This window comes from Schistocerca nitens, chromosome 2 (assembly GCF_023898315.1).
Source record: "Schistocerca nitens isolate TAMUIC-IGC-003100 chromosome 2, iqSchNite1.1, whole genome shotgun sequence".
Lineage (NCBI taxonomy): Eukaryota > Metazoa > Arthropoda > Insecta > Orthoptera > Acrididae > Schistocerca > Schistocerca nitens.
In genome coordinates, this window is record NC_064615.1 from 251,229,003 (window position 1) to 251,373,181 (window position 144,179).

General features: G+C 43.7%; 1 protein-coding gene across 1 annotated transcript; it reads left to right on the forward strand.

Annotated features, from left to right (window-relative positions):
- Window positions 1-12,239: 12,239 nt before the first annotated feature.
- On the forward strand, window positions 12,240-60,686 carry LOC126234957 (juvenile hormone acid O-methyltransferase-like). The gene is made up of 5 exons (XM_049943695.1): window positions 12,240-12,392; window positions 21,504-21,724; window positions 42,044-42,176; window positions 46,402-46,549; window positions 60,511-60,686. The coding sequence occupies exons 1-5, from the start codon at window positions 12,240-12,242 to the stop codon at window positions 60,684-60,686; spliced, it is 831 nt and encodes a 276-aa protein (XP_049799652.1).
- Window positions 60,687-144,179: the final 83,493 nt, after the last annotated feature.

Consider the following 144,179-nt stretch of genomic DNA (forward strand, 5'->3'; position numbering starts at 1 on the left):
CAGTCTACACCGCGTAACAACAATAAAAACTACTTACGTGTTTGGGGTAAACCTTTTATATTTTTCAACATAGTCTCCTTTTAGACTTTTACACTTCGTCCAACGCTGTTCTAATTTGTTGATCCCTTCCGAACAATAGGAATTGTCCAAGTCTCCAAAATAGCTTTTAGTTGCTGCAGTCACTTCCTCGTTTAAATAAAATCTATGTCCCACCAGCCATTTCTTGATATTGAGGAACAAATAGAAGCCCGTTGGAGCCAAGTCTGGAGAGTAGGGGGGACGTGAAACGAGTTGGAATTCTATTTCCATTAATTTTGCAACCACAACTGCTGAGGTGTGTGCTGGTGCATTGTCGTGATGGAAAAGGACTTTTTTGCGGCCCAATCGCCGGCGTTTTTCTTGCAGCTCGGTTTCAGACGGTCCAATAACGATGAATAATATGCACCTGTGATAGTTTTATCTTTTTACAGATTGTCGATGAAGATTATCCTTTGCGAATCCCAAAAGACAGTCGCCATATTCTTTCCGGCCGAAGGAATGGTCTTCGCCTTTTTTGGTGCAGATTCTCCATTGGTAACCCAATGTTTATATTTTGTTCTTTGGTCTCAGGAGTACAGTAAGGTATCCGTGTTTCATCCACACTGACGAAACGAAGCTTAAAGTCCTGCGGATTCTTCCTGGACAACTGCAAACCATCCTTGCAACACTTCACACGATTCCGTTTTTGGTCAAGCGTGAGCAGTCGCGGAACCCATCTTGCGGATAGCTTTCTCATGTCCAAATGTTTATGCAAAATATTATGTACCCATTCATTCGAGATGCTCACAACACTAGCCATCTCACGCACCTTAATTCTTCTGTCATCGATCACCATATCACGGATTTTATCAATGATTTCTGGAGTCGTAAACTCCACAGGGCGACCAGAACGTTCAGCATCACTTGTGCCCATATGGCCACTCCGAAAGTTTGGAAACCGCTTATAAACTGTTCTAATCGAAGGTAGAGAGTCACCGTAATGTTTATCAGGCTAGTCTCCTGAGGCGTTTTGCCTTTCATAAAGTAATGTTTAATCACCACACGAAATTCTTTTTCGTCCATTTTTTGACACTCGACTTCCTTGGTTCACACAAAGGCCAAACACAAAGAAGTAGACCAATATGGCCGAAACTTGGTGTGCGTGCTTTCCAAAGATGCTAGTAACTAAACATGACCTCGATACGCGCTGGTTGTGCCATCTCTCGGACTTTGAACGGACTTTTCAAACGCCCCTCGTAGAAACTGTTCAATGGGATGGCCGCCAGTCCCACTGCATGCATGGCAACGGCGCATGAATTTCTGCCGCGCTCTGTCAGAGACCCTGGTGTCTGTTGTACCGGGAGACAGGTACCTTAGACGCTAGCAACGTACCCCCGGGCAAAAAGTCCAGAAGTGTGAGATCCGGCGATAGTGCTGGCCATAGGACAGGAACTCCTCTTCCAATCCAACGGTGAAGGTACATGCTGTTCGGGTGCTCGCGGCCATGAGCATCGAAGTGGGCTGATGCACCGTCGTGATGAATGGGCACCTGGCACCAGGGATAGTGGTGTGCGTGCGGCACAGTTAAGGCACCGATGTGATGCATGCGGTCGGCACATGACACACGTGCTTTGAGTTAAGATGTGTACAGTACCTGTTTGGTGGCAAGGGGTGTGCGCTGTTTATCACCCGCTGTCGGTTCCGGTCTACAACAGACACCCAGGGTCTTTAAGAGAGTGCGACGCAACTGCATGCCCCGTTGCAGTACATGCATCGAGACCGGTGTTCGTCGTTGTGAGCAGTTATCTACGTGCTACGTTGTTGTTATGCGGTGTACGCTGTGTGTGTCCATAACACAATAAATATGCATTTCCGACCATTGGTTCCCCATTTCAATATAATCGGTTGTGGACCCACTATCACCTGTTACAATTTGACCCAAAAGGTATGGACACTATGTATAAAACGAAAGAAACTACCTGCGCGCAATCCATTAGCGAAACTCAAGTAAGATTTATTACAATCTAATTATGTATTATACCCCTCTCCCAGGAGGCCTCCGAAGGCCCACAGAATTACTGTGTTTTACGGCTTGTAAGACGCTACTGACTATAAGACGCGCATAATTTTTAAGAATTTTTTTAAAAAATAACATTTTTAGTATTTTTATTATTAGACTGAAAGCCAGATTTAAAAAATTCTTAGTTTGTAAATCCGATCTGACCTTTAAAACCCTGAAAAACGTCTTCTGAACTTCCTTTTTGTTTTTCCTCTTCGCCGTCATCGTCGTCCTCTTCATATATTAGGTGGTCTTCATTGCCGTCAAAAGCGTTATTTATGCCACAATTCTTGAAAGATTTAACGATTATGGCTTCTCTCACTCTACACCACGACTGTTTTATCCACTGACACAATTCTTTGATTGTAGATCGTTTTAAAGCTTCCTTCGGGGTGAATTCATGTTGGGTTTCATCCATCATCCATGTGTTCCATTCCTCTCTCATATACACTTTAAATGGTTTATCTGTCGAGAGATTTGGAGGTTGCAATTGTGACGTAAATCCTCCCGGAATACAGCAAGCTCCGTATTTCCCTGTCTCAGTTTCTACTCCGCACAATTTTTCAAATGGCTACTAGACAGATTTAGCACAAGAAGAGAACTCTTCTTCATAAAGCACCTTTCTTCTCTCCCACACACTGGTAATCCACAATTTTATACCAGCCTCGTCCATCGAACCCTTGATATGTAAGTGAACAACAAACGGATTGTTTTGCCCTTGAAAATGATCATTGGGTTAAGTTTAGTACCATCAGTACAACACGAAAGGACAACAGCGTAGAGCATTTTTTATGTGCACTTGTTTTTATAGGTTTCTTGCGGCATCGAATATATGCCCATTTTTAAGACTGGCGTACGACCATTTCACGAGTGTACCGTCAATATCAGGAATCAGGTAAAACATCAGATCTCCGACATCGCTGCTCCCGAAAAGATTCTGCAAGAACGGGACCAATGACGACTGAAGAGGATCGTTCAACGGGACAGAAATGCAGCCTTTCCACAAATTGCTGCAGATTTCGATGCTGGACCATCAACAAATGTCAGCGGGCGAACCATTCAACGATACAGCAACGATATGGAATTTCGGAGCCTTGATGACTGCACGACACAAAGCTTTATGCTTCGACTGGGCCCGTCAGCACCGACATTAGACTACTGACGACTGAAAACACGTTTCCTGGTCGGACGAGTCTCGTTTCAATTTGTATCGAACGGATGGACGTATACGGTTATGGAGATAATCTCATGAACCCATGCACCCTGTATGTCAGTAGAGGACTGTTAAAGCTGGTGGAGGCCCTATAAAGGTGTGGGGCGTGTGCAGTTCGAGTGATCTGAGGCTCCTGATACGTCTAGATACAACTCTGAGACGTGCCTCATACGTAAGCATCCTGTCTAATCACCTGCATCCATTTATGTCCACTGTGTATTCCGATGGACTTGGGCAATTCCAGCAGGACAATGCGACACCCCACAGATTCAGAATTGCCAGAGAGTGGCTCCAGGATCACTCTTCTGAGTTTAAACACTTCCGCTGGCCACCAAACTCTCCAGACATGAACATTATTGAGCATATCTGGGATGCCTTGCAATGTGCTGTTCAGAAGAGATCTCCACCCCGTCGTACTCTTACTGATTTGTGGAGTCAGTTCCCTCCAGCACAACTTCAGACATTAGGCGAGTCCAACCCACGTCGCGTTGCGGCACTTGTGCTTGTTCGCAGGGGCTCTACACCATATTAGGCTGGTGTACCAGTTTCTTTGAGTCTTCAGTATATATGGTGCGTGGAAAGCGTCAGATGTTGAGTGATGTGAAAGACACAGATGCTGCGTACTGCTCTAAGGCAGCACTATCAACACCTGACAGTTCGGAAGTGGCCCCAGTCTGGGTCTCCATTTGGCTGCCTGTGCGAATCGTGGAATATCCTGATTTGGATGTACAGTAGCCCAATGTTGGACCACATAGGAACATGGGGGCAGGCGTACTTGTCAAGGTTCCAGTCGATCACGTCTGACCACCATAAGGAAGACTCACCGTATTGTGCACCATGCACATCGTGGCTCCTTCACATCTGTGCCTGCCCTCAGAGTACAAGTAATGGACTAGTCTGTAGGCTGTCGTGGCCGATGTCATTGAAGGTAAAAGTCTTCTAGGTTGTTAGGCCGCATCTTATTTCTTCTGCACCAGTGGTAGTCAACCTGGTCGCTGTTAGAGGGCGTTCTACCTTTCATGATGGGCGCTAGAGGTGGTATTACACAACACATCTATCATAAACAAGTTTGCACCAGCGTTCCAAACGCACAGATCTGCATCTGCCAACTTTTTAATTAGCACTGTTACACAATATACCTAACGTGTAAGTGTGAAACAGCGCCCAAGTGGTAAATACACTTGTCAGTCACAATATTATAACCTTTGTCACGGATAACAGCGGCGACGCGTCATGGCATGGAGGCAACGAGGCCTTGCTAAGTCGCTATAGGGAGTTGGGATCACATGTGCACGCACAAGTCACTTAATTCCAGTAAATTTCGGGGAGGGGGACAATGAGTGTGACGCCAGGTTCTGTCACATCTCAGATGTGTTCGATCGGTTTCACATCTGACGAGTTGGGGGACCAGCACATCAACTGAAACTCCGTCACACATGTGTGACATGGCACATCATCTTGTTGAAAAATTCCACTGCCACCGTGAAGCATGATAGTCATGAAGGGGTGTAGGTGTCCTGCAACCTGTGTACGATAGTCCTTGGCCGTGCCTTGCACGAGCTCCACTGACCCCATGGATGCCTATGTGATTGTTCTCCAGACCGTAATGGATCCGCGGCCAGGTTGTCTCCGTCCTACAGTACAGGCGTCAAGGAGCTGCTGCCCTGGAAGGCTACGAATTCGCGCCCTCCCACCAGCTCTGCCACCATGCCAAAGTGCATTGCTGATGGTCACATGCTGAATTCAGTCGTAGTTCCCGATGTCGTGGTTTCCCGGGTTCGATTCCCGGCGGGGTCAGGGATTTTCTCTGCCTCATGATGACTGGGTGTTGTGTGATGTCCTTAGGTTAGTTAGGTTTAAGTAGTTCTAAGTTCTAGGGGACTGATGACCATAGATGTTAAGTACCATAGTGCTCAGAGCCATTTGGTGTCGTGGTGTTAACACTGGCACATAAATTGGTCGTCGGCTGTGGAGGCCCATTGTTAGGAGTGTTCAGTGTACTTTGTGCTCAGGCACATGTAACATGCTAGGCCGATGTACCACTTTAAAACATCCCCTCTGCGGAATGACAAACCCTAACTTATAACGTACTGGACCCCTTGGACTGTCTGGTACGGTAAGCGGTAGATTTACAGGGTGTGTGGCAGGTCCTCTTTGTGACTTACCTGCGCGGTGGCAGCGTAGTCAGCCTCCGCACTTTCTCGACCTGTAATCTTACCTGCCTTTACCTGCAGTTCAGCCACTCATACGTTATTCGCACCTTTTGGATTCTGGACTTAGTAAATACGTAGAACGTTTTGGAGAGGAATGTCGTTGCTACTAAATAATACAATACAGCTCTGATAAAAGCAGTTGTATTCTAGAGACACGTTGGCCTCAAAATCCTTTGATACAATTTATTACAAACAAATTGCAAAATCGTAGTTTATACATCTGTATCGAGCCTGGTAGTGGCTCAAATGGCTCTGAGCACTATGGGACTCAACTGCTGAGGTCATTAGTCCCCTAGAACTTAGAACTAGTTAAACCTAACTAACCTAAGGACATCACAAACATCCATGCCCGAGGCAGGATTCGAACCTGCGACCGTAGCGGTCTTGCGGTTCCAGACTGCAACGCCTTTAACCGCACGGCCACTTCGGCCGGCGAGCCTGGTAGTGGTCAGACGGATATGCCGCTCTTATTGGGTTCAAGACCACTGTCGGATACCAACTGCATTTGGTTGTCGTCTGAATCAGGCTAATCCCAATTGTGATCGTATTAATATAATTCACTCAGCTGCCACACGGGTCTTTTAATGCACAAGGCCAGGACCTTGTATTACCGGATACCACGGAACTCAGTCTTCACTTACACTTGACACCACACATAGAAATAAGCATGATCATAACCAATTGGCTAAACAAAACAGAATTTCAACAGCAGGAGTGAGCACAGCAGCTGACTTACCGTGTTCATTGACTGTCGTGCGGTTGCACGCAATAGGCTTTGCTCCATTAACTATTTGCATCTATGCTTCAGTAATTGTCACACAGTAAGATAAACATTCATTCACAGTCAAAATAACTTCACCTCCTATGCGAACGTTACTTTGTCCCGGTCTTATTCAGATTTAGCCAAAAGCAAAGCTTAGTTGGTAATCTTGCGGGAGCGCAACTGCCGGCCTTCCGTACTGCTCCCTGGTCTAACTGCTAGTCTTCAACAGTGGCGTGCTGTGCGCCATTCTCCCACACAAAACTGCTTGTGACATCAGCACCATCTTTTCCCTTAAAAGCCGGCCGAAGTGGCCGCGCGGTTCTGGCGCTGCAGTCTGGAACCGCGAGACCGGTACGGTCGCAGGTTCGAATCCTGCCTCGGGCATGGATGTGTGTGATGTCCTTAGGTTAGTTAGGTTTAACTAGTTCTAAGTTCTAGGGGACTAATGACCTCAGCAGTTGAGTCCCATAGTGCTCCGAGCCATTTGAACCATTTTTTCCCCCCTTAAAACAGACATATTTTACCTTATACTTCTCCTGTTGCTTTCTGTGCAATGCACTTTTGATTTACACTCTTCTGCATATTTTATTCTGGCCCTCTGCTCTAATTTGAAGTTTTATCAAACGAACTACTTTTCTACCCTTTGGCAGCCTCTGGTCGGACCAGGCCACCTTCCCCATCCCCAAAGGGTGTCCGCCTTTGGATACTGCCTCGTATTCTAAGCTTCCCTGGTTTTTCTGTGTCCTTCTGCCTTCACGGTCTTGCAGGTCACTGTGCCGGGCTACCGTGCCCGACTCGCCTCTTATTGTAACCCTTCGGCATGCTACCTCCGCTCTGGCCTTCCATCCCCGTCTGCTATCACGCTGCATTCTAATCGATGATTGATTAATTAAAAAGGCTTTAACTTTAGTTTCTTTGCTCGTACAACAACCGGGTTTCTTTCTGAAACCACTTCATGTTCTTAGCTATCGAATGAAGTTATTAAAACTATTGCTTATCTAAGGGTGGTCATTTGTGCACAGCACATTGCCATGTTTCGCACACTCATACCCCGCCCGGCATTATAGTCTGATGTTAGTTCCGCCATTGTTCGTCTTCTTTTACCAGTCTACCCTGCTTACGACGTCCGACATCTGTAAAGAGGGGTGGCCGTCCAACACCACGACGTCTGGATGTCGTTTCACTCTGTTTTTTCCACATGTTGAAGAAACACATCACAGCACTCCTAGAACAGCCGACAAATGCCGAGACTCCGGGACATCATCACCTGCTCTCAGTCAAACTCAGATAGATCGCGCGCGTTCCTCACTCTACACACGGATAGCGGCCTGAACCTCACTACGTGCACCGAGTGTGTGGCTGAATAGCAGTCATTCTTCGCCAGGTGGCGCTAATATCGCCTGGACGAATTTATATCGATAGTAGGTCGCTGGTCATAATGTTCTGGCTGATCAGGTATTCGTAATCACAGGCGTGGCTGCGTTGTTGGGTGTGATAATTGATATTTTCTGACGATGCTATTTACTCATACTGAAACTTCTGATAGATCTAGCTTACAAGGGAACCTCCCCATCGCAACCCCCTCAGATTTAGTTATAAGTTGGCACAGTGTATAGGCCTTGAAAAACTGAACACAGATCAATTGAGAAAACAGGAAGAAGTTGTGTGGAACTGTGAAAAAATAAGTAAAATATACAAACTGAGTAGTTCATGGCAAGATAGGCGACATCAAGGACTCCAAGAACACAGGAGCGCCGTGGTCTCGTGGTAACGTGAGCAGCTGCGGAACGAGAGGTCCTTGGTTCAAATCCTCCATCGAGTGAAAAGTTTAATTTTTTTGTTTTCAGTTTATGTGACAAACTATTGTGTTTTCATCACTTTTTTGGGAGTGATTATCACATCCACAAGAAAACCTAAATCGGGCAAGGTAGAAGAATCTTTTTACCCATTCGCCAAGTGTACAAGTTAGGTGGGTCGACAACATATTCCTGTCATGTGACGCACATGCCGTTACCAGTGTCGTATAGAATATATCAGATGTGTTTTCCTGTGGAGGAATCGGTTGACCTATGACCTTGCGATCAAATGTTTTCGGTTCCCATTGGAAAGGCACGTCCTTTCGTCTACTAATCGCACGGTTTTGCGATGCGGTCACAAGACACAGACACTAAACTTATTACAGTGAACAGAGACGTCAATGAACGAACGGACAGATAATAACGATGTAAAAATAAAGAAAGTAAAATTCTCACTGGAGGGAAGACTTCAACCAAGGACCTTTCGTTCTGCAGCTGCTCACGCTACCACGAGACCACGGCGCTCCTGATCTCACATTGTCCATGATGTTGCCTATGTGGCCCATGGACTATTCAGTTTGTATATTTTGCTTGTTTTTTCACAGTTCCACGCAACTTCTTCCTGTTTTCTCAATTGATCTGTGTTCAGTTTATCAAGGCCTATCCACTGTGCCAACTTATAACTAAATCTGAGGGGGGTGCGATGGGGAGGTTCCCTTGTTAGTGTTTATTAAGAAGTTATTGTTATCTTGTACAGCTACAATGAAATTACGTTACGATTATACAGCATTATGAACTGAAATATTCGTTTTATGTCATGCTGGTACGAGCAAGTGATTGTGTCTGCTTATGCTTCACAGGATTTTAGACACGAAGTACGCAGTTCTCTATGCAGCATTTGCCATGTCAGTGTCCGCCCTAGTCGATAGGACAGGCATAGCGACGACGTTATGCTAGGAGTGGGAACTGGATTCGACCCTGGCTGGAAAGAAGGGCTGAATACAGTGACATAATTACACTTCCTGTTAATGAAGGAGCCGAGGCCAGAAGGTCCGCAGGACCTTACGAACTTCGTCAGAATGGATGTGCCTTGTCAGTCATACATGACGGAATTCGCGCAAGTGACTCAGTAATGAGAGGAACTGTTTCACAATAGTGCGACCGACAAGTAGCAAAACGGCTTTTACAATCCTCATTGGTCGCGGCCAGCACAACTGCCCTGACTGGTATTCTCTCAACACTATATTTCCTGGCATACAGGAATAATGCAAGATATACAGTCAGATAAAATACGTACGGTTCTTTCACGAACCAGGGTGATACGTACTGCTTCATCCCATTTTTACAATAAGAAGCTATCATTAGATGTACAACTTTTCTCAGCGGCAGTGAAAAACAGAAAATTTTCATTTACTGTATTTATAAAACATTTCTCACTGAAAGACGTGTTGAGTATTTCGCGCAATTACCCAAAAATTCCTCAAGATCTCACTTATTTACTCGTCTGCTGCTCACACTTGAAAAAATTAACGAGCAGAAAGCCCACTCGAGATGCAACATGAGCGCACGCCTGCATACACTTCCACTGCGCATGCTCGGATCCACAGCAGAACAGAACGGTTGCTATTTCTCCCCGGCGGATGAAGCGTCTGCTGAAGTCCCTGCTTCACTCGCTCTGCCGTCAGGTGGCAGACCGTCTACATCTGACTTGTACACGTTACGTGTGTCGTGTACTAAAAATTATTGTTTGTTTTGTTGTTTAGTTTGGGGGAGGCGACCAAACAGCCAGGCCATCAAATTTATATTAAAAATGAAGAAATTCCTCCAACTGTATTTAAGGTGTCGATTTTATTTTGGCAACTAGTTTCAACGTTGTAACAACGTCATCTTCAGGCCCATACACTTGTTGACGTCAACTGCGTGCGGCTGATACTAGAAATCAGTGGTGAGATACGGACGTGCTCCGTGTAGAAGGTGGTTAGTAACACCACTCACAGGGTGGTATTAGGAATTTATTTCCTTTATTGATAACGTTACTGTACAATTTCAGGGAGACATGCTTTTCAAGTTAGGTAGTAGCGCCCATGGATGATTAGAGGTGTATGTTACCTAGAGCAGTCAATTTGTTTCAGTTTAGTCTTCTTTTAAAGACGTTATAACGTGAACATCAAGAAAATTAAAACGATGATGATGGAATGTAGCCGAATTAAGTCAGGGGATGTTGATAGAATTAGCTAAGGATACCAGACACTAAAATTAGTTGATGAGCTGAGCTATTTGAGAAGCAAAGTTAACCAACGATGGACGAAATAGAGAGGGTGTTAAATACAGACCGACAGTAGCGATAAAAGTGTTTCTGAGACAGAGAAATCTGTTGATATGACACGTAAATTTAAATGTTGGGTATCTTTTCTGAAATTATTTGCATGGATACCTGTAGACCTGTAAGGAAGTGACACTTGGCGATAAACAGGGCAGAGAAAATGAGAACTGAAGGTTTTGAAACGTGCTGCTGTACAGCGTGAGTCAGCTGCCCCTGCCGCTGCCGTTTTATGCAACCCGCCTTCAAAAGCTACGAGCGAGATTTTCATATTCTCTCGCTCGCTACCCGAAAAATACACCACTGGCCATTAAAATTGCTACACGAAGAAGAAATGCAGATGATAAATGGGTTTTCATTGCACAAACATATTATACTAGAACTGACATGTGATTACATTTTCACGCAGTTTGGGTGCATAGATCCTGAGATATTAGTACCCAGAACAACCACGTCTGGCCGTAATAACGGCCTTGATACGCCTGGACATTGAATCAAGCAGAGCTTGGATGGCGTGTACAGGTACAGTTGCCCATGCAGCTTCAACACGATACCACAGTTCATCGAGAGTAGTGACTGGCGTATTGTGACGAGCCATTTGCTCGGCCACCATTGTCCAGACGTTTTAAATTGGTGATAGATCTGGAGAAAGTGCTGGCCAGGGCAGCAGTCGAACATTTTCTGTATCCAGAAAGGCCCGTACAGGACCTGCAACATGCGGTCGTGCATTATCCTGCTCAAATGTAGGGTTTCGAGGGATCGAATGAAGGGTAGAGCCACGGGTCGTAACACGTCTGAAATTTAACCTTCACTGTTCAAAGTGCCGTCATTGCGAACAAGAGGTGACCAAGACGTGTAACCATTGGCACTACATACCATCACGCAGGGTGATACGCCAGTATGGCGATGACGAATACACACGTCCATTGTGCGTTCACCGCGATGTCGCCACCACAGATGCGACCATCATGATGCTGTAAACAGAAACTGGATTCATCCGAAAAAATGACGTTTTGCCATTCGTGCACCCAGGTTCGTCGTTGAGTACACCATCGCAGGCGCTCCTGTCTGTGATGCAGCGTCAAGGGTAACCGCAGCCACGGTCTCCGAGCTGATAGTCCATGCTGCTGCAAACGTCGTCGAACTGTTCGTACAGATGGTTGTTGTCTTGCAAACGTCCCCATCTGTTAACTCAGGGATCGAGACGTGACTGCACAATCCGTTACAGCCATGCGGATAAGATGTCTGTCATCTCGATTGCTAGTGATACGACGCCGTTGGGATCCAGCACGGCGTTCCGTATTACCCTCCTGAACCAACCGATTCCATAATCTGCTAACAGTCATTGGATCTCGACCGACGCGAGCAGCAATGTCGCGATACGATAAACCGCAATCGCGATAGGCTACAATGCGACCTTCTTACATGAGGCATCAGAACAACGTTTCACCAGGCAACGCCGGTCAGCTGTTGTTTGTGTATGAGAAATCGGTTGGAAACTTTCCTCATGTCAGCACGTTGTAGGTGTCGCCACCGACGCCAACCTTGTGTGAATGCTCTGAAAAGCTAATCATTTGCATATCACAGCATCTTCTTCCTGTCGGTTAAATTTCCCGTCTGTAGCACGTCGTCTTCGTGGTGTAGCAATTTTAATGGCCAGTAGTGTATTAGACCTACAGAAAGGATAAACAGGGCCTTTTTGTAGGGAATTTAATGTAGTTAAATTCTGTACTTCAGCTTTGGCGTGACTTAATGTCCCGCTAACCTTCGCTAGATTGAGCTTATACCTGCCCACTTTTGTTGTACAGGCATTAGCATCTTGCTGTTGAAGGCGAGTGTCGCAGACAGGTGAGCAGCATGGACAAGCCAGAGATGTACAGTCGCAACGGCGCGGACCTCGTGGTGACTGCCGCGAAATATGTTGACCAGCTGTGGCCGGTGCTCACGTGGCCCGAGCCGCCATTGCCCGCGCTGGACATCGGCTGCGGGCCCGGCGACATCGCCAGCAAGGTAGGCGCTGCTTCAGTTCCTTCCAGTCACATTACTACTCACTAGGACCCTTCGACGAGCCGGAAAACTTTGTGGCTTTCTGTAAACTATCATCAGTGCTGGAAATTCAGAAAGCCCTACAAAAAAAGTTGTTGTTGTTGTTGTGGTGGTCTTCAGTCCTGAGACTGGTTTGATGCAGCTCTCCATGCTACTCTATCCTGTACAAGCTTCTCCCAGTACCTACTGCAACCTACATCCTTCTGAATCTGCTTAGTGTATTCATCTCTTGGTCTCCCTCTACGATTTTTACCCTCCACGCTACCCTCCAATGCTAAATTTGTGATCCCTTGATGCCTCAAAACATGTCCTACCAACCGATCCCTTCTTCTAGTTAAGTTGTGCCACAAACTTCTCCCCAATCCTATGCAACACCTCCTCATTAGTTATGTGATCTACCCATCTAATCTTCAGCATTCTTCTGTAACACAACATTTCGAAATCTTCTATTCTCTTCTTGTCCAAACTATTTATCGTCCATGTTTAACTTCCATACATGGCTACACTCCATACAAATACTTTCAGAAACGACTTCCTGACACTTAAGTCTATACTCGACGTTAACAAATTTCTCTTCTTCAGAAACGATTTCCTTGCCATTGCCAGTCTACATTTTATATCCTCTCTACTTCGACCATCATCAGTTATTTTACTCCCTAAATAGCAAAACTCCTTTACTACTTTAAGTGTCTCATTTCCTAATCTAATTCCCTCAGCATCACCCGATTTAATTTGACTACATTCCATTATCCTCGTTTTGCTTTTGTTGATGTTCATCTTATATCCTCGTTTCAAGACACTGTCCATTCCGTTCAACTGCTCTTCCAAGTCTTTTGCTGTCTCTGACAGAATTACAATGTCATCGGCGAACCTCGAAGTTTTTACTTCTTCTCCATGAACTTTAATACCTACTCCGAATTTTTATTTTGCTTTCTTTACTGCTTGCTCAATATATAGATTGAATAACATCGGGGAGAGGCTACAACCCCGTCTCACTCCTTTCCCAACCACTGCTTTCCTTTCATGCCCCTCGACTCTTATAACTGCCATCTGGTTTCTGTACAAATTGTAAATAGCCTTTCGCTCCCTGTATTTTACCCCTACCACCTTCAGAATTTGAAAGAGAGTATTCCAGTTAACGTTGTCAAAAGCTTTCTCTAAGTCTACAAATGCTAGAAACGTAGGTTTGCCTTTTCTTAATCTTTCTTCTAAGATAAGTCGTAAGGTTAGTATTGCCTCACGTGTTCCAACATTTCTACGGAATCCAAACTGATCTTCCCCGAGGTCGGCTTCTACCAGTTTTTCCATTCGTCTGTAACGAATTCGCGTTAGTATTTGCAACTGTGACTTATTAAACTGATAGTTCGGTAATTTTCACATCTGGCCACACCTGCTTTCTTTGGGATTGGAATTATTATATTCTTCTTGAAGTCTGAGGGTATTCCGCCTGTCTCATACATCTTGCTCACCAGATGGTAGAGTTTTGTCATGACTGGGTCTCCCAAGGCCGTCAGTAGTTCTAATGGAATGTTGTCTACTCCCGGGGCCTTGTTTCGACTCAGGTCTTTCAGTGCTCTGTCAAACTCTTCACGCAGTATCTTATCTTCCATTTCGTCTTCATCCACATCCTCTTCCATGTCCATAATATTGTCCTCAAGCACATCGCCCTTGTATAAACCCTCTATATACTCCTTCCACCTTTCTGCCTTCCCTTCTTTGCTTAGAACTGGATTTCCATCTGAGTTCTTGATATTCATACAAGTGGTTCTCTTCTCTCCAAAGGTCTCTTTAATTTTCCTGTAGGCAGTATCTATCTTACCCCTTGTGAGACAAGCCTCTACATCCTTGCATTTGTCCTCTAGCCATCCCTGCTTAGCCATTTTGCACTTCCTGTCGATCTCATTTTTGAGACGTTTGTATTCCTTTTTGCCTGCTTCATTTACTGCATTTTTATATTTTCTCCTTTCATCAATTAAATTCAATATTTCTTCTGTTACACTTGTCAAAATGAATGGCTGCTCATTTTTTAAAAAAGTGAATAAATGCAAGTAAATGCGCTTTAACTCTTTCGCTGCTACAGCCGTGCTCCCTGCATTTCGTGCTGACCGCGGCTTTGTTGTCGGTGCACTGCTCACCAAATAATGCTACCTGTGCTAAGAGCAGGTGTTCCGGCCGCTGTGAAATACTTATTACCCGCTTTTAAGAAAACAGTTGCTGTCGTAGTTTTCAATTCGAAGACTGTTTTGATGCAGCTTTCCGTGCTATTCTACCCTGTGAGAGTCTCTTCATCTGCGAATAACTACTGCAGCCTACATTCTTATGGATCCGCTTATCGTATTCATCTCTTGGTCTCCCTCTACAATATTTGTACACCCCAAACTTCTCTCCGATACTAAATTGGTGATACCTTGATGTCGCAATGTGTCCTTTCAACCGATCCCTTCTTTTGGTCAAGTTGTGCCACAAATTTCTTGTCTCTCGATTTCTGTTCAGTACCTCCTCATTAGTTACGTGATCGACCCATCTAATCTTTAGTATTCTTCTGTAGCACCGCATTTCGAAAGCTTCTATTCTCTTTTTTTCTCAGCTGTTTATCGTCCACGCTTCATACATGGCAACGCTGCATCCAAATATCGTCAAAAAAGACTTCCTAACACAAATCTATGGAAATGAAAATGAAGTCCCATGCTTCTTGACAGAGCGTAGGGGAACGATGCGGGAGACCCGCACCGCCGTACTGGGCAAGGTTCTAATGGAGGTGGTTTGCCGTTGCTTTCTTCCGACCGTAATGGGGATGAATGATGATGGTGAAGACGACACAACAATACCCAATTATCTCGGGGCAAGTGAAAATCCCTCACTCCGCCAAGAATCGCACCCGGGACCCCGTGCTCGGAAAGCGAGAACGCTACCGCTAGACCACGAGCGGCGCACACTTAAATCCATATACGCTGTTAACAAATTATTGTTCTTAAGATATGCTTTACTTGTCACTGCCACTCTATATTTCATATCCTCTCTACTTCGGCCATCATCTGTTATTTGTCTGTCCAAAGAGCAAAACGCACCTACTTCTTTAAGCGTCTCGTTTCCTAATCTAAGTCCCTTAGTATCCCCTGATTTAATTAGACTATATTCCGTTATCCTTGTTTTGCTTTTGTTAATGTTCATCTTATATTTGCCTTCCAAAACACTGACCAACTGCTCTTCCAAGTCCGGTACTGTCTCTGACAGAAATACAGCGTCGTAGACAAGTCTCAAAGTTTTTTTCTTCTCCAAATTTTACGGGTATTTCTACTCCAAAATTTTCTTTGGTTTCCTGTACTGCTTGCTCAATGTACAAATTAAATAACATCGTCTATAGGCTGCAACCCTGTCTCACTCCGTTCTAAAGCACTGCCTCCTTTTCATGCCCCTCGACTGTCATAACTGCCGTTTGTTTCTGTACAAGTTGTAAATAGCCTTCGCTCCGTGTATTGTACCCCTACTACCTTCAGATTTTCAAAGAGAATATACCAGTCAACATTGTCAAAAGCTTTCTCTAAGTCTAACAGGGCTAAAAACGGAGGTTTATCTTTCCTTTAACCTATCTTCTAAGATAAGTCGAAGAGTCAATGTTGCCTCACATGTTCCTATATTTCTCCCGAATCCAAAGCGATCTTCCCCGTGGTCAGCTACCCACAAATTTTTACATTCTTCTGTAAAGAATTCGTGTCAGTATTTTGCAACGAAGACTTATTAAACTGAAAATTCGGTAATTTTCGCACCTGTCAGCAACTGCTTTCTTTGGAATTGGAATTACTACATTCTTCTCGAAGCGTGAGTGTATTTCGCCTGTCTCATCTGTCTTGCATGCCAGATGGAAGAGTTTTGTCATGGCTGGCTCTCCCAAGAAGAAGTTTCGTCTACCCCGGGGGGTGGGGGTCTTGAATCGACTCAGATCTTTCAGAGCTCTGTCAAATTCTTCTCAGAGTGTCATATCTCTTCTCCCAGTGTCATGTCTCCCCTCTCATCTGCATCTACGCCCACATCCCCTTCTATAATACTGCCTTCACGTTCATCACCCTTCTCTAGCTGCTCTATATACTCCTTCCACCTTTCAGCTTTCCCTTCTTTGCTTAGAACTACTTTACCATCTGATCCCTTGATATTCAGACAGCTGCTTTTTTTTCCGCAAAAGGCCTCTTTCATTTTCCTTCAGGCACTATCTATCTTTCCCCTAGTGAAATATGCTTCAAAATCCTTACATTTTTTTCTGTCATTCCTGCTAACATATTTTGCACTTCCTGTCAATCTCATTTTTTCAGCGTTTATATTCACTTTCCCTGCTTCATCGCTGCACTTCTAATTTTTTTTTCCTTTCATCAAACTACTCTGTAAAAGACAATTGATTTTCCCACATCTTACCATCTGATATCTTTGCTTGATAAAGGACTGAATTTCTTTTCACTATTCGTCATCGTTAATGTGCTGCATCAAATTAAATAAAACGTTATACGAAATTTTAAAGAATTTTCAGAGGTAAAAATTCTTTGCATTAACTTTACATATGGTTCATTTTACCTCATACATTGCTGTCTGTGAAATGTAGGTAAGATACCGAACTTAAATTTAAATTTGGGAGCAGAACGATATCTCAATTCGTTATCCAGTTATTGATTTTGATATCCGACGGACTGTTGGTGTGCCCAGTTCTGTCCAAGTGGACTTGCCAGCTGCAATGAAATACCTGTCATCCATTTTTAAGAAAACTATTCTTCGTAACACTTTCATTTCTGCATAACTTACAGTCTGACATCTTTTCTCGATAAAGAACTGAATTTCTTTTCTTTATTCAACGTAATTACTGTGCAGCAAATGGTTCAAATGGCTCTGAGCACTATGGGACTCAACTGCTGTGGTCATAAGTCCCCTAGAACTTAGAACTACTTAAACCTAACTAACCTAAGGACAGCACACAACACCCAGCCATCACGAGGCAGAGAAAATCCCTGACCCCGCCGGGAATCGAACCCGGGAACCCGGGCGTGGGAAGCGAGAACGCTACCGCTACTGTGCAGCATCAAATTAAGTAAATCATTTCACGAAATTTTAGAGAATTTGCAGAGGCAAAAAGGCATTGCGTAAACTTTTTGTGTGGTAGACTTATGAAATGTAGGTAAGATATCGAAATTTTGTTTAAAATTGAGAGCAGAACGATATCTCATTTCGCTCTCAAGTTACTGGTTCTTATATCCGACGGACGGTCGCGCGGAACACACTCAGTTCTGTCGCTGGTCATTACAATCGTCATAATTCATACATAAACGGTTCAAGATTTCGAAAAGAGGTTTATTTGCAAAAGACAGCACTCAAAAAGGCAAGTATCTGCTGTGGTAAATACTCGAAACTTCTTAATTCACCAAGCTATGGAAGTAACACCTCCTTAGTAGTGAGAGGTCGGTGGAATGGGACGTCAATAACGCTTAAAGGAAAACCAGGGCCCACATTTAAACACGTCCTCAACGCCTTCGGCGCAGTCAAAGAGCTTGCAATAGAGTAAGCCCGTAGTAACTGGTTACATTTTGAGAGGTAAAAACGTAAATTTAAGGTGTCTATTCTTGTTATCGTTTGTACTCGGAACAACAATTCTGATAAGCTGTAACCGTGTTTTGACCTCTATCTGAATTACTGTGAAAGGCTGTCGTATAAATTTACCCGAAATGTTTTGTGGATATAGGGTTTGGTTGTTTCCCTACAAAATACAATTACAAACACTTCACTGCACTGCCTACCTGCGTTAAAACTTCTATAACTTGGTTATATCTCGAAATACCACAATTTGTGTCCTGAAAAATCTTGCATCCGTGACAAATATTTCACTGAAACAACAAATGAGCGTGAACATTACTGTAACAACACTTCGTTGACCGTCTTAACAAAATTTTGCCGCACTGTAATATTTTTTTAACTGTGCGTTCCAGAACGTCGACTGCACCACTTCACTGCCTACAGGCGAGTTCGCTACTGCTGCTCAGTTCTGCACTCGGTCGTTAAGCACGTCAAGGTCATCGCAAAAACACTCCAAACGAAATAACACCGTGGTTCCCCTGCGTACTCGAATGACTGAAACAAATATGAATTCAACATAATACTTTATCATTCCCTTGCGACTATGACAGTCGTTTACGATTAATAGTCCATTCACATAATTAAAACACTTAGATATTTGAGTATAGATATATATTAGCATAGTTTTAAAGTGGTCTTTGTGGGGTTACTATCAATTCACTACGACATCGCTTTACAACTTAATGAAAAATTTAGATAATTTCTAAATTTATGGTGCTGTTACATCATAGGTTCTTTTCTGTCCTCCTGTATATTTTCAAGTTACGAAATATGCAGCACCAGTCCCAAAATCATGTTTTATTTATTCACTTTTGCAAATCGATTTCAACTGATTAACAGCCATCATCGGTGCTTTCAACCAATATGTGCCCTGAGTAGTAATACTGTCTTAAGCAGAGGTCAAAAATAAAGTCATAGTTGTTTGATAACCCTCTTAGGCACACTTGCGGGCTTCAAGAGAACCCTGGTCTACTTATCCACGCTGACTATAGGGCCACATTCCACATGCCTGAACCCTCCAGAACTTTCTGATCGTAATCAGTCTGCTGCATAACAACTGTGGAATTCCCTTTTGTCAGCTAGCAACATCAAGATGCTACTGTATTTCCAGAGCTTCGTGAGTGCCAGCTTCTCATTGTTGGAAATGTTCGATTTTGGAGCTATCGTCTTGGTGATCGAATTGCAGTTCTCCTTCGGATTTCTTCTTCCACGTTTAGTGGATGTGTGCTGGTTACTTGCTCCATTACACTGGTGAAACTTGAAATAGGCTCATTCCTAGGAGTGGTTGCGAAATGGAGGTCTCTGCTAAGTATCTTGAATGTGGTACAGCAAAATGTTTACCACTTAGGTTAATTGCAGTGAGAGTATCTTTCATCTGCTGCGCTTTTTCATGCATATGGTCAAACTTTGTAGACTGGAACAATGAGGCATTCTTCCTGACAGAGTCTGTTAGGGACCAGATGCACTGTGTTGAGAAGCAACAGTACATGTGAACGCCCTTATGACTTATAGGCATTCAGTCGCTCATACACATTGAGCAACCCACAGCTCATCTGAGATGGCTCACATATGCCACTGAAACCTGAGAGATCCATTCTGTTGGTGTTACACATCTGCAAAAGCACCTGTCAGATGGGAATTGGAACAGTGACTGGTAATTAGCGCCAAAGCTGAGGTACATTACAAGCAACTAGTCAACAACTCGTCTCGATATTGCACATTATCCAGAACAGGTGAACTTTAACTGATCTGCTCACCCAGATAAGTGTCTGGAGAAATCGCTGAACGCCAACTGACTACTGTCCACTACCTGGGATCGCCATGGATATAGCGCTGCCACACATCACACAAAACAGAACTTATACACATTTACACACACATAAATATTAGATGACTGATGAAAAGTGGGCATTTCCTGGAATTTTCCTTCCTCACTCGTTGTTGCAATGTGTATAAATGACATGTTCTAGGATTCGAAGCCGGTCCTTATCTCCCGGGGGAAACAGTCGTACCTACTGAACTATCTAAGCGAACGTAATGGATGGACTCGAAGATCGCAACTCAAATACTGAAGCTTTGAGTCGGAAAGCGATACTTGCTTGGATACATCCACTAGTAAAAAGATTGCCCACAAAAGGCAAGGATTCGAGTTCAAACCACAGTTCAGCGGTTAATTAGGTCTGTCTGGATATTTAATTGCAGAAAAATGGCTCTGAGCGCTAAGGAACTTAACATCTGAGGTCAAACTTCGTAAATTAGCACAATGAGGCATTCTTCATGACACAGTCTGTTAGGGACCAAGATGCACTGTGTTGAAAGCAACTTGGAACTACTTAAACCTAACTAACCTAAGGACATCGCACACATCCATGCCCGAGGCAGGATTCGAACCTGCGACCATAGCGGTCGCGCGGTTCCAGCATGAAGCGCCTAGAACCACTGAGCCACACCGGCCGGCATTTCATTGCAGAGGTAAATAATATTTCATAATGGCAATCAGAATTAATTTATTTCTTGTAACTGTCGCTATTAATATGTGACTGTTATGACTTTACAAACTGACGAAAGGTGACCTATAAGAAACTTAAAAGATGGAAACCACTCGACAGTTCAAACATTACTGGTGACATTGTTGGATGTGAGGTTCGCCATTTATGCAAAACACCGTTTTTCTCAGTACCCAAACATGTTTCGGTGCCACTGTGCCATCATTAGTGGGTTTTCGTTTTTATTTATTCTGCAATGTGAACATTTTTGTTAAATAATTATAAAATTATGTTCATTTTTAGTTCAAACAACAGATCGTTTCTTTTTGTAATTACCTTTACATTTGGTGTGAATGAATGTAAAGGTATTTACAAAAAGAAACGATCTGTTATTTGAACTAAAAATGCACGTAATTTTATAATCATTTAACAAAAATGTTCACATTGCAGAATAAATAAAAACGAAAATCACTGATGATGGTACTGAGAAAAACGGTGTTTTGCGTAACTGGCGGACCTCACATCCGACAATTTTATCTGCAAACACGGCCAATACAAGGAACTGTAAATCAAAATGATGAATATTAGTGGTGACAGTTGTCACCCCCTTTACAGCGCAGTACGCTATTGTTTTGCAAACGCCATAAATTGAACCGTACCCAGATGGGACCAGACTGACGTTTACACGTTGCTTGGTCACATGACTTCCTGAGTGCGTGTGTGTGGTATCTACCGATAGATGGAAAGCAAACTTCTCTTGGGTGCCAGAAATGTTATACATTGCGCAGAGGTGGGCTTTGTTTGTCAGTTGTTCCTTTGTTCTCCATCTTCGATGGGTCTGAAGACCGGTATCATCGCACTTCTGTCAGGGTTACGGAATGACACTGTAACAGATCCTCCTTCTCATATAAACGATACACTACATAATTCTTCCAAGCGCGTTACAGCGTATCCAGAAAACGTATCTGTGTGCTTGCAGGTTTTAGCCCCGCGGCTCCCACCTGGCACGAAGCTGGTGGCCTGCGACATCAGCCCGGAGATGGTGGAGTTCGGCAGGCAGCACAACTCACACGCTGGCGCCATCACGTTCGAGCGCCTGGACCTTTTGGAACCTGATCTGGAGAACTCCGCCGTGTGGCAGTACACGCCCTTTGGCAAGGTGTTCGCCTTCATGCTGATGCACTGGGTGCCTGACCCCAGGTGCGTACTCACCATAACGTCTTGATATCTACAACAGCCAGCCGCTCACACTTCACTTAGACACCGTAGTCAATAGAATCCTGTACACAATGATGTAACCACACAGCGAGTTTCAGCAATTTTAAGTCTGCACTCATCTGTGTCTTTTGTGCTCGATAAAAGTATACCACACATGAACTGTTAGTAGATTGTCAGTACAGATGTACTACCACACTTCAGGACAATGCAACTGAGTAATGTGCATCTACATTGACAGTTCTCCTGACAAAAGTTGGAATTCTGAAAAGCACTCACTTCTTTCCTATTTAGCACTGGAAAAAGCCGATAAAAAGCTATTTGGTCTGTAATTGCCAAATCCTGTACTCTACACACATTTTAAAGCACTACTAGTAATGAAAGAGAATTGGCTCTGAGCACTATGGGACTTAACGTCTGAGATCATCAGTCCCCTAGAACTTAGAACTACTTAAACCTAACTAACCTAAGGACATCACACACATCCATGCCCGAAGCAGGATTCGAACCTGCGACCGTAGCGGTCGCGCGGCTCCAGAAAGAGAATTACTTTTGGAACATCAAAGAGCTGCTTGATGAGTGCCATATTTGTTGGTGACTAGTTTCGGCCACTATATCATTCTTAAATCGAGCCAAGTAACATATAAGAGTGATAAACAAAAAGTGCGCTATAAACTTCAATGCGCCTTATGTAAAACTGACGCTTAATAATGCAACACTTTTTTTTCTGGAAGCAGGTTGGTTTTTATCCAGGGTTCCAAAACACCATATTATTCCCTGCTCTTTTGGCTACAAAACACTGTTTTTCAATATGATCTCCGTTCAATGTGACGGACTTACGCCACCTTACTGGTAGGGGCTGTATGTCCGTGTGGTACCGCTCTACTGGTCGATTTCGGAGGCATATTCTTGCTGCATCAATAAATTCCTCATTATCCACGTATTGCTTCTTGCTGAGTGCATCCTACTCTGAGACAAATAGGTGGAAGTCGCAACGAGCGAGATCCGGGTCAGCCGTGTGTGGTTCGCGCTCGTGCCATCTCTTATTTTACACTTTTTCGTGTTGCCACCTCGCTATGTTAGTTTCAATTTCTGTTGTCACTGAGTTGCTGCTTTGTCTGCCTGTCGGCGGCAGCAGCAGCGCCTATTGATACAGCCCTCACGTGTTATCTTTGCTGCACTGCTATTACTGGAAATTAAAATTGCTGCACCAAGAAGAAATGCAGATGATAAACGGGTATTCATTGGACAAATATATTGTACTAGAACTGAAATGCGATTACATTTTCACACAATTTGGGTGCATAGATCCTGAGAAATCAGTACCCAGAACAAACACCTCTGGCCGTAATAACGGTCTTGATACGCCTGGGCATTGAGTCAAACAGAGCTTGGATTGCGTGTACAGGTACAGCTACCCATGCAGCTTTAACACGATACCACAGTTCATCAAAAGTAGTGACTGGCGTATTGTGACGAACCAGTTGCTCGGCCACCATTGACTAGACGTTTTCAATTGGTGAGAGATCTGGAGAATGAGCTGGCCAAGACAGCAGTCGAACATTTTCTGTATCCAAAAAGGCCCGTACAGGACCTGCAATATGCGGTCGTGCATTATCCTGCTCAAATGTAGGGTTTCGCTGGGATCGAATGAAGGGTAGAGCCACGGGTCGCAACACATCTGAAATGTAACGTCCACTGTTCAAAGTGCCGTCAGTGAGAACAAGAGGTGACCGAGACGTGTAACCAATGGCACCCCATACCATCACGCCGGGTGATACGCCAGTATGGTGATGACGAATACACGCTTAAAATGTGCGTTCACTGCGATATCGCCACCACGGATGCGACCATCATGATGCTGTAAACAGAACCTGGATTCATCCGAAAAAATGACGTTTTGCCATTCGTGCACCCAGGTTCGTCGTTGAGTACACCACCGCAGGCGCTCCTGTCTGTGTTGCAGCGTCTAGGGTAATCGCAGCCATGGTCTCCGAGCTGATAGTCCATGCTGCTGCAAACGTCGTCGAACTGTTCGTACAGATGGTTGTTGTCTTGCAAACGTCCCCATCTGTTGACTCAGGGATCGAGACGTGGCTGCACGATCCGTTACAGCCATGCGGATAAGATGCCTTTTATCTCGAGTGCTAGTGATACGAGGCCGTTGGGATCCAGCACGGCGTTCCGTATTACCCTCCTGAACCAACCGATTCCATATTCTGTTAACAGTCATTGGATCTCGACTAACGCGAGCAGCAATGTCGCGATTCGATAAACCGCAATCGCGATAGGCTACAATGCGACCTTTATCAAAGTCGGAAACGTGATGGTACACATTTCTCCTCAACTTCTGTTTGTGTATGAGAAATCGGTTGGAAACTTTCCTCATGTCAGCGCGTTGTAGCGTTGTAGTTGTCGCCACCGGCGCCAACCATGTGTGAATGCTCTGAAAAGCTAATCATTAGCATATCACAACATGTTCTTCCTGTCGGTTAAATTTCGCGTCTGTAGCGCGTCATTTTCGTGGTGTAGCAATTTTAATGGCCAGTAGTGTACTTCCCTGTTGTCTGCCGTGGAGTCAGTTGGATCGTGCCAGGATGGCAGTTCGGACCTGTCAGTCGTGGAGTTGGAACACGGGAATAGTTCAGTTGGGTTGGAGCAGTAGTGAGTCCTGGACGTCCATGGCTCGCCCGATCGTTGCCGCCACGCATCACTTGACCTGGGGACGGTCTTCGTGGATCGTCGCTCGGTCGTCCTACTGGACGACGTGAATTGGTTCGCCGATCGCTTGTGGATTGTCTGTGTGAGTGTGTATCGACTCCAGATTTGTCTTCGTGATTGCACAGCCACTGCTGAGTGTCGTTCGAGTCTTCGTGCAAGTGTTTGTCAAACTGTGTGTGTATTTGGTGTGATTTCCACTGCCAACTTGTTTTAAATGTTGTCGTCGTACCGGCAGTGAGTCAGTAGGTTGGAGCAGATCAGCAAATAAGTCTCCGCGCGGAGCAGTCGGCCGGGCTCGCTGGCGGTCTCTATGCAGTGTTGGAGCTTGTAGGGGTTGTTCTGAGTGCTGCGAGGTCCGTGGCTCACCGACCCAGGACATGAAAGTTGAGTGGTGATTTAATTACCAAATCCATGTCTGTTCACGTTGTCCCGTTGGTTGGTGGTTCACTGTTGGTGGTATTCCTGGGAGCAACAGCGAGTGTTCGAGTTGGTGAAGATTTAGCCACCATGTGTTGGAATGAACTATATTTGTCGATTTGAAATTCAGGTGCACCAGCGGAGTTTTCTGCCTTGTGGCCATAAGTGTTCCGGTTACCTGCCCTGGTCGCTAACGTAAATTCAGGCAGTGTGCTTTCCTCACTTGTTGTCGCTGTCCAACATCGTGTGTAGTTTTTGACAGCTTAATGTATATTTCCATGTGGGCGGCTGTGTCTGTAACGTTTTGGCTTTGGAATTCTCATATACTAGTCGATGGTTAGCATGTCGTCTTGTCGTTGGGTCCCTGACTGTCTCTTGGTTGTGTTGCCGGCGGATTGAGTATAGTTAGGCCGACTTCTTGTCTCACCTAAGCGAACGTTAAGATTTCTAGGGCAGACCGAGCCCCCTGGAAACTTCTGAGCGCTGTTGACTATATTGCCTGCTTATTAGCGTGTAATTGTGAATTTTTAATGGCTCATAGCCACTGGTTGAAATTTGAATGTTTTAATTGTGTTTTTAAAAACAAGGCCTTCAGCCGTTTTAAAGTAAGTTTTTATAAATTCGGATAGTCTTACGTTGTCTGAAGATAAAGCTTGGGCCTTCTTCCTGTTAAAAATTAATTGTATTGTTTTTAAAAGCATCAGCCTTCAGCCGCTTTAAGTTTTAAGGATCTTACTTATCAAGTATTACCTTTTGGAAGGCTTCTTAAAATGATGGGCCTTCAGCCGCTTTAAAATTTTGGATTCTTACTTACCAGGTCTTATATCACTTGGGCTTAAATACTATTTAAGGTTAAAAGCTTTGGGCCTTCTGCCTTGGAAAATTGGTTGCAGTTCGTTTTCAAACAAAGGCCTTCAGCCGTTTGAAGTAAGGTTTCTTATTTGTCATAAAGCCTGGGTCTTCTGCCTATTGAAAGGTTATTGTAGTTACATTGTTTTAAATTTATGGGCCTTCAGCCGCTTTTAAAAACTTAATCTATCTGACAAGTCAAGTCTTACGTCGCTTGGCCTTAAATACTATTTAGCCTTCTGTCTCATATATATATATATATATATATATATATATATATATATATATATATATATATATATATATATATATATATATATATATATCAGTTGTATTTAATTCATGGGCCTTCAGCCATTTTAGAATTAAAGATGTTTTCTGTCGATAGTCAAGTTTAGAAGTTGCGCTGTAATTATTTGGACAACTAAATAAAGTGTTATGTTTGGAGTGTAACCGACAGCCGCTCATTCTGGCCCCCTTCCACAATTCCTACTACTTGTCCTGTCCTGTGGGTTTAGCAGGGCGTATTCACTGGGCTTTAGGGTGGATGAGGGAGAACACCCATTGAGTGCCCAACTAATGGACTAGTGTGTCAACACTAAGAAAAGAGATGTCCAATTGTGCAGCCGGGTCTTTGACTGTGTTCCATCGATCACCTGAATGAGAGTGTCCGCACGTTCCAACATTGCAGGAGTCACAGCTGTGTGCACCTGGCTGGCTGGCTGTTTGGGCAGGTTTGCGCGACCTTGTTGCGATAATGACAGATGCGTTGCTCAAATAATCATCGTGCTTTTGTTCACTGCCAGTTGTCTGTAGACAATCTGCAAGCACCTACGTGTATCTGTGGTGAGCCCATCCGGTTAGCCATGTGGTCTAATGGACGGCTTTCCGGATTGGGAAGGAGCACCTGATCCCCGGCACGAATCCGCCCGGTGGACTTGTGTCGAGGCCCAGTGAGCCAGCCAGTCTGTGGATGGTTTTTAGGCGGTTTTCCATCTTCCTCGGCGAATGCGGGCTGGTTTCCTTTATTTCGCCTCAGATACACTATGTCGGCGATTGCTGCACAAAAAAGTTCTCCACGCACGCGTACACCACCATTACTCTATCACGCAAACATAGGGGGTTACACTTGTCTGGTGTGAGACATTCCCTAGGGGGCGGGGATCCACCTTGGGCTGAACTGCACAATAAACCTGAAAGAGTGGTTCGGTGTGGGGCGGCGGAGGCGTGAAGTGGACTGCGGTAGTCGTTTCTAGACCCCGGTTAACATACAATACAATGCAATACAAACTGTGGTGATCTGATTTCCTCCAAAAGAAGCTCAATGACAGCTCTCTGCTCGGAACTGACCTCCGTTACAGACGCCATTTTGAGGGCTACGTATAGCGCCGCCACCTGTCGGAACTTCATGAAACTACGGGGACTGACGCGAGAATATTCCATGGTGTTCCCCCAACAAATTCCACGTTTCTACAATCGATATCGGCCAAGAAAAAAGTGCTGGATTACATTTTGAAAGCCCCATGTATAATTATGACAAAGCATCATATAGCCGCTAGGCTTCTTAAAAGAATAATTTGTTGTAGGTCATATCTGGGATGCGAATCATCTTATAAGGGCGTACTGGAAGAATCAAAAACAGGTAAAAAAATTAGCACATGTATGACTGGTCATTGCAAGATACATACAAAATGACAAAATACAAACGCAGTTAACCGTCAAAAGACACTCACATTTCGCTAATGTACGTCAAAGAACATTTAACACTAACTACAGTTTCGTTCTGTACTGATAGGTTGGGTCAACTCTAGCACAAGATTACAATTCTCGGCTTTGAGTCACGTCGTCATGGCCGGCCGGGCTGGCCGAGCGGTTCTAGGCGCTACAGTCTGGATCCGCGCGACCACTACGGTCGCAGGTTCGAATCCTGCCTCGGGCATGGATGTGTGTGATGTCCTTAGGTTAGTTAGGTTTAAGTAGTTCTAAGTCTAGGGAATTGATGACCTCAGATGTTAAGTCCCAAAGTGCTTAGAGCCATTTGAACCATTTTTTTTTCAGCTTACGTGATTTTTCGATAGGTATATCTTGTTCCTAACTTTTTTTGTTTTTCCTATATTTTACTGTTATTGTGATTCTGAGATTGTTAGATGTTATTTTCTACACCTCCAAAACCCCATTTTCTCGTGGTTGTCCCGTTAGTTTCTATAATAGTAAATTAAGTTTTTCGCGCTGTTATAGTTCGTGACTACGTTTTGGCACCATGGAAACGTTTACAAGTACTGTTCGTCATTTTGAAAACTTGTGTTTGTTGCATCTTTGAGCTCAGTATGAGTCATTTGTCGAAGCTGACGGGTGGAATCGTACGCTAGAGTTTATCCGACAGATGTAACACTGATATCAGTATGGATACAAGTTTTGGTGGTACTGAAGGTAGTTCCAGTTAAGTTCTGACATTCAACCTAAACTTGGGCTTCTATCAAAAAGTACAACGTATGTTCATCATATAGGATCTAAATCTTGAGGATACAAAATAGAGAAAATAACAAGTTCACAAGAGAACTGTTTAATAAAACGAACGTATCTCATCCACGAAGCTTCATTTTCCATATTTGTACGAATAAAGTCATATCTACTGAGCCTGCCAAATGAGGCAGCAAGAAATTATGTGTTTTAGATTTTTCGATGAGTGTAAGCCCAGAAATGAAATATGTGTTCAAAATGGATGTCTTATGACTTTCGGGAGTATAAAGTTATTTATATGTGCTATCCGATCTAAAGGGTCTATCATGTTTTCCTACTCATATGCATTAGCGGTAACATGCGTGTATAAATAGCTTTTTCTTTTTGCTTTGTGTGTTGTACAGATCAATCGTGCAATACCCAAAAAATATTCATATAATGTTATTTATATGGGTTATATGATCTAAAGACTATGTGACTCTTTACTACAAATATGCATTAGCTGTAGCGTTCCTATATAAACGGCTTTCTCTTTTTACTCTTTTTGTGCAGATCAAATGTGCAACGACAAAAAATAACCATGAACAAATTACTTATTCATTTATTCATGAATAACACTGGTTTTTCAAAGATGAATGAGCTTTTGTATATGGGCAAAACGGACACTTAAATCTTTCCGTCGAGCTCTGATTTCTCTTATGGTGATCCACTCTCTTCCATATTTCGCGGCCGTCCGCTGTGGCCGAGCAGTTCTAGGCACTTCAGTCCGGAACCGCGCTGCTGCTACGGTCGCAGGTTCGAATCCTGCCTCGGGCATGGATGAGTATGATGTCCTTAGGTTAGTTAGGTTTAAGTAGTTTCTAAGTCTAGGGGACTGATGACCTCAGATGTTAAGTCCCATAGTGCTTAGAGCCATTTGAACCATTTGAACCACATTTCGTGATATTACAAAGTGAGCTGCCATTCTTTGAACTTTTCCGATGTCCTCCAGCAATCCTGTTTGATGCGAAAACCACACAATGCAACAATACTGCAGAAGAGGACGGACAAGTGTAGTGTAGCCAGTCTCCTTGGTATACCTGCTGTATTTTGTAAGTACACACATCAAAAAAGTTTTGCATCACCTCGGTTCCGAGAGTTCCGGAACCTGTACAGAAAACTGGAACAGAGATCAACATAAACATCATTTCCACCCGTTTTATTGCTCATTAAAACCACACACGTTGTACCACCAAACAACGAGACCTTCAGATATGGTGGTCCAGATTGCTGTATACACCTGTAGCTCTAATAGCCAGTAACTACTGATCTTGCATTGATGCATGCCTGTATTCGTCGTGGAGTACTATCCACAAGTTCATCAAGGCAATGTTGGTCCAGATTATCCCATTCCTCAAGGGCGATTCGGCGTAGATTCCTCAGAGTGGTTGGTGGGTCACCTCATCCATAAACAGCCCTTTTCAATCTATCCCAGGCATGTTCGCTAGGGATCATGTCTGGAGAATATGCTGGCCACTGTAGTCGAGCGATGTCGCAATCTTGAAGAAAGTCAGATGTGCACGATGGAGGAGCGAATTATCGTCCATGAAGACGAATGCCTTGCCAATATGCTGCCGATATGGTTGCACTATCGGTCGGAGGATGGCAATCACGTATCGTACAGCCGTTACGACGCCTTCCATGACCACCAGCGGCGTACGTCGGCCCCACATAATGCCACCCCAAAGCAGCAGGGAACCTCCACCTTGCTGTACTCGCTTGGCAGTGTGTCTAAGGCGTTCAGCCTGACCGGGTTGGCTCCAAACACGTCACCGACGATTGTCTGGTTGAAGGTATATGCGACACTCATCGGTGAAGAGAATGTGATGCCAATCCTGAGCGGTCCAATCGACACGTTGTTGGGCCCATCAGTGCCGCGCTGCATGGTGTCGTGGCCGCAAAGATGGGCATCGCCATGGATGTCGGGAGTGAAGTTGCGCATCATGCAGCCTATTACGCACAGTTTGAGTCATAACACGACGTCTGAGGCTGCACAAAAAGCATTATTCAACATGGTGACGTTGCTGTCAGGGTTCCTCCGAGCCATAATCCGTAGGTAGCGGTCATCCACTGCAGTAATAGCTCTTGGGCGGCCTGAGCGAGGCATGTCACCAAGAGTTCCTGTCTCTCTGTGTCTCCTCCATGTCCGAACAACATCGCTTTGGTTCACTCCTAGACCCCTGGACACTTCCCTTGTTGAGAGCACTTCCTTGCACAAAGAAACAATGCGGACGCGATCGTACCGCGGTATTGGCCGTGTAGGAATGGTTGAACTACAGACAACACGAGCCATGTACCTCCTTCTTGGTGGAATGACTGAAACTGATCAGCTGTCGGATCCCCTCCGTCTAATAGGCTCTGCTCGTGCATGGTTGTTTACATCTTTGGGCGGGTTTATGGAAATCTCTGGATAGTTCAAATGGTTCAAATGGCTCTGAGCACTATGGGACTCAACTGCTGTGGTCATCAGTCCCCTAGAACTTAGAACTACTTAAACCTAACTAACCTAAGGACATCACACACATCCATGCCCGAGGCAGGATTCGAACCTGCGACCGTAGCAGCAGCGCGGCTCCGGACTGGAGCGCCTAGAACCGCACGACCACCGCGGCCGGCTCTCTGGATAGTCAAAGGGACTGTATCTGTGATACAGTATCCGCAGTCAACGTCTATCGTTAGGAGTTGTGGGAACTGGGGTGATGCAAAATTTTTTTGATGTATGTATTATGCCAATAAATCTGAGTCTTTGATTCGCATTCTCCACGACGTTATTTATATGATCGTTCCAGCTTAACTTATTTGTAGCTCTAATCCCTTGGTATTTAGTTGAATTGACAGCCTTTAGATTTGTGGAATTTATCGTGTAATCGACATTTAGCGGATTCTGATGCGGATGACTTCACACTTATCATTATTTAGTCGATTGCACCATCTTGTCTAAATTATTTTTCAATTGGTGTGGACCATCTAATGACTTTACAAGACGGTACATGACAGCATCACCTGCAAACGACCTACGAGATCGTCTCGTGAATTGCATCAATAGATCAGGAACATCAGGGGGCCCATAACACTTGCTTGGGGAACGCCGGATGTTACTTCCGTTTTGCTAGATGACTTTCCGTCAGTTGCTACGAACTATGACCATTCTGACTGGAAAGCACGAATCTAGTGGCATAACTGAGACAATGCGCTGTACACACGCAGTATGATTAGAAGTCACTTGTGAGGAACGCTGTCGAAAGCTCTCTGGAAATCTGAAGTTTGACGTCCCCTGTCGACAGCACTCATTACTTCGTGATATTGAAGAAATAGTCACAAGAACGATATTTGATGAATCCGTGTTGGCCATTTGGCAAAAAAATCGTTTTCTTCGAGGAAATTGATAATTTTCCAATAACCTACTACAGATCGCCGTTAGTAATCTGGGGCTGTATTTCAGCGGATTACTGCGATTTCCTTTCTTGGCCTGTGCTCTGAGCGAGCGGTTGTATACGATTGCTAAGTGTGGAGCTAGTGTATCAGTATACCCTGAAACAAGTTGGTGTACAATATGGACTGGAGGCCTTACCTTTATTAAGTAAGGTGCTTCGCTGCACCAAGGATATCTATACCTAAGTTACTCTTGTTCGCAGCTGCTCCCGATTAGAATTCTGGAACATTTATTTCATCTTATTTGGTGAAGGAACTTCGAGAAACTGTGGTTATAACTCTGATATAGTGGCACTGTCATCAATAACATTAACACTGCTATCTCGCAATAAAGATATTGATTGCGTCTTTCCGCTGGTGTTCTTCCACACAACCAGAATCTTTCTGGGTTTTCTGCCTTATTTAAAGACAGAGTTTCGTTGTGGAAGATATTAAAAGCATCTCACACTCAAGATCGTGCTGAAGTTCGAACTTGTGGTAACTTCGCCAATATTGGGGATTTTGCATTGTTTTAAATTTGACATGGTTTCTTCGTTGCCTCTGCAACAGTGTTCTGATCCGTCTTGTGTACCTTGGGGAACCAGAACCATCTCTTATTAATTTGTTTGGTATATATATACAGGGTGAGTCACTAACTGTTGTCACCAAGAAAAACTCCGAAAGTATGACAGGAGCTGAAAAGTTTGTGGGACAAACGTTGCATGGGACATCGGAGGCCATAATATGACGTTTGTTTTTCATTGCTAGGTGGGGTCTCTACAGAGATATGGAGGTCAACTTTGTTTTTTTTTTAAATGGGATGCTATAGTTTGGTACTTATTTTCTGATAGCAGGGATCGAGACGAATCCAATGATGTGTAACAACAAGGTCTTTGAAGGTCAACGGAGGTCAAAAAAGTGCCATGAACGTCCATTTACAGAAGGAGTTCGAAGTGATGACCATTGGTATCAATTCAGTGCTGCAATCTTCTTATCATGGATTGAGTGGTATTCATTATCACTTCGGCACTTATCGAAGCACACGCTCTGACAATTCTCTCTCGCATATCTTCAGGTGTAGTTGGAACGTCTTTATAAACAATGTCTTTTACGAATCCCTACAAGAAAAAATTCAGACCCGTCAAGTCTGGCGAACGAGCCGGCTACGACACACCTCTTCCGCGCTCAATCCAACGATTTGGCAACTGTCGCTGCAACTCATTTCTAGCCATCAGCGAAAAATGTGCCGGACTCCCATGGCGTTGATACCACATTTTATTCCTTCTTCCTAAAGGTATTTCTTCCAATAACAGACCTAATGTTTCTTGCAGGAATGTGGTGTGCTAGATTTCCTTCGATGAAATAGGGGCCTATAATTCTGTCCTCCAGAATCCCACACCGTACATTTACCGACCACGGTTTTTGATGAGCAACTTGCCGCAGCCAACATGGATTTTCAGTTTCCCAATAATGCATGTTATGCAAATTAACATTTCAATAGTTCGTGAATGTAGACTCGTCAGTAAATAAAATCAAATTAATAAATGTGTCATCCCTCTGAATCTGAAGTTGAGCCCATCGGCAGAATTCAATGCGACGCATACTATCCGTACCAGTTAATTCTTGGTGGAGACTGATATGGTAAGGATGATATTTATGGCGATGCAGAACACGAACAACACTACTCTGGCTCACGCCAGATTCCCTTGCGATTGATGCGAACTAACACAAGGATCTCGAACCACAGTGGCAAGAGTACCAATTTCCGTATCCTCGTTAGTAACTTTCCTTTGCCGGTTATCTTTCCGATGCGCTAAAGATCCAGTTGTTCTCAATTTATCATACACATATTTAAATTTACGACGTGTAGGGTGAGTACGTTGAGGATATCTTTCAGCGTGTAAGCCTCTAGCTCTCATTGAATTTTGTTGGCACTCTCCGCAAATGAGAAGCATATGGACCTGTTCTTCGAAGGAATACGTCATTCACATTCGCTGATTCGACGATACTAGTCTTACCGCTCCTATTAGTGTTGTATTGTGAAACCGTCGAATGGTGGTTACATGTCAATGGCACGTTAGATGGATACGCCGTATTCGGCGAATATTTACTATTTCCACGATATACGAGAGAGAATTGTGAATGCATGTGCTTCGATAAGTGCCGATGTGATAAGGAACACCACTCAATCCATGATAAGAAGATTGCAGCACTGCACTAATACCAATGGTCATCACTTCGAACCCCTTCTGTAAATGGACGTTCATGCTACCTTTTTTACCTTCGTTGACCTTCAAAGACCTTACTGCTGCACATCATAGGATTCGTCTCGATAGCTTCTATCAGAAACTATAGCATCCCATTTAGAAAAACAAAGTTGACCTTCATATCTCTGAAGCGACCCCACCTAGCAACAAGAAACAAAGGTCATATTATGGCCCAGTAGCTTCAACAAGAAAGAGGAATGTTCCACCGGCCGCTGTGGCCGAGCGGTTCTAGGCGCTTCAGTCCGTAACCCCGCTGCTGCTACGGTCGCAGGTTCGAATCCTACCTCTGGCATGGATGTGTGTGATGTCCTTAGGTTAGTTAGGTTTAAGCAGTTCTAAGTCTAGGGGACTGAGACCTCACATGTTAAGTCCCATAGCGCTTAGAGCAATTTGAACCATTTTTGAGGAAAGTTCCAAGAAAAACGGATCCTGGATTCCTGTGCTGCAACCAACGACGTTATAAGTGGTAAGGGGAGAACCACATTGGTAATGACCAGGGAAAAGCCTTCGGCTCAGACGTTGGCGCGACATGTACATAATTACACTGATAAGCCAAAATATTATGACCACTGACAGCAGCGACGTTGGATGCCGCCTGGTGGCTTTGGAGGCACGTGACGCCGTAACAAAAGTATGTAAGCGGAGAAGACACGGATGGGGGTCACCCTAGCGAAAATATGCACTACAAATCAGGAAATCTATTGAGATAATCGATTTTGACAAAGGACAGATTATTGTTACCCAGAGTCTGTGAACGAGTATGTCGAAAACGGCGAAGCCGGTCGAATATTCAGGACTACTGTCTTGAGCATCTACTGAAAGAGGCAGAAAGAGGTAGAAAAATAGTGAAACTACTACTCGGCGCTAAATGGTTGGATGTCCACGACTCTTCACAGAACATGGGGCTCGGAGGCTTGTTCTGCTCTGTAAAGTAGGATAGATGGTGATCTCTGGCATCTCTACCGGAAGAGCGCAATGCTGGTGCACGCACAAGTAGATTAGATTAGATTAGTTTTTCGTTCCATAGATCCGTGCTGAGGAGATCCTTGTGGATGCAGAACATGTCATTTTTTTAAGCTGAAATAACAATACTAATAGTATGAGTATATACAATACATCATTTGTTTCTATTAAAAAATCCGTCAATGGAGTAGAAGGAGTTGTCCACTAGTAAGTCTTACAGGCTCCTTTTAAACTGACCTTTATTTGTAACTAAATTTTTTTATGTTTGCTTGCAAATTGTTGAAGATGAGTATTCCTGAGTAGTGGACCCCTTTTTGAACTAAAGTAAGTGCTTTTAAGTCCTTGTGCAGATCATTTTTGTTCCTGGTATTGTATGTATGAACTGAGCTGTTTGTTGGAAAAAGAGATATATTATTTAGGGCAATTTCATTAAGGAGTAAATATACTGAGAGGCAGTAGTTAGTATACCCAGTTCTTTGAAGAGGTTTCTACAGGATGTCCGTGAATTTACTCCACAAATAATACATATTACACGCTTTTGGACTCTGAAAACTTTTGTTTGACTTGAAGAGTTACCCCAAAATATTGTACCATATGACATTATGGAACGAAAGTAGGCAAAATATGCAAGCTTTTTCATTTTTATGTCGCCTATGTCTGCTAACACTCGAATTGTAAATACAGATTCGTTAAGGCATTTCTGCAGTTCTGTGGTGTGCTCCTCCCAACTGAATTTATTATCAAGTTGTAATCCCAGGAATTTAAGACTGTCAACCTCTTTTATCTGCTCTTCCTTATACTTTATGCATATGCTGGGTGGAAACCTCTGAATTGCATATAGTGAGTCTTTTCGAAGTTTAATGTCAGTGAGTTGGCTTTAAACCATTTATTAATATCCATGAAAATGTCATTAGCAGACCTTTCTAGAACTACACTCGACGTTCTATTTATTGCAATACTTGTATCACCTGCAAACAAAACGAACTCTGCTTCTGGCAGTATAACTGATGAGAGATCATTAATGTACACAAGAAAAAGCAATGGCCCTAAGATGGATCCTTGTGGGACACCATATGTAATTTCTTCCCATTCTGATGATGACTGATGACTTAATTCACTAGTCCCTTGTACTGAAACCCTTTGTTTCCTGTTAGCTAGGTATGACTTGAACCATTTTGCAGCACTGCCCATGACACCATAGAATTCTAATTTATTTAAAAGGATGTTGTGGTTTACACCATCAAATGTCTTTGAAAACTCACAGAAAATACCTGCTGCTTGTAATTTGTTATTTAATGAATTAAGTACATTTTCACTGTAGGTGTGCCTTTTCGATATCAGAACCCTTCAGAAATCCAAACTGTGTTCTTGATAATATCTTATTTGTGGGCAGATGGTTGAGAAGCTGCCTGCACATTACTTTTTCTAAAATTTTTGAGAATGCTGGCAAAAGTGAAATCGGTCTGTAGTTTGATGGTATCTCTTTATCCCCTGTCTTGAATAGAGGCTTAACATCTGCATATTTTAGCCAGTCAGGAAATGTCCCAGTTATAATTGACTGGGTACACAAGTAACTTAGAATTGTACTAAACTCACAAGAACATGTGTTAATTAATTTTGTTGATATTTCATCATAACCACGAGAATGCTTTGTTTTTAAAGATTTTATTATGGAAGTTATTTCTTTTGGTGAAGTGAGTGACGTATTCATGTACTTGAAGCTATTTGTAAAGGCTAGTTTCAGATATTCAAGGGCATTATTTACTGATCCTGACAATCCCACTCTATCAGTAACGGATATAAAGTACTTGTTAAATAGATTTGCCACACTGTGCCCATCGGTTACTAATGTGTCATCCACCCTTAACGCTATTTGCTCCTGTATCTTTCTGGGTCTACCAGTCTCCCATATCCCATATTGTTTTTATTTTGTTCCCTGACATTGCTATCTTCTTCTCGTAGTGCATTTGTTTATATGTCTGAATTACTTTTTTTAATATTTTACAGTATTCCTTATATTTAGTTAAATCATCAGCATTGGAGCTATTCTTGGTCGACAGATACATTTTCCTTTTTGTCTTACAGGAAATCTTTATTCCTTGGGTAATCCATGGTTTTATCATAGGCTTCTGTTTAATTTGAGTAACTTTTAGAGGAAAACAGTTTTCAAACATGGTACTGACATTGTTCATGAATGTGTTATATTTTTCATTCATGTCATGAGCACTATATACATCTTTCCAGTTCATATCTTCGAGCAGTTTTCTGAAACACTCAATTTTTGGTTGATTGACTACTCTCCTGTACTCAGATTTAGCAGTCTTGATAATCTGCTTAGAATTTACATCTAAAACAAGGAGATGCATGTCATGATCTGATAGTCCATTTCTTACAGGTTTTATGATATGAGTTTGTTCGTTTGATTTGTGTATAAAAATGTTGTCAATGGCTGTCCTTGAGGATTTAGTGATCCTAGTTGGAAAGTTTACAGTGTGAGTTAGATTGAAAGACAACATTACTAACTGCAGTAAATATTTACTGGAAGACTGCATTAGAAAATCTGTATTAAAGTCACCAGCAATCAAAATTTCTTTGTTTCTTCCTGTTAAATAACCCAAAAGAGCTTCTAGATGATTTATGAATAGATTATAATTTGCTGCAGGTGCTCTGTCAATAGTTACTATTATATAGGATCTGTCATGGAACTCTACTTCTGTTGCACATACTTCTAGATGCTGCTCTAAACAGAATTTATTAATGTCAATGTTCTTGAATTTATGGCAGTTTATAATAAATGTGGCAACTCCTCCTCCATCCATATCTACTCTGCAGAAGTAGGAAGGTAGCTTAAATCCTGAAATGTCAAACATATCTATACCAGTGATCACTTGATGTTCAGAGAGGCAGATTATGTCAATTTGGTTAGATGAATTCATTTCATCAATACAAATGAGTAGTTCATCAACTTTATTTCTGAGTCCCTGAATGTTCTGGTGTACTAAAGATAACTGATACTGCATACTAATGTGATTATAACTGCTTTGGCGAAGATGAACTGGGAGTTTCTGATTACTTTCTGTTAAACACTGTTTAGATGGAGGCTGTATGCTAAAATCTAACTCCCGTTCATCTTCCACTAATGTAGCAACACTTACATTTATACCAACTGGAAACGTTTACCTATAAGTTTAAAAAAAATGTTCAAATGTGTATGAAATCTTATGGGACTTAACTGCTAAGGTCATCAGTCCCTAATCGTACACACTACTTAACCTCAATTACCCTAAGGACAATTACAGACACCCACGCCCGAGTGAGGACTCGAACCTCCGCCGGGACCAGCCGAACAGTCCATGACTGCAGCGCCTAGACCGCTCGGCTAACCTATAAGTTTAATTCACTGCTTACTTACCATTCGCGCGCGTGAAATTAGGCCTAGGATTCGTGCTACAGGCGCGAGAAGTGTTTCGGAGCATACCGTTAATCGTACATTGTTGAACGTGGAGGCCGGCCGAAGTGGCCGTGCGGTTCTAGGCGCTGCAGTCTGGAACCGCGAGACCGCTACGGTCGCAGGTTCGAATCCTGCCTCGGGCATGGATGTGTGTGATGTCCTTAGGTTAGGTTTAACTAGTTCTAAGTTCTAGGGGACTAATGACCTCAGAAGTTGAGTCCCATAGTGCTCAGAGCCATTTGAACCATTTGAACGTGGAGCTCTGGAGCAGATCACCCCTAGGTGTTCGCAAGTTGACCCAACCAAATAGTCAATTACGATTGCAGTGGGTACGGGACCATCAGGATTCGACCGTCGATCAATCAATATAAACGTGTCGACTCTTCGGGTGAAACACATTTCTGCTACACTAAGTCGATGGTCGTCTCCACAAACGCCGCCATCGAGGCGAACGCTGGCTCGAAACGTGCAGCGCGCCACGGACGCAGGCTGGTGGGAGCAGTATTTGCTATGGACACATTCTCCTGCGCTTTGCTTACGACCTGTGGTGGTAATCGAACATATGCTGACAGCTGTGAACTACCTGCATCCCTTCATGCTCGATGTCTTCCCCGAAGGCGATGTCATCTTTCAGCAGTATAACTGTCCTTGTCCGGGAGCCAAAACAGGGGTATAATAGTGAATACTGAACTCACGGTGATGTTGTGACGACGAAATTCGCCTAATGGAAATCCTATGGAACCCATCTGCTTCGCTATCGGGCACCATCACCGCGTACGTAACTCAGCGGCCCGTTATTTACGCGAATTACATAACCCGTGCGTAGACGTCTAATGCCACACACCTCCACAAACCTACCCACAAAGTGTCGGATTTCTACCCAAAATAGTGATGTGTTTCGTTCCAAAGACGGACAAACCAGCTATTAAGCAGGTGGTCTAATGTTTCGGCTCATTAGCGTATAATCTCTGGATGCGTGCTCGACTCCATTCCACCGCCAGTGATGGAGACTGAATGCTTGACAATGCCAACCACTAGTGCTGGCGAAACGTCAGAAAAATCGTTAAAGAATCGCCAGTCGAAGAACCTGACACTAGACCTGGCAGCTACATCACCAAATTAAAAAAAATTCACAAAATTTGAAAGGGCTAAGAATCATTGATGCAGTTTCACATGTGAAAGGCGTTTCCTTACTCATAAAACTGCTCTTAGATTTTGCGAATCGGTAATATTTGCAACGTAATATTTTACTAATACTAACTGAGATGATGCTTTTGGATTACGGGAGTTTGCATAATTCGTGACACATATTTTTTGTCCTTCAGCATGTGCTGAATAAATGTCACTTTTCAAAACAATCATTGAACTGAATATCAACATTACATAACAACTTCATTTTTCATATGCGACACAGTTTTGGAAGTAACTAAATGAGGAGGTTCCCAATTAACGCACTATTTTACTATAGTCTTTACCTATTATTGATCCACAGTTCATGGCAACAAAATATTGGGTAACATATTAATGTGGTTTCAGCATTCGAAATACGAATTTCTTACCTTACACTGTGGTACAATTTCGGAAGGATTGTTTTGCGTCAATACAATCAATAACCGATAAGCAATATTGTACTGTTGTGGTAAATATGACTTATGTATAAAAATGGAATTTACAGATATGGAATTTTTGCTTATATTCAAAGAGTTTGTAGGTAGGTATCGCTATCGGTCTACTTCGATAAACGAAGGTTATGTGACAACCTCCATTAGTAAGTAGATTTAAATTGATGATTAGGCCAGGGCGATTTCTAATACGAGCTTTAGGCTGTTTGTGGCATTGTCTGTAAATGGTAACAGGCTGCACTACAAGTGCCACGGGTGTCGCATACAGTTTCTATATTGACTGATACTCATAACGGTCACGCTCAAACCTAACCCAAAATGTTCACATTTAAGGTAATATCGGCTGGTTTTTCAAGTGCTAAAGTACCTTACATTTTCTTCAATAAAATACGCTTTTCTGAGCTTTGTGGGAGCTGCTTGTGTTCTCTCCATCCGATTTTACATATGGTTACAAAACAGCGACATATATAACGTCAATAACCAGGCTGACGTATGGTGACTGATGGATTCCAACCTCAAGACTGCAGTTTGGCCTGCTTAAAATGGACTGACTTGTACGGTCGACTGCAGTAACCCTACTGCTACCTTCATTAGAAATCGAGCTACTTTAGTCAGAATTGTAAAACTTCTAAGCGTTCAGGTATTTTTTAAACAGTGACGTCAATTACGAGATTGATGAAAAGCTTAAAAGAGCTATAACATTCCTAAAATTTGAAGTATCTATTTTGTTAGTAGAGGGAGTTATTCTTGTGTTTCGACAAATGATCGGCCTGCCGGTGTGGCCGAGCGGTTCTAGGCGCTTCAGTCTGGAACCGCGTGACCGCTACGGTCGCAGGTTCGAATCCTGCCTCGGGCATGGATGTGTCTGATGTCCTTAGGTTAGATAGGTTTAAGTAGTTCTAGGTTCTAGGGGACTGATGACCTCAGATGTTAAGTCCCATAGTGCTCAGAGCCGTTTGAACCATTTTTTGACAAATGATCGAAAGTTACATATTGTCGCATCACAGAAAATGAAACTGTGTCAACGCAATGATGGTCGCCTCACTGGCTACTTTCACAGCGCTGGAGTAGCGATCTGTGACACGTGTGTTTAGTAGTAAAGCTGTTAAACCTATGGAACGTATCCAAAAATGAAACCTCAATACAATTCGAGTGTGTCCCTGCAGCAAGTGTATGAATGGTGCTGAAAACGCGTACTGGCGAACAGAAAAATTGCAACAGTGGAACAGCTTGTGAAAGAAAACATACTGTAAACCAATTAGCCACTATTTGGGCTATTAGTCTTGGTGCAGAAGACTACACTGTCCATGTTGTGCCGGGATGGGTGCAGCATCAGTTGACTGATAGAGAGATTATTGCGTTGATATCTTTGAAGAACGTTTGCAGCGTTTCCAGGTCTCAGACGATGGATATCTGGGTAGAACTGTTGCGAGAAATGAGGTATGGGTGCGTAATCTCCAAGCTAAAACGAAAATGTATGGCTGAACGAGGTGGCGCAGTGGTTAGCACACTGCACTTGCATTCGGGAGGACGACGGTTCAATCCGCGTCCGGCCATCCTGATTTAGGTTTGCCGTGGCTTCCCTAAATCGCTCCAGGCAAATGCCGGGATGGTTCCTTTGAAAGGGCACGGCCGACTTCCTTCCCCGTCCTTCCCTAATCCGCTGAGACCGATGACCTCGCAGTTTGGTCTCATCCCCCAAACAACCCAACCCAACCCCGAAAATGTCAGGCAGGGAATGACGCCACTCAACAATCGGTAGGAAAAGTCAAACTTTCTATTGTCCTCATTGACTGGGGTAATATCAGCAGCATCGCATGCTAACAGAGAGAAGCAGTTCACACTATGCAGCAAGCAACACCTCCATCCCTGAGCTATATTCTGGGCCAGTACAGACACACATCACTTAAAACGGCAGTGATTCAGCGTCGTAGGGTGCACACCACGACGCGTGTACTCGTCAGCTCAACCGCCGTGATGCTGGGACAAACTTAAATCTTATTCTATACTCTACCAAACAGTCCTACTCTAACAAATGTTAATTTAATATCTGGAGAACAATAATTTTCACTATAGCAGTCGTAATAAGTGGGTGTTTTCACAGGCGTGGTGTCCAGAATGTGCACAAACTGCTGTCGGTAGGCGGAGAAGCTGTTTTCACAATGATAGCTAACATGGGACTTTTCGCTGCGTATGAGGAAATGGCTAAAGACCCTCGCTGGGCGCAGTACATGCAGGTAAGATATTCTCTAAGTGCAAACAACACTGTCCATTGTTTGTTTTATGTTTTGGAAATGATCATTTCATCAGTGAATTACCAGGAAAACCGTCTCTGGCTCAGGTATCAACTACAGAACATCAGGTAACTGTTTATTGCGAAAAGTCTGGTATTTTGACGCGGCGGACGTACCAAAGAACAGATTCTCATTACGATTCTCGATTGGCTTGACATACGCGCTTAATGGTTTTTATGTATGCCACAATATTTTTTTATAAATTCCCATTGTGTGAATTTATTACGGTCGTTGGTCTATTGATGACACCCACCTTGACAGCAATGAAGATGGCTGCACTATTAGCAACGAAGAATTGTGTAACTTTTATGGTTGCCATAATATTTTTCCATTAATCGACATTGTGCAGTGTGTATCACACTCTATGTATCACACTCTATCACAGGTGCTACGATTTAACGACACATAACTGAAAAAGAATAAAATATTGTCTTGCAGTGTGTATATTTTTCCCTGCTCGTTGTCAGCACCAGACCGATAACTGATTAAATTATGTAGCTTCAAACAAGAGCCCGTGCTATGCACCACATTCACTGCGCACCCCCGTCATTAGACAAATGCAAACCTTTCGTGTCAGGTTGTTGTGGTGTCTCTGTTCTCAAAGGACAGAAAAGACTTCGCTTTCTTGTAAGAGCAGGCTCTGCAGAGCCTATGGGAATGAGAAATGTATTTCTCCGTCATTTCACGTGTCTCACTGGCGCACTCAGCGCGCCGCAACGACACAAAATGTGACATTCAGCTATTTCGTTTTTTTCAGCATTGGAATTTCCTAATAAAAACTGAAAAATTTCGAAAAATTAAGGAAAGGGAGCGGAAATCCTATTGTGGACGTATAATAATCCGCCTCCTCATAACAATAATTACTCAACAGAATGATTTATAATTTGAAATAAATTGAGTTATGGTATTGAATGTGTCTCTTTTAATTACGTTTAGCATGTAGGTAACAAAAACTCCTTCTTTTGAAGACGAACGCCTGTCCTGTTTCTAACCAAAATATGTATCGATTATTCGTACCGGCTTCGTCGGTGACCTATAATATAAAGAAAATTATTTACACACATTTTATTAGGAGATCTGTATTTTATCCTGGCAGCACATTTAAATTATTCTGACAAACTGAGCATTTCTCAGGTATTAATTTTTCCAGATTTGTATCAGAAACGAAAACGAACAAGAAATTGTGTTTGTAGTGAAGTATCGAAAAACTTCCATTACCATATCTTCGTGAAGACACCTCTGAGAATACTAAACAGTCGTACAAGGTAATATACACAATGTACAAATGTGTAAGCACAGCATCCAAATTAAGAAACAAGACCCGGACGGTTTTTGCAGGCTAGGCTGCGTGTCTACAACGCGATTTTGTAAACGTCGCTATGGCAACATCCTTTCATAGCTTTATCAAATGCTATCGTTTCCGCCTACAGATGTTTACGTTTTGAAGTTTAAAGCTGTAAAAAGAGATCTCAGGTGTCATGGATTTCCTTATATTGACTCTACCTTAGGAGCGTCTCAAAGGTAAAGAATAAATGTATTAAAACTTCATGCATGATGCGGAATTTTTTTCACTCATCTCAATGTTTATGACGTCATATTTTCTGAAATGTGATGAATAGGTGATTTTTACCCCAACAGCGATTGTTGTCCGACAGGAAGGGACATGTGTAAGGCGTTTGGTTGAAATCGGTCCAGTTGTTTACAAGGAGATCTGGAACACACACGCCCTCCTGGTTCAAAAAATGGTTCAAATGGCTCTGAGTACTATGGGACTTAACGTCGGAGGTCATCAGTCCCCTAGAACTTAGAACTACTTAAACCTAACCAACCTAATGACATCACACACACCCATGCCCGAGGCAGGATTCGAACCTGCGACCGTAGCGGTTGTGCGGTTCCAGACTGTAGCGCCTAGAACCACTCGGCCACCCCGACCAGCACGCCCTCCTGGATTTATGAATATATTGTTCTGATTTATCCCATCATCTATCAGAGATCACTGGAAATGCGGAAAGTTCCACGAGACTGGAAAAAGGCACAGGTCATAGCAATCTATAAAAAGGGTAGAAAATCGGATGCTCATAATTACCGGTCAATTTCACTGACAGCGATTTGTTGTAGAATCGTGGAGCATATTTTGTGTTCAGACCTTTGTAGACTGAGAAACTCATCTGCAGAAACCAGCACGGTTTTAGGAAGCAGCGGTCATGCGAGACACAGCTGGCCCTCTTTGTGCATGATATACAACAGGCTCTAGATACCGGCTCCCAGGGTGATGCCATATTCCTCGACTGTCGAAAGGCGTCCGACTCAGTTCCACACTGTCGCTTGTTCCAAAAAGTGCACGGTTACGGTCTATCCGATGACATATGCGGTTGGATAGAAAGTTTTCTAACAGACAGAGAGCAGTATGTCGTCCTGAAAGGGGTGACTTCAACAGAAACAAGAGCAACTTCAGGTGTGCCCCAGGGCAGCGTGATAGGTGCGCTGCTTTTTACGATTTACATAAACGATCTGGTTGATGGTATTGACAGCGGCATTAGACTGTTTGCCTTTGATGCTATAGCCTACAGGAAAGTAGTATCACACGAAAGTTGTGAACAAATCAACGAGGATTTGCAGAAAATAAATGCGTGGTGCAATGACTGGCAGTTATCTCTCAGTATTAGCAAGTGTAACCTACTGCGTATAACAAAGCGAAAATCCCCATTAATGTAAGAGCACAAAATAAATGGCCAGTCCTTGGAAGCGGTAACATCCGTCAGGTATCTGGGTGTGCCTGTTCGAAATGATCTCAAATGGAAGGATCAGATTACACAAGTAACGGGTAAGGCGAACTCTAGATTGTTGTTTATTGCTAGAATCCTGAAGCGATGCAGTTCTTCAGCAAAGGAAAGTGCTTACAATACTTTAGTTCGTCAAGTCCTTGAGTTTTGTTCGTCTGTATGGGACCCTTACCAGTTGGGACTGCTTCAAGAAATTGAGAAGGTCCACAGAAGAGTGGCAAGATTCGTGACTGGTACATTTAGCTGTTTGCGAGAGCTTTACAAGTCTCATAGAGAGTTTGAAGTGGGACACACTTGCAGATAGACGACGCGCTAAACGGAAGAGGCTGCTTACTAAATTCCAAAATCCGATATTTACCGAGGATGTAGAGCATATATTATTATCACCAACTTTCATATCGCGCAATGACCACCATTCAAAGATAAGGGAAATTAGAGCTCGTACTGAGGGGTTCAGACAGTCGTTTTTCCCTCGCGCGATCCGCGAGTGGAACAGAGGGAGGGAAATATGACTTTGGTGCGAATAGTGCCCTCCGCCACACACCGCTTGGTGGCTAGCGAAGTATGTATGTAGATGTAGATGTGTGCATTGGATCATCTGCTGGCACCAGATGCACACAGTACACATTTACAGTCGATAGTAGCTGACATTTATACATTTCATTACCTTTCCTGTTGCACACTACCTTGCTCACTTGCAGTAGTGTTTACTGAATGATCGTGGGAGCTACAGAGGGTGAGAATGAAGGAGGGTGTTGGTGTGGGAATGGATGGAGGCTTGGTGGTCGTTGCACTGTGTGTGTCTTTCTAAATTTTCTAACTTCCTTTTTATTTATTACATATAGTTTTTTGTAGGGCCTCGTGCAGTGTGGAGCAGAAGAGGTTGTATGTAGTGAAATGTGTAAATATGACCTACTATCAATTGGAAAACTGTATTGTGCCCACACAGTGTCTATAAAAAAACAATTGAACATAGGAAAAGAATATAAGAGTGAAAGTGAGTGATAAATCACTACCCACATATTTACGAATAAGTAATTTGCATGTGATGTCAGGGAACACTACACACCTCCTCACAAAATGTGTATAATTAAATAATTTTATTTGTATTATAGGCCAGTCGCGATACCTAATATGAGCAGGTAAAACATGTTTGGTTGAAAACGAAATAAGCATTAAGTAGGAAAAGACGAATTTTTTCTTAGCAACATGATGAACAGAATTGAAATAGCTGCGGGGAAGAAAGACTACTAATATTAACAATATTATTTTTTAAATGTTGAATGAGCTAACGCTATTTGATTGTATAACAATACCCTGAGAGATACTATTTTTTGCCTAAATGAAGCAAGCGCTGTTGTGATTGTTTTTCTTCCTCGCAGGACGTGGAGAAATTCGTATCTCCATACCAGCACAGTGAGGACCCAGCCAGCGAGTTCCGTCAGCTGCTGCAGAGCGAGGGCTTCCAGGTTCTGCGCTGTGACCTGAGTCCGCACTCGTTCGTCTGCGCATCTGAGGCGGAACGCAGAGGTGAGCAGCTTTTTTACCTCTAATGTGTCAATCAGTTTCGCGCACTTCTTTTTTTTTGTCTGTACAACATTGCCAGACAGTTGTAAGCTGTAAGCAGTGCTTGTAAGAGCTAAAGACGTCTTTACGTCGGTCATATTTTATGGCAGTGTGTGGCCTCAATTGTCTTGCCATCAACATTGGTGCAATTCGGCCATAATGCACAGAAATGTTGTGAGACAGCTGGGCAATATTTCTGATGGACCATGTTGTTGCATGCAAAAGCCAACATACTGCCAAGGTGTTGCCGGTGCTGTCCACATAGGGTGGAGAATATTTCGTGTGGTCGAACCATATCTACCTCTGACGTTGTCTGTAACTGCTTCTCCCGTTACTCTCAGCCGATAGTCAATATGGTGTAAGAAGATCTGTGACAGATCGCAGCGCTGTTGCCAGCTTTTAACTGCAAAGCAGGCGAAAACAGTAGCCGTCTACAGGGCTGTGACAGCACTGAGGCGTTGCCATGGAGACTTTTACAAAATTGCTTTAGTTATTTATTGAGGTAGGCCCACAAAGCTGCCACACCCAGCCCACTCCGAGTGTCAGGAATCAACAACTTACGCCGACTCAGCTACAGCTTCCACTTTTTCACTCTGTCAGCGTTGCAGTGTCAAATCGCTTAAGCTGAGCAGTGAAACAATATTACGTCGTTTCAGTTCGAAAAGAAGTGCTCATTTGTAGAGGCACTCCATTTGTTTGTTCTCTACAGGAATGTAGAAGTTGGCAAAAGAGATAACCATCAGTGTACGTAAATGTGATTTGTGCATCAATACCATAGCTACAGAACATGGAGTGCAATATGTAGAAACTAGCTGAATACTTGGCACTGCCCTGACAAGTATTTATTCCAGTCTTCTGTTAGTTCAAATCCTTCCTCCCCCCCCCCCCACCGCCCCGACCGTCCCCTGCCACTGTCCATCTCTTTCTTCCTTTCTCTCTGTCTAACACCTCTACCCTTCGCTCTCTGTCCATCTGCTCCTCCCCACTTCTCCCTGTCCATGTGCTCCTGTCCAACTCTCACCATCCATCTACTCCTTCCCACCTCTCTGTCCATCTGTTCCTCCCCACCTCCGTCTGTCCATCTGCTCATCCTCCCTTTGTCTGTCTGCTTCTTTGCCCTTTGTCCATCTCCACTCCGCCTTCTAAGTATACCTCCTCCTCCTCTAGCTGTCTATCTCCTCCATGCTCCACCCCTGCCCATTTCCTCTTTTGCCCTCTGTGTCTGTCCATCTTCTCCCCCCCCCCCCCCCCAATACTTTTTCCACGTTTTCACTTTCACTGCCATAGACGTTTGCTGGTTCTTATCCCCACAATATTATTTTTCAGGTAGATAGTGGTATGGGTGCCAAATGTGGTTGACCCTATGCAGGGATTGACAAGGAGCTTTTTACCCATAGCTTTACCCAAGAACGCACATATCACATATATTTCAAATGTATTTAGCGTATTTCACACGTAGTTGTACACGTATTTCGCTTGTATCTCTTGCGATTATCGCCCTGTAGTTTCATTTCCACACAGGCCAATGTTGGTGACGTTATATTTCCAGAACTATGCGTTGCACAATGATCTGATTGTACAGGTACATCCAGAGGTACCCTCTGCGAAGTGTGTTTCAAATAGAGTTAGTGGTAAAGAAGTAATAAAGTAAAAGATCATGCCTGATAACGCAGTTTTACTGCATGAAGAGCGAAAATGCAGTAAGTGATAAACAATTTTTCCTTTCATCATTTTGTGGGGAGTGTCAGCGAGAAAAGTCTCTTAAAGGTTTCACAAAATGTGTGAAGTTTGTTGCAAGTCACGAAGTACTCTCATTCTCTGGATAGCTGTGGATCGTGAGCTACGCTCCTTTTTGACCTCTACCGCTTTGAGAAGTAAATGATTCTTACCCACCAAATTTGGTTGAAATCAATACAACGGTTTAGTAGAAGGCTTGTAACATACATATATACTTACATTCAATTTTATAATATGTATGGACACCAAAATCTCAAAAAGGACCCACTCGCTGTTATTCTCGGAACATATATGCAGCAGTGAGCAATGGTTCTTTTCTACATAGATCCCCAAGTATGAATCGTGGCCTGCGATTAGCGTCATTATCTAATAATCAAAACCGTCCTGCGTCCTGTGTACAACCCCAGCCACTACATAAATTTTGAATCAAAATCGTCAGCAATGGCGGTCGAAGACTTCCGGCGTAAGACGTTACCCTCGTTCTGCCAAAGGGCTTTATCAAAGAGGGCACAGGAGCGGATAGAGGTTCAGGGCACACTCTTGCCCCTGTGATGGGAAACTGGCCCTAAAGGAAAAGTCAGCAATGAATAACAGCATGAGGGTGAAGAAGACAAGCCCGCATCTCGTGGTCGTGCGGTAGCGTTCTCGCTTTCCACGCCCGGGTTCCCGGGTTCGATTCCCGGCGGGGTCAGGGATTTTCTCTGCCTCGTGATGGCTGGGTGTTGTGTGTGATGTCCTTAGGTTAGTTAGGTTTAAGTAGTTCTAAGTTCTAGGGGACTGATGTCCATAGATGTTAAGTCCCATAGTGCTCAGAGCCATTTTTTTGAAGAAGACAAACGAAACCACTGTACTAAAAACACGTAAGGTGTATTCACAGGACATGTATAATACTTATTTTACCAATAAAACACGAACGAACTGTTTCCGAGAAAAAATATCGGCACACTGAGGTGGCAAAAGTCACTGGATAGCGATGTGCAAGTCACTGGATAGCGATGTGCACGTATACAGATGGCAGTAGCCCGTGTACACGAGATATAAAAGAACGTTGCATTGGCGGAGCTGTCATTTGAACTGGGGTGTTTCATGTGAAGAGGTGCCCGACGTGATTATGGTCGCACGACGGGAATTCACAGACTTTGAACGCGGAATGGTAGTTGGAGCTAGACGCATGGGACATTCCATTTTGGAAATCGTGAGGGAATTCAGTATTTTGAGATCCACAGTGTCAAGAGTGTGCCTAGAACATCAAAGTTCAGCCGTTACCTCTCACCACACACAACACAGTGCTCAACAGCTTTCACTTAACGACCGAGAGCAGCGGCGTTTGCGTAGATTTGTCAGTGTTAAAAGACAAGCACCACTGTGTAAAATAACCACAGAAATCATAGCAGAACGAATGATGAAGGTATCCGTTAGGACAGTGCAGTGAAATTTGGCGTTAATGAACTATGGCAGCAGATGACGGACGCAAGTAACGAATGGAAACCGTGGCCTGGTCAGATGAGTTCCGATTTCAGTTGGTAACAGCTAATGGTACGGTGTGAGTGTGGCGTAGACCCTGAATCTATGGACCCAAGTTGTCAAGAAGGCACTGTACAAGTTGGTGGTGGCTTCATAATTGTGTGGGCTGTGTTTACATGCAATGGATTGGGTCCTCTGGTCCAACTGAACGGATCATTGACTGGAAATTGTTATATTCGGCTATTTGGAGCTCATTTGCAGCCATTCGTGGACTCGGATGACAAAGCGTCATGTCACAGGGTGACAATTGTTCGTCATTTGTTTGAAGATCATTCTGCACAACTCGAGAGAATAATTTGGCCAGCCACATGGCCCAGCATGGATCCCATCGAACATTTATGGGACACAATCGAAACGTCAGTTTGTGGACAAAGTCTTGCGGCGGCAATAATTTCGCAATTATGGACGGCTGTAGAGGCGAGATGGCTCAATATTCAAATGGCTCTAAGCACTATTGACTTAACATCTGAGGTCATCAGTCCCCTAGACTTAGAACTACTTAAACCTAACTAACCTAAGGACATCACACACATCCATGCCCGAGGCAGGATTCGAAGCTGCGACCGGATCAACAGCGCGGTTCCGGACTGAAAGGGCCTAGAATCGCTCGGCCACAGCGGCCGGCGGCTCAGTATTTCTGGAGGGGACTTCCAATGAATTGTTGAGTCCATGCCACGTCGAGATGCTGCACCACGCTGACGTGGGACCCGATTTTAGGGCCGGCCGGGGTGGCCGAGCGGTTCTAGGCGCCACTGTCGCAGGTTCGAATCCTGCCTCGGGCGTGGATGTGTGTGATGTCCTTACGTTAGTTAGGTTTAAGTAGTTCTAAGTTCTAGGTGACTGATGACCTTAGAAGTTAAGTCCCATAGTGCTCAGAGCCATTTTGAACCCGATATTAGGAGGTATCGTGTGACTTTTGTCACCTCAGTGTACAGTCGGCTCAGAGTGCCCTGTATGTACAAAATGAGCTACGTAAGATGTAGTAGCCCTTTTATTTCGTGAACTGTTCAAAATATCTTAAGGGTGTTTTCGACAAATGCTAGCACGCTGAGTGCCACATGTTTTGTTGTAAGGGGTGTTCAAAAAGTCTCCTCGCAGTGGCGTATGATTGATAGCCGCGCGTGCCGTATGCGGCAGTGAATATACCGAAACGAAACTCAGTGAAATACAAGTTATTAATTTATTTAATCTTCATTTTTACTCACAAATTTTCACATTAAATGTTGAGTGTCCCCCCTGTTGTTGAATACACAATTCAATTCGCTAATCATGTTTCCAAACACAAGTTGTAACGTGTCTTCTGTAACAGAAGCAGTGAAAGTGGATATTGCAGTTTTCAATTCATCGATAGATTTTGGACGGTTTTTATAGACAGTTGCTTTCGCTGCACCGTAGAAGAATAAGTCAGGTGGTGTTAGGTCAGGCGATCGTGGAGGCCAAAGTCCCTGTGAAATTATGCGATCACCAAAAACGTCAGCAAGCAGTGACATTGAAACGCGAGCTGTATGCGCGGTTGCACCATCTTGTGGAAAATAACCGTTCAGTATTTCACTTAACACAAGTTCTTCTATGAATGAATACATAATACCACTGCAGTATCGTTGTGCGTTTATTATTCGTTGAAAAATATGGCACCCACAATCCGACGCCTAGAAATTGCAATCCAAACTCCTAGTTTCACAGAATGAAGTGGTTCCTCACGAATACACAATGGATTTGCAGTACTCCACTTACGAGAATTTTGCGAGTTCATGTACCCGGATAAATAAAACCACGCCTTATCAGCGAAAAAAGTATCATTAAGAATATCCCTTACATTCTGTTAAACGAAATTTTTGAACCATTGACAATAATGCAGTATCTTGCCATGATCAGAATTTTTCAGTTCTTGCACGACTTTGTTTGGGAATAGTTCTAAATTTTCGTTACAACTGTGTGGGCCGTTCCAACACTAACCTGGACGAGTTTTCATACTGTCTTGTTCGGACTCATGGACGTTTTATCGGAAATATCGAGTAGTTTATCCTCAGACAAAACGCTAGGACGACCACTACTCGGTGCATCTGTCTCTGAACCCGTACTTCGAAATTTGTTAATCAAATCTCACATAGTATCGCGATGTGGGAGTGTTGTCTTCGGGAAAACTGAATTAAATATTTGACGAACTGAAACTGTGTATTTACGGCCAGTTTTGAACACTTGTTCGACTAAAAACACACGTTCTGCAATGGTTAGCATTTTAACACTGACAGAAACGAAACAAACGAACAAAGGAATTAAACTTAAACGTTCACGTCAACACGTAACGACACACACCAACGATACTACTGACGCTGGCTGAGATAAACGAAACAGAGGAATGTTGGGAGAGTCGAGGAGAATTGTGTTGTCGTAGAGAAGTGGTGACAGCACAATGTGTCGGTCAGGCCTGCTCAGTGACTTCGAATGCGGCCTGGCCATTGGATGTCGCCTGAGACACTCATCCACCAGGGACATTATAAAACTTCTAATGCTGTCCAAAGCGACTGCTGGTGACAGTGAAGTGGAAACGCGAAGGAACAAACACAGCTAAACTAAAAGCACACAGACGTCATGAACTGACTGGCAGCGACCGTCGAGCATAGCGGAGGGAGCTTGAAAAAGAATCGAGTGAAATCAGCCGAAGGAATTCCTCATAAGTATCAGAGTGCTAGGGGGAGTCCAGCCAGCACGGCGACTTTGCGTTAAGGGCTATACTCATCTTCAGAAGAAGAAGAAGAAAAAAACGAAACCAGCACACCTTCAACGCTCATATTGCCGGACATATACACTACTGGCACTAAAACTGCTACACACGAAGATGACGTGCTACAGACGCGAAATTTAACCGACAGGAAGAAGATGCTGTGATATGCAAATGATTAGCTTTTCCGAGCATTCACACAAGGTTGGCGCCGGTGGCGACACCTACAACGTGCTGACATGAAGAACGTTTCCAACCGATTTCTCATACACAAAAGCAGTTGACCGGCGTTGCCTGCTGAAACGTTGTTGTGATGCCTCGTGTAAGGAGGAGAAATGCGTACCCATCACGTTTCCAACTTTGATAAAGGTCGGATTGTAGCCTATCGCCGTTGCGGTTTATCGTATCGCGACATTGCTGCTCGCGTTGGTCGAGATCCAATGACTGTTAGCGGAATATGTAATCGGTGGGATCAGGAGGGTAATACGGAACGGCGTGCTGGATCCCAACGGCCTCGTATCACTAGCAGTCGAGATGACAGGCATCTTATCCGCATGGCTGTAACGGATCGTGCAGCCACGTCTCGCTCCCTGAGTCAACAGATGGGGACGTTTGCAAGACAAAAACCATCTGCACGAACAGTTCGACGACGTTTGCAGCAGCATGGACTATCAGCTCGGAGGCCATGGCTGCGGTTACCCTTGACGCTGCATCTCAGACAGGAGCGCCTGCGATGGTGTACTCAACGACGAACCTGGGTGCACGAATGGCAAAATGTCATTTTTTCGGATGAATCCAGGTTCTGTGTACAGCATCATGATGGTCGGATCCATGTTTGGCGACATCGCGGTGAACGCACATTGGAAGCATGTATTCGTCATCGCCATATTGGCGTATCACCCGGCATGATGGTATGGGGTGCCACTGGTTACACGTCTCGGTCACCTCTTGTTCGCATTGATGGCACTTTGAACAGTGGACGTTACATTTCAGATGTGTTACGACCGTGGCTCTACCCTTCATTCGATCCCAGCGAAACCCTACATTTGAGCAGGATAACGCACGACCGCATGTTGCAAGTCCCATACGGGCCTTTCTGGATACAGAAAATGTTCGACTGCTGCCCTGGCCAGCAAATTGTCCAGATCCCTCACCAATGGGGGCCGAGCAACGGGCTCGTCGCAATACGCCAGTCACTACTCTTGATGAACTGTGGTATCGTGTTGAAGGTGCATGGGTAGCTGTACATGTACACGCAATCCAAGCTCTGTTTGACTCAATGGCCAGGCGTATCAAGGCCGTTATTACGGGCAGAGGTGGTTGTTCTGGGTACTGATCTCTCAGGATCTATGCACCCAAATACGTGAAAATGTAATCACACGTCAATTCTAGTATAATATATTTGTCCAATGAATACCCGTTTATCATTTGCATTTCTTTTTGGTGTAGCAATTTTAATGTCCAGTAGTGTACATTAGTATGTTCTGCATAAATGATTAGCATTTCAGTCGCCTCAGTTCAGAATGTGTCCTATTGCCTTGTAGGCACAAGATCCGCCATGGGTTCTGATATCTTGTTCCATGCGTGATGTCATCGATGCATATAAGATGCGAATGGCATCCTGTGGTATAGCCATACACGCTACATTCACGTGGTTCCAGTGTTCATCTGTGGTGGTTGGCATTGGGTCACATAGCTGCACCTGTCGTTTCACCAATCTCACACATTTTCGATTGACGACAAGTCTGCTGATTTTCGGGTTAGGGCAATAGGCTGACATCTTGTGACACCAACAAGGCAGGTGTTCGTGCAGAAACGTGTGGTTGTGCACTGTCTCGCTGAAAAATGGTGTCTGAGGTGTTGTGCAGAAAGGGTACGGCTACGGGTCACAGTGCCCTGGACACCCACCAACTGTGATTTGTGGTTGTACCCAACAGCACTACACACCTTTAGGCCTTGAGTTGGCGCTGAACGTCTTTTGCGAATGCAGTCACTATGATGCCGCTGTCGCTGTCTGCAGCGAAGAAGAATGCGGCCATCATTTTCAAACAAACAGAATCTGGATTCGTCCGAAAACACTGTCTGATGCCATTCCTGTCCCCAGTGACGTCGTTCCATACACCATTGCCGTCTAGCATGTTCTCGTACTCTCGTCAAAGGCAGGTGGAGAACTGGACGACACACGCGTAAACCACGCCGTAATAAATGCCGACGGACTATCACCCTTGAAAGTGTACGATGTTTTACAATGTTCCACTGTTGCGCCAGAGCCGAGGAAGACGCAGATGTGTCCTGCAATGCCATTCGGATGAAGTGTCGATCTTCTCGGGGGGTTGGTCTGGGTGATACGAACTGACCCATCTCGTCGTGTTGTACGGCCTTCCGTGAACCATTCTGCACACACCCGTTGCACTACCGAAACACTTCATCCCACACGAGCAACAGTTTTCTTTTCATCAGATACACTACTCATAGCTCTTGTACCAACCAAGACACTGAGGCAAGTATGGTATTTTTTACTGCCACTGCCACCAGCCTGGGCAGCAATTTTTTGGCGGTAGCAGTATTTTAAATTTTGCTATTGTTCGAAAAGGATGAATTAAACAAGACAACGGAAGTTTTGTGTAAATGAAGAAGTGTGGGAGTAATTTGCAAATGCAAATCGTTCATAAAAATCTGGTGTCTTACTGGAAGGTATCTAGTTATTTACGGTACTGGCAACAGGTTGACAAATGAACCTTGGGATTTGGTCATTCTGAGTGCGTCTTTCAAAATGGCAAAGCTAGCCAGTGACAGTGTTGCCAACTCAGTTTGTACCACGCGCTCACACAACTTGTTAAATGTACCCACATCAGCTACAAAGCCTCTACAGAAGCGATAAAAAGATCAGTGTTTATATATGATGGCCTAAAACTTCCCATACAACAACCTTAAACACCTGTAGTTGTGCCTGTCAAAAAACTTTGTAGTAACTAAACAAAGAATAAGTAAACGTTTCACTGATATAACTTAATTTTCGTTGTATAATTAATTATGGAATTATAGCTCAAAATGTATTTACACTGTAAGCGTTTCACTAACTGTTGCTCCATAACTGACTCTGAACTTAAAGAAACACAAAAGCGACTTGTGAGTAAGTGTCATATGTGACCTTAAGACGTCATGGATGAATAACATTGTGGAAAACGTCGACCATGGGAGAACTGGGTGTCTGTAGGCAGCACAACTGACGATGCGCAAACACAATTCCAAGAAACTTAACAAATTCAAACCTTTACGAAACTTTTTTCGCTGATACCCCACACAAAATTATTAAAGGAAAAACGTTCATCGCTTGCTACGTTTTCGTTGTTAGTGCAGTAAAATCTCATAGCCGATGCCACGTGATCGACAGTATCGCCCTCTGTACTGCCTATATAATCAGCGCTTCTTCGAGTTTTCTTCGCAGTTCGGCGCAGTACCTCCGAGGATATCTCCTGCAGTCGGAGACGAAACGTCAGGGGACAGTTTTATACTTCGATCACGGCCTATCAGCCCGGAAGTTTTAAGTGAAGGTGTAAATGTGGGTTTGCCCCTCCTCAAGCTGTTTCCTAGGTAAGTCGTAGGATTGGTGTTGGTTCGCATCTTCCTTCATTTCTCTGAAACCCAACCAATCTTTTTCCAGGTCACCTTCTACTAATCGTTATATCCTTCTCTAATCAATTCGCGTCCCTATTTTGCAACGATGTCTTTTTAAATTGTTAGTAAGGTAATACACAAGCATTCTTTGGAATGGAGATCGTTGAATTCTCCTTGCAGTCTGATGGTATTTCGCCTGTTTCATTGATCTTAACTGGGAGTTCGAGCTGTTATGTCAACGATCTTAATAATCGCAGCCTACATTTTGTGCTCCGAGGGTGACATACGCCTTTTTGATATAAAAACCATAACCCGTGAAAATAAAAGCATCCCTAGAAACTATCCGTTTTGTTAGACACGTTGTAAAATGCAATTACCATTCGTCTGGTCCCCGTCATAACGGAAAGCATTTGTTAATGTCGTGAGAGGTAAAATTTCACGAACGGTTGAGTGAGTACATCCAAAGGAGTTCTCTTGCCAGACAACGTGGAATGAGATGAGAATGTTTGTCTGTGAGCTATCGAAGTACCTAAACTTTTTTTAAAATGAATCCATGTACTTTTTGCCAACTTTCAAAATCTATTCCAAAGTTGATAATAATGAAATGACGTTAGTTTTGATTCACAAAAGAACCTTTGTCAGAAAGGGCGAGAAAGATACCGAAAACAAGGGCAACACAAAAGGTATAGCCTGTTTGTAACCGAATTTGGTGTCTTTTCACTGGATGGAAAGCTGCAAAGCGGAGGCAGTTTAGGCATTTTTGCTTGGAACGTTTCTAACTTCTTTTGCGTGTAACTCCACTGCAAACGATAAGAAATGTCGTATGTAGTTTGTATACTTCTACTTTCGAAAGTTCTTTATTGACAATGACAATACAGTTCTGCATACTTACTTTACTTTTTCGTGTCCGGAGATTTGTTTCAGAGCCTTTCAGCCCAATGCCGGGCCAAGTCCAATGTTTCTCTCTTCTCAAGCTATAGTTCGTCAAGGGTACACCTTGTGGGGCAGAGGGAACACTGTAGAAGGTGTTCCATATCCTGAACTTCACCACAGTCGCATTTGTTGTCTCCTTCGTCCTTGAGCCCCATTTGATTAGGTTTGCTTTAACTGGTGCTACGCCTGTTCTGATGTGGTTCAGTGTTCTCCAAATCTTCCAGCTTGATGTACTGCCGCTGGGTATTTCTCGTGAGGCAGGGTAGTCCTTCGGAGGCTCGTTCAATTCACTAGCGAGAAATCTCTTGCGAGATTTAAGTCTGCTACGTCCACATGAAGAACCATGCTGCGGGTGGCGCTCGTCGAAAATCTGTTTAAATTTTTCTGTATGTTCGTGCGCAATTCTTCGGGATTCAGGAGATGAGAATCCAGCTGCTTTGTATATTTTCCCAAGTGGAGTGGGTTTCATGCATCCTGTTGTTAGCCTGCATGTTTCATTAAGGACTGTAGTGACTTTGTTGGCATATGTGGATCGAGACCATACAGGGCATGCATATTCTGCCGTGGAGAAGCAAAGTGCTTGAGCAGTTGTTCGTAATACAGTCGGACTGGCTCCCCATTTACTATTCGTCAGTTTTCTTAAAATATTGTTCCTGGCAGCAACTTTTTGGCACGTTTTTTCACAGTGGTATCTGTACGTCAGTGATCTATCCAGCACAACACCAAGGTATGTTGGTTTGTCCGTATGGTCCAGTTTATTGCCATTCCAGATGACGCTCAGCTTCCTGTTTGCCTGTTTTGTGCGGAGGTTGAAAGCGCTAACCTGTGTCTTAGATGGATTTGGTTTGAGGGAGTTCTCTTTATAGTATTCAGACGTTACGTGTAGCGAGCTTTGTAACTTCCCTTCTACTTCCTCGAAGCTATTTCCTTGCGCTGTAATGGCCAGATCATCGGCATACAAGAAATGGGTAGTACGTTCCGGTGTTGGCTGATCATTGGTGTATAGGTTAAATAGTAAGGGGGCCAGCACACTGCCCTGGGCGGGGCCGTTCTTTTGTCGACGCCATCGGCTTTTTTTTCCGTCCAGCATTACATAGAACTGTCTGTTTTGCAGCAGAGATTCTATGATTTTTGTGAACTGATGATCCTTAAATGTACAGTACAGTTTCTCCATGAGCTTTCTGTGGTTGACGGTGTCGTATGCAGAACTTAAGTCCACCAATGCTACACCTGTTATTTGTTTGTTTTCAAACCCTTCCTCTATGTGTTCTGTGAGTGCTAGGATTTGACTGGTGCATGATTTCCCGGGTCTGAATCCAGCCTGTTAGGGAATGAGCTTTTGGTCTGCGATATTTGCTATGCGGTTTAGGATTATTCGTTCGTACAGTTTGTACAGATGGCACAGGTGTGCTATTGGGCGGTAGTTCTTCGGTTGACCTGCGTCTTTCCCAGGTTTTAGTAGCGCCACTACCTTTGATTTCTTTCTTTGGGATCTTACACGTTTTTAAGCAATGATTAAAGAGCTGCAGGATCCATTGCTTGGCACTAGGTCCGAGCTGTTTGATCTGTTCCACGCATAGCCGGCCGGTGTGGCCGTGCGGTTAAAGGCGCTTCAGTCTGGAACCGCGTGACCGCTACGGTCGCAGGTTCGAATCCTGCCTCGGGCATGGATGTGTGTGATGTAGTTAGGTTTAATTAGTTCTAAGTTCTAGGCGACTGATGACCTCAGAAGTTAAGTCGCATAGTGCTCAGAGCCATTTTTTTGTTCCACGCATATATCGTCGTCTCCCGCTGCTTTCCCGTTTTTCATTGAGTTCATTCCATGATTAAGATCTTTCATGGTAAATGGTATTTCGAACATGCTTGACTCTTGACTCTGAATTCTGCTGATTTTTATTTTCTGAAATTTCTTGTTGGGTTTTCCATTTGGTAGGAGCTGGAGGGCAATTTGATTGGGTGTTACTGAAGAGCGTTGTTTAGCTGTCCCAAAGTCACAATTAAGTTTTTTTTATTAAGTTCCAAGCGACTTTGCTACTGTGGGTCATATCCATTCTTTCCAGAGTTTCGACCCATTTCCTTTGTCTTGATTCACTAATCATTTCCATTAGTGTTTCTCCATATTGGACTACTTCTTCACCAAAGGGGTCCTGTTCGTAAAGCATTTCGTACTCCCTCAGGATGTTCTTTGATTCGTCAGAGAGACCTGGGATGAAATGGTCTCTGCAGCCTCGGGGTATGTGTCTTCGAGAAATCTTTTGGAGGGTCTCTACGAAAGTTTGATAATTTTCTGGAATTGGGTGTAGATTTTTTATTTCTGCATCCAGTTCCACAGCATATTCTGTCCATTTAGTTTTTTTAAAGTTGAAGCGTCTGCGGAATGGTATTTTCGTTGTTCTCAGAGCAGTGTATATTTGGATTCCGATAGGTCGGTGTTGTGTTTTAGAAAGAGGTGCGTATGCAGTTTTTAAGCGTCGGTCTTCCACGTTTGCGCTTACAAAACAAATATCAGGGTTGTATTCGCGCTTCCAGATTTTGCTGCTGAACGAGCATGGTAGCTTGGGATCATGGATCAGGGATAAGTTATTTATTTCCGCCCACTGCTCTAATTTATGTCCGTTGTCGTCTGTACGTTTGTAGCCCCATGATGTGCTGTGGCAGTTGAAGTCTCCTAAGATGAACTCTGTTTTCTGGTTGTTGAAGTTTGGCGGCAAAGTCAAGTTGAACTTCTCTCCGGGCGGCTAGTATACTGACGTTACGGTGAAGGTGCTACACTCAACAGTCAGTAATTCTATGTTATTGTATGTAGTTCTGTTAGTTGATATTATGGCCATCTCAGGTTTTGTGAAGACAGCGCTGCCATATTTAGGATGTGGATTTTCTATGGCTAATTTCATTCCTTCTATTTCTGGTCTTATTGCCCCTTCTTTCTTGTGTGTTTCTTGTATACACAGTATGTCCCATTTGTGCGTGCGGCAAAGTTGTGATATGATTTGTTGTTTGTTTTTGGTGATACCGTCTACGTTTAGGCTTGCAATCGTCAGAGTTGGCTCTGAGAAGGGCCCATTCTTTTTACTTTTCCGGTGTTGGAAGGATTGGCCGTTGTCTTTTATTGCAACGTTTCCGGGGGACGCCGGCATTATCTGACAGATGATTCTCGGTCTCTTATCTCAGTGCACGCTTGGAGGTTCCTTCCTTGTCCCCCACTTCAGAACTGCTTCAGTTTTTTGGTAGTTAAAAACCTCAAGCATTGAAAGTACAGCATAAAACTGAGCCTTTTGCATCCTATCACATGTCAAAACCCTAGCTTCCATAAATTCAATCGCTACTAAATGCTATACTTGTATGTTATTTGTAATTTATAATAATAATTCCTACCTTTTTATTCTTTCAGATCTCTTGACATCGGCGTGTGCATTCGTAAACCGCGTGCCAGAAGACCTAAAGGATGATTTCATTGATGACTGGATACAGCGTGCAGAGAAACTGAAGGGTTTATCAAAGGATACGGAAGGGCCAAAGTGCTACATCGACATCGCGTCATTGGTGGCCGCAGCCAGAAAACTGTAGCCGAATACATCGCACCTCTCTTAAAACAGGCATCACTCAATTTCTTTTAGGCAACATTATGGTCTGCTAATGACACAACAGGTTCTTCAGTGAGTCTGTTTTTAAGAGAAAGTTCACGGTCGATATTTATACAAAATATTTCATTATTTTATGCTAACCCACAGTGAGCAGAAACTGTACGTCAAATAAAGATAATTTCATGTATTGAAAATTACATGCCTCGTCTTGTAATAAATACTTACATCGGCGTGTAATTACTTCATTTAGAGTCTGCGAAAATTAAATGTGAATTATGCAAAATGTTCCTACAGGGACGCCTGGCACAAGTAACGTGAATAGTGACACGATTAACAGAACGGTAGGAGGTCGAAGTAACGCTCTACAGCTCGTGAGCCTATGACATTAACTACCATCTCTGCACCAATTACATCTTTAAAATTAATGCTCAGTCGCTGCACACAACAGAAAATCACCACAATGAAGTAAACATTCAAGGAATGTGGCTCGTTGTATTTAAGGGCTGTCTAACATATGGAAGTTGTACGACATTTAGGAATCTCAAAACGTAAGTCAGGTCGAGAGGACAAAACTTTTATTTAACCCAATTAAATGGTCAACTGATAATGAATAATACTGACAAATTTTCTGAAAACTATAGCAAATTAAAATGATTCTAAACTTCGTGGACTGGTGGTTTATTGGAAGACTGTTGGAAGCAAAACTAGTAAGACTTCAACAGGTTGCAAAAGCAAGATAATAAGACAAATATTTAATATACAGGGTGGGTGAGAAGTCGCTCCCTAGTTTTAAATGTGCATAAATTTTTTTATTAATGAACATTTGTACACCGAACCAGTTGAAGTCGGTTCTCAGGACCATGAGAGTATGTGTACTACACTACAATTCCACAGATGCTTCTGCGCTGTCGACCAAACGACGTAAACGTATAGGAATGTCATCAAGTGATTTCTGCACTAAAGTCACAGTTACATTTCCGAGGACAACTGTGATCCTCTCCTCTAATTCGTCCAGAGGATGTGGGTTTGTTCAGTATACCTCCTCTTTGCGCAACATTACAAGAAGAAGTCACAGGGGGCCATTCATGGGGCCTTCGCTGTCCAAGCCAACGTCCTGGAAAATGTTCGTCCAGCCAGTCACGAAAGACGCAGACAAAGTGAGATGGTACTCCGTCCTGCTGAAAAAGAATATCCGCAACATTGTCCAAGGGTGATATTAGTGGCCACACACATTCATTCAGCATCAGGCGTTACCGGTCGCTGTTCACGGTGTGTCGCAGTATGAATGGGCCAATGAGATGATCTGCGGTCATACCGCCCCATACTGTCAATTTTGGTCGATTTTGTGATTTTTCGATTGTAATTTCTGGATTTGTTTCTTTCCAATAATGGCAGTTGTGTCGATTGACCCCAACGCTCAAAATAATTTTCTTGAACAAATCTGGCCGACCGTTATGCCGTCACAGCATCATTTCCGCATATTCCATCCGCTTCTCTAAATCCTCTCTCGATAACTCCTGACCATATTGGGGTTTCCAGATCAGGTCCTTCTTTAACACAATATTCACCGCGTGCCTGCTTATTCCATCTCACGAGCTGCCCGGTGTTTGATTTGCCAGAACTGCGCTTACCCAGTTGTCGTTAGCTTGGTGTGACAGTTCCTAATGGTTTTAGCATCATGTGTGGCACGAGGGCCATGAAGGCCTTGCCGCTGCCGCTGAACGTGGGCTACAGATCGGCACACTTCAAAACGCGAAGCAACCTGGGCGCGCTCTTGTAAAGTCAAATTTCCTGCTATCTCGTCGTTTACCATAAAGAAGATACTAAGGAAGGTCAAGGTATTCTCCGAGATCTTGTACCACAACAACGTTCATTAATAAATATAACCAAATAACTTAAATCTGAGCTGCTCGGAAGATGGATTCTGATACTGCCTGAGTGCAACTTAGGTTCTTCAAATACATCGAGAGGGCGCCGTTCAGTGCCAGAGGATAGACGGGAATCGAAAAATATCCATTCTAAATTGTCTCCAGAACTCCTGGCAATTCCTAAGCTCCAATAGAAGGCGATGTTGAATGATGTTGCCAATCTGAAAAATGATCTGAATGATAATTAAATCGACACCGTAGCTGCAAACAGGCGTTGATATGCATCATTGGCGACATATTGAAAATGTGTGACCCGACGGGGACGCGAACCCGGAATCTCCTGCTTACATGGCAGACGCTCTATCCATCTGAGCCACCGAGGGCACGCTCCTCTGACCGTAAACGTGCAAGGAATTAGTAACTGCAGGCGCACTATCCTCTGTGCCCTCGGTGGCTCAGATGGATAGAGCGTTTACCATGTAAGCAGGATATCCTGGGTTCGAGTTCCGGTCGTGGCACACATTTTCAATATGTCCACACTGACGTATATCAACGCCTGTTTGAAGCTAGGGTGTCGATTGAATTAGCATTTCATTCTGGAGAAGCTGCACGGTCATCAAAGGTATCCGTTCTTTCGGGAACGGATACTACCTTCATATATACACTCCTGGAAATGGAAAAAAGAACACATTGACACCGGTGTGTCAGACCCACCATACTTGCTCCGGACACTGCGAGAGGGCTGTACAAGCAATGATCACACGCACGGCACAGCGGACACACCAGGAACCGCGGTGTTGGCCGTCGAATGGCGCTAGCTGCGCAGCATTTGTGCACCGCCGCCGTCAGTGTCAGCCAGTTTGCCGTGGCATACGGAGCTCCATCGCAGTCTTTAACACTGGTAGCATGCCGCGACAGCGTGGACGTGAACCGTATGGGCAGTTGACGGACTTTGAGCGAGGGCGTATAGTGGGCATGCGGGAGGCCGGGTGGACGTACCGCCGAATTGCTCAACACGTGGGGCGTGAGGTCTCCACAGTACATCGATGTTGTCGCCAGTGGTCGGCGGAAGGTGCACGTGCCCGTCGACCTGGGACCGGACCGCAGCGACGCACGGATGCACGCCAAGACCGTAGGATCCTACGCAGTGCCGTAGGGGACCGCACCGCCACTTCCCAGCAAATTAGGGACACTGTTGCTCCTGGGGTATCGGCGAGGACCATTCGCAACCGTCTCCATGAAGCTGGGCTACGGTCCCGCACACCGTTAGGCCGTCTTCCGCTCACGCCCCAACATCGTGCAGCCCGCCTCCAGTGGTGTCGCGACAGGCGTGAATGGAGGGACGAATGGAGACGTGTCGTCTTCAGCGATAAGAGTCGCTTCTGCCTTGGTGCCAATGATGGTCGTATGCGTGTTTGGCGCCGTGCAGGTGAGCGCCACAATCAGGACTGCATACGACCGAGGCACACAGGGCCAACACCCGGCATCATGGTGTGGGGAGCGATCTCCTACACTGGCCGTACACCACTGGTGATCGTCGAGGGGACACTGAATAGTGCACGGTACATCCAAACCGTCATCGAACCCATCGTTCTACCATTCCTAGACCGGCAAGGGAACTTGCTGTTCCAACAGGACAATGCACGTCCGCATGTATCCCGTGCCACCCAACGTGCTCTAGAAGGTGTAAGTCAACTACCCTGGCCAGCAAGATCTCCGGATCTGTCCCCCATTGAGCATGTTTGGGACTGGATGAAGCGTCGTCTCACGCGGTCTGCACGTCCAGCACGAACGCTGGTCCAACTGAGGCGCCAGGTGGAAATGGCATGGCAAGCCGTTCCACAGGACTACATCCAGCATCTCTACGATCGTCTCCATGGGAGAATAGCAGCCTGCATTGCTGCGAAAGGTGGATATACACTGTACTAGTGCCGACATTGTGCATGCTCCGTTGCCTGTGTCTATGTGCCTGTGGTTCTGTCAGTGTGATCATGTGATGTATCTGACCCCAGGAATGTGTCAATAAAGTTTCCCCTTCCTGGGACAATGAATTCACGGTGTTCTTATTTCAATTTCCAGGAGTGTAGTAAAAACGAATATGTTCCGTTTTCTACGTAAAGTCGGGGAAAACAGCAGGAGCTTCCCACTGAAAACCTGCAAAAAGCATCATTACGACCCATGAGGTTGATACTGGTTTTGAGCAGTACCTCTCGAGTGGTCAGCACCATCCACACTGCATCTGGTAGCAGGGATGTTGCGTTGAAGTGGACAGTCCGTAATTTTGAAGGGAACCACCGAAATTTCTCGCGCCCGGGTAGCGCCGGTAGACAGCTCCCCTCTAATGTGTGGACAAAAAGGCAAATTTCACTCTGAAGCGCCCTCAGGGGAAAGCTATGGTAACTGGCGGCACCATACCTGTGGCAAGCAGATCAGCACCTGAAACTGTCCACAATAAGAAATTCTGGAAACAGGACCGATTTCTGCAAAAAACTGGCAGCAAGCCACCAGGAGGCACTCGTTGCCTGCTTTTGAGACATCATGGAAAGCCTTCTGCCGAAACTAAAGGACTGCCGACCGCTCCAGACCTACTCACTTCCGGCGAGAAATGGAATACTTTCCCCTGCCAGCAACATGTACCAAGCTCACGCAATTAATTAGCCCATAACTGTAACAGATATCAAACATGTTACATCACTGCTTTGTCCTTCTTCAAAAAGAAATGAAGTCGCCCCCTTTCATCCGCCACTTGGTTTAAGTATCCATACAACAAATTAACTGATTTAGTCAAACAAAAGTGAAAATAAGGACCCCTTTCAATCTTACAGCAAATATATATGAGCCGTCAAGGTGGCTAAATGCCTGTTTCATTCATACAACAAAGAATAAAAAAAACAGTCAGGATAATTACAGTACCTTATGTCTTGCACTTAAACAGAAATTTGTAAACAATTTGTTTTTTGCAAAAAACATGGTTGGAAAAGAGCAGCTCATCTGACAAGTACAAGTGACTTACATCCCCATGTGTCCATAATAGCTAACAAATTGGATCACGAAATTAAGGGTGTTTGCGTAAGAAAAAAATAGTCTATTAAATACGTGTGCAGCTATGTTAATCAAACATCACACTAATCTGGCGGCAAGAAAACAAAGCAGAAAACTTATTTCTGAAGGTAGGGTGCCGTGGCTTTTTGTACTGACCTGATACAAACACTGTACAGAAAGATAGACATCTCTGAGCATAAGTTGTTCCATCTTGTGGTGATATTTGCCACAGATTCAGTTTCTAAAACAGTTACATACATTACATTAAACTATCTTCACCGTGCAATTACTTTCTTTTAAAAATCACACACATTTACAAAAGGATTCCCCCCCTGTGAGAATAATACAACAAAATAAAACAGAAATTTCTCCAATGAGCATGAACTCAGTAACAACGGATTGTTTTACATCACAAGTGTGTGCATTTTCCTTTGTCATGATTGTGTCACATAACACTGCCACAAAATTGTCTTACTCATGGTTTAAGTTCCGAAGGGGGTTGTTGCATGTCAACTCCCGACAAGGCGGTCAGCACAGCGATAAAGAGTTGGCATGTGTTGGCGACTTCTTTTGACTCCTTCCTGTGGTCGTGGGCAAGCTAAGTGCCCAATTCGCCTTCATTAAAGTCAGCACCAAGGGGTAAGGACATCCCTCATGCAGGCCTCTCAACTCCTGCTATGCAACAGCTGATAAAATTGAAATATCAAATTTCGTAAATACGTGTAGTTTTACATCGTCACGAGGTGATCCTCGCATGGAAATTCTTGGTCAAACATGATTTTTTAAAACAATGCTAATTTGTTTAATCACATAAAATTAAGAAAAAATTTTATCGTTTAATCCCATAGTTAAGTTTGTTTAAATGACAAGGGCAATGTAATTCAGAAACACAGTTCCCACAAAAATATCTCTTAACAGCAAGGACTTTTTCAAATCTGCATAAAAAACACCGCAGCCACGACATATTAAACATAAATTTTCCCGTCCTCTTTCATTTGTTGGTCCAAGTGATAAATGTTGATAAGTTGTTTACTGAGCACAGAAAGTTCATAAAGAGTGGCGAAAATTTTCTTAAAATAATATTTTCTAGCTGTCACAGCTAGTAAGCGTTCGCAAGGGCACGGATAAAAACAGTAGGCCTCGTAACAGTTAAGGTCAAGACTGCTGAGGGCGCTTTTCGCAAAACTGGTGCCTGGAAAAAAACCTCTCGCTGTACCCCAGGGCATTTATTTACTGGTGGTGGTAGCTTGTGTACCTTAAAACTTAGTCTATAATGTGTCCTTTGACTACTCAGGACATCGGAAACTACAAATCATGCACCTGGCTTATACATAACCTATCTTTCATATATCAATACCAGATTAATCCTTCAAAACTCAATAGATATAGGAGAAATTAAGATCTCTAGAAAACAGAATAAGATGTCTCACTAAAAATGACATACTGTATCGGAGACGTGAAAAACGACATGAGTCAGCTTAACTTCCATATCATCTTCATATACACTAGTGGCCATTAAAATTGCTACATCAAGAAGAAATGCAGATGATAAACGGGTATTCATTGGACAAATATATTATACTAGAACTGACATGTGATTAAGTTTTCACGCAGTTTGGGTGCATAGATCCTGAGAAATCAGTACCCAGAACAACCACCTCTGGCCGTAATAACGGCCGTCATCTACCTGGGCATTGAGGCAAACAGAACTTGGTTGGCGTGTACAGGTACAGCTGCCCATGCAGCTTCAACGCGATACCACAGTTCATCAAGAGTAGTGACTGGCGTATTGTGACGAGCCAGTTGCTCGGCCACCATTGACCAGACGTTTTCAATTCGTAAGAGATCTGGAGAATGTGCTGGTCAGGGCAGCAGTCGAACATTTTCTGTATCCAGAAAGGCCCGTACAGGACCTGCAACATGTGGTCGTGCATTATCCTGCTGAAATGTAGGGTTTCGCAGGGATCGAATGAAGGGAAGAGCCACGGTCATAACACATCTGAAATGTAAAGTCCACTGTTCAAAGTGCCGTCAATGCGAACAAGAGGTGACCGAGACGTGTAACCAATGGAACCCCATACCATCACGCCAGGTGATACGCCAGTATGGCGATGACGAATACACGCTTCCAATTTGTGCTCACCTCGATGTCACCAAATACGGATACGACCATCATGATGCTGTAAACAAAACCTGGACTCATCCGAAAAAATGACGATTTGCCATTCGTGCACCCAGGTTCGTCGTTGAGTACACCATCGCAGGCGCTCCTGTCTGTGATGCAGCCTCAAGGGTAACCGCAGCCACGGTCTCCGAGCTGATAGTCCGTGCTGCTGCAAACGTCGTCGAACTGTTCGTGCAGATGGTAGTTGTCTTGCAAACGTCCCAATCTGTTGACTCAGGGATCGAGACGTGGCTGCACGATCCGCTACAGCCATGCGGATAAGATTCTTGTCATCTCGAGTGCTAGTGATACGAGGCCGTTGGGATCCAGCACGCCGTTCCGTATTACCCTCCTGAACCCACTGGTTCCATAGTCTGCTAACAGTCATTGGATCTCGACCAACGTGAGCAGCAATGTCGCGATACGATAAACCGCAATCGCGATAGGTTCAAAATGGTTGAAATGGCTCTGAGCACTATGGGACTTAACATCTGTGGTCATCAGTTCCCTAGAACTTAGAACTACTTAAACCTAACTAACCTAAGGACATCACACACATCCATGGCAGAGGCAAGATTCGAACCTGCGACCGTAGCGATCCCGCGGTTCCAGACTGAAGCGCCTAGAAACGCACGGCCACACCGACCGGCTGTCAAAGTCGGAAACGTGATGGTACGCATTTGTCCTCCTTACACGAGGCACCACAACAACGTTTCACCAGGCAACGCCGGTCAACTGCTGTTTGTGTATGAGAAATCGGTTGGGAACTTCCCTCGTGTCAGCACGTTGTAGGTGTCGCCACCGGCGCCAACCTTGTGTGAATTCTCTGAAAAAGCTAATCATTTGCATATGACAGCATCTTCTTCCTGTCGGTTAAATTTCACGTCTGTATCACGTCATCTTCGTGGTGTAGCAATTTTAATGGCCAGTAGTGTAGTTAAGGCCAACCGGACATTGACCTTCTTCTGTGAAGATGCACATGCCTTGTCCGAACTCTTATAGGTCTCGGTAAGATTGTCTGCCGCGAGTAGTGAGTGTAATGGGCAGGGGCACTACGAATGTAGTATCTGGACATTAATTTGGGTATGTGGGTCTCACAAGGAGCGTACAAGGGATAAATCCCTGCAGTCACATTATCCTCTGTGCCCTTGGTGGCTCAGACGGATAGAGCGTCTGCATGTAAGCAGGAGATTCTGGGTTCGAATTCCGGTCGGGGCACACATAAACTGTAGCCGTTTATGTATATCAACGCCAATCGGCAGCTTAGGGTCTTGATTTAATTATCATTTTATTCTAGAGAGCTGCACGGTTATGTCCGAAGGAACAGATTCCATCTTCATATAACTATTTTACACTCCTGGAAATTGAAATAAGAACACCGTGAATTCATTGTCCCAGGAAGGGGAAACTTTATTGACACATTCCTGGGGTCAGATACATCACATGATCACACTGACAGAACCACAGGCACATAGACACAGGCAACAGAGCATGCACAATGTCGGCACTAGTACAGTGTATATCCACCTTTCGCAGCAATGCAGGCTGCTATTCTCCCATGGAGACGATCGTAGAGATGCTGGATGTCGTCCTGTGGAACGGCTTGCCATGCCATTTCCACCTGGCGCCTCAGTTGGACCAGCGTTCGTGCTGGACGTGCAGACCGCGTGAGACGACGCTTCATCCTGTCCCAAACATGCTCAATTGGGGACAGATCCGGAGATCTTGCTGGCCAGGGTAGTTGACTTACACCTTCTAGAGCACGTTGGGTGGCACGGGATACATGCGGACGTGCATTGTCCTGTTGGAACAGCAAGTTCCCTTGCCGGTCTAGGAATGGTAGAACGATGGGTTCGATGACGGTTTGGATGTACCGTGCACTATTCAGTGTCCCCTCGACGATCACCAGTGGTGTACGGCCAGTGTAGGAGATCGCTCCCCACACCATGATGCCGGGTGTTGGCCCTGTGTGCCTCGGTCGTATGCAGTCCTGATTGTAGCGCTCACCTGCACGGCGCCAAACACGCATACGACCATCATTGGCACCAAGGCAGAAGCGACTCTCATCGCTGAAGACGACACTTCTCCATTCGTCCCTCCATTCACGCCTGTCGCGACACCACTGGAGGCGGGCTGCACGATGTTGGGGCGTGAGCGGAAGACGGCCTAACGGTGTGCGGGACCGTAGCCCAGCTTCATGGAGACGGTTGCGAATGGTCCTCGCCGATACCCCAGGAGCAACAGTGTCCCTAATTTGCTGGGAAGTGGCGGTGTGGTCCCCTACGGCACTGCATAGGATCCTACGGTCTTGGCGTGCATCCGTGCGTCGCTGCGGTCCGGTCCCAGGTCGACGGGCACGTGCACCTTCCGCCGACCACTGGCGACAACATCGATGTACTGTGGAGACCTCACGCCCCACGTGTTGAGCAATTCGGCGGTACGTCCACCCGGCCTCCCGCATGCCCACTATACGCCCTCGCTCAAAGTCCGTCAACTGCACATATGGTTCACGTCCACGCTGTCGCGGCATGCTACCAGTGTTAAAGACTGCGATGGAGCTCCGTATGCCACGGCAAACTGGCTGACACTGTCGGCGGCGGTGCACAAATGCTGCGCAGCTAGCGCCATTCGACGGCCAACACCGCGGTTCCTGGTGTGTCCGCTGTGCCGTGCGTGTGATCATTGCTTGTACAGCCCTCTCGCAGTGTCCGGAGCAAGTATGGTGGGTCTGACACACCGGTATCAATGTGTTCTTTTTTCCATTTCCAGGAGTGTATATTCCGGGCTAACGAAGCCGGTGAAAGGGATGATATCAGGAATAACTCCTCTAACAGCCGGTTACATTGTTGTTTATTTAAACACAACCGGTTTCAGGGCCTAGTCTCCGTTTTTCGTTCGTGAGGGTCGCTTTTACTTTGCCCTGCACCGAGCTACTTTGCCGTCGCTCCCATATAGGCCAGTTTTAATGAGTGGAGCACGTCTTCGTTATCTCGCCATGTTGTTGTTGTTGTGGTCTTCAGTCCTGAGACTGGTTTGATGCAGCTCTCCATGCTACTCTATCCTGTGCAAGCTTCTTCATATCCCAGTACCTACTGCAACCTACATCCTTCTGAATCTGCTTAGTGTATTGATCTCTTGGTCTCCCTCTACTATTTTTACCCTCCACGCTGCCCTCCAATGCTAAATTTGTGATCCCTTGATGCCTCAAAACATGTCCTACCAACCGATCCCTTCTTCTAGTCAAGTTGTGCCACAAACTTCTCTTCTCCCCAAACCTATTCAATACCTCCTCATTAGTTACGTGATCTACCCACCTTATCTTCAGCATTCTTCTGTAGCACCACATTTCGAAAGCTTCTATTCTCTTCTTGTCCAAACTGGTTATCGTCCATGTTTCACTTCCATACATGGCTACACTCCATACAAATACTTTCAGAAACGACTTCCTGACACTTAAATCTATACTCGATGTTAACAAATTTCTCTTCTTCAGAAACGATTTCCTTGCCATTGACATTCTACATTTTATATCCCCTCTACTTCGACCATCATCAGTTATTTTACTCCCTAAATAGCAAAACTCCTTTACTACTTTAAGTGTCTCATTTCCTAATCTAATCCCCTCAGCATCACCCGATTTAATTTGACTACATTCCATTATCCTCGTTATGCTTTTGTTGATGTTCATCTTATATCCTCCTTTCAAGACACTGTCCATTCCGTTCAACTGCTCTTCCAAGTCCTTTGCTGTCTCTGACAGAATTACAAAGTCATCGGCGAACCTCAAAGTTTTTATTTCTTCTCCATGAATTTTAATACCTACTCCGAATTTTTCTTTTGTTTCCTTTACTGCTTTCTCAATATACAGATTGAATAACATCGGGGATAGGCTACAACCCTGTCTCACTCCTTTCCCAACCACTGCTTCCCTTTCATGCCCCTCGACTCTTATAACTGCCATCTGGTTTCTGTACAAATTGTAAATAGCCTTTCGCTCCTTGTATTTTACCCCTGCCACCTTCAGAATTTGAAAGAGAGTATTCCAGTTAACGTTGTCAAAAGCTTTCTCTAAGTCTACAAATGCTAGAAACGTACGTTTGCCCTTTCGTAATCTTTCTTCTAAGATAAGTCGTAAGGTTAGTATTGCCTCACGTGTTCCAACATTTCTACGGAATCCAAACTGATCTTCCCCGAAGTCCGCTTCTACCAGTTTTTCCATTCGTCTGTAAAGAATTCGCGTTAGTATTTTGCAGCTGTGACTTATTAAACTGATAGTTCGGTAATTTTCACATCTGTCAACACCTGCTTTCTTTGGGATTGGTATTATTATATTCTTCTTGAAGTCTGAGGGTATTTCGCCTGCCTCATACATCTTGCTCACCAGATGGTAGGGTTTTGTCATGACTGGCTCGCCCAAGGCCATCAGTAGTTCTAATGGAATGTTGTCTACTCCCGGGGCCTTGTTTCGTCTCAGGTCTTTCAGTGCTCTGTCAAACTCTTCACGCAATATCTTATCTCCCATTTCATCTTCATCTACATCCTCTTCCATTTCCATAATATTGTCCTCAAGTACATCGCCCTTGTATAAACCCACTATATACTCCTTCCACCTTTCTGCCTTCCCTTCTTTGCTTAGAACTGGGGTGCCATCTGAGCTCTCTCTAAAGGTCTCTTTAATTTTCCTGTAGGCAGTATCTATCTTACCCCTGGTGAGACAAGCTTCTACATCCTTACATTTGTCCTCTAGCCATCCCTGCTTAGCCATTTGGCACTTCCTGTCGATCTCATTTTTGAGACGTTTGTATTCCTTTTTGCCTGCTTCATTTACTGCATTTTTATATTTTCTCCTTTCATCAATTAAATTCAATATTTCTTCTGTTACCCAAGGATTTCTATTATCCCTCGTCTTTCTACCTACTTGATCCTCTGCTGCCTTCACTACTTCATCCCTCACAGCTACCCATTCTTCTTCTACTGTATTTCTTTCACCCATTCCTGTCAATTGTTCCCTTATGCTCTCCCTGAAACTCTCTACAACCTCTGGTTCTTTCAGTTTATCCAGGTCCCATCTCCTTAAATTCCCACCTTTTTGCAGTTTCTTCAGTTTCAATCTGCAGTTCATAACCAATAGATTGTGGTCAGAATCCACATCTGCCCCTGGAAATGTCTTACAATTTAAAACCTGGTTCCTAAATCTCTGTCTTACCATTATATAATCTATCTGGTACCTTTTAGTATCTCCAGGATTCTTCCAGGTATACAACCTTCTTTTATGATTCTTGAACCAAGTGTTAGCTATGATTAAGTTATGCTCTGTGCAAAATTCTACAAGGCGGCTTCCTCTTTAATTTCTTCCCCCCAACCCATATTCACCTACTATGTTTCCTTCTCTCCCTTTTCCTACTGACGAATTCCAGTCACCCATGACTATTAAATTTTCGTCTCCCTTCACTACCTGAATAATTTCTTTTATCTCGTCATACATTTCATCAATTTCTTCATCATCTGCAGAGCTAGTTGGCATATAAACTTGTACTACTGTAGTAGGCATGGGCTTTGTGTCTATCTTGGCCACAATAATGCGTTCACTATGCTGTTTGTAGTAGCTAACCCGCACTCCTATTTTTTTTATTCATTATTAAACCTACTCCTGCATTACCCCTATTTGATTTTGTATTTATAACCCTGTAATCACCTGACCAAAAGTCTTGTTCCTCCTGCCACCGAACTTCACTAATTCCCACTATATCTAACTTTAACCCATCCATTTCCCTTTTTAAATTTTCTAACCTACCTGCCCGATTAAGGGATCTGACATTCCACGCTCCGATCCGTAGAATGCCAGTTTTCTTTCTCTTGATAACGACGTCCTCTTGAGTAGTCCCCGCCCGGAGATCCGAATGGGGGACTATTTTACCTCCGGAATATTTTACCCAAGAGGACGCCATCATCATTTAATCATACAGTAAAGCTGCATGTCCTCGGGAAAAATTACGGCTGTAGTTTCCCCTTGCTTTCAGCCGTTCGCAGTACCAGCACAGCAAGGCCGTTTTGGTTAATGTTACAAGGCCAGATCAGTCAATCATCCAGACTGTTGCCCCTGCAACTACTGAAAAGGCTGCTGCCCCTCTTCAGGAACCACATGTTTCTCTGGCCTCTCAACAGATACCCCTCCGTTGTGGTTGCACCTACGGTACGGCCATCTGTATCGCTGAGGCACGCAAGCCTCCCCACCAATGGCAAGGTCCATGGTTCTCGCCATAGTACTGAAGATATTCACTGAGTAGTAAATTTTGTGAGCGATGGGTATGCGTATGATCATTTAACATTGTTGCGCGTGATGGTGCGGCATTAGGCCGTGAAACCGGTTTTGTTTTGACAAACAACAATTTTACGAGCTGTTGGCGGAGTTTTCCCTAACATCAATTTTCGTACGGCCCCAAGAATGCCCTGGTATACCGTTTTCAGTTTAGAAATTACCGTTGTTAAGGCATACTGCTGCGATGACTATTTTGTCAGCTTAGACGACATTTTATCTTCCTGTAATAATAAGGATTCATTACTTGTTTTCATTATCGCCTCTGAACTTCGCTGCAACATCATAAATGAGCGTTGAGTACAACTTGCTGGTAGAATATTTTATTCACTCTCATCAGCAGTTTCATTTCGCATCCTGAAGCGTCAATGTTTTCGATAGCTGTATCAGCGAATTGTCTAGTTTTGGCTTATTATTCTACATATGTTCTTCAGATTCCAGATTTACAGATTTTCCTATCTTTAGCGTAACACATAGATGGCTGAAACTGTCTGAGCAAATTGCGTATTTTAATTTGATAACAGCACACACGCATATAGAAATAACAATGCAGAACGTGAACATTTCAGTGAGAAGATATTAGTCTGTTGAAACAATGCAGCAGAACTATACTATGTTGCGCACTCGGTGCACAGTCACCTTATACAACGTAGCTTTATGATATCGCATGCAGTTACAAACAAATTAGAATTTTCATACTTTGAACAATAAATGGGCAGTGAATAATTAATTCAATCGGCAACAATTATAATATGCGTAAGCAAAGGAAACAAATAATATTGTCCTTACCTCATACGTTGTGGCATAAAGAACATAAATAGTTTCAAAAAAAAATATTACTGTTCCTGTTTCCTCCTTGCTTCTTAAATTGTTTGAAATTCTCTTATTTAATGTTGCTTCTTTTTAATGAGACATGTTCTTCTTCACTTCAGTTCGTTTTCGACAGTACAGTATTTTACAGTTTCTGTTTAGTACATGAAACAGAGAAAAACAACGTGTAATAATATAATACCACAAAACTGTTGTAAATTCGTCCTGTCGAACTGTCGCCAGTGTAACGTAACTCCTTTCTTTCCCAGTATGGGTTGTGTTAATTTAAATTTGTTCGTGAGACTACATTGTTATAGAAGAAAAGATACACCACTTGCCAATAAGAAAAGGAAACACCTAATCATGAAATTAGAAATAAGGCATTGGTTCGTTTACCTTTTTTATGGTCTAAGAGATTCTATAAGAGACTACGAGTTTCATTTCATTCTGATGGAATGCTGTTTTGCTGTTAAATGTCAGTGCAAAGAAATGGTTTGCATAATAGTAATCGGACTTCGTGTATAAACGCAGATTGAAGCTTCGAGTTACAAATAATGAAATGAAAAGACGATAGAGTGCTTATAACGTGCGATCATAGTGTCATCAAACTGAGTACTTCCAACTAATTTAAAAAGCCAAATATTATACAAAAGCTTCGCTAGTTCGGGAGTAATGCGACATTCTAGCACTGAGGCTGAACAAAGAGGAAGAAAGGAAACCACTATATGCTATTATTTTAACAGAAAAGATCGGAATGGCTTTCGTAGACAGAACCTACATAAAAATGTTTATCAATAACGACTTAATTTTACTTTCATTGTGAGATTTGATCGGATTTGGTCAGGATACTTGCTTGAACTGAAATTATTTGCTACACAAACGTGAAAGCAAATCTACGTTCGAGTGTTGTACCGTGGGCGTGAATATAATTTCGTAGTCGTAATTCTACGAAAGTAGCGCCAGCGGTGCAAACGTTGAGCAGTCTGCATAGAAACAGTATTCTTCGATCCAAAGCCAACCATTAAATGTTTGTGGTCTGTGAGAAGGACAAATTTACATCCACAATTCTAATCATAAAATACCCTCTAAGACCAAAAATCCAACTCACTGCAAAATCTATTCTTTTTTCCCTATTAATACTCGAAGCTAGCAAACTAGGGTTACTGTTCAATGATGAGAAAAAAAGTATATTGTAGTCTCTCGTCGACAAAATGAAGTGGACGTCATCTGTATAGACGGTCATGATTTTGAAAGAGTTGAAAAGTTCAAATACCTTGGGTCAATACTGTCTAATAAAAGTGAGATATAGAAGGAAATTCGACAAACAATAATAAGTGCGAACCGGGTGTACTACAGTTTAAAGCACCTATGTATTTCACGCTGCGTACCCCAGGAAAGCAGGATACAGCTATACATGTCAGTGGTGGGACCGGTTATATTGTATGGTTGTGAGACATGAGCAACTCCACAGGCAATGGAAGAGAGCATTCACGGGTTTGAGAAGAAATTTTAAGAAAAATTTATGACGCGGTATACAACGCAGCAAATGCAAGATGGGAAAGAAAACACTGTATAGTTCTGTATTTGCGGTTTAAGAAAACTGAGGTTGGAAGAGTGATTGCAAGCAGAAGGCTGCAGTGGGCAGGACTTGTTCTACGAGCAGAGAATTTCTACATCACCCGGTTGGTAGACGTCCAAGAGGTCACCCGCGAATGAGGTGGAGTGACGGGACCTTAGTGACCCTGGAAGAAGCAGATCCAACAGCCGGCATTGAAGATGCTCGAGACAGAAGTAAATGGGCGAACATAAGTAATTAATTCCTCTATTATTACAACTATTTTGTCATGATTCGTGGACTTGATGTGTTAATCATTTCACTATGTTGTACGTATGTCTTGTATTTGTATAAATTTGTCTTCTGCCATGGGCCTAAATTGCCAGTGTATGCGCAATAAATGATGATGGTTTCTCGGGTACTGCTCTTTTAAGCCTGCGTAAGTGTGTCTTCCTCACCGTCAGAATCTGTTGCAGTTCTTAACCAAAGTTTCTACTTCCCCCAATTATTGCTATGCTCTTTAATCCTGTATTTAGGTTTCCAGCTGCTTTCTGTATAATACACAATGATGGAAAAAACTGCAACACAAAAAAATTAATATAGGGGAATGAAATTTCAGAAATACATTTCTCTAGGTAACGTATTTAAGTGATAAACATTGCAAAATCACAAGTTAATGTAAGCGCCAGATAATGCGAAATGCTGGTACATTAATAACCGTTGTCATTGCCACAATGTTGAAAGCAAGCATCCAAACGTGCATGCATTTTGTTGTGCTGGAAGTCATTTTGTGGGATAGAGTTCCGTGCCAGTTGCATCTGGCCGGTCAATTCAGGACAATTAATGCTGTTTGTGGATGACGCTAGAGTTTTCCGATGATTTCCCATATGTACCCGATTGGAAACAGATCTGGTGATTAAGCAGACGACGGTAATATGTCAAAACTCTGGAGAACATGTTGGGTTACAACAGCGGTATGTGGGCTAGCGCTAACCCGTTGAAAAATGCCCCCTGGAAGCCGCTCATGAATGGCATCACGACAGATCGAATCAGCGGATTGATGTACATTTTTTGCAGTCAGGTTGCTTGGAATAACAACGAGAGTACTCCTGCTGTCAAACTAAATCGCACCCCAGACCACAATTCCAAGTGGAGGTCCAGTGTGTCCAGCACGCATACAAGCTGGTTGCACGCCCTCAACTGACCTCCTTTTAAGTAATACACTGCCATCACTGGTAACGAGGCAGAACCAGCTTTCATCAGAAAACACAATAGACCGTCACCCTGCCCTTCAATGAGCTCGCGCTTGACGCCACTGACGTGGCAAATGGTGGTGGTTTGGTGTCAGTGGAATGTACGCAACAGGACGTCTGGCTCGGAGCTGTCCTTGAAGTAAACGATTTGTAACAGTTCGTTGTGTCACTGTGGTGCCAACTACTGTTCAGATTGCTGTTGCAGATGCAGTACTATGCGCCAGAGCCAGAGTCACGGAAGTGTAATTGGTGTACTACTGTCTTTCACTTCCCTGTCCTTCAATGAAACCAGATTCTGTTCTGGACGTTTCAGCGTTTTCTGAATCTGCATCTACCTTTTTTTCAGCCACGACTATTTCGGATCGTAGCTTGTGCAGTGTAAAATTACACTCCTGGAAATGGAAAAAAGAACACATTGACACCGGTGTGTCAGACCCACCATACTTGCTCCGGACACTGCGAGAGGGCTGTACAAGCAATGATCACACGCACGGCACAGCGGACACACCAGGAACCGCGGTGTTGGCCGTCGAATGGCGCTAGCTGCGCAGCATTTGTGCACCGCCGCCGACAGTGTCAGCCAGTTTGCCGTGGCATACGGAGCTCCATCGCAGTCTTTAACACTGGTAGCATGCCGCGACAGCGTGGACGTGAACCGTATGTGCAGTTGACGGACTTTGAGCGAGGGCGTATAGTGGGCATGCGGGAGGCCGGGTGGACGTACCGCCGAATTGTTCAACACGTGGGGCGTGAGGTCTCCACAGTACATCGATGTTGTCGCCAGTGGTCGGCAGAAGGTGCACGTGCCCGTCGACCTGGGACCGGACCGCAGCGACGCACGGATGCACGCCAAGACCGTAGGATCCTACGCAGTGCCGTAGGGGACCGCACCGCCACTTCCCAGCAATTAGGGACACTGTTGCTCCTGGGGTATCGGCGAGGACCATTCGCAACCGTCTCCATGAAGCTGGGCTACGGTCCCGCACACCGTTAGGCCGTCTTCCGCTCACGCCCCAACATCGTGCAGCCCGCCTCCAGTGGTGTCGCGACAGGCGTGAATGGAGGGACGAATGGAGACGTGTCGTCTTCAGCGATGAGAGTCGCTTCTGCCTTGGTGGCAATGATGGTCGTATGCGTGTTTGGCGCCGTGCAGGTGAGCGCCACAATCAGGACTGCATACGACCGAGGCACACAGGGCCAACACCCGGCATCATGGTGTGGGGAGCGATCTCCTACACTGGCCATACACCACTGGTGATCGTCGAGGGGACACTGAATAGTGCACGGTACATCCAAACCGTCATCGAACCCATCGTTCTACCATTCCTAGACCGGCAAGGGAACTTGCTGTTCCAATAGGACAATGCACGTCCGCATGTATCCCGTGCCACCCAACGTGCTCTAGAAGGTGTAAGTCAACTACCCTGGCCAACAAGATCTCCGGATCTGTCCCCCATTGAGCATGTTTGGGACAGGATGAAGCGTCGTCTCACGCGGTCTGCACGTCCAGCACGAACGCTGGTCCAACTGAGGCGCCAGGTGGAAAGGGCATGGCAAGCCGTTCCACAGGACTACATCCAGCATCCCTACGATCGTCTCCATGGGAGAATAGCAGCCTGCATTGCTGCGAAAGGTGGATATACACTGTACTAGTGCCGACATTGTGCATGCTCTGTTGCCTGTGTCTATGTGCCTGTGGTTCTGTCAGTGCGATCATGTGATGTATCTGACCCCAGGAATGTGTCAATAAAGTTTCCCCTTCCTGGGACAATGAATTCACGGTGTTCTTATTTCAATTTCCAGGAGTGTATTTTCACTTTTTGTCTCGATATTTTTCTCCGTGACTTCTATTATTTTAGCTTCGATACACTGATTTTCACTTTCTGACGTAATACATTAGTTTTTTCCCGCACACACTGAAAACTCACATCTACTTCTGCTCAGAAATGCCTACAGCAGCTGTGCCACACGCAACCGACTATGCCAGTAAAGTTTTTTCGATGCTTACACGTTTTTCCGCTTGATAAAATAGCTCGCTGCGCTGCCGTTGTAAATGTGTTCTGATGTGATGTCCCGCACCACTGTAACCGATCTCCTATCCTGCTTGATAATAGTTTTCGTTGTTTCACACATGCGACGCTTCTCCTGTACATATCAGCAACTGTTGTTGTTAGTGCACACAGTGCATATCCTATTTTTAACTTGTGTTTATCAGTATGGTTCCTTCTTGCGATTATTAAATTCGAAAACCGTATAGTGGAACGGTACGCTACTTGTAAGCTATAACCCAACTAATTTTACGTGGTCTGACCGTTATCCTAACGGTTGGCTGTCGAACTATAGCCACGACCGATAAAGCAGACTGCCTACCTGGTTTCGATGTGGCTTATCATTTACAAGAAAATTAACCATGAACGATTGTAAGGTTCTTCTTCAGTATACGTTGATACCCTTTAACGTAGTTTATTCCACTTCCAAAGAATAGAACCATACCTAATCGTATCGCACTTACTTCTTTGATGATGCAGAAAAATTCTTAATTCATTCACTAAAAACAAAAAAGCCATGGACGCTTCAACATTCCTATTCTAACCTAATAATCCTCTCCATGCGCTGTTAAACATTTTATAACTCAACTTCGTATATTTCCGACTCACAACTATTTCATTACAAGTTCACTGCACCGAGTGTCTCCCACTACTACCCTTGGACACTTGCTACTAATTGGTATTGTCGACGCAACAGAACAATGCCTTGGCTGCTGGAAAAGACGAGAGGCTGTAGAAAGTTCTGAAAGCTATGGATCGCCAGTTAGCGCCTTCTGCCAGGAAGCTCATTGACAAGGACATCGATCATGGTATCCTTACAGGCTCTGCAACACATAATATGTCACTTGTAGGTCTGTTCCCGCAATCACCCAGAGTAACTTCCTGCATGTCTCACTGAGCGGGGTAGCGCAGTGCTTAGCACACTGGACTCGCGTGCGGGAGAACAACATTCGGCCAACGCGACACGTTTAAATATGTGTTTTTCCTGCTCGCTGTTCGAGAGTGTAACGGTAGAGAAATACACTAACGCGTCAAAAAAATTGGTATGGAATGTGATTCAAATATGGAGATATCTGAACAGGCAGAATATGGCGCTGCGGTCGGCAAGAGTCTGGCACAGTTGTTAGATCGGTTACTGCTGCTACAATGGCAGGTTTTCAAGATGCGAGTCTGAACACGGTGTTATAGTCGGCGCACGAGCGAAGGGACGCAGCATCTCCGAGGTGGTGATGAAGTGGGGATTTTCCCGTACGACCATTTCACGAGTACACCGTGAACGTCAGGAATCTGGTAAAACATCAAATCTCCGACATCGCTGCGGCCAGAAAAAATCCTGCAAGAACGGGACCAATGACGACTGACGAGAATCAATTAACGTGACAGAAGTGCAACCCTTCCGCAGATTCTTGCAGATTTCAGTGCTGGGCCATCAACAAGTGTCATCGTGCGTACCATTCAACGAAATATCATCGGTATGGACTTTCGGAGCCGAAGGCCCACTCGTGTACCCTTGATGACTGCGCGACACAAAGCTTTATGCCTCGCCTGGCCCCGCTAACACCGGCATTGGACTGCTGATGACTGGATGCATGTTGCCTGGCCGGACGTGCCTCGTTTCAAATTGTATCTAGCGGATGGACGTGTATGGCTGTGGAGACATCCGCATGAATCCACGGACACTGTATGTCAGCAGGGGACTTTTAAAGCTGGTGGAGGCTCCTTAACGGTGTGCGGTTGGAGTGGTATAGGACCCGTGATACGTCTAGATACGTCTCTGACAGGTGACACGTATGTAAGCATCCCGTCTGACCACTTGCTTCCAGTCACGTCCATTGTGCATTCCGACGGACTTGGATAATTCCAGCAGGACAGTGCAACACCTGGCACTTCCAGAATTGCTATAGAGTGGCTTCAGGAACACTTTTCTAAGTTTAAACACTCCCACTGGCCACCAAACTCCCCAGACATGAACATTATTGTGCATATCTGGGAAGCCTTGCAACGTGCTGTTCAGAAGAGATCTCCACCCCCCTCGTACTCGTACGGATTTATGGACAGCCCTGTAGGATTCATGGTGTCAATTCCCTCTAGCACTACGTCAGACATTAGTCGAGTCCATGCCACATCCTGTTCCGGCACTTCTGCGTGCTCGCGGGGGCTCTAAAAGGTATTAGGCAGGTGTGTCAGTTTCTTTCGCTCTTCAGTCTAGCTCGAAAGTGATTCGATGAACCCTCTGCCAGGCACTTAATCGTGAATTGCAGAGTAATCAGTAGATTTAGATGTAGATGAATGTGATGTAATAAGTAATACAGTAAATGTCATCTTGTATGAAGAACTGACAACCTTGGTGGACATTTAAAATGATTTTATCATTCAGAAATGATGTCGCGGCTGTGGACTCACACATAAAGAAAGTAACAACTGTTAAGAGCTCAGAATTTAGCACTTACGTAAACATTAGAACCAAGTTAAAGTCAAAGAAGGATTACCGGTACCAGTTGAATCCGATATACCTAAAATATTTTTTATGGTTTTAAAACGTATGAGGAATTAATAAGAAATACGACTTTCATAAATGTATTGAGACCTAAGCTGATAACAGAATACTTCAATGATAGTAAAAGAAGATTTATATAGACACAAGACATTTCAGTGTCTCCTAGATAGTAATATTGTTTTTGTTGGTATAGATTAAACATCTTAATTTCATGCTGAGCTTAGAAAGGTGATCGATAAGGTAGATAAGAGATTTTCTGATGAAGAGACATGTAGCCGATTATGAATCCTCAGCTTCCTATCTCAAGCTCTCAAGCTAAAATTCATAAAGTACCTTAACTTATTAGTCTCATTTCTAATAACTTAGGTGGTAGTAATTCATCGTTTCTCGCTGTCCCTGTCTTGACCACAGGTCTAACGTTTCCAAATACGTTAGGCTCTAATTCTTTTACACATTTAAATTTTAACATTCTTCCATGCAATACAGTATTTTGTAAAAGGTGAATACACTTTGTAACATTTTCACTATTTACCATATCATCTATTGCAGGTGTTGCACGATTTATAAAATCCATACATGATCTATCTTTCCATACTTACCAAATTCATCCCTCAGGCCTCTTGCTTCTAATGAGTGTGATACACATCTAACTCATAAAGCTCTACTATTATTAAAAACAGATGATTCACTCTTGTTACTTAAGCTATATTTATGTTTAGCTATTAAGGTTTGACCTACATGTACCTCACTTTTCTACTACTTTTAGTCTAGCATCCTGAATATTCTTTATCAGTTGACTGGTTTCAGCTTTTACAACCTCTCTGGTCTGACTTTCTTTACGTTTACCAAATTCCTTCTTTACATCGACCAAAACATCCAAGGATTTTCTGTCAAGTCGGTAGATAGAATTTTACTTTCGAATTCACTGAACGCCTCACACATAGCCTTCTTTACGCTGATTTGTTTGTCTGGGCGACTTTTGCTACGTTTAAACTTGCGGTGAAGCTGCCTTTGCATTCGTAGCAGCTTTCTAATACGGTTGTCGAACCAAGGAGGATCCTTTAAATCCGTCACAACTTTGCTCGGCAAGTACCTGTCTAAAGAGTGTTGTACGATGCTCTTGGGCTGTATCAATTGATGCTCAACAATGTCAGTGTTGGACATGAAATTTTCATATTTATCTCTAGGCGACCTAAAATCTGCCTCTTGTCGCTTTTTCTAAATAGAAATATATTCGTACCTTTCTTTGTATTCCTATTTATAGCCGTATTCAGTGATACTGTAACGGATTTTTGATAATTGAGTCCCTGTTCTAAGCTGAGTCGAAAAGTTCGCGTCTGTTTGTCGCCAGCCTGTCTAAGAGGCTGCCTTCACAAGTCTCTGCCTCTGAGTAACTGCTCAAAGTAATTTTCGGATAAGACACTTAACAATTTCACACGATCGCCTGTCCATACCACCCGCGGTAATCACTTGCGTTTACAGACTATAGCCGGTAAGTAAAAATATTCACCTAAAACTATAAAATAGCCAGGAAATTTACCCGAAATATTCTCCAAGGTTCCCATCAAACGTTTCGCCACCATTGATGTTGATGCATGAAGCATTCGATGACCGTATTTGGTTCACCTTTATTATCTTCACCCAAATTATTTCTAATTTGGAATCTGTACTAATCTAGTTAGATATTATCGTATTTTTTATGACTATAAACACATCTCCACTACCAGCATACTATCTTTGCTCAATGCATTCTTGTCAGAGTTAAGAATTTCATTGCTATTAAAGTTTTGTTTCAGTCATGTATCTGTCATTAGGACTATGTGGTCATTGTTACCGTTTATAATCAAGGCTAGTTCCGATAACCTTCCATAAAATTTTCTTACTCCGATTTGCTTCGGCGAATACTAACCTGTCTAGAATCAGAACCCATCTTATCCGGCCTGTGCAGGGATTGCTCTATCCAACATGTGCACACTCAAATACTCCATTATACTAGTAGCCGCTTCCTGCAGGTACATCTACATCTACATGGATACTCCGCAAATCACACGTAAGTGCCTGGCAGAGGATTTATCGAACCACATTCACAATAATTCTTAATTATTCTAATCTCGTACAGAGCGCGGAAAAAACGAACACCTATATATTTCAGTGCGAGCTCTGATTTCTCTTACTTTATTATGGTGATAGTTTCTCCCTATGTATGTAGGCGTCAACAAAATACACTCCTGGAAATTGAAATAAGAACACCGTGAATTCATTGTCCCAGGAAGGGGAAACTTTATTGACACATTCCCGGGGTCAGATACATCACATGATCACACTGACAGAACCACAGGCACATAGACACAGGCAACAGAGCATGCACAATGTCGGCACTAGTACAGTGTATATCCACCTTTCGCAGCAATGCAGGCTGCTATTCTCCCATGGAGACGATCGTAGAGATGCTGGATGTAGTCCTGTGGAACGGCTTGCCATGCCATTTCCACCTGGCGCCTCAGTTGGACCAGCGTTCGTGCTGGACGTGCAGACCGCGTGAGACGACGCTTCATCCAGTCCCAAACATGCTCAATGGGGGACAGATCCGGAGATCTTGCTGGCCAGGGTAGTTGACTTACACCTTCTAGAGCACGTTGGGTGGCACGGGATACATGCGGACGTGCATTGTCCTGTTGGAACAGCAAGTTCCCTTGCCGGTCTAGGAATGGTAGAACGATGGGTTCGATGACGGTTTGGATGTACCGTGCACTATTCAGTGTCCCCTCGACGATCACCAGTGGTGTACGGCCAGTGTAGGAGATCGCTCCCCACACCATGATGCCGGGTGTTGGCCCTGTGTGCCTCGGTCGTATGCAGTCCTGATTGTGGCGCTCACCTGCACGGCGCCAAACACGCATACGACCATCAGTGGCACCAAGGCAGAAGCGACTCTCATCGCTGAAGACGACACGTCTCCATTCGTCCGTCCATTCACGCCTGTCGCGACACCACTGGAGGCGGGCTGCACGATGTTGGGGCGTGAGCGGAAGACGGCCTAACGGTGTGCGGGACCGTAGCCCAGCTTCATGGAGACGGTTGCGAATGGTCCTCGCCGATACCCCAGGAGCAACAGTGTCCCTAATTTGCTGGGAAGTGGCGGTGCGGTCCCCTACGGCACTGCGTAGGATCCTACGGTCTTGGCGTGCATCCGTGCGTCGCTGCGGTCCGGTCCCAGGTCGACGGGCACGTGCACCTTCCGCCGACCACTGGCGACAACATCGATGTACTGTGGAGACCTCACGCCCCACGTGTTGAGCAATTCGGCGGTACGTCCACCCGGCCTCCCGCATGCCCACTATACGCCCTCGCTCAAAGTCCGTCAACTGCACATACGGTTCACGTCCACGCTGTCGCGGCATGCTACCAGTGTTAAAGAATGCGATGGAGCTCCGTATGCCACGGCAAACTGGCTGACACTGACGGCGGCGGTGCACAAATGCTGCGCAGCTAGCGCCATTCGACGGCCAACACCGCGGTTCCTGGTGTGTCCGCTGTGCCGTGCGTGTGATCATTGCTTGTACAGCCCTCTCGCAGTGTCCGGAGCAAGTATGGTGGGTCTGACACACCGGTGTCAATGTGTTCTTTTTTCCATTTCCAGGAGTGTAGAATGTGTGAGAGCTATGCTCCCAATATGCCATGCAACTGGACACTTTCCTTATGCCAAGGCGTGTCATTTGTACCTCCGGGACATGGAAAAACTGAAAGAAAACATGAAACCCGCGGAGTTCGATACATTCACCAGGGACAGCTTCTTCACGGTTCGATGCTCTGGTAAGTACTGGTGTGGGGTATGGACCGACATAACGATAGAACAAACGCTTATGAAGAAACTGAAGAGTGTTGGAGGTGTTTTACACGGAAGAGGTTTAACCGATAGTGTGTTGAACCGATGGATTTGCGGTATGCCAATAGCACATCAGATATTTGAAGCTATGGAACAGTTCTGGAATTTACATTTGGTTTCGAGAGATCAACATGTTGAACTGAAGAGTGGGAGGATGGAAACTGACGAAAGAATACGCAGAAGATTTCAGCTATGGTTACAACAACACACACCATTTGCTTATAAGGAGCAACTGTATTCATCAGGATTTTCTCAGGAAGTAAACTGCTACAAAACTGCGTCTGTTGGTGAAGAAGCTCTTCGAACAATAGTCACTGTCTTGCCAAAATTTGGTTCTCTGAAGCTTCAGCGATCCAGCATGGTTAGGAAAATGTGCATGTGAACTGTTAGGCTTGAAAAAAATATATAATTGAAGTAGATACAACTCAATTATTTCAGAGAATACTGCGCACGTTTCATTCACCTGATGATTTAAAGGATTGCTTCAGGTACGAATTATCGAGTGTGCCAATGTCTCTGCTTGACAGCAGTGGATTGATGAGGAAAACAAAAAGGTCGTCGCTGTAAAATCTTTTCAATCAAGTAACTGAAAGGAATATTGACAATAATGAATCGAAGTTCTCTGTTATAGATCTGGGGTTTCTTATCCACCACGTCGTGTGGCCCCGAGAATGGAACTTTTGGTGACATTTATAAAACCTCAGTAGCCTATAATCAGAGACATTATAAAGATGACGTTTCTGTTGTATTTGACGGATATTCAGAAAGCTATTGTACGTGAAAGCTGAACGATGAAGCGAACCCCACCAGAAATTTTCTTTAATGACGAGACGTTATGCGTTGAATCACAGTCTGCCTTTCTTAGTAACCTCAGCAATAAGGAAATATTTACTACACATCTTGTGCAAAAACTAGACAGTTTTGGTACTGAAATCAGTTTTGCGGATGACGATGCAGATGTTGAAATTGTTGCAAAAGCAATAAATGCCTCAAAATTTTACCGGCAAGTGATTATAGTGTGTCAGGATGTAGCTGATCTTCTTGTGCTACTTATCGCTCTCCCTCCAGACGACACAGACATAATCCTGATGATGGAAGGTAAATGCAGCATCAGAATAAGGTGTTACAGTTCTAAAGATTACGTAACTCCTCACTCGATCATGAATGCAAGAATTCAATACTTTTTTTTCATACAGTAAGTGGCTGCGACAGCACTTCAGCCTTGTTTGGGAAAGGAAAGCCGCAAGCTTTCCAACTGTTCAGCCGACATCCCCAACTTCGTAATATTCCACAGATATTCAACGATCCTGCTCCGTCTCCTAACACCACTGCAAAAGCAGGAGAGAAATTTATATTCTCTCTCTACACAAAAACAGTACAGAGTCCTGATGATGGCAACTTAAATGCTAATGGAATTAAATCTGTGAATGTACTTGTGAGTCAGGCAAACAATGCTGACATACTCTCTCGTTTGCCACCCACTACTGATGCAGGACGCGTCCATTCTTACCCAGTTTACCTGCAAGTCCAGATATGGGGTCTTATGTAAAAAAAAAAAAAAAAAAATATTTATCCGTTTGATAGATATCGTGGTATTTCCACTGTCTACATGCGTTAGATATGATTGTAAATATGTTACAACAAAAGTAATTGTTCATTGGTTTTACACTAATTCTTAATTTTCATGAAAAAAGATTTTCATTCCTATAATTTAAGATGAGGTGAGGGCAGACGTAAATTTAACTCATGGGGGACTGGAATTCGATAGTAGGAGAGGAAGAAAAGAATAAGTAGTAATTGAATATGGAAGAGGGGTAAGGAATGAAAGAGGAAGCCTCTTGGAAGAATTTTTCACAGAGCATAGCTTAATCATAGCTAACACTTGGTTTAAAAATCATAAAAGAAGGTTGTATATGTGGAAGAGGCCTGGAGACACTGGAAGGTTTCAGATAGATTATATAATGGTAAGACAGAGATTTAGGAACCAGGTTTTAAATTGTAAGACATTTCCAGGGGCAAATGTGGACTGTGACCACAATTTATTGGTTATGAACTGTAGACTAAAACTGAAGAAACTGCAAAAAGGTAGGAAGTTAAGGAGACGGGACCTGGATAAACTGAAAGAACCAGAGGCTGTAGAGAGTTTCAGGGAGAGCATTAGAGAGCAATTGACAAATACAGAGGAAAGAAATACAGTAGAAGAAGAATGGGTAGCTTTGAGAGATGAAATAGTAAAGGCAGCAGAGGATCGAGTAGGTAAAAAGACGAGGGCTTGCAGAAATCCTTGGGTGACAGAAGAGATATTGAATTTAATTGATGAAAGGAGAAAATATAAAAATGCAGCAAATGAAGCTGGCAAAAAGGAATACAAACGTCTCAAAAATGAGATCGACAAGAAGTGCGAAATGGCTAAGCAAGGATGACTAGACGACAAATGTATGTAGAAGCATATATTACGAGGGGTAAGATAGGTACTGCATACAGAAAAATTAAAGAGACGTTTGGAGAAAAGAGAACCACTTGTATGAATATCAAGAGCTCAGACGGAAACCCAGTTCTAAGCAAAGAAGGGAAAGCAGAACGTGGAAGGAGTATATAGTGGGTCTATACAAGGGCGATGTACTGGAGGGCGATATTATGGAAATGGAAGTGGACGTAGATGACGATGAAATGGGAGATATAATACTGCGTTACGAGTCTGACAGACCACTGAAAGACCTGAGTCGAAACAACTGTCCGGGAGTAGACAACTTTCCATTAGAACTACTGATAGCGTTGGGAGAGCCAGCCCTGACAAAACTCTGCCATCTGATGAGCAAAATGTATGAGATAGGCGAAATACCCTCAGACTTCAAGAAGAATATAATAATACCAATCCCAAAGAAAGCAGGTGTTGAAAGATGTGAAAATTACCGAACTACAGTTTAATAAGTCACGGCTGCAAAATACTAACGCGTATTTTTTACAGACGAATGGAAAAACTGCTAGAAGCCGAACTTGGGTAAGATCAGTTTGGATTCCGTAGGAATGTTGGAACACGTGAGGCAATACTGACCCTACGACTTATCTTAGAAAATAGATTAAGGAAATGCAAATCTACATTTCTAGCATTTGTAGACTTAGAGAAAGCTTTTGACAATGTTGACTGGAATACTCTCAAATTCTAAAGGTGGCAGGGGTAAAATACAGGGAGCGAAAGGCTATTTACAATTTGTACAGAAACCAGATGGCAGTTATAAGAGTTGAGGGACATGAAAGCGAAGCAGTGGTTGGGAAGGGAGTGAGACAGGGTTGTAGCCTATCCCCGATGTTATTCAATCTGTATAGCGAGCAAGCAATAAAGGAAACAAAAGAAAAATTCGTAGTAGGTATTAAAATCCATGGAGAAGAAATAAAAACTTTAAGGTTCGCCGATGACATTGTAATTCTGTCAGTGACGCCAAAGGACTTGGAAGAGCAATTGAACGGAATGGATAGTGTCTTGAAAGGAGGATATAAGATGAACATCAACAAAAGCAAAACTAGGATAATGGAATGTAGTCGATTTAAGTCGGGTGATGCTGAGGGAATTAGATTAGGAAATGAGGCACTTAAAGTAATAGATGAGTTTTGCTATTTGTGGAGCAGAATATCTGATGATGGTCGAAGTAGAGAGGATATAAAATGTAGACTGGCAATGGCAAGGAAAGCGTTTCTGAAGAAGATAAATTTGTTAACATCGAGTATAGATTTAAGTGTCAGGAAGTCTTTCATGAAAGTATTTGTATGGAGTGTAGCCATGTATGGAAGTGAAACATTGAAGGTAAATAGTTGGGACATGAAGAGAATGGAGGTTTTCGAAATGTGGTGGCACAGAAGTATGCTGAAGATTAGATGGATAGACCACGTAACTAATGAGGAGGTACTGAATAGAATTGGAGAGAAGATGAATTTGTGGCACAATTCGACTAGAAGAAGGCATCGTTTGGTAGGACATGTTCTGAGGCATCAAGGGATCACGAATTTAGTATTAGAGGGCAGCGTGGAGGGTAAAAGTCGTAGAGGGAGACCAAGAGATGAACACAATAAGCAGATTCAGAAGGATGTAGGTTGCAGTAGGTACTTCGAGATGAAGAAGCTTGCACAGCACAAGGTAGCATGGAGAGCTGCATCAAACCAGTCTTTGGACTGAAGACCACAACAACAACCACAACAAAAACAACAACGAATCTAAAGTAAAATGGTTCAAATGGCTCTGAGCACTATGGGACTTAACATCAGTGGTCATCAGTCCTCTAGAACTTAGAAGTACTTAAACTTAAGTATCCTAAGTACATCACACAGATCCATGCCCGAGGCAAGATTCGAACCGGCGACCGTAGCAGTCGCGCTGTTCCGGACTGAAGCGCCTAGAACCGCTCAGCCACTACGGCCGGCTCTAAAGTAAAAGACTATAAAGCAACATCGTTCCATATAAATAAAATATTTCAGTTTTTTTTACCTACAAGTTTTGGCATTCGTAAACTTATTACCTTGCTTAAACATGCATTTGACCCTCTGTGAGTAGAATTTCACCAGAAATAGTTTCTGTCGTAGATAACTTCGTTAAATTAACCGTTTTTTGTAAAGTTTGAAAAAAGGAAAATGAATTACATTAAGGAGTCGGGGAGGGGGAAGGTCCCCCGATAAGGGAGGTAACTTTTCTGTTTTTTACTTCTCCATCCCCTACAAGTGTATACTAAAGTTTCAAAACTTAATAAATTTTTCCTCCATTTTTCCTAATTTGCCTGCACTAGGTCTGTGAATGTTTGTTTCACTTACAACCTGAAACGACATATCTACGTGCTGTAATCGCTCCTGGATATCTGATGATGCATAAATTCCGAAACGCGTCACATGAGCAATACAGTCCTTTCTTGCCTGATGTTTGACTTTTACCATTGATTCCCTGTCGGTCTGAATGGAGAAGCGCTGATTATTGTAATAATGGTCGCCTGCCTACTGCATGACTTTGTCTCACATATATTATTGAATAAAAACATTCTCGAGAATCTTGGAATCCCTGAGGTCGATAACTTGCCAGTATCAGTGCGATATAACAGACAAAAATTGGCTAGATTCCCGATTCCCGATGTGTATACACTGTCTACATACACAATTAAGGTTGTGCGAAACACGCAGTGCACGAGTGCTGCTGGCATCGGGCGAATTTTTGTCTATGTCACAAGTAATGCACATTAACCCAAGAAGTGGCTGGGTACCATCTAAAGTTGTGCTGCTGCGCTAGTTCTAGCTTGAAATATACTCCAAAGTCACCTCACATAAACAAAATGCACTAAGATTCACGCAGAGAGACCTTAGAGTAAGTTGGTAAATACTAGTCAACACAGATATAAACCGCTTCTTTCCAGAAGTACGTGAAACCAGAAACTAAACTAAATGCTGTGTGTGAAAGATAAGCTGCTGTTGCTACAGACGCGTCCTCACGACTCTGCTGCTGCCGCTATACTGTTGGTTACAGATGTGTACTCCACTTTCTGGTTTCACTAAACGGCACTCAGATACTTTCTTTGTTCTAGTATAGTGGTTAAGAGAGAAAATATGCTCCCGCATAAGGCAGCAGGGTATTATTTATTATAAAATATGAAATTATTAATTGCTACAGTCTTCTGTTTCCACTGCTTATTATATTAACAAAACTGTTTTCTTTATATATGTGCGTGACAAAGTTATATCACTTTTTTATCTATACTTTTATGTTTCTTTCTTGTCTCTGTGGTTGGCTATGTATCACATGGACTGCACTCTACGCTTTCCGAGCGGACGGTTAGCACCCTTATTTTTATTTTTTCGCCAGTCGCAGTTGAAATATTTACTTTGAAGATGCAGGCTCTGTCGTGCATTACCATCAACTCATCAAACTATGGCCATACCAAATGTATTAGTCAACACACGTAACATGAATAACCGTTGTGTTATGATCAGGTTCTATCTACAACAACAATATTTTAACTTCAGTTCTCACCAATGTGGATGGACTTACTTCTGTTTAAACATTTACCTAAGTAGAGGCGTCTAGTGAAATCGTGGTTACGTAAAAATCCAAATCGACTGATACAGTACGGCAGGGTTTTGACACTACTTCCTTTCTCATCAAGCTTCAGGGCCAGAGTGTCCATTATTTCACACATTCACTCGCAAGAAGCACTGGAGTAACTGAACTTCGGCAGCAGTAAAGTGCACATGCTACGTCCCTCTGACTGTTACTATCAAACAGCAACTACTCTGAAATTTCCTACATGGGGACTAATATTTCCGAGATACTACAAACTCCAAGTGTCAGAAGAAATCTTTAGTTATTGAAAATGGCTGTTTCCGTACAACTTCCACAATTTTTTTGGCTGAAGGCAATTCTCATTACTTACTTGACTTTTTTTAAAATTTATTTTCGTAAGACTGTCGTTTCCTTTTAGTGGAAAAAGACATTGATTGCTAGGTTTTCAGGTTGGATTTTCGTACAAACGTGTTTAAAATTATCAAACCAAGTACTGCGTACGCTTGTCGTAGCATTATGTCTGATTCAAAACTGATATTTTAACAGCGATCCATTTAAAGTTTATTTCTTGTTTCGATCTCAGGACTGGATATTATTTCACAACCAGCTAGTAATTTTTTTTTTGCACCGCCATTTTGTCTAATCTTGAGGAAAACCAGGGAAAACCCCAAGAGAATCCTTCAACATTGAGCTATTGGCTTTATACAATTCAAAATGGTAGTACAAGCGAAAACTGAACGCTTTGAGTGGTACATTGTGAAACAGGTACGCTAGACTAGTTTGTTTTAACTCACGTGGAGGTTAGATTTTTGTGTACAAAATGTAATTCCATCTTCAACGCTGAACTTGGTTACTTATTTTTCCTCAGCTGAGGTGAGTGGAGGAGGTGGATTTACTATTTACGGTGTCAACAAGAGACAATAGATGTTCTTGATGGTTACGTTCTTTACAATGTTCATATTGCACACGTATGCAATATATACGTGCACACGTATCTAAAGTGGATGTCCAGCTGAGGGAGACAATGCGAATAATCTCGGGAACACTCAGGGCCACCCCCTGTGCATGGCTTCCTGTACTAGCGAACATAGAGCCTCCAGAAATCAGGCGATCACAGCTAGCCCTAAAAACCTACAGGAAAATTATAGACAACCCGGACCTCCCTATCCACGAAGATCTGACACCGACAAACAGGCTTAAATCCAGATCACCCTTTTGGAAAATCGGTGAAGAACTACAAGCCTTTGAGCCGAGAACGGCCTGGAACGAAGTATGGTCGGCAAGTGAATTTAAGAACAAAAATTTAGTACACGATCCGAACAAGAAGATTGATGGCTTCAACCTACCAAGAAGAGTGTGGACAGCTCTAAACCGGGTCAGAACGAGTGTTGGGAGTTGTAAACACCTGATGAACAAGTGGGGCCTGGCAGACAGCGCTGTATGTGAGTGCGGTGAAATACAGACAATGGACCATCTACTCGTGTGCAAAGTGTATGTTCTATGGTGGTGAACTCATGGACATACATAGACTCAGTGACTCAGCCATAGAGTGGCTCAAAAACGTATCTAATATAGTGTAGAATTATATTGTTTTCTTTTTTAGTATATAGTGATAAGAATATTGTAAATTATGCCTCTGTGATGCCGAACGAGTAAATAAAAATAAATGTTCATATTTTGATTTCTTTGTTAGCGTGCTGTTGACATGTGTTGCTCGTGGGGCTTTTCTTCTGAACCAGCCAGCGGCGTGGTGTCTTCGGGTCATCGGTGCTCCTCATGTTGCTTACAGGAAAACAACTCTGGAAAAGTGCACTCCAGCAAAACCCGAAGGTAGTATCACGTGCAAAATTCGTTATTCGTACAAGAAACGTCAGAATAAGCAATAAATCAAATAGAAGCTTCCTGAAAGTGGAACGGTGTTAACGCACTCGTTTATATGAGGAAGCGGAGGTCAGAAAGGTCCATTTTTTAAAATCTGATTGCAGCTGGAATCGAGAGGGCCTGGGGAGCTACCAGTCGATGATATAAAACTCGCGATGCTATTACTGACGTATTGCAGCAGACTACAGTCTGTCGAAAATCGCATCCCCACTTAACACTTCTGCAAAAAGCTGTCCATACACTTATAATCGCATTCACAGAACATGTTTGTAGTGCATTTATTAGAGCGTTTCATCACATATACATTAAGTTGGTGCGTAAGTTCATAGTGTTTTTGTTGTGCGTGTTGGCATTCTGGTTGCTATGGGATTATTTATCGACTGTCATTTTTAATTTATGTTCACTGTTGCTGTTTGATTTTACATATTGTCGTTTTGTCATTTGGAGATAGTGAGTGGAGCTGTGGACGCTACAGAATGGGGTACCAAGTGGAGATCTCGGAACTGACCGCCAAGCAGCGCGCACGCATCTGTCACTGTGTCTCGCAGTGTAGTGTCTAAACACTGTCCACTTTTACCAACCACGTACTTTCAATTTCAACCGCCTTTCCTTTGCAACGAGTGTACGAGGTGTGGCTAGAAAAAAACCGGAATAGTACTGGTGAAACAATAAAACGAATGCAATAAGGCTGAAAGTCGCGTGGCCTGTCACGTGACTCTCGCTCCGCCTACTGCTCGAGTTTCATCTGCCTCCTGCACTCAGTCTGCCCGTGGCGTCTGTTTTAAGTAGTTGACGTTTTGTCTGTGCGTCGGAAAATGTTGAGTGTACAGAAAGAACAGCGTGTTAACATCAAATTTTGTTTCAAACTAGGAAAATCTGCAAGTGATACGTTTGTAATGTTACAACAAGTGTACGGCGATGATTGTTTATCGCGAACACAAGTGTTTGAGTGGTTTAAACGATTTAAAGATGGCCGCGAAGACACCAGTGATGACACTCGCACTGGCAGACCATTGTCAGCAAAAACTGATGCAAACATTGAAAAAATCGGTAAACTTGTTCGACAAGATCGCCGTTTAACAATCAGAGCAGTGTCTGAGTTAACAGGAGTTGACAAGGAAAGTGTCGAACAAGTTTACCGATTATTTCAATGTTTGCATCAGTTTTTGCTGACAATGGTCTGCCAGTGCGAGTGTCATCACTGGTGTCTTCGCGGCCATCTTTAAATCGTTTAAACCACTCAAACACTTGTGTTCGCGATAAACAATCATCGCCGTACACTTGTTGTAACATTACAAACGTTTCACTTGCAGATTTTCCTAGTTTGAAACAAAATTTGATGTTAACACGCTGTTCTTTCTGTACACTCAACATTTTCCGACGCACAGACAAAACGTCAACTACTTAAAACAGACGCCACGGGCAGACTGAGTGCAGGAGGCAGATGAAACTCGAGCAGTAGGCGGAGCGAGAGTCACGTGACAGGCCACGCGACTTTCAGCCTTATTGCATTCGTTTTATTGTTTCACCAGTACTAGTCCGGTTTTTTTCTAGCCACACCTCGTATGTATTCGTTTGGGCTGTGGAAAGAGCGAGGTAGCGCAGAATTACCGCGCGTTTTGCGGCTTCCTAAAAGAACATTTCCGTCATATTCTGCTGTTTGAGATCAACAGACAGGTGACAGCAGCGGAGGGAACCAGAAAAATTTGCGCCGTGTGTAGGAATAATGCCACTGCACAGAGAATGACAAGAAAATGATTTTCTGCTTTTGTGGAGTGTCGCCTTGACTTTACTCACTCTCCACGTTCAGGAAGACTTCAAGATTTGATGAAGATCGTTTAAACGCATTAATCCACAATGTTCCACGTCAGTGTACTTTAGAACTAGCAAAATTGATGAACTGTGATCATTTAAACATCTTGAAACATTTGCATGCAATGGGGAACGTTCGAAAGTCGAATGTACGGATACCGCACGCTCTAAATCGCAAAAATCAGCGGGTGGCTATATGTGCGTCTGTGCTTGCTCAATTGGCTCGTGAACAACACGGACCATTCCGATCCTGTATCGTAACTGATGACGAGGAATGCTCTTTATGCTAACTTAAGGAAAAGAAAGGAATTGTTGAGCTGAAACAAATCAGAAATTTCCGGTACAAATAACTGATCGCAGCCACAAAATTTAACGTTATTCATTTTGTAAAATGGCGACGGTACGGTGTACAACGAATTGCTTCCCGAGGTGTAGCCATCACTGCTGACATTTATTATCAATAACTGTGATATTGTGCAAACGCAGTCTGGAAACAACGACCAAAAGACTGCCTGAAGTGATGCTACTGCACGATAACGCCTGCCCACATTCTACTAGACCAGCGGCTCCCAACCTGGGGGTAATTACCCCCTGAGGGGTAAAATTAAATTTTGTGAGGGGTGAAATCTAATCGATTCGATTCTGTTTCAGTCACGAAACTAAACAATTTTCAAAAGGTCGTTAGTATTATCTCAATTTTGTAAGACTCTGTAACGGGACATCCTGCTCTAGCATCACTTTTCCTCAACAGTAGTTGACGATACCAGTATTATTTTTCGAATTTTGAGCAGGGCGGTATTATCTCAGTTGCTTTCCTGAAAACTTTCATATAATTTTATACGCAGTTTGTTACATTCCAAGCTAAAACTTATGAAAATGAATTATTTGATAAAATATTTTAGTCGCGATGTTATGATCGATAAGTACTAGTTCTGAATGTACAGTTCAAATTATTTTTTTTTGAAACATTTGAAATTAAGAATTATTGGTACACTTAAAATTCCCATTGTTATTAATTACGCAACCCTGTACTGTTTACTGTGTTAATTTCTGGATTCATTTATGAAATAATAATCGAAATTAATACTGTAATTGAAACTAGTAGAAATTCATTTGTTAAGAAAAGTTGTTAACTCTATGGACTATTTTTATTTCCGCAGAGTGTGAGAGTCATAAGGATGCCTCTGATGTGGTTGGATGAATTTTTGTAATTTTGTGCGAACAGTGTAATTTCGGCTTTGTTAAAGTGAAAAATCAAAATACTATATGATGTACTGAAATGTGAGAAAATATATTTACGCAAAAAATCGCTGCAACAACAATCTTCAGATTTATTTAGTTCAAACCAACTGTGAGGACCTAATGTGACATTTTCAGCTTCAAGAATCGGACGCCTAGATAAGGAAAACTGGTGCCAACTCAACATGACAAGCTAAGTAAACTAGAAATTTTACTGTTATCTTCGTTCCTCTCAAAACTTTATTAAAGACTTCGCTTATTAATTACTTGGACTGGACATTGTTTAATCTGGACTATAGGTGGAAGTAGGAAGAAGAGACGAGATTACAACTCTAATATTGATTATATCAGTTATCGATAATTACTTTTTCTCAATTAGTAGCATTAATGCGGCAGAGGTTATAGTGTCCTCATATAGTCCACCCACTACACACATACATTGTGCTTTGTCCCATACATCGCTGATGATAAAAGTGAGAGATATACGCAACAGATGCTAAATATCTCAAGAAAATGTCCTCTTCAGCTTGTAGATAGTACCTGCAGTAGTTCATAAATTGCTTTATTACTCACTTACAAACAGATAAATGAATTAACTGACAGCATGACACAGCAGTAACTACATATGGGCTATTATAGTGCTGTAAACGTTATAATTATAATAATAATTATTATTATTAGAGTGGTTAGACAGAAAGCATTAACAGCGTGAAATCTTTCAATTTTTGCCTTTTCAGTAAATAGTATAGCAATCAGCTGATTTAAGAACAGTAAGTATAGTGCACACATCTGCACAAGTTTGATTTTAAATGGGGTTGCAGTGTACAGGTCAAACAAGTGCGACAATGGAGAGGAGTATTGTAAGGGAAGTATGTTTTATAACAAGTGTATACTCTCACTGTGGATAGTCAGCTTTCATATTTGAGAATGAGTGGTGGGTAGCACTTGCGATGCACCACAAATTCCTTCATCATTCATTCTATCACTCTCCTTCCCCTCCCCCACACATACTCAAGCTAAATATCATTCATCTTTCATCATTTTAAAAATAAAAGTATTGCAATAAGTCTATCAGTCTATAGTTTAGTTATGTGCTAACGTTGGTGACAATGAGGGGGATGGGGGGGGGGGGCTAAGCAACAGACAAAAAAGAGGGAGGAGGGGGGAGACTGACAAAAAACACCATACAGGAGTTGAGTTGCGAAGTTTGACTGCACCCACCTTATTCACCTGATCTTGCGCCCTCAGATTTTCACCTTTACCGCTCTCTATCAAACAACCTTCAAGGATCTTTCTTTCCGAATGAAAATGCGCTGCGAACATGGCTCGACGAGTTCTTCCCCTCAAAACCATGTGATTTTTACAGTCACGGAATCTAAAAGCTACCCCAACGTAGGCAAACTGTTGTAAATAGTGAATATGAATATATTATCACTCAGTTCTCTGTCATGTGTATCTGTTGTGTTTTGCTTAAAATTATGGAAAAACGCGAAGAATTTACGTACCAACCTATTATGTTAATCGGCGTAATGCACTCAAACTGCTGGAGTACCAACAATACCGTATGGGAAGTTGAAATGTTCTGTTGAGTACAGTGCCTGACATGTTCATAATGCGCATAGAAGTTTTTTCGTATTCTTCATGACAGTTTATTAGTCTCTGTTCATGATTAACCATCTCACACCACGGTCAAAGGTCATGTGTTCCACCATCATGTCACCGGAACGAGTAAATCGGAAGGTCTCTATTGGACATGAGTAGATAGGCTTATTCCTTAACTTGATTATTCAGCTAACAGTTTATCCACTACTAACTTACTCCGTTACTCCATGAATGTGAACACGGTTGCTTTTGTACATATGAGTCAATACGATTTACATCATGTTCTCACTGTGCAATAGTTCGGACTGTCCACGAATCACAAGCGAATTGAGTCTGTATGTATGAACTGGTAGTACGGCGTACAACCAGAATAACAATAAAACGGTCTGTCAATTAACCTTAAAATATCTACACTTCTGGTACGGGGATATTAGTCACAGTTTCCCTGGTACCTACGCACATGCACATTGCTTCTTAAAGTGGTTTCGGCATAGACAGTGTGCATCATGTTATTACTTTTCTGCATGATAACGAACCGTCAGGCACCAAATTCGGTAAATCTGACTAACAACCACGAAATAAAGTCACCAAAACAGATTCGCAAAATAAGAAAATGAGTCTTTTTGGCCCAACATAAGCTGGGAAACATCACTAGTTCAGAATCTAGACAAATTATATATTAGTATTACGTGATATTAAGTGAGAACTGTTTTACAAAATTTCTATATCTAATATTTCAACAAACATATACTGTTCATGCTTTCATTTTGCATATGCACGAATTACAAAACTCATATGCAAGTGGTGTTCATATGACTTTCAGTTAGTGTTGTGTATCTCAATAATACCCTTGAAAATGAAAAAAAGTAGCATATTTTTCCAACAAAAATCATGTTCCATTCAGTCTCTAGTTTTAGCTATTTCCTAAAATACATATTTACACCTCTTGACTTATGTCTTTTGAAGAGTACAAAATATTTGTTTACTAATCTTTCTATTTACAGAAGACTCCAGAAACATATAAGTAGAGGAGCATGAATAAAAATTTGCCATATATAATCACAGAAATGTTTTTAAGTTCTTACTGTAGATAGCCATTAATTGAATATGCCAGTGGACTATGGTTGTGATATATTATTTATGTGTGTTCTTTAAAGTGTAAATGCAATAAAAGTGTATATATGTATGTAATTCACAGCAAAAGCATACATCATCACTAATGTACAAGTCTCCTGTGTCGTTGGTCTCTGATAAATGCTGAAGTGATTAAGAAAAAGGTACGCTTGCGTAGCCATCTTGTGTTAATAAAGTGTTCGTGAAGAGTGTACTTTGAGGTACACTACCTAATTTCTCAATCTTGATGCATGAAATGTTTCAGATGTTTTCATTGATGATTGAGCTCCGAAACTTTGACTTATGGGCCACAATTGTCGTTTCATTATATTTCATCCACTGACCAGTGGAAATAGTGTTCAGCGATAGCGGGCTTATCTGCTTGGAGAATGGACGTATGCCGCTATTTTAAAACCAACATTATTTCCGGCATATTCGTCCTCGTTAAATAGGGAGAGAGGACCACAGACGATAGGAATATTACGGTATTCAGCACTACCGTCAGCTGTAATTTCATTATCAATTGATTGGCAACCGGTCGCGACAATACACTTCGTCTTCATCAGGCCCTCTAAATACATAGTGGCTGAATTTTCCCGAGAGACATCAGTCAGAAAGTCTCACGTGAAAATAACCAGTATACTTATTAGCTCTTGTAAGCTGAAACCGCAGATTGTAGTCGTTGCTTACTACAAAAGCTTATGCGGGTACCGGTAGACTGGCTGGTGTGACCGAGCGGTTCTAGGCGCTTCAGTCTGGAACCGCGCGACCGCTACGGTCCCAGGATGTGTGTGATGTCCTTAGGTTAGTTAGGTTTAAGTAGTTCTAAGTTCTGGGGGATTGATGACCGCAGATGTTAAGACACATAGTGCTCAGAGCCATTTGAACCATTTGGTACCGGTATTCGCAATCTGCAAATACACTTCCTGATTTAATACGGCTATAAATCGTCAGCCGTATCTGTTCCTACGATCATGGATGCATCGAACGTTACAGACAATGCCAAATACAGAAAATACAATAATGAATGCCTTTTCAAGACACTATCCAAGCCAACGAACTGCTCTTTTAAGTTCTTTGCCGTCCCTGACAGAATTACAATGTCATAGGCAAACCTCAGAGTTTTTATTCCTTCTTCCTGAAATATAATTCCCTTTCGAGATATCTCTTTGGTTTCCTTTAGTGTTTGTTCAGAAGGAATAACGCCGGGTATAGGCTACAGTCATATCACGGTTCCTTCTCAACTTCTGATTCACTTTCATGTTCTCTGACTCTTACCATTCCAGTCTGCAGCGTTAGTAACAGTAGTAGTAACAGTTTTATTCATCCGTAGATCTCTTTTACACTTTATTATAATTTAAGAACAACAAACAAGATACACTAAATCACATATATAGACATCAACCAACTTACAGGCATAGCATGACAGCGGAGGTGAAATTCGTAGACGAGGACCAAGAGATTAATACAGTAAGCAAATTCATAAGGGTGTAGATTGCAGTAGTTACTCGAAAATGAAGAGGCTTGCACAGGCTAGAGCACCTTCGTGAGCTGCATCAAACCAGTTTTCAAACTGAAGACCACAACAATAAGATGAAAAGGATGGAACATGGCGTTATAGTAGGAACCATCCTGGCATTCGCTTGAAATAATTTAGAGAAATCACGGAAAACTTAAGTCAGGATGGTAGGATGAAGATTGGATACTCTATCCTCTTGAATACAAGGCCAAGTTGTTTATAACAGTGCCAGCTCGTTCCGTTTATCTCTACCGTACACTACTGTTTTACAAGTAAGTTATTTACGAGGGCTATTCCGAAAGTAAGGTCCGATCGGTCACGAAATGGAAACGACTATGAAAATCCGATAAAGCTTTGCACAGATGTGTTGGGTAGTGTCTCTAGTATAACCCCAGTTAGCATCACGTCGCTCTTCTCATTTCTGAGCTCGCAGTGAGTGCGTAAAGATGTCTAGAAAATAGTGTCTGCCGCCAAGTACGGGGGCCTGGTGAGAAATTTCCCCTGAAGCTATGCAGCTAACATTACATAACTGTCGTGCTGTTTCGTCTTCAAGACAATTCTCAGCCGCATTCTGCAGGGGCAATGAAGATGCTCCTGCATCGTTTTCAAATGGAAATGTGAGATTACCCACAATACAACCCGTAATTGTCTCCCTCTGAGTTTCAGCTCAGGTCACATGAACCGCTGGTTATGAAGACAACATTTCGGCACAAGACAACGAGCCGTAGGCCAGCGTAGAGAATTGGCGGAGAGCACTGGCGGCTGCCTTCTATAGCGAGGGTATGGGAAAGTTGGTACAACGCTACGATACACGTCTAAGTCGGGTCGGCGACTATGGAGATAAGTAGCTGCAAGGTGTATCTAACTGTTGCAAATAAAACATTTTTGATTTTTACCGTGGTTTCCATTTCGCGACCTATCGGACCTTACTTTCGGAATAGCCCTCGTAACAAAAGACACACTGCAGTGTTCAGTCATTACTCATATCCACACGGCATGTACCACACACAGTATTGTTTCATAACACTACACACACTATCAGCTGACGTCAGGATCATTGTGTGTACAGCAACTTCCCATCTGCTAGCCTGAGAAACTGGTTTCTGTGCAAGTTGTACGTTACGTTTCGCTCCTTGTATTTTATGCCTGCTAGTTGCAGAATTTAGAAGCGTATATTCCAGTCAACTGCGTCAAAAGCTTTCTGTAGATCCACAAATGAAATAAACGTATGCTCGCCTTTGTTTTAAGCTATTTATGAAAAATCTGTTACTTTAGTTCAATGCAAATAGAAAAAAATGAATCCGTCACCATCCAAATCAACTGGGAGGTAAGTACCGATACTGACTGGCTGTCGTAACATTTATTGTTTAAGCTGGTCTAAAGACGACGTTGGTCAAACTAGATGCTTGTTCACGAGGTTTGTCTCTGATTATTTCACTGATAGTTCACACTTTATGATGTTCTTTGTTACCTATACTCCTGCTGAAATTGTCGTTCCACTTAGCAAACAGCTCGTGGCCTAGCCGTACTATTAGACACAATAGAAGAACATGTAAGGAATAAAGCTTCGGAAAATTACTCTAGGTTGAGTGGGACAGATTTAAGAAAATGACTGTTCATTTTCAATTGATTCAGAGCTTTTTAATTTGGGTTGGGAGGCTGGTGGCGACTTTAGCCTTTTCCCAGTTCCAGTTGATGTTGTTTCATATGCTTTATGCGGTGTGGTGGGTACGCCTATTGAGCGACATGGCGTAAGTGGATGTTGATTGTCTTTGTGCAATACGAAGCAGATCTCGGTCCGCTGGTTTCCGCAGGACGCGGAATCCAAACGCACAATCACGATGGGACATGCCAGGCTTTACAATCGCAACATTTATGATTTCACGATCTCCGTTGACGTAGTTCGATCAGTACTAAATGCCTTTTTCCCGTCCAGTCCATGGCACTGTAAAAGATGACACAGTTACCGGAATGTTTCATGTACGCGCCCGCACCGAGTTTCTGTCACAGTTGACGTCCACAAACTCGTTGCATTTCTCTTCGTGGTTACCGAAAAGACAGACAGGGAGTAGATCGACTTGGGTGGAGCGTCGAACGTTAACGACAGGCATCGATGTGTTGCAGAAAAAGAGCGTCCAGTTTTTGCCAACGTAGGAGGTGTGAGCCTCAAAACGAGAAACATATGAACGTGTGGCTGCGAGGCGCCATTAGCAGCAGCTAGCGCGAAGCAAACTAGCGATAGCGAGAATTTCTGCTGCAGCAGCTGGAGCTTAAAGTACGTGCAGACGGAAACGCGCAGCCAGACTTGCAACATGGTCTGACCGCTGGAGGATTACGACGTCAGAACCGATAGCGCGTGGAAGATAACACACGTACAGGTCGGAATGCGGTACAGAGGAGAATGAAGATATCATTTTAAATGTTAGGAAGAGGCAATTAAGCTAATGGAATGATCTAAATTGTAGAATGAATGGTTGGTAAGTGACAAGTAAGAACACTGCCTGTGAAACCCAAGGTTCTGGGATCGCGTTCCGGTCCTGGCCACAATTTCAGTCTATCAGAAAGTTTCATTAGCGTAAGCTACTTCATCCACGCTAAGTAAAATTTATGTCTCACGTCAAGGTGCCGTTCTACACAGCAAGAGAGGCGCTACCCGATGACTAAGTGACGAGGGCCATTCGGAAAGTAAGGTCTGCTCGATCGCGAAATGGAAAAGATAGTGAAAATCGGATGAAACTTTGTACAGATGTGTTGGGCAGTGTCTCTAGTATGCCTGTCGATCGCGTCACATCGCTCTTTTCAGTTTTCAGCGCGCAGTGAGCAATTAAAGATGCCTAGAAAAAAGTGTCTCCCGCAAAGTGTGAGGGTGTGGTAAGAGATTCCGCCTGAAGCTATTCAGCCCACATAAAATGACTATCATGCATTTCCTTCTTCATCACAACTCTCGTCCGCACTCAGCAGGGGCAACGAAGATGCTCCTGCAACGTTTTCGATAGGAAGTGTTTGATTACACAGCCCATAATTGTCTCCCTCTGAGTTTCATCTCTGCTCACATGAACCGCTAGCTATGGAGACAACGTTTTGGCACAGACACCGAGCTGTAGAACAGCGTAGAGGTTTGGCGGAAAGCACAGGCGAGTGCCTGCTATGACGAGGGCATTGGAAAGTTGGTACAACGCTACGACAAATGTCTAAGTCTGAACGGCGACTGTGTAGAGAAGTTGATGGAAGGTCTAGCTAACTGTTTCAAATAAAACTTTTGAATTCGACAGTGGTTTCCATTTCGCGACCGATCGTACCTTGCTTTCCAAATAGCCTTCGTACATAGTCTGTGATGGTTCGTAAATATAAATGAGAGCCGAGAGGCGCCTCGTCTATGACTACAAACGGTTAACCAGTACACGGTTCCCAACAGCAGATGCAGGTTGGGTATCTAACGGCTTCCAGGGGCAGCAAAAATCTGAGTTTCAGTAGTTCATATAGTAGCTACTGACGGAATTCAAAGCTTTTGAATGCTGCCCTAATCTAGTCATTGAGAAGCGTAATCTCACCAGCGGAAAAATGGTCCTGTCGGAGAACAAAAAAAGGGGAGCATGTTCATCTTTAAAAGACTGTCAGAAAAGTGGGTCCCAGCCTTCGTTGCCAAAAATTTGGGCATACGAATATATTCCGCGCTCTTTTAAGGTAGAACATTTCAAATCGTCGTTTATACAGTCTGTCTTTGCCGTTAAGCTTCCATACACATAATTACCCTCTCATTGCCACTGTCTTTCTATGGTATGTCTCTCGCCTATTATCTCCGTTGCGTGCCACTGATTTACATTTCGACTGTCTTATCTCTCTCTTACACTGCCTCCTTTTGTCTTTCTTTCCCGCTTCCGTTGTCCCCACCATACACTGACTGCTCCGAATATCTGAGGAGTCCAACTCATTTTTTCCGTTTACCTACATGTTTAAAGTTTCGGTCCAAAATGTGGCATCCCCTATCCCTACATCTTAAAGTTCGCCGGTCTGGTAAGATGATGATGATGATGTTTGGTCTTTTGGAGCGCTCAACTATCCGGTTATCAGCGCCCTTACAAATTCCCAAACTTTCCTCAGTCCAATCTCGCCACTGTCATGAATGAGGATGAAATGACGAGGACAACATAAACACCCAGTCATCTCGAGGCAGGTGAAAATCCCTGACACCGCCGGGAATCGAACCCGGGACCCAGTGCTCGGGAAGCGAGAACGCGACCGCGAGACCACGAGCCGCGGACCCGGTCTGGTAGGATCCAACCTTCAAGCCTGTATATGGTCTCCACTCATCCATGAGTTCCACCTTCCCCTTTATCTTCTGATCCCACTCCTTGTATCCCCATCCAACTCTTTTACTCTTTTACTGCCTCTCTCTCTCACTAAGCATCAATATCTCCTCTCTCTTTGGCTCCCACTGCTATTGTCTTCATCCATTTTTCTTTCTCTTTCACTGCCACTTTCTCTCTCCCACTATCACCGTCTCCTCTCTCTTTCCCTCCCGCAGGCACTATCGCCTCTCTCTTTCACCGTCACTGTTTCTCTGCTTTTGGCCAAACATTTTGATAAGGAAGGCGGAATGACTATTGAGCCAGCTGGTTCACCACTTTTATGTCAGATCCTTTTAAAGAGGAACATAACTGTCTTCTTTGTGTTCCGAAAGCAGCGTTTGTCAACCGGTTCCCTTCATTTTGCTGCTACAGCAGCGTGTGCTGCTTCTATAAAACGAATTCTATAGGTCAGTAAAGTTTCGACAGTCACATACTTCTACACATTTATACACAACGACAAATACAAGCGGCAAATAAGAACGTGTAGTATTAGGTTAACACAAATTCGTTAACTGTACATCTTCTCTAGATACTCTGCCATCGATCACAATTAATCGAATACGCCCGGCTTGTTTTTTATTTTGCAAGATTAAAAATGTTGGAATTATATTACTGAATTTGCAGTTTTTCCATCTTAACACAATTTTTGGCAGTCATTTAAATTATTTTCAGGCCTGCTAAGAACCTTTTTAGCTAATTTTCTGTCACTACCGTACCATCCTGGGCGTGTTTGCTTAGGCGTGAAGAGCTGATAAAGCAGAGATACCGTGCCGTAAAGTTTTACTGGTGAAAAAATGGTGGCTAATAACCTAGTGACCTCTGAATCCTTGCGATGACCCTAGAACCCTCACCATGTGTTCATTACGTCAATTAAAACTACATGTACGCCTCAAATCGTATATTCCGAGTATTTTTACGTGCCTAATACGGTTACTTTGAACACGTGGATCTCGGTAACGAACAATCATATCGAAAAAAAGTTTCAAGGTTCCCCCAGAACAACATCTTAAGAACAAATGGTAAGCGTTTCGATGATTTGCCACGAATATAAATTATGTGTGTCCCCACAGTTGGTACCCAAGAAACATGTTTTTTTCGGGGTTTTATCAAGGAGTGCTCATGGATAAATGATGTCAATATACGCAGCCTAAGGTCGACCGTAGACCACACCTAATGCAAAAGAGCAAACCTATTTTCTCATTTTTTTCTGGCATGGAGGAAATCACTAATTTTTAAATTTTGACCCTTTACTGTAGGATAACTACAATATGCCCATTCTTCCGATAGGTATACAAATGGTCACTAAACCAAGGGCTATCAAGAACACTTGGACCCTTATCTCTGTGAGTAATAGAACCCGAGATAAGACCGCCTGAGAGACACCATTTTCGCGCTTGGCTTTTTGGATATGTTGGTACCGCACACTGTCGTACAAGCACCGATATTAAAGTTTTAACTTTGTAAGTCTATTATTACACTTAGGGACTGCTGTGTCTCGAAACGGCCTAACTCACAGCGGGCAAATTACCAAGATGACAGTCATCCGATATTTGAGAATGAGAACACTTAGCGACTTCCAATAAACTTTACACCCAATGCAACACCTTCACGAAAGTTTTTTTGCTTACGAGCTTAACATCAAATATGTAACACATTAACTCATTTGTAAAGAAATCAGATGTCTGAAACTGTTTTATACCTGGGAGTTCGATTCTTTAAATAATCGTAGATGGTGTGTTTACTGGTACTTACTAATTATGTCCATAGCTGACGTCCAGTGAGGAACATAGTGAACGCAGATGACTTGTAACAAATACAAGATGAATGCTTAGTAATTCTTCGATTTAACACATTTTAATTATGAAAAGTATTAATTGTCTATAAAAATACGCATCACTGAATAATTCCAGGTACTTTGTTGTATCTGTCACTACTTTCATTACTAAATATGAAGTTACTGATTTCTCTGCCAAAAAATAGTCTTTGAATTATCCTCAACAGTTTTGATAAAACCCATTCTTATATAAATCATCAAAAAGCTGCTATTAAACTTTATTTCGCTGAAAGTAGTTTTAGACAATTTTGTAAACAGCTGGCAAGCATTGTACCTTACTGTAGAATGTACTGTGTAGAATTTTAAACCTTAATGTGTTCCAGAGGATGACGACGTAGACAAAGACTGACAATGTCCGTAGAGATCAGCAATCGCTGGTTGTAAAACAAATTTTTTACCTTCCGCCTTGTCTGCATTATTTTTTTTTTTAAATGAATTATTCCGGCTCAACATGAACCATCTTCAGATCTGATTATATCAGTTACACGAATAACCCGTCCAACTATCAAAAAAGTTTTCGTGCTACATCACTAACCTAATGACCCGATAGTCGGAACTAACTGGAGCAATATAAAGTTTTGTAGCAACTCTTTGGTGGTGTATACAAAAGATCGCGTCTCTGTTGATTGCAATGATATTTCTGTAGCAAACAATATCAATTTGATTAACAAGTAAGAGTGCATCCGAAAGTTAACTGTTCTGTTCGGTAAAAACTTGCGTAGGTTGCACTCCATGTAAGCTTTGTGGTGGGTGGTGTGGAGGGGGAACGGGGGTGGGGGAGGTATAAAAGCGAACGCGAGCGCCTCTGATGAGTCTTTGTTTCCATATTATCTGGGTCGTCCTCCTCTCCCTGTGGCTGGTGAGTTTTTCATGGCTTATCAGTATCAAGTCAGGCATCGACATAGTTGTTATCTAGTTTAATCGTAAGACGTAGTTCAGGATTAGATAAATCGGCTGTGATGAGTGTTTACATTAGCAGTTTTTCTTTGCATTCGTATGAGCAGAGCCCGGATTTGTATGCAAATTGCATAGTTTTTGATTAGTCTGAATGTATGCATTGGCAGCGTTCTTTATCGTTCTCACCTTTGAGAAGTAACTGATTCAGTTTTAAAGAGCAAATAACTGCATATTTATGGGAAAATTGATTTTGTACTCATATTTATTAAAATTTACATGTAGCGGCATATTTTCCTTATACTACTCAAAATAAAAATTTCCAATCATAATCAAATAATATTTTATGACGACATTGTAAAGTACGGTATTTAAAATTCTAGTTTATGGGTAGTCAAACTTTTCTACCTACCGCTCACTTTTGTGTGACTGTTCGTAATAAAATTTTTCTGCCACGCCGGGTAGACGGCTTGTCACGGTCTGCGGGGCTCCCCCCCCCCCTCCCCTCCCCCCCACCCATCGCCGTCGGAGGTTCGAGTCCTCCGTCGGGCAAGGGTGTGTGTGTCGTCCTTAGCGTAAGATTAGGGACCAATGACCTCAGCAGTTTGGTCTCATAAGACCTTACCACAAATTAAATTTTTTAAAATTTTCTAACCGCCTACCAGTTCCACAGCAATGGAGATTTATAAATTAGGAAATTAACTTTCCTTTATAAAATTTGTGAAGCGGAGTAACAGCAAGTTAAACTATATAACAATAATTACTTACCAAATGCTTTATGTCAAACTTTTCTGAAAACCTAATGAAAATGTTTTGAAAACGTCTACTGACTATCGGTCACCATGAAAGCTGTAACGCTCGCTATTAATAGTGGGCGGTAGGGGTTCATAAATGCACTAGTTTTCTTTATTTTCTTGCAATGATAGCTAGTGACTGTAGTTGCGCGATTTCACCATACGAGTTAATTGCCTACACATGTTGCAATAGAACCTGGGGTTCCCCTTCTTCATTGTGTGATGCTAGATCGCATCTGTCATATCAGTTTTACGCATTTACTTGCAGCTACAATCACATTTCAATACCAAGAACACGGAGTGAGTCGTAACTTGCTTCGTCAGGTCACCAAGAAAAGATATTGGCACTGGGTGTAAATCGTCCGCTCCACGTATTTAAAAGTGCTCATGGAGCTTAATTAAGATTTCCGTTATAGATAATACAGGATTTACTCCTACTATACCAAGATTATTTATAAATACAAAGATTATATTGCTTGCGAAAATAGCGTTTCTCCTAAATAATATTCATTTAATATTCGTCTTCAATAAAGTGCCTATGAGATATATTGCACAGCCATGCATTTGTGTCTGTGAGAATTTTGTTTGATTCTAAGTATTTCTCTGTCCAACAAGTGCCCCAACAGATGAAAACAATCGATTACATTATAACACTTCTTATTGTATGTAAATATTTACACTTTTTTAAACTTCAGTATTTTCTTTGATTAGTAAATAAATAAATGAATTCATATGGCTATTTCGCGTCAGTGAGTAAAATAGTGTAATTTATATTAAATTCCTTTGAAATAAAAAAAGCCTTTTTCCAGATCTGTGACTGGCTTATGTGAGGCGCACCATTTTCAACGGTCTTAAGTGCCCTCGAAGCGAAAACGTAATGCCTCTACCTGTATGTGGGTGGGCAACAATGGCGCCCTAAGTCCTTACCATCCACCTTTGTGTTAAGTAATATGCTTCTTACTCGTAAGTACAGTGGGTCTACGGAACGTAGCATGACTGACAACATCACTAATAAACTTAACTCCTTCCATAGGCAGTAACTGACATAATATTTCCGTAAACCCTATTTACAGCTTAATAAACCATTTACATACTCGTTCGTGTTAATATGATTATCACAACAATACTTAAAAGCTTTACATACTTCAGCAACTCAGCTAATAGTCAGACTTCCTACACACACTTACCTACACACACACACACACACACACACACACACACACATATACACACACCCACACACTGTGTTCGAAACTTGGATCTTCACCTGAGTATTCATTACAGGTTAACAATCTTTCAAAGTTAAGTTTATAATCAAAAAAATGGTTCAAATGGCTCTGAACACTATGGGACTTAACTTCTGAGGTCATCATTCCCCTAGAACTTAGAACTACTTAAACCTAACTAACCTAAGGACATCACACACATCCATGCCCGAGGCAGGATTCGAACCTGCGTCCGTAGCGGTCGCGCGGTTCCAGACTGTAGCGCCTAGAACCGCTCGGCCACTCCGGCAGGCAGTTTATAATCATCGTATACTCTAGAATAATACGAAATTACAAGCAATAATTGTAATTAATATTTCTTCGCCACATAAAATACTGATTTAGCTTAATAGTTATCTTTTATTTGTGAAAAATGTTCTGTACGCCATGATTTAGTTGCCCTTCATACCCACAATGCAACTTCCACCCGGATCTGGACACTAAACCCGTTGTAGTTCCTTTGCATCAGAGTCCTTAGTCGTTAAATTACTAAGTTCTGTTAATTCTGGTGTAATGGCCCCAGAACTTTTTTTAGCCAAAGGTAGGGGCACTCCCTCGACCACCTTTAGTTTTTTGTCTTCCGTTCAAAATCTGTCATTTCTCCTTTGCTGCAATTATAATTAACATTATCAAGGGACATAGAACGAGTTGACGAAAGTCATGGGATACCGATTTGCGAATACACAGATGGCGGTAATATGACGTACATAAGATACAAGAGGACAGAACATTGGCGGAACTGTCGTTTGTACGCAGGTGTTTTATGTGAAAAGGATTCCGACGTCATTATGGCCGCACGATGGGAATTAACAGACATTCAACACGGAATAGTGGTTGAAGCTAGGTGCATGGGGCATTCAGTTTCGTGAATCGTTTGGTAATTCAATATTCTGTGATCCACAGTGTCAAGAGTGTGTCGAGAATACCAAAGTACTACCTCTCACCACGGACAGAGCAGTGGCCAACGGTCTCCGTTAACAACGGAGAGCAGCGGCGTTTGTGCGGAGTTGCCACTGCTGACAGACGAGCAATACTGTGTGAAATAACCTCAGAAATCAATGTGGGGCGTATGACAGACGTATCCTTTAGGACAGAGCAGCGAAATTTGGCATTAATGGCAGCAGACGGCCGGCGCGAGCGCCTTACTAACAGTTCGACATCACCTGCAGAGCCTCTCCTGGGCTCGCGATCATAGACGACTGTAAAACTGCGGACTGGTCAGATGAGTCCAGATTGGAGTTGGTAAGAGCCGATGGTAGGGCTCGTGTGTGGCAACAAGGCACTTTGGAACCTGGTGGTGGGTCCACAGTGAGCTGTGTTAACATAGATTGGACTGGGTTCTTTGGTCTTACTGAACCTTTCGTTGACTGGGACTGGTTATGTTGAGCTACTTGGAGATAATTTCCTGCCGGTCATGGAATTCAAGTTCCGAAACAACGATGGAGTTTTTGTGGATGACTATGCGTCCCGTCACAGGGCCACAACTGTTCGCGACTGGTCTGAAGAACATTCTGGACAACTCGAGCGAATGATATGGCCACACAGATCGCTCGATGTGAATCCCATCGAACATTTATGAGGCACTATTGACAGGCCAGTTCGTGCAAGAAATCCTGCACTGACAACAATTTCGCGATTGCGGACGGCTACAGAGCCAGCACGGCTCAATATTTCTGCAGTGGACTTCCAGCGATTTGTTGAGTCAATGCCACGTTGAGCTACTGCACTAAGCGGGGCAAAAGGATGTGTGACACGACGCCAGGAGGTATCCCACAACTTTTGTCACCTCAGTGTATATTTTCCCAATACAGGTTTTTAGCGTTGGGTTGCCACCACTATTACTATGAGCACCTCCCTGGTGGTTGATAAACCCACTTACGTTTCTATAATTACGCTGATTCTTTCCACCTGAATCCAGTGAGTATCCGTTTCTGTTTTACCTCCATAATTCTCAACCATAGATGTGCTTTTTTCTAACCTATCTAATTGCTCTAAGTAATCAAGGAAGCCTTGCACATCACTGAGGTTCATGCCTATTACTTTCTCCCTTAATTAATAGGATAGTCTACTTACTATTATGTGTACAAGGCACTTGGAACTTAAAGGATCATCCAACTATTGAAGAAAATTCACGTACCTTTCAAAATATGTCTTGCGTCCCTCAAAGTTACTAATTAGATTAGATTAGTACTTGTTGCATAGATCATGAATACGACACTTCGTAATGATGTGGAACATGTTAGGTTAATAAAAGGTGTCTATAAAGATATTACAATACACAAAATATTACATGACACTTAATATTTTTAATTTTTTTGTGGGGGTTGGGGAAATTACCCACTTACTGTATCCAAAAATTCATCTAATGAGTAGAAGGAGTTGCCATTAAGAAATTCTTTTAATTTCCTTATGACGTTATATGGCTATCTGTCAGACCTTTGATGCTATTAAGGTACGTGACCAAAGACTTTTGTGGCAGCATAATTTACCCCCCTCTGAGCCAAAGTTAGATTTAACCTTGAGCAGTGAAGATCATCCTTTCTCCTAGTGTTGTAGCCATGTACACTGCTATTACTTTTGAATTCGTTCGGATTGTTAATAACAAATTTCATAAGTATATATATATATATATATATATATATATATATATATATATATATATTGTGAGGCTACAGTCAAGATCTCTAGCTCTTTAAATAAGTGTCTGCAGGATGATCTTGGATGAGCTCCAGCAATTATTCTAATTATACGCTTTTGTGCAATGAACACTCTTTTACTCAGTGATGAGTTACCCCAGAATATGATACCATACGAAAGCAGAGAATGACAATAGGCGTGGTAAGCTAAGCTACTCCAGGGCACAGAATCGTTAAACTAACTTGAGTACTTTCTGACCAAAAACGGGTTTTGAAGGTTGCCTGAAATTCATCAAAGGTTTTATAATTATCTTGGTACATGAATCCCCAATGGTCCACTTGGCCTCTCAGATAACTCAAAACAAATCTGCTTTTATACCCCTCTGCTCATCGCTTTGAAAATGCATCCTGGATGGTCTTTGAAGGTATTACAGGATGCAGATCCCCAGCAGGATCGTAAAGGGCAAAATTGTGTAGTTCAGGTCTTCTACTTCTGATACCCCTTATTTAACAACCGTTATTCCAAATCAAACCTTGTTCCTTAAATTCCTCTAGTTGCTTTTTTTATCATTTGTCTAGTGAGGCGCATAACCCTTTCGAAAGAAGCTTTACCACATCCGGCCAGCGTCAGTCTTTCTCAGATTTCAGATCGCGACTTCTGAGTTTTATCACACTAGGTGTCGACAAAGGACTTCAGTTCAGTAACCATCGTTCCAAACTTCCTATCCATTTCGCCAGCCTCCTCAATAACTACAGATTTCACTTGCCTAAGGCTTCTCTTACTTCAGACTGGTTCTTTTCCTAGAAGTCCTTCCTTACAGAACAGATAGCCTCAGTTTGTTCCTCTCTTAAGGCCGCCATAAAAGTAGCATTTTTAACACTTACATTATCTATATTTTTGTTTGATGTCGCAAAATCTGCAAAAACTAATCTTTATACGTTAAAAATTCTCTTGACGTCTTTTTATTACTTTCTCAACCTTATATTGTATTTGAGTAATATCCTCTTTAAGGGCCCCTCTTACTGACTCACCTGTTCTCTTGATTCCTTAGTTTCGTGGTGCAGTTCATCTTTTCACTCTTTGTAATGAGTGTCTAGCTTATTTTCTAACTGAGCAATATTAAAGTCTAATTTAGATTCTAAATTACTATAATTTTTAGGTCATTCAAATGTGATTTTAATTCTCTACAGATACTTTTGAAAGCACTGAGAAAACTCAAGGCCTCCTCATCACCAGAGTCGTTATCCCTTCCCTGAGCTAATTCCTCTTTTGATTCCACAGACACCACATCACTTATGTCTTTATCACAGTCCCTACCTACAGATTCTGAATCTGTTGCAAACTTGTCTTTTTCGTCATATTTGATAGCCAGTCCTTCTTATAATCAGCCTTCCCTTCCATAGTTTAGTCTATTAGTAATTAGTTAATGTCTTCATGAACTTTTTTTAAATGTCAAGACACTAAGGCATTATACATATTGGCTGCCAGTCGGCACTGATTTGTAGGAATGGGGCAAGTTGAAACTTAACGCCACGTCGGGATTCGAACCCGGGTCTCCTGCTTGCTAGGAAGATGCGGTGGCGTCCGCGCCATCCGGACACAGTGGTCACCGCTGTCATACGGACTACCCTGGTGCGCCTCCCATCCAACCCAATTTCTCAGCTTATGCCTCACACTACTGAAGTAATGCCCCTGCTCGTTATCCTCATTACTCGCGGCATCTGAGCGATTCCCATGAGAGTTCGAGCTGTTCTGAAGGAATCACTGGTCATCATCGCCGTAATTATGTGGTGAGTCTGTTCTTTCGGACATGTCCGCAAGAACAGACATCAAACATAATATTTTAAAAATGTCTGCCAGATGGAGTACCACCGTTGAGTAGATCAAGGACCAGTGACGATGAAGCAGCAGCCGCAGCCCTTTCGTCGTACAGCTTGCAAAGCATTGTTGAAGGCGACGCTAACGCTCACCACCGCCGACTGCAACGCGAGTTAGCTACCCGCCTGGAGGGGTTGATAGGCAGTACCGTTTCCTCAGTTGATAGTTACTAAACCCACCAGATACAACACGAACTGCAGCAACAAAGCAAGTGAGCTAAGCACCCCGCTCCATGTACTCAGCAGTCACGCCACCCATGCTACTGTGAATACCACATAGCCAAACCTCCGACCAGCGTCGTGGCATCCACCCCAGATTCACCAAGCACAGCAGCAGAGGCATGCGCCGAATGTAACCTCGTGCTAGGATGGTTTGAGCAGCACCCCAACGTACCACATAATCGTTGAAGTCGTTGCACCACCGCTGACCCCGCTGTTCATCTATTATAACTCAAAATTTTCCCTAAGATCTGTCGAGTATCAGACGGTACATCCCAGGAGGGAATGTTTGGTTTCTGATTCATGCTCTTTGAAAGTTGCTTTCGATTATAACGTTGGAAAGTCTTTTACATTCCTAAATGTTTGAAATGGCACAGCCTTACTTTGATGTGGAGTTGTTGTAGGTACAGCATGACGATTTGATGATGATAGTTGTTAGGCATCAGACTTTTTTCCATTATGAGCAGAATTGGCTCTGAGCACTATGGGACTAAAAATCTATGGTCATCAGTCCCACAGAACTTAGAACTACTTAAACGTAACTAACCTAAGGACATCACACAACACCCAGCCATCACGAGGCAGAGAAAATCCCTGACCCCGCCGGGAATCGAACCCGGGAACCCGAGCGTGGGAAGCGAGAACGCTACCGCACGACCACGAGATGCGGGCTATGAGCAGAATTAAATACATTTGAGCACACAGTACTCTTCTTCCATTAATACTCTTGAACTCGTCCAAAATAATTGTTACGCTGTGCAACCACTATTTCTCGTTGTCTTTCCAATAACCAGCCCAGCATTTTATCACCATAAAGTTCTCAGACTAATTTTTTCCTGCGCTTTTGTCGTTATTGATTTTCAGTCTCTGTCACGGTCAACTTGCAACCCTCTTCTCTCCGTGTGCTCGCTCTCGCGTACCAACGAAGTTAGAATCATGTCGACATCATCTTTGGTTAGAGATTGTTATAACACACTGCCAAAATCCTGACTTTGCCAACATGTTCATTAAGGTACATTTCTATACAACATTGTTTTTTTAAAATTGTTTGCTGTAAATTTGCTTTACAATATTCCAAATAACTACTGTTAATAATAAACAGTCGAAATATATACATTTGTAATCGAAAAATACTATCAATACTATCAAAATTTGAAAATAAAAAATGTGAAAAATATGAAGTCTGTATTGTAGCGTATAATTTCTGCTTTCTTCATCTAACTCCACTTACCAAAACCTATTCGTTAGCTCAAAGCTGCTAAGTTATTTCACGCGTTTGAAACATTGGAATAATTCGTCTCAGCTTTCCGTTTGGCCTTTTGAAGTTAAATAATTCTGTTAATTGCCCCTGAATCTAAAACTAATCTGAAAGATCCATTTTATTTATTAACCTCATGTACTGGATTTGAGTGGTGACTATCTGATTGTGTCACAGTATTCGTTTAATTTCATTGTCTACAACTTCACGCCTTGCAGATGGTACAGGATAACTTTTTCTGTGGAACACCTCATGTTCTTTTACTTTCAGTTTACCTTTCCAAGCGAGCGGTTCTAGGCGCTTCAGTCTGGGAACGCGCGATTGCTACGGTCGCAGGTTCGAATCTTGCCTCGGGCATGGCTGTGTGTCATGTCCCTAGGTTAGCCAGGTTTAAGTAGTTGTAAGTTCTAGGGGACTGATGACCTCAGATGTTAAGTCCCATAGTGCTCAGAGCCATTTTTTGAACCTTTCCAACCTTTAAGTAATTCTGGAAGCTTAGAAAATACCATAGGATAATGACGAAGCACTTCATTTAATTTTTATTTCTTGTCTTCCGACAACTCTCTCATACCACTTGAATTTGCTTATGATTTGACAGAGGACAGCGCCTGCATTGTATTCCTTCTAACATAAACAATAACATTTATCTGAACCGCCGCAGCTCCCTCCTTATCCACATTATCAATAAATCGTAAATTCATGCACGCAGCGCTCATCTCTTCCTTATTAACACATTCCCTAAATGTAACTTCTCTTTCTTCATTAGCCTTCGCTCACAGCTAAATCCACTTCATATTTATTCACCGTCATCCAGTCCGTCTCTAAAATACACTCAACTGATGAAAAAGATAATGATGGAACTACCAGAATACTTTGCTCGTATTCTTCGCCAGTGATGTAGAACTCCAGCAATGTCTGATTCTTAATCAGCTTGCTTCTATTTGTAACAGCACTGACAGTGCGAACAGTACTCGCAGCGAAAGACGTGTGACGTGTCAAATAAATCTGGTTGCCTTTAGTACCTTCACGATGTATTTTGTCGTTTTAAACTATTGTGATCGAGCATACAGTAAGTTAAGTCGAAGAGCTTGATGTACGATATGTCTTGCTTTTGTAAGTAATGCCCATGGTTAACACCAATGTTGTAGAAAGCCAGTACAATGTCGGGCCACGCAAGCATTCAAGAAGATGGGGCAAAGATCGACTTGCGTCGCCGGCCGCAGCAGCGATTGGCCACGCCAAAGATAATCCTGGTCGCTAAGAGAACAATCGACGGCTACGAAATGTTCATTTGTTAAAAATAATGGCAGCGCCGTATGTCTGTCTAAAAGAATAGTTCACCTATGGTGTTCAATGGGAGGAGAGTCAGTCACTACTGAAAGTCGAAGACAGAGAGAGCTAAGGTCGGGAAGGCGACGTGTTCGTTACTGAATGATAGTTGGGACACATTTGCAAGTGTCGGAATCGATACACTGATGGTGGGAAGTGCATCGATTATTTCGTGGGTTTGAGAATTTCGGCGAATTGTGCTGTGAATGTAATTTGCGTTGTTCTTGGTTGAAAATTTCAGAGAGGAAAGGGCTGAAGTGTTGCAGTAACGCATTTTGGATACTATTAGTCGAATTACATTCCGAAATTAATTCAGGGTTGGGCTCCTCGTATTTTATGTTTTGTATGACGAAAGGTAGCATTGCGTGAGACTGTGTACGGACTTAGTCAAGTAATTCTGGTACGCCGATTTTGGTGCCTGGTAGGAGTTTTAGTGAGTCGTGGGATACGACAGTTTTGAATACTGAATTCGGTATTTTTATGAGTGGGTCCGTTTGTGGTTACGGTGTTCTTAGTTTGTGCACACACCAGTAGATTTAGTGGCGCAAATGGTTAGTCCGCCCCGGGTAGCTGAGTGGTCTGCGCGACAGAACGTCAATCGTAAGGGGTTCGATTCCCGGCTGCGTCGGAGACTTTCTCCGCTCTGGGACTGGGTGTTGTGTTATTCTAATCATCATCATTTCATCCCCATCGACGCGCAAGTCGCCGAATTGGCGTCAGATTGAAAGACTTGCTCCCGGCGAACGGTCTACCCGACGGGAGGCCCTAGTCACATGACATTTACATTCTTTACACTCTAAGGTAGCTGAGTGTTAGCTGCTAGTGTATTTTCATTTAGATGCGTATCACGATGGGGTAGAGTTTGTTGTATGTAGATTGATAATTTATCGAGCTATAGTCTCGAGTTCTAATTGATCAATGAATCAAGGACAGAAACACACTGACCAGAATTCATGCTTATACTCAGTACACTTCGCACGTAAGGAGTAATAATAAAGTGAAAATTGAGATCGTAGTAACCTAGTTGAAACATTCCGACGCGGAAATACAACTTGCGGCCATTATTTTAGCAGTTCAGCATGACGAGTGACATTAAATTAATATTTTGTAAGTAGGAACGTGATAAGCCAACACTTGAGGAGGCAGAATTTTTGAACATGTGCTTTTAAGTTGAGAACTAAAGTGGTGGTGGTGGTGTGTAGGTTTTTTATTTAATTTTTTATTGTTTATGCCGGTTAGGCGGGGGATCGGGTTTTGTGATTACTCATTCATACTACGACGTTTGTTTGTTGTAAAAAACAGTACTTGGAAAAGAGGGAAAATAAACTATAGTAAGTGTTATAACCAGGAATAACACAATAACCTCTTCAGTCTGGTTTATTAAATCACATATCACTTTTTAACAATTATGTTAGCCAAGCGTCTACCCAGGCTCACACTCAGAAGTAATGCAGAATTAAAGTTTGGTTATACCAATGTCCGAATGTGCATGGTGGGGTGCACGTCCCGTAATTATTCCCAAGTCCAGTGAAGTTCAGTCTCTCCAAGTGAAGTCGAAAGATTTTCCGCCGAGCAGCCAGGTAACCTCGAGTGGTGCGGCGAGTCATCCACAAGCAGCTGGAACACGGCGTACTGCATTTCCCGATGAGAACTGTCGTTTTCGGCGGCGGCGCGGTTTATATAAGGCTTGCTAGTTAATGGAGCCGTCGGCTGGGGTCGCTGTTTTCCAGGGAAAACCAATCGCAATGTTTCCTGGTGTAGCCAATTGCTGTGTGCTGACAAACGCGCGCGCGCGAAGGCGGCCAGCGATGGTAGCCGCGAGCCGCCCGGAGAATTGCGGCCAGCGATGTATTTCTCGGCCACGTCAGGGAGCGTGCGTGTGAAGACGGCCAGCGATGGAAGCAGCGGGCCGCCCAGAGAAGTGCGGCCAGCGATGTATTTGGCGGCCGCGTACTGGAGCGCGTTGTTCGGTGTTTGTTAGAAGTGGTGTATACCACAGCAAGAAATGAACACACTTCATATGCCCCGAGCATAAAGTAGACACTTTTATTGCTCCTAGATGACCCGTTTCGACAAACTTATGCTTCCATCATCCAATATTCTGGAACTTGCTATGAAATTGCAATGTTTACATTACATGAAGTCAAAGCATAAAAGGCGCTCTGCACGTATACAAGTCCAGTCGGTAAATACACATACTTGGTAAAATGCACACAAATGATAAAAAAGCGGCCGGCCGAGGTGGCCGAGCCGTTCTAGGCTCTACAGTCTGGATCCGCGTGACCGCTACGGTCGCAGGTTCGAATCCCGCCTCGGGCATGGATGTGTGTAATGTCCTTGGGTTAGTTAGGCTAAAATAGTTCTAAGTTCTGGGGGACTGATGACCTCAGAAGTTAAGTCCCATAGTGCTCAGAGCCATTTTTTTTATAAAAAAGCACACAGCTAAAATCCTCGTATCGTCCATGCAAACTGATGGTGAACATGGTTCTCACACTTACTTACTTACTTTCCGTGTGCGGAACTAGACTTCAGACTTCCAAAAATCAGCAGCCAATATGGCCTTGTCATTTGCCTTCCACAAGTCTGTGCCGGTCTGGTCTAAATATGGACAGATAAGCAGGTATTTAGGATCCTGGACAGAACCACAGAGAGTGTTCTCATTCTCTTTTAGGAAACCCCATTGCTGCAGGTTTTTCTTGCACTTTGGCACTTCTACCCTCATACTGTTTAGTTTTCTCCAGACTGTGTATGTTAGGTCTCCACCAGGCGCCAGTTCTTCTTTTACATCTTGATGGGGGTTTCTCAGGTCGATTTCCCACCTTTTCAAATGATTCTCTGCAGCCGACCCTTCCAGGGCTCGGGTACATGACAGGAAACTCTTCCTCGAACAAAGCTGTCTTTCAGTAGGCTGGTGTCGTTATAAAGGGTGACGAACGTCCTTTTCTTGCTTGGTTTTTTCGGCTTCTGCAGCGATGTCACGTCGTATGTTGGGCGGTGCGATCCCCATGATTAAGTACATCTTGTGCACTGGGGTTGGTCTCAAGCATCCGGTAACAATCCGTGACATTTCATTCACCGCGACATCTACTTTTCTCGCGTGTGTTGATGCAGACCATGCTGGAGCGGCGTATTCCGCGGCTGACACTCTGAGCGCAAGGGCTGAACTTCTCAGGACTTTTGGGTTTGCCCCCCAGGATCCGCTGGTTAGTTTCCTGATGATGTTGTTTCTAGTTGAGACTTTCTCCCTTGTGGCATTACAATGATGTTTATAGGTCAGTGTGCGATCCAACGTGACACCAAGATATTTGGGCGTTTTACAATGCTCGAGACGTTCACCTCTCCACATTACATTTAATTCGCGATTTGCCTCCCTGTTCTTTAAATGGAATGCACAGACCTGTGTCTTGGAAGGGTTCGGCCTTAGGTGGTTTGCCTCATAACACTGGGAGAGAGCTTCCAAGGTACTAGTTAATTTCTCCTCTACATCCATAAAATTGTTACCTTGGGCTACAACTGCAGTGTCATCGGCGTACCTAAATTGGCGCGTGATGTTTGGCACTGGTTGGTCATTTGTACACTCCTGGAAATTGAAATAAGAACACCGTGAATTCATTGTCCCAGGAAGGGGAAACTTTATTGACACATTCCTGGGGTCAGATACATCACATGATCACACTGACAGAACCACAGGCACATAGACACAGGCAACAGAGCATGCACAATGTCGGCACTAGTACAGTGTATATCCACCTTTCGCAGCAATGCAGGCTGCTATTCTCCCATGGAGACGATCGTAGAGATACTGGATGTAGTCCTGTGGAACGGCTTGCCATGCCATTTCCACCTGGCGCCTCAGTTGGACCAGCGTTCGTGCTGGACGTGCAGACCGCGTGAGACGACGCTTCATCCAGTCCCAAACATGCTCAATGGGGGACAGATCCGGAGATCTTGCTGGCCAGGGTAGTTGACTTACACCTTCTAGAGCACGTTGGGTGGCACGGGATACATGCGGACGTGCATTGTCCTGTTGGAACAGCAAGTTCCCTTGCCGGTCTAGGAATGGTAGAACGATGGGTTCGATGACGGTTTGGATGTACCGTGCACTATTCAGTGTCCCCTCGACGATCACCAGCGGTGTACGGCCAGTGTAGGAGATCGCTCCCCACACCATGATGCCGGGTGTTGGCCCTGTGTGCCTCGGTCGTATGCAGTCCTGATTGTGGCGCTCACCTGCACGGCGCCAAACACGCATACGACCATCATTGGCACCAAGGCAGAAGCGACTCTCATCGCTGAAGACGACACGTCTCCATTCGTCCCTCCATTCACGCCTGTCGCGACACCACTGGAGGCGGGCTGCACGATTTTGGGGCGTGAGCGGAAGACGGCCTAACGGTGTGCGGGACCGTAGCCCAGCTTCATGGAGACGGTTGCGAATGGTCCTCGCCGATACCCCAGGAGCAACAGTGTCCCTAATTTGCTGGGAAGTGGCGGTGCGGTCCCCTACGGCACTGCGTAGGATTTTACGGTCTTGGCGTGCATCCGTGCGTCGCTGCGGTCCGGTCCCAGGTCGACGGGCACGTGCACCTTCCGCCGACCACTGGCGACAACATCGATGTACTGTGGAGACCTCACGCCCCACGTGTTGAGCAATTCGGCGGTACGTCCAGCCGGCCTCCCGCATGCCCACTATACGCCCTCGCTCAAAGACCGTCAACTGCACATACGGTTCACGTCCACGCTGTCGCGGCATGCTACCAGTGTTAAAGACTGCGATGGAGCTCCGTATGCCACGGCAAACTGGCTGACACTGACGGCGGCGGTGCACAAATGCTGCGCAGCTAGCGCCATTCGACGGCCAACACCGCGGTTCCTGGTGTGTCCGCTGTGCCGTGCGTGTGATCATGGCTTGTACAGCCCTCTCGCAGTGTCCGGAGCAAGTATGGTGGGTCTGACACACCGGTGTCAATGTGTTCTTTTTTCCATTTCCAGGAGTGTATATATATTATACAGAGCTGGGGCGAGGACGCTTCCCTGAGGCAGGCCATTCCTCTGATTTCACCACCTGCTCTTCTTGCCCTGAAGACAAACGAAAAATCTCCTATTATGCAGGAAAGTACCTATCAGTGATGTTAAATGGTAATCTCTTGTCACATTATATACTTTCCTGAGGAGTCTCCGATGGTTTACAGTATCATATGCAGCTGAAAGGTCTATGAGTGCTACTCCCGTGATCTCTTTCCTCTCAAACCCATCCTCGATATGTTGGGTCAGGTTCAGGACTTGACCGCAGCACGATTTGCCTGGTCGGAAACCAGCCTGCTGTGGGATGATCTGTTGTTCCAAGATGCTTTCTATGCGACTTAGCGTCAGGCGTTCCAAGATCTTAAAACAGTGACATAAAACAGACACAGGTCGGAAGTTTTTTGGATCATCAGAGTCCTTTCCTGGTTTCAGAAGTGCAACCACTCGGGCTCTCCTCCACATCTTTGGAAAATGGAGCCTTTCCACACATGCGTTTATCAAATCTAGCAGCCACTGTAGGGTATTACTGCCAAAGTTTTTAATTTGTTCGACTCTAAGTTCATCGATACCAGGAGCTCTGTTAATATTCAACCTGGAAATGGCTGCAGTAATTTCTGACATTTTAAATGGTGCCTTGAGGTGATGATTTTCCTCTGCCGGATCACATGCTAATGGTTTCTGGTACTTTCTGCCGTGGGTCTTGCCATTCATAAGGAGAATAGTGGCGACTTGGTCTGCCGTGACGTTAGTAAATTTATCATTTGACTTTGTGGCGTCACCGTTAAGGTTCTTTAACAGTTTCCAAGTCCGCCTATTGTTCACTTTCATGTCCAGGTTATCCACGAGGTCACACCATTTAGCTTTGCGGTTCTCAGATATGACTGCCATGAGTTCATTGCCTGCTAGAAGTGTCTCATAATCAAATTGGTCGTTATCGAAGAGCTTCTGGTATTTTTCCAGTAATGGCTTTGCGTCCTCAGACAGTCCCGTAATATACTGCGTTCTGCATCCTCGCGGTATTGTTTTCCTAGAGACCTTCTGAACGAGTTTGACAAAAGAGTCGTACATCTCAGGTTGTGGGGGGATTTTTGTTATTTCTACATCAATGAGCTCTCTAAATTTCTTTCAATTGGCCTTTTTAAAATTGAACCTTCTTTTGAAAGGAACTTGTTCTAGCTTAACAACTGCATTGACTGTGCAAATTATGGGCCGATGCTGCGTGTGGAGAATTGGCTCCCCAATCAGTTTTCCACATTGGGCAGCGAGTTTCTTGCTAACAAAGATGTTATCGGAATTGTACCCTTTCTTCCATCTGCCACTATTAAAGGAGCTTGGCAGTTTCGGGTCATTTATGACCAGTAGATCGTCTAATTCAGCCCAGGTCTCTAGTTCCAATCCGCTGCTGTTAGTTTCTTTATAGCCCCATGTAGTGCTCTGACAGTTGAATCGCCCAATAAAAAATTAAAGTCTTGGTAACTGAAATTGCCAGGCTCAGTGAAGACAAAATCTGATTCTGAGGGTTTGTACACAGAGGTAACGCTATACTGCTGAGTTCGAACAGTTAATATGTCAATGTCTTGCTGTCAATCAGTGATGCAGAAGTGACTCTAATTCCTGGCCTGGCGAAGGTGGCACTACGGTACCGTTCATGTGGTCTCTCCAAGATCATCTTCATTCCATCTACACTCCTGGAAATTGAAATAAGAACACCGTGAATTCATTGTCCCAGGAAGGGGAAACTTTATTGACACATTCCTGGGGTCAGATACATCACATGATCACACTGACAGAACCACAGGCACATAGACACAGGCAACAGAGCATGCACAATGTCGGCACTAGTACAGTGTATATCCACCTTTCGCAGCAATGCAGGCTGCTATTCTCCCATGGAGACGATCGTAGAGATGCTGGATGTAGTCCTGTGGAACGGCTTGCCATGCCATTTCCACCTGGCGCCTCAGTTGGACCAGCGTTCGTGCTGGACGTGCAGACCGCGTGAGACGACGCTTCATCCAGTCCCAAACATGCTCAATGGGGGACAGATCCGGAGATCTTGCTGGCCAGGGTAGTTGACTTACACCTTCTAGAGCACGTTGGGTGGCACGGGATACATGCGGACGTGCATTGTCCTGTTGGAACAGCAAGTTCCCTTGCCGGTCTAGGAATGGTAGAACGATGGGTTCGATGACGGTTTGGATGTACCGTGCACTATTCAGTGTCCCCTCGACGATCACCAGCGGTGTACGGCCAGTGTAGGAGATCGCTCCCCACACCATGATGCCGGGTGTTGGCCCTGTGTGCCTCGGTCGTATGCAGTCCTGATTGTGGCGCTCACCTGCACGGCGCCAAACACGCATACGACCATCATTGGCACCAAGGCAGAAGCGACTCTCATCGCTGAAGACGACACGTCTCCATTCGTCCCTCCATTCACGCCTGTCGCGACACCACTGGAGGCGGGCTGCACGATGTTGGGGCGTGAGCGGAAGACGGCCTAACGGTGTGCGGGACCGTAGCCCAGCTTCATGGAGACGGTTGCGAATGGTCCTCGCCGATACCCCAGGAGCAACAGTGTCCCTAATTTGCTGGGAAGTGGCGGTGCGGTCCCCTACGGCACTGCGTAGGATCCTACGGTCTTGGCGTGCATCCGTGCGTCGCTGCGGTCCGGTCCCAGGTCGACGGGCACGTGCACCTTCCGCCGACCACTGGCGACAACATCGATGTACTGTGGAGACCTCACGCCCCACGTGTTGAGCAATTCGGCGGTACGTCCAGCCGGCCTCCCGCATGCCCACTATACGCCCTCGCTCAAAGTCCGTCAACTGCACATACGGTTCACGTCCACGCTGTCGCGGCATGCTACCAGTGTTAAAGACTGCGATGGAGCTCCGTATGCCACGGCAAACTGGCTGACACTGACGGCGGCGGTGCACAAATGCTGCGCAGCTAGCGCCATTCGACGGCCAACACCGCGGTTCCTGGTGTGTCCGCTGTGCCGTGCGTGTGATCATTGCTTGTACAGCCCTCTCGCAGTGTCCGGAGCAAGTATGGTGGGTCTGACACACCGGTGTCAATGTGTTCTTTTTTCCATTTCCAGGAGTGTATTTTGGGCGTGGGTCTTGTGTTGCCCCGATGAGTTTCTTGAATCAGGAGGAAGTCACATTGATATTCTTTACACAAATCAGATAATAAAACTTCTTTGTCTCTCGATATTCCTTCAATGTTTATCGACATCATCATAAGTGGCCTTAGAAAAGACCGTTTGGGTAGGGTCTCATTGGTCTTCATTTTCTCAGAAGTCCGTTCCGGTTGTGATTCTCACACATGATTCTCACAAGCTTGTCGCGCAGCACCATGCCGCGTCATTTTAGGAGGAGCCGGCGCTCACGCCCTGCTGTTTACAAGTCTATTGATAACAATGAAATCGCTACGGGGGCCAAGGAGAAGAAAAAGTAAAGGTGAAAGGTGTTGATTTCCATGCTGTCCTTGATGGCGCTTGTGTTTTTATGGGCGCTGTTTTGAATTTTGCACTTTTTAATAATGATAAATTTAGTCATGGCAAGTGGTTGGTGTACCATGGTTATTGCGCTTTGGAGGTGTTAAGAGTGTTGGTGACCTTGAAAATTTTAATAGCCGTGACGTCGTTGTGTAGTACTTTCAATGTTGGTGAAGTTATTAGTAAGAACATTGGCACGTTGTATTATTATCCTACGATGCCTTTTGTAGTGAGGACCCGTTGACGCGGTAAGGTTGATTAACGTGAAGCTGTTTATGTTTGGTGTAGAGGAACTGGCGTATGTGGAAATGTAAACTTGTTGATAATTTGACTGAGTATTATCATAAATAAAGAATCCTCAGTCCCCCCCCCCCAAAAAAAAAAATAATAACTACACTCCTCCGGCAACGTAGTGCTGTGCGGCAAGCTTGTGAAAATCATGCTCGCTACCAAATTGCATGGACGATACGCGGATTTCAGCTGTGTACTTGTTTATCATTTGTGTGCATTTTACCATATGTGTGGTCTGGACTTTTCTGCGTCAGAATGGTACAACTAGGGTACTACTACCTCAATTGTTACGTCATTATTACTCCTTACGTGAGAAGTACTCTGACTATGAGCGTGAATTCTGGTCCGTGTGTTTCTGTGCTTGATCAATTAGAACTGGAGACTGCAGCTCGATAAATCACCACTCTACATACAACAAACGTTACTCCCTCGTAGTACATATCTAAATAAAAATACGGTACCGGCTAACACTTAACTTCCTCAATCATCAATAACCATTTGCGACACCCAACCTACTGGTGTGTGCACAGACTAAGAACGCATTAATCACAAACTAACCCATTCAGAAAAATACCGAATTCAATATTCAAAACTATCGTATCAGGACTTACTAAAATTTCTACCTGGCACCAAAATCAGCGTACCAGAATCACTTGCTAAGCCCGTACACAATCTCACGTAATATGACCTTCCGTCACACAAAAATAAAATTCGAGGAGCCCAATTCTGAATTAAATTTGGAATATAATTCGACTCGTAGTACCTAAAACAAGTTACACCAACATTTCACCCCTTTCATTTCTAAACTTTTCAACCAAGGACAAAGTCTATTACACTAACAGTAAAATTGGCGGAAATTTTCTTCGTAGCAGCGAGGTTCATGATTAGTAGAAAGTTAATTATAACAGAGTGGGTACTGATTTAATCAGGGAGTCTGCAATAATTTTGGGAGGAATAATTGCCATTTCAGGTAACATCTCTATTAGGTGCTGAGTACGTCTATATTACTTCAATATTCATCCTTACCTGTGTACTTCTGATAAATCAGATACGTCTCGGTTCCGTTTTTCCACTAGTGTTTAGTAATATTAGTTTTATTTATTTTTTCTCGATTTCTTCTTGTGCTGGGACGAGGTTGTGCCTAAGCGTAGCAGGGCAAATTACGTGGACATTTGCAGGTAGCAATTTCGGCACAGTGCAGCGGGGTCTGTGTATTCTCAGTTAACTGTAGATATAATTCATTCGATAGTCCGCAGAGCTGTCTACCGCTGTCCAGGACCCCAGTTAATATCGCAAACATTAATCTTAGTAACAGGCATCAACGAATCTCAGCAATCACTTCCTACTCTCGCATCAAGTCACCTCTTGTGTCATAATCCATATTACACTGAATACTACACTCCTGGAAATGGAAAAAAGAACACATTGACACCGGTGTGTCAGACCCACCATACTTGCTCCGGACACTGCGAGAGGGCTGTACAAGCAATGATCACACGCACGGCACAGCGGACACACCAGGAACCGCGGTGTTGGCCGTCGAATGGCGCTAGCTGCGCAGCATTTGTGCACCGCCGCCGTCAGTGTCAGCCAGTTTGCCGTGGCATACGGAGCTCCATCGCAGTCTTTAACACTGGTAGCATGCCGCGACAGCGTGGACGTGAACCGTATGTGCAGTTGACGGACTTTGAGCGAGGGCGTATAGTGGGCATGCGGGCGGCCGGGTGGGCGTACCGCCGAATTGCTCAACACGTGGGGCGTGAGGTCTCCACAGTACATCGATGTTGTCGCCAGTGGTCGGCGGAAGGTGCACGTGCCCGTCGACCTGGGACCGGACCGCAGCGACGCACGGATGCACGCCAAGACCGTAGGATCCTACGCAGTGCCGTAGGGGACCGCACCGCCACTTCCCAGCAAATTAGGGACACTGTTGCTCCTGGGGTATCGGCGAGGACCATTCGCAACCGTCTCCATGAAGCTGGGCTACGGTCCCGCACACCGTTAGGCCGTCTTCCGCTCACGCCCCAACATCGTGCAGCCCGCCTCCAGTGGTGTCGCGACAGGCGTGAATGGAGGGACGAATGGAGACGTGTCGTCTTCAGCGATGAGAGTCGCTTCTGCCTTGGTGCCAATGATGGTCGTATGCGTGTTTGGCGCCGTGCAGGTGAGCGCCACAATCAGGACTGCATACGACCGAGGCACACAGGGCCAACACCCGGCATCATGGTGTGGGGAGCGATCTCCTACACTGGCCGTACACCACTGGTGATCGTCGAGGGGACACTGAATAGTGCACGGTACATCCAAACCGTCATCGAACCCATCGTTCTACCATTCCTAGACCGGCAAGGGAACTTGCTGTTCCAACAGGACAATGCACGTCCGCATGTATCCCGTGCCACCCAACGTGTTCTAGAAGGTGTAAGTCAACTACCCTGGCCAGCAAGATCTCCGGATATGTCCCCCATTGAGCATGTTTGGGACTGGATGAAGCGTCGTCTAACGCGGTCTGCACGTCCAGCACGAACGCTGGTCCAACTGAGGCGCCAGGTGGAAATGGCATGGCAAGCCGTTCCACAGGACTACATCCAGCATCTCTACGATCGTCTCCATGGGAGAATAGCAGCCTGCATTGCTGCGAAAGGTGGATATACACTGTACTAGTGCCGACATTGTGCATGCTGTGTTGCCTGTGTCTATGTTGCTGTGGTTCTGTCAGTGTGATCATGTGATGTATCTGACCCCAGGAATGTGTCAATAAAGTTTCCCCTTCCTGGGACAATGAATTCACGGTGTTCTTATTTCAATTTCCAGGAGTGTATTAGCGGCAAGTGCTGACTCGATAACTACAATTACAGTTACGGGCCGAGTCCCATCATTTAGTTTAACTGTGAAGGTCGGGTGGTCATGCGTTTTTCATTCGTTTCACGATCCAACGATCTGTCATGAGTTTGTCTATAATTATACGGCCGATAATCCTCTTCATAACGATTAAAAACTTCCCTAGGCTGCCTATGATCTATGTTTCTGCGCGGTCTATTTTCCCTTCTATCAAACAGATTTGGTGGCCCTCAAATACTGTGGAAACTAGCTTCTCTTCACGTGGTGACAAATGTGGCTCACAACCTATTCTATCTGCTGCGTTGCCTCATTTTCTGATCATTATTCTCCTTGTGACCTAATATGACACATATTTCTTAAGTTTCTTGCTGCACGGACAGTTCCAAATTTCTCACACAGCAAAAGATAACCTTTGAATTAAAATTTCTGTCAACTCTGATCTGTTACTGGATGACCTAAATCAGCATTTTTATCCTAATGTTTTTGTAAATATTCTCTGATGGTTCGCCATTCCACGTGTAGTTTGGTCGTGTCAACAATGATTTCTTGATGGCCCAGTGACGGATTTATGACCCATAATTGTTCAATAAATTCTTTCAAAGTTCCACATTTTTCCGACGCTTTAGGGCTCCAGACATGAGCTTTATCTTTTAAAAGTTAACTCATCTATCACTGTTCGTCTCTCTGAATATATTTTACGGAAAGCATTTCGAAACAGTTTGATGAAATTCACTGGATGTCTGCCACAAACTGGTTTGAATACTGAATTTTTTTTTCTAATTTGAACTGTAATGTATAATAAGTCCAGGTGTGGTAACTCCGTAAGTTCAATACTCAGCTCCACTTAATACTGAGTTATTTGCATTCTTTAAAACACGGTATAAAATATTGCTATCTTGTCGACACGTCTGCATACTTTTTCGTTAACGTCATTAAATTTTACTTAATGTTCGACACACTGAGCTTGTAAACTACAACACATTTTATTTACAGATTTTGCATTGTCAGTGCAATTTTATTTTTCAAAAGTAATTTCTTGATTCTGCTGTCTGACCAAATCAAAAGTTTCAGTACAGACTTCTTACAATGAACCTTTTGTTCTTTGAACAGTGTTCTTACTAACTTCACCTTCAAACTTCTCGCATCTACCCTTAAATTTGGCCTTGAGCACGTCATGATTATGTGAAATTGAATGAGGAATTTCACTTTTTGTATATATCATTCCATTTCGTCGGAGATTATTTCCTGCATCCATTTTTTATTTAACCTTTGAAAGAATTCACAAATGTCGGGAGCTGTGTCCCTCCTAATACACCTTTAGGCGCAGTTTCGTATACATACCCGGCGTTGCTGCTATCAAATGCGCGTCATCTTGTGGGGCAGAATGTGTGAAATCCCACGTAAATCGATCCATTTCATTACGGACTATCTCTGGTGTTAACTGTGCAGTGGTTAGAAGTACATAGATGTGCTTTTCTTGTTGTGTGCAGCTCTTATACAGTAAAGCGTTTTTCCGTACAGTACTGCGTTATATACACTCCTGGAAATGGAAAAAAGAACACATTGACACCGGTGTGTCAGACCCACCATACTTGCTCCGGACACTGCGAGATGGCTGTACAAGCAATGATCACACGCACGGCACAGCGGACACACCAGGAACCGCGGTGTTGGCCGTCGAATGGCGCTAGCTGCGCAGCATTTGTGCACCGCCGCCGTCAGTGTCAGCCAGTTTGCCGTGGCATACGGAGCTCCATCGCAGTCTGTAACACTGGTAGCATGCCGCGACAGCGTGGACGTGAACCGTATGTGCAGTTGACGGACTTTGAGCGAGGGCGTATAGTGGGCATGCGGGAGGCTGGGTGGACGTACCACCGAATTGCTCAACACGTGGGGCGTGAGGTCTCCACAGTACATCGATGTTGTCGCCAGTGGTCGGCGGAAGGTGCACGTGCCCGTCGACCTGGGACCGGACCGCAGCGACGCACGGATGCACGCCAAGACCGTAGGATCCTACGCAGTGCCGTAGGGGACCGCACCGCCACTTCCCAGCAAATTAGGGACACTGTTGCTCCTGGGGTATCGGCGAGGACCATTCGCAACCGTCTCCATGAAGCTGGGCTACGGTCCCGCACACCGTTAGGCCGTCTTCCGCTCACGCCCCAACATCGTGCAGCCCGCCTCCAGTGGTGTCGCGACAGGCGTGAATGGAGGGACGAATGGAGACGTGTCGTCTTCAGCGATAAGAGTCGCTTCTGCCTTGGTGCCAATGATGGTCGTATGCGTGTTTGGCGCCGTGCAGGTGAGCGCCACAATCAGGACTGCATACGACCGAGGCACACAGGGCCAACACTCGGCATCATGGTGTGGGGAGCGATCTCCTACACTGGCCGTACACCACTGGTGATCGTCGAGGGGACACTGAATAGTGCACGGTACATCCAAACCGTCATCGAACCCATCGTTCTACCATTCCTAGACCGGCAAGGGAACTTGCTGTTCCAACAGGACAATGCACGTCCGCATGTATCCCGTGCCACCCAACGTGCTCTAGAAGGTGTAAGTCAACTACCCTGGCCAGCAAGATCTCCGGATCTGTCCCCCATTGAGCATGTTTGGGACTGGATGAAGCGTCGTCTCACGCGGTCTGCACGTCCAGCAGAACGCTGGTCCAACTGAGGCGCCAGGTGGAAATGGCATGGCAAGCCGTTCCACAGGACTACATCCAGCATCTCTACGATCGTCTCCATGGGAGAATAGCAGCCTGCATTGCTGCGAAAGGTGGATATACACTGTACTAGTGCCGACATTGTGCATGCTGTGTTGCCTGTGTCTATGTGCCTGTGGTTCTGTCAGTGTGATCATGTGATGTATCTGACCCCAGGAATGTGTCAATAAAGTTTCCCCTTCCTGGGACAATGAATTCACGGTGTTCTTATTTCAATTTCCAGGAGTGTATATTCCACACAGCAGCTCCACAGTACTGATCTACATTTGTGAACCGCGATGACCACGAATTACAACAAAAACATACTGAACCGCACACTGCGCAATAACAATGGAGCCGTTGTCTAACCACTGCGGCCGAAGTACATAGTGCACCGCAACAGACCCTTCGAGAAACCTTATTTTTCAAAACTGAAGTACCACTCTAAAATTTTAGAAATCATTCTGTGGTTGCAGCACCATAGTGATCGGTAAAAACGCTAAAAATCAAATAAAAACAGTCTCGATCACGTTTTCAGATTTTTTTTATTATTTGTTAGCAACCGGTTTCGGCCCTTTCCTCAGTCCATCTTCAGGTTTTTCACCGCCATTATGGGTGCTGGTAGCGGCAGACGGAAAGAGCAGTGACAACCGTACTTTTACGATTCTCGCTCCGTCTGCCGCCACCAGCAGCCATAATAGCGGTGGTGCCAATAATGTCGAACAGTGGTGCCGTACAACTGACTTACTGTGGGACTTTGCAGCCACTCCTGTTTCACAATTGGTCACTTCCGACCGCCTATAGACCGATCCCCGAACTTGTATCCGGCATATTATGTCCCTCTCTTGCTTGTGTAGTATTTTCCGCTTACCACCACCATCAGCCATGACAACTCACAACAAACGGAAATGGAAATGCCGTGTGGCTAGGGCCTCCCGTCGGGTAGACCATTCGCCTGGTGCAAGTCTTTCGAGTTGACGCCACTTCGGCGACTTGCGTGTCGATGGTGATGAAATGATGATTAAAGACACACAACACCCAGTCATCACGAGGCAGAGAAAATCCCTGGCCCCGCCGGGAATCGAACCCGGGACCCCGTGCGCGGGAAGCGAGAACGCTACCGCAAGACCACGGGCTGCGGACACAACAAACGGAATAAAAATTTACGTATTAACCCACTACGATCACGTTTTAAGCTCGCGTTGGCTACAACATTCACAGCATAGCACTAGAACGCAACTGAACTCTCATTGGGTGTGCAAAAATGCGCGACGTAGGTTACCAGAACCATCCTAAATTGGACCGCCATCGTTCCTGACTCCAACTATAGTATCAGTTCGATCGCACACGCGATCGCCCGAGTTGAACGACGTCTCTTCTGTTTCGCATGAACTAATTTTCGACACAATGTCGACACAGCCGCCCACGCAGAAGCACAGTCTGCTGTCCACTAAGCCGCGTACACATACGGGACATTCGCCTGCGTTATCACTACCAATTCTTCCGTGCCAACCTGGATGACTACCTGCTGATGTCACCTCCAACCGATTTAGTGTTCACCCCGAACTACCACCGTCCCGGTCCGATCAGCCATCCATTTAGTTCACCACAGTGGACAGCATCCTTGTCACACATGCGTTACCAGTGATGTGGCAAAATTCGCCATGCTACTCAGCCACTTGAGGAACCTGCAGACGTCATAAGTGACACTGTCCTTTCAGCACCAGAGGACAACAAATACTCTACAACAAAATCAGCACTTCTCCAACGTCTATCGAGGACACCAGAACAGCATCTGCAACAAGTGATCTACAATGAACAGTTAACAAATAAAGGTCCATCATAACTGTGGCAACGCTAACGAACATTAACAGATTCTCAATATTGATGCCCGAGCATACCCTGTACGCACTGTGAATAGCTAAACTACCTTGCAAGTGCAGCTCGCCATGATAATCATCAAGTGGGAACCGTTGGACTACTGATACAAATTAGAGGATAGAATTCTCACCACTTGTAAATTAGAGATTGCAGCGATAAGTCGTACTTTTTAAATTTTATTGTGCAGATCTAGATTTCGGCTAGAAGCTAGCCATTCTCAATGCTAAGAATACAAGAAGTACATAATTAGATGATGTCATAAAAAGTTACAAATAATGGCTTAACTCGTATGGTTTGTATATTACATACCACTATTGTTTACGCTCAATGCATGTAATTCCCTGTTGATCAGGCTTCACCCGCAGTTCATTGAATACTACTGTTTGCGGAAGGCAGGCTGTATGGAGAACACAGCGATTGGTTACAGGGCGCCATCTCCGTGAACTACATATATAAACTTCAAGGAAAGTAAATCACTTCCAATTTGCATGAGAATTACATAAAATAAAACATAAGTAAAATTCTTACATTGTCGACCGACTTATTTCATATTTGCCAGCAAGTAATAAAATTTCCATGTTCACTCCTTGTGAGTATGTTATTATTATCAAAACATTTAAATTACGTCAGGTGGGTAAAACTTTTTTTAAAATTTTTTATGGAACACAAGAAGACACGTGCTGAATACACCTATTAGTTGATATGGCTTAAATATATTTATCTTTATATTATATCTCCCTTTATTAAAACAAAATAAGTATATTGTTCATCATATTTACTAAATAGTTGAATTGCTCTTAATAATACTGTTTTCGCATCGGAACTAAAATGTCATGGAAGAAGTTCTGTTGGTTCAGAATTATAATCATCGTACTCGTATAGTATGATGCAAATGGCTGCCACAGATTGGTAAGACGGCAGGTGTTACTTCTTTTCTACTGGGTCAAACCCTACATCGTTTCCCAACAACAAATCTTCGAACAATTCCCAAAACCGCGCATTTTTCATTTTTGATCAGGTTGCTGCCGGTATTTTCGCGAGGGCAGAAGATCTCGAGCTCTTCCAGAGGTCGAGGAACCTGCCCTTCTCGCACTTATGCAGCAACCTCACATTGGATGTCAAAGTCGGCTCCTTATGTTTCGTTGTAAGTGAATGCGCCACCATATTCGATTTCTCCATGGTATCTTTCCCTTCCCCCAGTGCGACGTGCTCCCCAAACCTGATTTCCAGTCTCTTTGCTGTTGGGCCAACATAACAGGCCCTACAGTCTGGGCAATCAATCTCATAAACTCCAGATGCATCAAATATGTTTTTTTACGTCTACAGAGTGTTGAAAAATACACCCTAAGTTATTTTATTCTTTTGCTAAAGACAGTGTCATACTGTACTTTCTAAGGATAGTTGCAATCCTAGGCTCATTTTTCCGTAGTAAGAATTTTACTTATTTTTCATTTTATGTAATTCTCGTGCAAATTTGAAGTGGTTTACTTCCCTTGAAGTTTATATACGTAGTTCACGTAGATGGCGCCCTGTAACCAACCGATGTGTTCTCCATACAGCCTGCCTTCCGCAAACAGTAGTATTCAATGAACTGTGGGTGAAGCCCGATCAACAGGGAATTACATGCATTGAGCGTAAACAATAGTGGTATGTAATATACAAACCATACGAGTTAAGCCATTACTTGTAACATTTTATGACATCATCTAACTATGTACTTCTTGTATTCTTAGCATTGAGAATGGCTAGCTTCTAGCCGAAATCTAGAGGTGCACAATAAAATTTAAAAAGGACGACTGATCGCTGCAATCTATAATTTACAAGTCAATGTAACAGTCACTGAGTGCAACAGCTTCCTGAATGGAAGGTAACCTAATTCTCACCGCTGGTCAACACTGACAGTGAATCAGTTTAGTTGATGGCAGTGCCACCAAGACGGGCAGAAGCACCAGCCCCAACGTGGTCTGCTTCTGGTGACAACCGAACCAGCCCGACCACACCCGACCACCGCCAGCTGAGACGTCGCAGTCTCTGCCCAGAAGAATGACCTTCACACGGCTGAATCAACAAAACAAATGACTGCAAATCGCGCTCCTCAGGCTACACCGTGACGATGCTGCTACCACACTCATTTAGGCAAAGCCGCGTGAAATTGTCGTCTGCCCTGCGACCAATCAAAAAAGTCGTGCAGCCCGCAATAGACGCACCACAACGCGAAGTCACTGGCGTCAATGGTCATGCCCTCCTGGAAACGCAACACATCCCTGCTACAACTTCTCCTGCTTACAAGCAGTAGAGCACCTTAACGGATGACCACTACTGTCACCTGCTCCACTACATCAGCTCACTCAATAAAAAAAAAAAACTAGTTTCTTTACTTCGACTCCTGCCTTAAATCCCTACTCCTCCAATAGGAGAACGAAACAATACGACCAGTAATAAAAAAATGTATGAAGAGCTCACTGCAACACGACGTCACCTAAAAAACATTCAACCAACCCCAGCTATTAATTAAAAATTAATATGAACAATCACAAGCGTAAATTTCTTTCTTTTATTTATAAGATTAACGTTCGTGGAGGTGTAGTGCCTGCCCTATTCCCAGCGACCATCTACCATCATGGTGTGGGTCTGAAGATGGTCTAAAACGGACCGAAACCGGTAATCGTATAGAAAAAAATAAGTTTATTGCGGTTGTGACTCTTCATATTCATTTTTAAATAATAAATAAACCGCTGTTCTCCAGAGAGACATGTTCTCAAAAATTACTCAACCATTAATGACGATCCTGTCATGCAGGCACAACACACTTCCAGTATGTCTACAATAGCCTCAGAGGAAGCGCCACCTACTACGGAACATCCACGAAATAAAAAGGTTAGTAATGCGCCTCCTGCTCAAGTGCTCCCGACTCTTACCACACTTCGAACCACCAATGACCTCTCGTCAAGTGTTATTCAGCTAGTGCACCGTCACAAATGGAACTTCGCGTGACCGAGGCGGCAGTTGGCGAACTTCTAAAAACCGGAATAGTGAGACATTTGAACAGATCATGAGGTCACCCATTAAACTAGCTCCAAAGAAAGACAGTACTTTGTGCTTGTACTTGGTGACTATAGAATCCTAATGCACAAACTATGACTGCAGCTACCTGATACTGAATATACAGGACTTTAATCACTACTTTGTACGTGCTTCTGACTCCAGCGCCCTGAATTGCAAACAAATTTATCACCAGATTCCATTGAGCACAGAAGACGTGCAAAAGACAGCAATCATAACAGCTGTTGGCTTATGAAAGCATCGTTTTATGGCACATGGCCTCAAAAACGAAACCATTTGGCAACGGTTTTTGGATGATGGCCTATTTTGCTACCTTTCTACCATGCTTTGTTGATGATATCCTAATTTTTTCCCAGGATAATGACATACACGACTCTCAACTCTTTCAAGTTTTCGATATACTTACTGCAAATGGTACCACAATTAATTATGAAAAAAGCCAACTCTGACAACCTGATGTTACTTTTCTCAGTCATCTTCTCAACGCCACCCTACTCCACAATGAGCGGAACTCATTCGCCGACTATCACTACTACAAGAGTACCTGGAATTACGTCAGTTCCCAGGGATAATCAGCTTCTAGCGATGCCATGTCCCACAAGCAGCCATCATTCAGGCCCCTCTCTCATTGGCCCTTAAAAGGGAAAACGCTAACGGTAAATGGAAGCTGAACTGGACCGCCGACGTGCAGGAAGCCTTCGACCAGCTGAAAGGCTCTGACGCAGGCGACGACCCTGGCGCACCCACTTCCCCACTCCTCAGTTATCCATAACGGCGGATGTGAGAGATTTCGCGATTGCCATGGGCTTCCAATAGGAAGTGGCAGATGCTCAAAACCCAATCATATCTTTATCGATAATACTGACTCCTTCCCAAAGCTAATGGCCTGCCTGTGACTGCGGACTCCTCACTGTCTACTAGACAAGCCGTCAGTTTAAGGACGACATGGAAGGTAGACCATTAGTCATTTACACAGGTCACTGACCAGACGCTTCAGCCATCTGGATTACATCGCAAAATTTACAACCGGCGTACGGCACTTCAAGGGCGCAGATAACGCCGTTGCTGATAATCTTTCATGGATCAGTGTTGTCTGACAATTGTTTACGATAAATCTGCGGAAGTAAAGCAGCAGGATTAACAGTTCAAAGATCTCAAGGATACAACTATTAACATCACCCGATACTGAACACAACAGCCAGCCGCGGTGGCCCAGCGGTTCTAGGCGCTTCAGTCCGGAACCGCGCGACTGCTACGGTCGCATGTTCGTATAGTGCCTCGGGCATGGATGTGTGTGATGTCCTTAGGTTAGTTAGGTTTAAGTAGTTCTAAGTTCTAGGGGACTGATGACCTCAGATGTTTAGTCCCATAGTGCTCAGAGCTATTTGAACTATTTTGAACACAACAAGGCGGATATTGTGCGACATCTGCCTTAGTACCTCATCAATTTCGGCAGATCATTTCTGAGTAGCTGCACAATTTGCCGCATCCTGGCAGTCGATCAACGACACAACTTGTTACCGATCACGTTGTATGTCCGAACATCACGAAAGACTCCAAAGACTGGATACTTGCTTGCATACTGTGTCAGATAAGCAAAGTAGGATGCCTTGTACAACCACAGTACCTAAAGGATGGTTCCAATAAGTCCACCTTGATCTGGTGGGACCCCTTCCTGAATCTGAGAGTTATTGATATATACTCTCATCCATCTGTCGCCTAACACGGTGGGTAGAAACAATCCGTCTGTAAGACATGTCAGCAGAATCAACAGCGAGACCCTTCATCGACACCTGGATTTCCCAATAAGGGTGCCCAGGCCAAAACAAGGCCGACAGTTCGAATCTGCTCTCTTCAGTGAACTGTGTAATCTCTGTGGTACCCATCGTTATCTAACTACACCTTACCACTAGCAAAGCAATAGCATCACCAGTGCTTTTTTTTCTAAAAAAAAAGTTTGAAGGTACTCCGACATTGGATGTAATGAAGCGAAAATTAATTATAACAGAGGCATGGGATACCTCCCGTCTGCTTTTAGCCATGACGTCATCAACATCATCATGATAGAGGGACCGTATAGACATCTATCGGTAGCTCGGCGTTTGAGCGTACGCATAACCGTCTAGCACTACCATCGCCCAATATTAGCAGGCGAAGGCACTACGTTGTTGTCGAACTGGCTGCCAGTGACTCAGTTGTCAAAAACGGTTGCCGCAGCTTCTAAATGCTTGAAACAGTCAATGACATCGCTTTTCCCACCGAAAACTGCGCTGGTATCGTTCGTATTGCGATTACCAACACGAAAAAGTGAAATATAAAATTTACGTCCTTGAAAAGAATCTTTGGCACTCTTCCAAGTTCTCATCATCGTAAAAAAAATACTTTGTCGACGAAAAAGTTTAGGGGTACGCATCCCCCAGCGTTCCACAGAAAAACAGCACTGGGCATTACACATTAAAAGCCATTCTTACGTGCCATGTCGGACACTGGGCAGAAGCTTTTCTGTGGGTGCTTTCTGGCATATGCGCAACCCACAAAACTGAACTCTGTGCCACCCTGGCTGAAGTTATGTATGGCGAACCGCTTGCCCTCCTCGGTGACTTCATGCAACAGGTGCCACCGACAGGAACCACCGACATTCCCACCCTTGTTACCATGGTAAAATGGCTTAAAGTACCGCACCCGCGCCTCCACAACCTCACAGCACTTCTAAAGTTTTCAACCGAAAAGCAATAGTGGGCTCCACTCACGTCATACTTCGAAGGAAGGAAGGAATATTGAGTTTAGCATCCCGTAGGCATCGAGATCATTTGAGAAGGATCACAAGCACGGACGGAAAATCTAAATCTGGATGACGCGGTTTTGAACCGTCTTCTTCCCGAATGCGAGTCTAATGTGCTAACCACGTCATGCCTCGAGACGATACAATTCGGCCCGGTTTACAGCATGCTTATACAGACCCGCACAAGCTTCTAAACCGTGGTACACATACTACGGAATTCAAGACCCAACACAGTATCAGTAAACCGTCGGAAACATGTGCGGACACATCACTATGGCAATGCGACAACACACATTGTAGACATCACCGATACCGCTGTAAAGCTTGACATCAAAGTCTTCCCTCCCACGACTTGAGCGTCAAACTGTTTGACAGGTTTCTGGTCGTCAAAGGTCAACATCCTGAACGCGACACTGGGAATGATTCCGGCAGTCGGCACTTAACGCATTCTTACTAACGGCCCAATGATGCCGACAAGGCAGTCATCACATCGAGGCTGTCTCCCGCCACTTTTCTCACAATCACCGTTTCCAGAACGTCAACCTTTCTGCCTTATCACCGAAGGACAACGAAGACTACACACCGCCAGCTGGCCGCATCGCAAGGCCCCCGCTAACTGAAACCCCATAACAATCTCGCTACGGTGGCACTCGGCACCCTCCTGCATACACGCAAGTTTACCATCTTTGTCCTGTGCATCGAGAATCACATCATCTTCTCCGCGTGCTCTGCACTACGAGGGTGAGGGTGGTGGGGGTAGGGTGGAGCGAGGGGGGGGGGGGGGGGTACACCATGTTTTGTAGTCCCGCTGACAATCGATCCTGCTTCATAACGGACGATGTATGATGTGAACTATGTTGTGACAGTACGTTCTGTGGTTCCAAGTAGAGCAGAACTGCATACGCGTTTTTCTCGTTTTGTACCGCTCGTGTATAATAAAGCGTATTTCCGTATCGTATCGTGTTGTATACATTCCACCATACCTCCACCGTACGAATCTACAATGTTTCTCACTAATTTCACTGTTTTCGAGATTTTCTGAAGTTTCTTCTGGTTCAGAATAATTATTATATAGGAATGGAGACTGACCCTTAGGAAGGCTTCAAGCGATTTTATATGCTTTTTGAAGTAGATATATTTGTGTTTATTTTTGGTGGGTTTGATTGTTACGGTATTCAGCCTTGCTACAATGACCTTGTCGTCACTAATCCCTGTAGCGACCATTAGGCTCCCTATTTGCTCAGGATTATTCGTTGCTATAGGGTATAACAACAGATTTCATTTCAAGCAACCACCCTAACTGTACCTGACATTTCGATATTAAAGACAGAAATAAGAAAATAAGAATCATCTTTGTATTTGAATTATCTGTGAAAGAGATTTTCGATCCTATTTTGTTAAACTAGTGGAACTGATATTCTCTTCTTCTTCTTCGAGCATTGATGATATGAGGTATCACTTCTGAAACTTGCAATCTGTGTTGTATAACAATGGCGTTTAAATTACTTCCTCTATTTTGGTAGCAAAGTAGAAACTCCCACGTTCCCGTAGTAATGAAGTTTTTTTATATAATTTTTGGCCTGTTAATTAGTTGGAAGCAGTCAGTTCTGTAGCGCGACGATCGGGTGCTATAGGCGCGCTATCGTTTCCTCACTTCAACATGTGCAAGTCGAAACTGCAGCATGCGTTTTAAACGAAGTCCGATTGCTATTATTATGGAAAACTAACTCTTTGCATTAAGTATGAACCATAACACAGTTTCTAGTCCCCAAGCACGCTGCTTTACCATGACCACTGCTTGGTCTGATATTCTTGCAAGAGAATGAAAGTAAAGTCATACGAGTAAAAATAATTTTATGCTCTAAGAAAAGACCAACAATGTTAATACCTTCCTGCCAATTTTGTGATTACATGTTTTCTTTTATTACTGCCAATGTAACGGATGCTCCTTTCGATAACATTTTACTGACATAATCATGAACCAGTTTTAAATAACAAAAACCTTACAGGGGAAGCAAGATGATACATTACAGACGTCGAGCATGTTTCCGCTACCCTTTTCACTTTAAGAGGGCTCATGAACCAATGGCCCAAAATAAATTTCGGAGAAAGAATTTATTACAATTTCGGACGATGTTTTACACTTATTACCAGTTTTGAACACGCATTTTCGGCAACATATCGAAGGTACATTGAAGTCACCACGAGTAAGGTACCTTTTTCATATGATACTCAAATTTTCTTTGAATCTTCAGAAACTGGATCATCTGAGAAAGGAGATCGGTAAAATGAGGCAATTATTAATTTATTTCTACCCGTAGAGGAAAGGTGTCTATTATGCAGTAGTTTCCCAATATGGTACACTTGAACTTTGCTCGTAGTAGATGCTGAACTCTGTTGGAGATTTTCTTAAACAGGACTTTAGCGGGTCAAAGGACGACACATCGACGAGGACGGCATAATTGAGCTGGTCAGGGTGCATAGACGCTGTTATAAAATGTAAAGTATTTGTTACATCGGTTCCAAGTTAATATTTGGGTTTAAGTGTGAATGGATATTGTTGTACTGTTTTATTGTTCTTATTTGTGATGAAATCACCTATAATTATTGACAGTTAGGTTCATTTTCCAACGAGTGGAGTAGCATGAACGTGGTTGTTTGAGCAAGATGGCGAGAGTCCTAATAAGCAATAACACAGGGATCCAAACAGCGATAGTGTCGCATATTACGATATGTATCACATATGACGGGAACTCTTTGTCTCACAATAATTTATATAATAATATCATAAGACGACAATATTTTATCTCTTATTATAGAAAAGTAATAAAATTTGTGTTTCTTTTTATTTTATTATATTAACATAAACAGGGATTACTGTGGATAGTCCTCCAAGTGGAAACTTGGCCTGTTTTCCGGACCTTTCTATTAGGGCAGCATTTTATTCATGAGATAATTGATATTCCTCCAAATTCAAAGTGCTCTGCTCACAGTACTCACAAAACATAATGTAACAAATATAACCAGAAAAGCCAAAGCGTTTTGATAGCTATTTCTGACGAAATTTATAGGATTTATAGAGCCCTTGAAAACCTACGATGCCCGGGAGATAGAAACACGGCTGGCAAGTAACCCAGGCCGTATTGTCGCGCACTTATTAATAACCAAGGTAACTGGGGCAGCTTTCAACCGAGCAGCATCAATGGAAGCGTCTTTGAGTCCCTTCGGAAAAACAGGTCTCATCCTGCGCAAAGGAAACGTCCTTAGGGAGCATGATTTTTCAATTCACCGCCTTTCTGACTCTCCACAAGAAAGTGATACCGGAAATTAAACTAGTCATAGTGATGTTGGTCAAGCTGTCAACAATACAGACATCAGACCTCTTCCACAGATCGCAAAGACATCTGGAGATCCGGCCGTTCAAGTAACATTGTCTTCGCTCTGTCCTGAGTTAACAACGCCATATATAAGTGAAGCGGTTGCAATAATTTAAACAGAAAAAATTACCAGCCGAAGCTAAGAATAAAACAGCCAAAAATGTAATCGGGAAGATGAGTGGAAAATCTTCAAAGCGGAAGAGAGGTGTAGTAAGTTTGAATCCGATGCCTATCTTGATGAGAGTGGTGATTCAGACTGCAGTGATGCCTGCTTTGTACACGGCGCTGTTTCTGATTACAAACATAGGAAAAAGTGGAAACAGTGCGCGAAATGTCATCGCTGGGCCCATGAAGATTGCGGTGTCTAGGAAGACAATTTTGTACGTGCGCGATGCCCTGAAAGTGTGAAATGAGTGAAGGACAACAGAGATCAATGAAGATATAAAAAGTGTAAGTTCATATTTCATATTACTAGTAATAAAAAATATGTTTATCGTCTCATGTTAGGAAACCCTTACCTCACTTCTATGTAATGCCTTGTTTATGAAAATTTAATAACCCATTGAAAGTTTGTTTATTACTGCAAATACAGGAAAATGTGTGGTAGAGTTAGATAGCGGGAGATATTATTAACACTATAAAAATGCAATTGCATTTACTTTTTGGTCCTTAACATGCTTTTAAAAAAGTGCATCTCGTATTATGTACCTTCCTCTACTAACTCAAAGGATCCATCCACTTCAGTTTCGCTACAAGATAAGCTGCTACTAACAGCAACAAACACGTCATCACTAAGTATGTTCAATCTGTCCTTTCAGAACAACTTTAGGTCCTTTATAAAAATTTCGGTTGAGCTTATCTCCGGCTTTACCGGCAACGGCCTTGCCGCAGTGGATACACCGGTTCCCGTGAGAT

Bases quoted from the DNA above. Each gene is read 5' to 3' on its own strand.
- LOC126234957 (XM_049943695.1), top strand. From the start codon at position 12,240: ATGGACAAGCCAGAGATGTACAGTCGCAACGGCGCGGACCTCGTGGTG. The intron at 12,393-21,503 runs GTAGGCGCTGCT...GTGTGCTTGCAG, and splicing joins CCGGCGACATCGCCAGCAAG to GTTTTAGCCCCGCGGCTCCC. The intron at 42,177-46,401 runs GTAAGATATTCT...TCTTCCTCGCAG, and splicing joins GCTGGGCGCAGTACATGCAG to GACGTGGAGAAATTCGTATC.